Genomic DNA, 140,123 nt, shown 5'->3' with positions numbered 1-140,123 from the left:
TGCGTTCCATGGCTCGCTCTGCAGAGCTCTGTGGCCAGCAACCACTGCTGGGCAAGCATGGCTAGTAGGCCCACTGGAATCGAGGAGCAGGGTAGCTGGGGTTAAGGCCTGACAGGGATTTAAAGAAATCTGAGGGGAATCTAGCAGCAGGGCTTGATATTGTAGTATCCTATTCTGGGAAGCCGGAGATGTCCTTCAGTCTCCAGGAGGCGACAGACCTGATGGGCGAGAGGGGCGGCCCACACCCTCCTAGGTGGGCCCAGAGCCCGTTTTCCAGCTTTCTTGATTGAACGGGCAGGTGGCAGCTACAGCTGTCCAGCACGGGGGCCATCCTTTCACCACGGTGTCCAGCTTGCCCTATTCAATTTGGTCCGTTCCCGTAGTTGGGCACCCGTACTTTATCAGAGAGGCTTCTAGCCGTGAATCCAAAGTTAGGGATCCAAAGGCGGCCAAACCCAGCCGTCCCCTTTAGGCACCTCATATCCGTTACTGGCTAGGAAGCTGAACATACTTAACTCACATCTGACTCTATCCTCCTGGGGATAGAATCACACCCCGCAGGATTACGCTTCTCCCCGCCCCCATTTTCCATGCCAATTGCAAGTTCGGGTCGTGACCTGTGCTCCTGACAAAGCGGCCGCGAGACCGCCCGTTCCCACCCGCCTCCCCTCCTTGGGTTCGAGGGCTCTGATAGAGCGGCTCACACAACTCGGGAGAACCTCTCCCTTCTGAACAGCCACAGGGAAGAGGCGCATAGAGCAAAACATGTGTGGCGGGGAGGAGGAGCTCCCGGGGCCTCTCTGGGGGTGCCGCTCTCCCCGAACCTCCACGTGTTCGCCAGCGCGGCAGCTGTCTGAGCGCCGTCCTTTCGCAGTCTGACGGAGACTCCATCGCCTGGGCATAGTCGATTACGGTCATTGGCCGTTGGCTGCTCAGCGCGACCTTCAGCCCCTCTTGCCCCCGCCCCCGCCCCAGGGCTGGGGGCGGGGACGGGGACGGGCCTGAAACTGCCAAGGCCCGAATCGAATCGCACAGTTGGTTTCCCCGGCACCCAGCCCCCACCCTTAGGGCTTCTCCAACACTCGCCTCGTTAACACCAGTTCAGGTGGCGTTGAAAGGGGCTTGTTAGGAATAACACCAGACAAACCGCTTCGCCTTTCTGGCTCTGGACTCGTTTCAGGAACTGAGCCCTAAAGTGATTCTCCTAACCAGAGATGCGCCATGTGGCTCTCGTAGGGGCAATCACAGCACCTTGAGGCGCTCGGTGCCAGAAACCAAGGGAAGACATTTACTGTTATAGCGCCAGGAGCGCACAGCATTGAGAGCACTAAGGTCTCGAGCAAAGCTAGAGTCCCCTGCTCTGAAAACTTCCTGATTCCGGGAAAGCTTCCTCTTTCTGGCTTCTGGCTTCAAGGGGCGTATGTTTTACCCGGGGCCGGCCCCCTACCTGCTTCCGTTTTACCTTTCCTGGCGTGGCACCGGCTGCTCACTCCACCTGTCCTTGGGCCCATAGTTCCGAGTTAGCCCTGCTTGAATCATGTAGGGGAGTCTCTCGCTTCTCAGGGGCTGCTGTATCCTGCAAGAGGGCCATCAGCTCACCTCCCCCACTTCTTGGCGCTTGGAGCTCGGTTTTCTCCAGTTCCCGGCCTGTGGAGGCCCCTAACTCACAGAGCACGTCCCTCCCTAGAAGACGGTGGGGAACGGGGCATTCTGGTACACGCAGCGAGGAATCCTTCAGCAGTTTGGACCCTGTTTCACAGGTCCAGGGCTCCAGAAAGCTTCCGGTCTCTCCCATTCCTGAGACCTCCTTCAGTTCACACTTTCCTTCGGAAAGGTTTCCCTTGTGGGCATTCCACACCAAGAACACGGCTCCACTAGGGAGCAAAGATTCAGCCTGCTCCCCTCCTCCCTGCCGAGGTCACCGGGGCCTCCCGGAGCCAACCGGGGGAGGGGGCTGTCCCTCAGCCCCATCACGTCTCATCTGTGGTCAAGGGAAACTGCCACGGCTCGGGCTTCTTCGATCCCTTCCCTCCCTGGGGACGGTTCGGACAATCCTGCCACCAACGCCCTTGCTCTTGGCAGTCCGCCCACCGATTAGCCCCCGACATTGCGGGTGGCCTCCTGGCCCCTCGGTGGGGGCCGGGGTTACTCACCCATGGCATATGCCCCCTCTCCCTCAGGATACCTTGAGGAGACTGGCGGGCCACAGCGAGCAGGGCGGCCTGCCTTTTCATCATCCTGTCTTCCTTTGCATCCTCAGCTTCAAGCCGGTTATGGAGCACCCTCCGTGCAGCCACTCGGAGCTGTGCAGGACTGGTAGCAGGACCGATCGCCAACTTTGGGAGTTTCCCACGGGTGTCTGGAGCACTTCTGAGATCTGAAACACGGATTCGGGATCACTGTCCTGCCCCGGGCCTCCAGGTCCCAGTTTGTGTATCGCCTGAGGCAGCCCTGCGGCCTCTGGAACAAAGTGCGTGGGTGTGGCGGGGCGGGTGGGGTGGGATTGGGGGCCGCGGGGCGGGGAGGGGCGGCTCGGCTTTCCCCAGGGCCCTGTTGGACCTGTCTGAATTTAGGCCATTTAATGGGTGGCCGGCTTACTCTTTTCATGGCTTTCAGAAGCAGACCCCGAAAACATCCTCCCTTTCCTCCATCCCCGGGATCATTGGGATTCCACCCTGCCTCGCTCTCTGGCACAGCCTGTCCACCAGGCCTGCGGATGTCCGATCCTGGGTCATCTGCCTTACCCGCTTGTTCCCTGGCTTCGAACGGAACGGATGACTTTGCCTCAGGCATGACGAGTGTAGTCAACAGGCTTGCAATACCGGCCCAGGTGGGATCACGAGTGCAGAAGATCCCCTTCGTCGGGCCTATGAACTCCTCTGGGTCAGCGCTCAGTCCTCGCGTGTGTGCCTTCCAATCACACAGGTCAGAGGTGGAAAAGGGGACGTGCACATCAACAAGCGTCCCCTCCCCGTCAGGCAGCTGTCTCAGGGGCGGTATTCCAGGTGTGTCACTCGTGCTAATGTGGCTGTACACTCTGGAAGAAAGAAGAGGAGGGGGGGAGGGTCTCTGCCTGTGGCAGCGTCCAGTCCCCCGTAGGGGGATGGCGGGGGGAGAACAGCAAGGGGTTTGGCCCTGTGCCGGCCTCTGGCTCAAGCAGGGCTGAGGTAGGGGGATGAGGTGGAGGTCCCCCAGGGCTCCCCAGCTGGTCTAACGGTGGGTCCAGAGAAGCTGGAGTACATGAGCGAGGCAGGCTCCGAGATGGGCTTTCCTTAGTATTTGCACCCTCCCTCCAGATTCCACCAGCCCTGTGACAGTCTGCACACTGGGTTGCCCATCCGTCTCCGATCCACCTACTCCTGCTGCCCACGAACGTGCAACCTCCCTGGCTGCCTACCGTGCCGAAGGGGGCACGCGGCTGCATAGGATCCAGGGCGGAGCCTCGGGTGGAGAGGCAGTCACTACTTGTCTGGACAGGGTTGCTGAAACCAGAGGTTCCAATCGGAGAGTGGTTTTCAGGAACACTCGGAGTCCTCAATTGTCTGTGATGATCTCTCTGGATGTTCGGGCCTGGGCACCTCTCTTCCTCTCTCTCTCTCTCTCTCTCTCTCTCTCCCTTTTTCTTTTTTTTTCTACCCTTGCTCGGTGGATCCAAGAGGTGACTCCTTGTGATTTTAGGGAAGAGTTTGTGGTTAGGGACACCAAGCGACGCCCTACCCAGATAGGATCTAGCGGATCTGGGGACAAACCGCTTTCCCAAGTTGTAAGACAGCATGAGCACCCTTAAGGAGTCCCCAGGCTGTTGGTTTGGGGACGTGGGTCTTGCCTCGCTGGTTTATCATGCAGCCCTTGACTACTGGGGACCACTGAAACCCTGCGTGGTGGCTTCCCTCACTTGATCCGGGGTAAGTTCACAGAAGGTGTCAGTTCACACAGTGGTAGCGTGGGAATTAATGGTAACTGGAGAAGCTCTCCTGATGCAGCGGCCCTTTTCGCGGCTGCGGCTGCGGCTGCGGCTGCGGCTGCGGCTGCAGCTGCCAAGTTATTTCCTTTTGTGGCTTCCGATTCCCCACTTCGATGGCCGTTACTCGCTTGGGGCCCTGCACCAATCCTAGCACTTTAAGGATCTCTGGCCCATGTTTGCGTTCCATGGCTCGCTCTGCAGAGCTCTGTGGCCAGCAACCACTGCTGGGCAAGCATGGCTAGTAGGCCCACTGGAATCGAGGAGCAGGGTAGCTGGGGTTAAGGCCTGACAGGGATTTAAAGAAATCTGAGGGGAATCTAGCAGCAGGGCTTGATATTGTAGTATCCTATTCTGGGAAGCCGGAGATGTCCTTCAGTCTCCAGGAGGCGACAGACCTGATGGGCGAGAGGGGCGGCCCACACCCTCCTAGGTGGGCCCAGAGCCCGTTTTCCAGCTTTCTTGATTGAACGGGCAGGTGGCAGCTACAGCTGTCCAGCACGGGGGCCATCCTTTCACCACGGTGTCCAGCTTGCCCTATTCAATTTGGTCCGTTCCCGTAGTTGGGCACCCGTACTTTATCAGAGAGGCTTCTAGCCGTGAATCCAAAGTTAGGGATCCAAAGGCGGCCAAACCCAGCCGTCCCCTTTAGGCACCTCATATCCGTTACTGGCTAGGAAGCTGAACATACTTAACTCACATCTGACTCTATCCTCCTGGGGATAGAATCACACCCCGCAGGATTACGCTTCTCCCCGCCCCCATTTTCCATGCCAATTGCAAGTTCGGGTCGTGACCTGTGCTCCTGACAAAGCGGCCGCGAGACCGCCCGTTCCCACCCGCCTCCCCTCCTTGGGTTCGAGGGCTCTGATAGAGCGGCTCACACAACTCGGGAGAACCTCTCCCTTCTGAACAGCCACAGGGAAGAGGCGCATAGAGCAAAACATGTGTGGCGGGGAGGAGGAGCTCCCGGGGCCTCTCTGGGGGTGCCGCTCTCCCCGAACCTCCACGTGTTCGCCAGCGCGGCAGCTGTCTGAGCGCCGTCCTTTCGCAGTCTGACGGAGACTCCATCGCCTGGGCATAGTCGATTACGGTCATTGGCCGTTGGCTGCTCAGCGCAACCTTCAGCCCCTCTTGCCCCCGCCCCCGCCCCAGGGCTGGGGGCGGGGACGGGGACGGGCCTGAAACTGCCAAGGCCCGAATCGAATCGCACAGTTGGTTTCCCCGGCACCCAGCCCCCACCCTTAGGGCTTCTCCAACACTCGCCTCGTTAACACCAGTTCAGGTGGCGTTGAAAGGGGCTTGTTAGGAATAACACCAGACAAACCGCTTCGCCTTTCTGGCTCTGGACTCGTTTCAGGAACTGAGCCCTAAAGTGATTCTCCTAACCAGAGATGCGCCATGTGGCTCTCGTAGGGGCAATCACAGCACCTTGAGGCGCTCGGTGCCAGAAACCAAGGGAAGACATTTACTGTTATAGCGCCAGGAGCGCACAGCATTGAGAGCACTAAGGTCTCGAGCAAAGCTAGAGTCCCCTGCTCTGAAAACTTCCTGATTCCGGGAAAGCTTCCTCTTTCTGGCTTCTGGCTTCAAGGGGCGTATGTTTTACCCGGGGCCGGCCCCCTACCTGCTTCCGTTTTACCTTTCCTGGCGTGGCACCGGCTGCTCACTCCACCTGTCCTTGGGCCCATAGTTCCGAGTTAGCCCTGCTTGAATCATGTAGGGGAGTCTCTCGCTTCTCAGGGGCTGCTGTATCCTGCAAGAGGGCCATCAGCTCACCTCCCCCACTTCTTGGCGCTTGGAGCTCGGTTTTCTCCTGTTCCCGGCCTGTGGAGGCCCCTAACTCACAGAGCACGTCCCTCCCTAGAAGGGGGTGGGGAACGGGGCATTCTGGTACATGCAGCGAGGAATCCTTCAGCAGTTTGGACCCTGTTTCACAGGTCCAGGGCTCCAGAAAGCTTCCGGTCTCTCCCATTCCTGAGACCTCCTTCAGTTCACACTTTCCTTCGGAAAGGTTTCCCTTGTGGGCATTCCACACCAAGAACACGGCTCCACTAGGGAGCAAAGATTCAGCCTGCTCCCCTCCTCCCTGCCGAGGTCACCGGGGCCTCCCGGAGCCAACCGGGGGAGGGGGCTGTCCCTCAGCCCCATCACGTCTCATCTGTGGTCAAGGGAAACTGCCACGGCTCGGGCTTCTTCGATCCCTTCCCTCCCTGGGGACGGTTCGGACAATCCTGCCACCAACGCCCTTGCTCTTGGCAGTCCGCCCACCGATTAGCCCCCGACATTGCGGGTGGCCTCCTGGCCCCTCGGTGGGGGCCGGGGTTACTCACCCATGGCATATGCCCCCTCTCCCTCAGGATACCTTGAGGAGACTGGCGGGCCACAGCGAGCAGGGCGGCCTGCCTTTTCATCATCCTGTCTTCCTTTGCATCCTCAGCTTCAAGCCGGTTATGGAGCACCCTCCGTGCAGCCACTCGGAGCTGTGCAGGACTGGTAGCAGGACCGATCGCCAACTTTGGGAGTTTCCCACGGGTGTCTGGAGCACTTCTGAGATCTGAAACACGGATTCGGGATCACTGTCCTGCCCCGGGCCTCCAGGTCCCAGTTTGTGTATCGCCTGAGGCAGCCCTGCGGCCTCTGGAACAAAGTGCGTGGGTGTGGCGGGGCGGGTGGGGTGGGATTGGGGGCCGCGGGGCGGGGAGGGGCGGCTCGGCTTTCCCCAGGGCCCTGTTGGACCTGTCTGAATTTAGGCCATTTAATGGGTGGCCGGCTTACTCTTTTCATGGCTTTCAGAAGCAGACCCCGAAAACATCCTCCCTTTCCTCCATCCCCGGGATCATTGGGATTCCACCCTGCCTCGCTCTCTGGCACAGCCTGTCCACCAGGCCTGCGGATGTCCGATCCTGGGTCATCTGCCTTACCCGCTTGTTCCCTGGCTTCGAACGGAACGGATGACTTTGCCTCAGGCATGACGAGTGTAGTCAACAGGCTTGCAATACCGGCCCAGGTGGGATCACGAGTGCAGAAGATCCCCTTCGTCGGGCCTATGAACTCCTCTGGGTCAGCGCTCAGTCCTCGCGTGTGTGCCTTCCAATCACACAGGTCAGAGGTGGAAAAGGGGACGTGCACATCAACAAGCGTCCCCTCCCCGTCAGGCAGCTGTCTCAGGGGCGGTATTCCAGGTGTGTCACTCGTGCTAATGTGGCTGTACACTCTGGAAGAAAGAAGAGGAGGGGGGGAGGGTCTCTGCCTGTGGCAGCGTCCAGTCCCCCGTAGGGGGATGGCGGGGGGAGAACAGCAAGGGGTTTGGCCCTGTGCCGGCCTCTGGCTCAAGCAGGGCTGAGGTAGGGGGATGAGGTGGAGGTCCCCCAGGGCTCCCCAGCTGGTCTAACGGTGGGTCCAGAGAAGCTGGAGTACATGAGCGAGGCAGGCTCCGAGATGGGCTTTCCTTAGTATTTGCACCCTCCCTCCAGATTCCACCAGCCCTGTGACAGTCTGCACACTGGGTTGCCCATCCGTCTCCGATCCACCTACTCCTGCTGCCCACGAACGTGCAACCTCCCTGGCTGCCTACCGTGCCGAAGGGGGCACGCGGCTGCATAGGATCCAGGGCGGAGCCTCGGGTGGAGAGGCAGTCACTACTTGTCTGGACAGGGTTGCTGAAACCAGAGGTTCCAATCGGAGAGTGGTTTTCAGGAACACTCGGAGTCCTCAATTGTCTGTGATGATCTCTCTGGATGTTCGGGCCTGGGCACCTCTCTTCCTCTCTCTCTCTCTCTCTCTCTCTCTCTCTCCCTTTTTCTTTTTTTTTCTACCCTTGCTCGGTGGATCCAAGAGGTGACTCCTTGTGATTTTAGGGAAGAGTTTGTGGTTAGGGACACCAAGCGACGCCCTACCCAGATAGGATCTAGCGGATCTGGGGACAAACCGCTTTCCCAAGTTGTAAGACAGCATGAGCACCCTTAAGGAGTCCCCAGGCTGTTGGTTTGGGGACGTGGGTCTTGCCTCGCTGGTTTATCATGCAGCCCTTGACTACTGGGGACCACTGAAACCCTGCGTGGTGGCTTCCCTCACTTGATCCGGGGTAAGTTCACAGAAGGTGTCAGTTCACACAGTGGTAGCGTGGGAACTAATGGTAACTGGAGAAGCTCTCCTGATGCAGCGGCCCTTTTCGCGGCTGCGGCTGCGGCTGCGGCTGCGGCTGCGGCTGCAGCTGCCAAGTTATTTCCTTTTGTGGCTTCCGATTCCCCACTTCGATGGCCGTTACTCGCTTGGGGCCCTGCACCAATCCTAGCACTTTAAGGATCTCTGGCCCATGTTTGCGTTCCATGGCTCGCTCTGCAGAGCTCTGTGGCCAGCAACCACTGCTGGGCAAGCATGGCTAGTAGGCCCACTGGAATCGAGGAGCAGGGTAGCTGGGGTTAAGGCCTGACAGGGATTTAAAGAAATCTGAGGGGAATCTAGCAGCAGGGCTTGATATTGTAGTATCCTATTCTGGGAAGCCGGAGATGTCCTTCAGTCTCCAGGAGGCGACAGACCTGATGGGCGAGAGGGGCGGCCCACACCCTCCTAGGTGGGCCCAGAGCCCGTTTTCCAGCTTTCTTGATTGAACGGGCAGGTGGCAGCTACAGCTGTCCAGCACGGGGGCCATCCTTTCACCACGGTGTCCAGCTTGCCCTATTCAATTTGGTCCGTTCCCGTAGTTGGGCACCCGTACTTTATCAGAGAGGCTTCTAGCCGTGAATCCAAAGTTAGGGATCCAAAGGCGGCCAAACCCAGCCGTCCCCTTTAGGCACCTCATATCCGTTACTGGCTAGGAAGCTGAACATACTTAACTCACATCTGACTCTATCCTCCTGGGGATAGAATCACACCCCGCAGGATTACGCTTCTCCCCGCCCCCATTTTCCATGCCAATTGCAAGTTCGGGTCGTGACCTGTGCTCCTGACAAAGCGGCCGCGAGACCGCCCGTTCCCACCCGCCTCCCCTCCTTGGGTTCGAGGGCTCTGATAGAGCGGCTCACACAACTCGGGAGAACCTCTCCCTTCTGAACAGCCACAGGGAAGAGGCGCATAGAGCAAAACATGTGTGGCGGGGAGGAGGAGCTCCCGGGGCCTCTCTGGGGGTGCCGCTCTCCCCGAACCTCCACGTGTTCGCCAGCGCGGCAGCTGTCTGAGCGCCGTCCTTTCGCAGTCTGACGGAGACTCCATCGCCTGGGCATAGTCGATTACGGTCATTGGCCGTTGGCTGCTCAGCGCGACCTTCAGCCCCTCTTGCCCCCGCCCCCGCCCCAGGGCTGGGGGCGGGGACGGGGACGGGCCTGAAACTGCCAAGGCCCGAATCGAATCGCACAGTTGGTTTCCCCGGCACCCAGCCCCCACCCTTAGGGCTTCTCCAACACTCGCCTCGTTAACACCAGTTCAGGTGGCGTTGAAAGGGGCTTGTTAGGAATAACACCAGACAAACCGCTTCGCCTTTCTGGCTCTGGACTCGTTTCAGGAACTGAGCCCTAAAGTGATTCTCCTAACCAGAGATGCGCCATGTGGCTCTCGTAGGGGCAATCACAGCACCTTGAGGCGCTCGGTGCCAGAAACCAAGGGAAGACATTTACTGTTATAGCGCCAGGAGCGCACAGCATTGAGAGCACTAAGGTCTCGAGCAAAGCTAGAGTCCCCTGCTCTGAAAACTTCCTGATTCCCGGAAAGCTTCCTCTTTCTGGCTTCTGGCTTCAAGGGGCGTATGTTTTACCCGGGGCCGGCCCCCTACCTGCTTCCGTTTTACCTTTCCTGGCGTGGCACCGGCTGCTCACTCCACCTGTCCTTGGGCCCATAGTTCCGAGTTAGCCCTGCTTGAATCATGTAGGGGAGTCTCTCGCTTCTCAGGGGCTGCTGTATCCTGCAAGAGGGCCATCAGCTCACCTCCCCCACTTCTTGGCGCTTGGAGCTCGGTTTTCTCCAGTTCCCGGCCTGTGGAGGCCCCTAACTCACAGAGCACGTCCCTCCCTAGAAGGGGGTGGGGAACGGGGCATTCTGGTACATGCGGCGAGGAATCCTTCAGCAGTTTGGACCCTGTTTCACAGGTCCAGGGCTCCAGAAAGCTTCCGGTCTCTCCCATTCCTGAGACCTCCTTCAGTTCACACTTTCCTTCGGAAAGGTTTCCCTTGTGGGCATTCCACACCAAGAACACGGCTCCACTAGGGAGCAAAGATTCAGCCTGCTCCCCTCCTCCCTGCCGAGGTCACCGGGGCCTCCCGGAGCCAACCGTGGGAGGGGGCTGTCCCTCAGCCCCATCACGTCTCATCTGTGGTCAAGGGAAACTGCCACGGCTCGGGCTTCTTCGATCCCTTCCCTCCCTGGGGACGGTTCGGACAATCCTGCCACCAACGCCCTTGCTCTTGGCAGTCCGCCCACCGATTAGCCCCCGACATTGCGGGTGGCCTCCTGGCCCCTCGGTGGGGGCCGGGGTTACTCACCCATGGCATATGCCCCCTCTCCCTCAGGATACCTTGAGGAGACTGGCGGGCCACAGCGAGCAGGGCGGCCTGCCTTTTCATCATCCTGTCTTCCTTTGCATCCTCAGCTTCAAGCCGGTTATGGAGCACCCTCCGTGCAGCCACTCGGAGCTGTGCAGGACTGGTAGCAGGACCGATCGCCAACTTTGGGAGTTTCCCACGGGTGTCTGGAGCACTTCTGAGATCTGAAACACGGATTCGGGATCACTGTCCTGCCCCGGGCCTCCAGGTCCCAGTTTGTGTATCGCCTGAGGCAGCCCTGCGGCCTCTGGAACAAAGTGCGTGGGTGTGGCGGGGCGGGTGGGGTGGGATTGGGGGCCGCGGGGCGGGGAGGGGCGGCTCGGCTTTCCCCAGGGCCCTGTTGGACCTGTCTGAATTTAGGCCATTTAATGGGTGGCCGGCTTACTCTTTTCATGGCTTTCAGAAGCAGACCCCGAAAACATCCTCCCTTTCCTCCATCCCCGGGATCATTGGGATTCCACCCTGCCTCGCTCTCTGGCACAGCCTGTCCACCAGGCCTGCGGATGTCCGATCCTGGGTCATCTGCCTTACCCGCTTGTTCCCTGGCTTCGAACGGAACGGATGACTTTGCCTCAGGCATGACGAGTGTAGTCAACAGGCTTGCAATACCGGCCCAGGTGGGATCACGAGTGCAGAAGATCCCCTTCGTCGGGCCTATGAACTCCTCTGGGTCAGCGCTCAGTCCTCGCGTGTGTGCCTTCCAATCACACAGGTCAGAGGTGGAAAAGGGGACGTGCACATCAACAAGCGTCCCCTCCCCGTCAGGCAGCTGTCTCAGGGGCGGTATTCCAGGTGTGTCACTCGTGCTAATGTGGCTGTACACTCTGGAAGAAAGAAGAGGAGGGGGGGAGGGTCTCTGCCTGTGGCAGCGTCCAGTCCCCCGTAGGGGGATGGCGGGGGGAGAACAGCAAGGGGTTTGGCCCTGTGCCGGCCTCTGGCTCAAGCAGGGCTGAGGTAGGGGGATGAGGTGGAGGTCCCCCAGGGCTCCCCAGCTGGTCTAACGGTGGGTCCAGAGAAGCTGGAGTACATGAGCGAGGCAGGCTCCGAGATGGGCTTTCCTTAGTATTTGCACCCTCCCTCCAGATTCCACCAGCCCTGTGACAGTCTGCACACTGGGTTGCCCATCCGTCTCCGATCCACCTACTCCTGCTGCCCACGAACGTGCAACCTCCCTGGCTGCCTACCGTGCCGAAGGGGGCACGCGGCTGCATAGGATCCAGGGCGGAGCCTCGGGTGGAGAGGCAGTCACTACTTGTCTGGACAGGGTTGCTGAAACCAGAGGTTCCAATCGGAGAGTGGTTTTCAGGAACACTCGGAGTCCTCAATTGTCTGTGATGATCTCTCTGGATGTTCGGGCCTGGGCACCTCTCTTCCTCTCTCTCTCTCTCTCTCTCTCTCTCTCCCTTTTTCTTTTTTTTTCTACCCTTGCTCGGTGGATCCAAGAGGTGACTCCTTGTGATTTTAGGGAAGAGTTTGTGGTTAGGGACACCAAGCGACGCCCTACCCAGATAGGATCTAGTGGATCTGGGGACAAACCGCTTTCCCAAGTTGTAAGACAGCATGAGCACCCTTAAGGAGTCCCCAGGCTGTTGGTTTGGGGACGTGGGTCTTGCCTCGCTGGTTTATCATGCAGCCCTTGACTACTGGGGACCACTGAAACCCTGCGTGGTGGCTTCCCTCACTTGATCCGGGGTAAGTTCACAGAAGGTGTCAGTTCACACAGTGGTAGCGTGGGAACTAATGGTAACTGGAGAAGCTCTCCTGATGCAGCGGCCCTTTTCGCGGCTGCGGCTGCGGCTGCGGCTGCGGCTGCGGCTGCAGCTGCCAAGTTATTTCCTTTTGTGGCTTCCGATTCCCCACTTCGATGGCCGTTACTCGCTTGGGGCCCTGCACCAATCCTAGCACTTTAAGGATCTCTGGCCCATGTTTGCGTTCCATGGCTCGCTCTGCAGAGCTCTGTGGCCAGCAACCACTGCTGGGCAAGCATGGCTAGTAGGCCCACTGGAATCGAGGAGCAGGGTAGCTGGGGTTAAGGCCTGACAGGGATTTAAAGAAATCTGAGGGGAATCTAGCAGCAGGGCTTGATATTGTAGTATCCTATTCTGGGAAGCCGGAGATGTCCTTCAGTCTCCAGGAGGCGACAGACCTGATGGGCGAGAGGGGCGGCCCACACCCTCCTAGGTGGGCCCAGAGCCCGTTTTCCAGCTTTCTTGATTGAACGGGCAGGTGGCAGCTACAGCTGTCCAGCACGGGGGCCATCCTTTCACCACGGTGTCCAGCTTGCCCTATTCAATTTGGTCCGTTCCCGTAGTTGGGCACCCGTACTTTATCAGAGAGGCTTCTAGCCGTGAATCCAAAGTTAGGGATCCAAAGGCGGCCAAACCCAGCCGTCCCCTTTAGGCACCTCATATCCGTTACTGGCTAGGAAGCTGAACATACTTAACTCACATCTGACTCTATCCTCCTGGGGATAGAATCACACCCCGCAGGATTACGCTTCTCCCCGCCCCCATTTTCCATGCCAATTGCAAGTTCGGGTCGTGACCTGTGCTCCTGACAAAGCGGCCGCGAGACCGCCCGTTCCCACCCGCCTCCCCTCCTTGGGTTCGAGGGCTCTGATAGAGCGGCTCACACAACTCGGGAGAACCTCTCCCTTCTGAACAGCCACAGGGAAGAGGCGCATAGAGCAAAACATGTGTGGCGGGGAGGAGGAGCTCCCGGGGCCTCTCTGGGGGTGCCGCTCTCCCCGAACCTCCACGTGTTCGCCAGCGCGGCAGCTGTCTGAGCGCCGTCCTTTCGCAGTCTGACGGAGACTCCATCGCCTGGGCATAGTCGATTACGGTCATTGGCCGTTGGCTGCTCAGCGCGACCTTCAGCCCCTCTTGCCCCCGCCCCCGCCCCAGGGCTGGGGGCGGGGACGGGGACGGGCCTGAAACTGCCAAGGCCCGAATCGAATCGCACAGTTGGTTTCCCCGGCACCCAGCCCCCACCCTTAGGGCTTCTCCAACACTCGCCTCGTTAACACCAGTTCAGGTGGCGTTGAAAGGGGCTTGTTAGGAATAACACCAGACAAACCGCTTCGCCTTTCTGGCTCTGGACTCGTTTCAGGAACTGAGCCCTAAAGTGATTCTCCTAACCAGAGATGCGCCATGTGGCTCTCGTAGGGGCAATCACAGCACCTTGAGGCGCTCGGTGCCAGAAACCAAGGGAAGACATTTACTGTTATAGCGCCAGGAGCGCACAGCATTGAGAGCACTAAGGTCTCGAGCAAAGCTAGAGTCCCCTGCTCTGAAAACTTCCTGATTCCGGGAAAGCTTCCTCTTTCTGGCTTCTGGCTTCAAGGGGCGTATGTTTTACCCGGGGCCGGCCCCCTACCTGCTTCCGTTTTACCTTTCCTGGCGTGGCACCGGCTGCTCACTCCACCTGTCCTTGGGCCCATAGTTCCGAGTTAGCCCTGCTTGAATCATGTAGGGGAGTCTCTCGCTTCTCAGGGGCTGCTGTATCCTGCAAGAGGGCCATCAGCTCACCTCCCCCACTTCTTGGCGCTTGGAGCTCGGTTTTCTCCAGTTCCCGGCCTGTGGAGGCCCCTAACTCACAGAGCACGTCCCTCCCTAGAAGGGGGTGGGGAACGGGGCATTCTGGTACATGCGGCGAGGAATCCTTCAGCAGTTTGGACCCTGTTTCACAGGTCCAGGGCTCCAGAAAGCTTCCGGTCTCTCCCATTCCTGAGACCTCCTTCAGTTCACACTTTCCTTCGGAAAGGTTTCCCTTGTGGGCATTCCACACCAAGAACACGGCTCCACTAGGGAGCAAAGATTCAGCCTGCTCCCCTCCTCCCTGCCGAGGTCACCGGGGCCTCCCGGAGCCAACCGTGGGAGGGGGCTGTCCCTCAGCCCCATCACGTCTCATCTGTGGTCAAGGGAAACTGCCACGGCTCGGGCTTCTTCGATCCCTTCCCTCCCTGGGGACGGTTCGGACAATCCTGCCACCAACGCCCTTGCTCTTGGCAGTCCGCCCACCGATTAGCCCCCGACATTGCGGGTGGCCTCCTGGCCCCTCGGTGGGGGCCGGGGTTACTCACCCATGGCATATGCCCCCTCTCCCTCAGGATACCTTGAGGAGACTGGCGGGCCACAGCGAGCAGGGCGGCCTGCCTTTTCATCATCCTGTCTTCCTTTGCATCCTCAGCTTCAAGCCGGTTATGGAGCACCCTCCGTGCAGCCACTCGGAGCTGTGCAGGACTGGTAGCAGGACCGATCGCCAACTTTGGGAGTTTCCCACGGGTGTCTGGAGCACTTCTGAGATCTGAAACACGGATTCGGGATCACTGTCCTGCCCCGGGCCTCCAGGTCCCAGTTTGTGTATCGCCTGAGGCAGCCCTGCGGCCTCTGGAACAAAGTGCGTGGGTGTGGCGGGGCGGGTGGGGTGGGATTGGGGGCCGCGGGGCGGGGAGGGGCGGCTCGGCTTTCCCCAGGGCCCTGTTGGACCTGTCTGAATTTAGGCCATTTAATGGGTGGCCGGCTTACTCTTTTCATGGCTTTCAGAAGCAGACCCCGAAAACATCCTCCCTTTCCTCCATCCCCGGGATCATTGGGATTCCACCCTGCCTCGCTCTCTGGCACAGCCTGTCCACCAGGCCTGCGGATGTCCGATCCTGGGTCATCTGCCTTACCCGCTTGTTCCCTGGCTTCGAACGGAACGGATGACTTTGCCTCAGGCATGACGAGTGTAGTCAACAGGCTTGCAATACCGGCCCAGGTGGGATCACGAGTGCAGAAGATCCCCTTCGTCGGGCCTATGAACTCCTCTGGGTCAGCGCTCAGTCCTCGCGTGTGTGCCTTCCAATCACACAGGTCAGAGGTGGAAAAGGGGACGTGCACATCAACAAGCGTCCCCTCCCCGTCAGGCAGCTGTCTCAGGGGCGGTATTCCAGGTGTGTCACTCGTGCTAATGTGGCTGTACACTCTGGAAGAAAGAAGAGGAGGGGGAGAGGGTCTCTGCCTGTGGCAGCGTCCAGTCCCCCGTAGGGGGATGGCGGGGGGAGAACAGCAAGGGGTTTGGCCCTGTGCCGGCCTCTGGCTCAAGCAGGGCTGAGGTAGGGGGATGAGGTGGAGGTCCCCCAGGGCTCCCCAGCTGGTCTAACGGTGGGTCCAGAGAAGCTGGAGTACATGAGCGAGGCAGGCTCCGAGATGGGCTTTCCTTAGTATTTGCACCCTCCCTCCAGATTCCACCAGCCCTGTGACAGTCTGCACACTGGGTTGCCCATCCGTCTCCGATCCACCTACTCCTGCTGCCCACGAACGTGCAACCTCCCTGGCTGCCTACCGTGCCGAAGGGGGCACGCGGCTGCATAGGATCCAGGGCGGAGCCTCGGGTGGAGAGGCAGTCACTACTTGTCTGGACAGGGTTGCTGAAACCAGAGGTTCCAATCGGAGAGTGGTTTTCAGGAACACTCGGAGTCCTCAATTGTCTGTGATGATCTCTCTGGATGTTCGGGCCTGGGCACCTCTCTTCCTCTCTCTCTCTCTCTCTCTCTCTCTCTCCCTTTTTCTTTTTTTTTCTACCCTTGCTCGGTGGATCCAAGAGGTGACTCCTTGTGATTTTAGGGAAGAGTTTGTGGTTAGGGACACCAAGCGACGCCCTACCCAGATAGGATCTAGTGGATCTGGGGACAAACCGCTTTCCCAAGTTGTAAGACAGCATGAGCACCCTTAAGGAGTCCCCAGGCTGTTGGTTTGGGGACGTGGGTCTTGCCTCGCTGGTTTATCATGCAGCCCTTGACTACTGGGGACCACTGAAACCCTGCGTGGTGGCTTCCCTCACTTGATCCGGGGTAAGTTCACAGAAGGTGTCAGTTCACACAGTGGTAGCGTGGGAACTAATGGTAACTGGAGAAGCTCTCCTGATGCAGCGGCCCTTTTCGCGGCTGCGGCTGCGGCTGCGGCTGCGGCTGCGGCTGCAGCTGCCAAGTTATTTCCTTTTGTGGCTTCCGATTCCCCACTTCGATGGCCGTTACTCGCTTGGGGCCCTGCACCAATCCTAGCACTTTAAGGATCTCTGGCCCATGTTTGCGTTCCATGGCTCGCTCTGCAGAGCTCTGTGGCCAGCAACCACTGCTGGGCAAGCATGGCTAGTAGGCCCACTGGAATCGAGGAGCAGGGTAGCTGGGGTTAAGGCCTGACAGGGATTTAAAGAAATCTGAGGGGAATCTAGCAGCAGGGCTTGATATTGTAGTATCCTATTCTGGGAAGCCGGAGATGTCCTTCAGTCTCCAGGAGGCGACAGACCTGATGGGCGAGAGGGGCGGCCCACACCCTCCTAGGTGGGCCCAGAGCCCGTTTTCCAGCTTTCTTGATTGAACGGGCAGGTGGCAGCTACAGCTGTCCAGCACGGGGGCCATCCTTTCACCACGGTGTCCAGCTTGCCCTATTCAATTTGGTCCGTTCCCGTAGTTGGGCACCCGTACTTTATCAGAGAGGCTTCTAGCCGTGAATCCAAAGTTAGGGATCCAAAGGCGGCCAAACCCAGCCGTCCCCTTTAGGCACCTCATATCCGTTACTGGCTAGGAAGCTGAACATACTTAACTCACATCTGACTCTATCCTCCTGGGGATAGAATCACACCCCGCAGGATTACGCTTCTCCCCGCCCCCATTTTCCATGCCAATTGCAAGTTCGGGTCGTGACCTGTGCTCCTGACAAAGCGGCCGCGAGACCGCCCGTTCCCACCCGCCTCCCCTCCTTGGGTTCGAGGGCTCTGATAGAGCGGCTCACACAACTCGGGAGAACCTCTCCCTTCTGAACAGCCACAGGGAAGAGGCGCATAGAGCAAAACATGTGTGGCGGGGAGGAGGAGCTCCCGGGGCCTCTCTGGGGGTGCCGCTCTCCCCGAACCTCCACGTGTTCGCCAGCGCGGCAGCTGTCTGAGCGCCGTCCTTTCGCAGTCTGACGGAGACTCCATCGCCTGGGCATAGTCGATTACGGTCATTGGCCGTTGGCTGCTCAGCGCGACCTTCAGCCCCTCTTGCCCCCGCCCCCGCCCCAGGGCTGGGGGCGGGGACGGGGACGGGCCTGAAACTGCCAAGGCCCGAATCGAATCGCACAGTTGGTTTCCCCGGCACCCAGCCCCCACCCTTAGGGCTTCTCCAACACTCGCCTCGTTAACACCAGTTCAGGTGGCGTTGAAAGGGGCTTGTTAGGAATAACACCAGACAAACCGCTTCGCCTTTCTGGCTCTGGACTCGTTTCAGGAACTGAGCCCTAAAGTGATTCTCCTAACCAGAGATGCGCCATGTGGCTCTCGTAGGGGCAATCACAGCACCTTGAGGCGCTCGGTGCCAGAAACCAAGGGAAGACATTTACTGTTATAGCGCCAGGAGCGCACAGCATTGAGAGCACTAAGGTCTCGAGCAAAGCTAGAGTCCCCTGCTCTGAAAACTTCCTGATTCCGGGAAAGCTTCCTCTTTCTGGCTTCTGGCTTCAAGGGGCGTATGTTTTACCCGGGGCCGGCCCCCTACCTGCTTCCGTTTTACCTTTCCTGGCGTGGCACCGGCTGCTCACTCCACCTGTCCTTGGGCCCATAGTTCCGAGTTAGCCCTGCTTGAATCATGTAGGGGAGTCTCTCGCTTCTCAGGGGCTGCTGTATCCTGCAAGAGGGCCATCAGCTCACCTCCCCCACTTCTTGGCGCTTGGAGCTCGGTTTTCTCCAGTTCCCGGCCTGTGGAGGCCCCTAACTCACAGAGCACGTCCCTCCCTAGAAGGGGGTGGGGAACGGGGCATTCTGGTACATGCGGCGAGGAATCCTTCAGCAGTTTGGACCCTGTTTCACAGGTCCAGGGCTCCAGAAAGCTTCCGGTCTCTCCCATTCCTGAGACCTCCTTCAGTTCACACTTTCCTTCGGAAAGGTTTCCCTTGTGGGCATTCCACACCAAGAACACGGCTCCACTAGGGAGCAAAGATTCAGCCTGCTCCCCTCCTCCCTGCCGAGGTCACCGGGGCCTCCCGGAGCCAACCGTGGGAGGGGGCTGTCCCTCAGCCCCATCACGTCTCATCTGTGGTCAAGGGAAACTGCCACGGCTCGGGCTTCTTCGATCCCTTCCCTCCCTGGGGACGGTTCGGACAATCCTGCCACCAACGCCCTTGCTCTTGGCAGTCCGCCCACCGATTAGCCCCCGACATTGCGGGTGGCCTCCTGGCCCCTCGGTGGGGGCCGGGGTTACTCACCCATGGCATATGCCCCCTCTCCCTCAGGATACCTTGAGGAGACTGGCGGGCCACAGCGAGCAGGGCGGCCTGCCTTTTCATCATCCTGTCTTCCTTTGCATCCTCAGCTTCAAGCCGGTTATGGAGCACCCTCCGTGCAGCCACTCGGAGCTGTGCAGGACTGGTAGCAGGACCGATCGCCAACTTTGGGAGTTTCCCACGGGTGTCTGGAGCACTTCTGAGATCTGAAACACGGATTCGGGATCACTGTCCTGCCCCGGGCCTCCAGGTCCCAGTTTGTGTATCGCCTGAGGCAGCCCTGCGGCCTCTGGAACAAAGTGCGTGGGTGTGGCGGGGCGGGTGGGGTGGGATTGGGGGCCGCGGGGCGGGGAGGGGCGGCTCGGCTTTCCCCAGGGCCCTGTTGGACCTGTCTGAATTTAGGCCATTTAATGGGTGGCCGGCTTACTCTTTTCATGGCTTTCAGAAGCAGACCCCGAAAACATCCTCCCTTTCCTCCATCCCCGGGATCATTGGGATTCCACCCTGCCTCGCTCTCTGGCACAGCCTGTCCACCAGGCCTGCGGATGTCCGATCCTGGGTCATCTGCCTTACCCGCTTGTTCCCTGGCTTCGAACGGAACGGATGACTTTGCCTCAGGCATGACGAGTGTAGTCAACAGGCTTGCAATACCGGCCCAGGTGGGATCACGAGTGCAGAAGATCCCCTTCGTCGGGCCTATGAACTCCTCTGGGTCAGCGCTCAGTCCTCGCGTGTGTGCCTTCCAATCACACAGGTCAGAGGTGGAAAAGGGGACGTGCACATCAACAAGCGTCCCCTCCCCGTCAGGCAGCTGTCTCAGGGGCGGTATTCCAGGTGTGTCACTCGTGCTAATGTGGCTGTACACTCTGGAAGAAAGAAGAGGAGGGGGAGAGGGTCTCTGCCTGTGGCAGCGTCCAGTCCCCCGTAGGGGGATGGCGGGGGGAGAACAGCAAGGGGTTTGGCCCTGTGCCGGCCTCTGGCTCAAGCAGGGCTGAGGTAGGGGGATGAGGTGGAGGTCCCCCAGGGCTCCCCAGCTGGTCTAACGGTGGGTCCAGAGAAGCTGGAGTACATGAGCGAGGCAGGCTCCGAGATGGGCTTTCCTTAGTATTTGCACCCTCCCTCCAGATTCCACCAGCCCTGTGACAGTCTGCACACTGGGTTGCCCATCCGTCTCCGATCCACCTACTCCTGCTGCCCACGAACGTGCAACCTCCCTGGCTGCCTACCGTGCCGAAGGGGGCACGCGGCTGCATAGGATCCAGGGCGGAGCCTCGGGTGGAGAGGCAGTCACTACTTGTCTGGACAGGGTTGCTGAAACCAGAGGTTCCAATCGGAGAGTGGTTTTCAGGAACACTCGGAGTCCTCAATTGTCTGTGATGATCTCTCTGGATGTTCGGGCCTGGGCACCTCTCTTCCTCTCTCTCTCTCTCTCTCTCTCTCTCTCCCTTTTTCTTTTTTTTTCTACCCTTGCTCGGTGGATCCAAGAGGTGACTCCTTGTGATTTTAGGGAAGAGTTTGTGGTTAGGGACACCAAGCGACGCCCTACCCAGATAGGATCTAGTGGATCTGGGGACAAACCGCTTTCCCAAGTTGTAAGACAGCATGAGCACCCTTAAGGAGTCCCCAGGCTGTTGGTTTGGGGACGTGGGTCTTGCCTCGCTGGTTTATCATGCAGCCCTTGACTACTGGGGACCACTGAAACCCTGCGTGGTGGCTTCCCTCACTTGATCCGGGGTAAGTTCACAGAAGGTGTCAGTTCACACAGTGGTAGCGTGGGAACTAATGGTAACTGGAGAAGCTCTCCTGATGCAGCGGCCCTTTTCGCGGCTGCGGCTGCGGCTGCGGCTGCGGCTGCGGCTGCAGCTGCCAAGTTATTTCCTTTTGTGGCTTCCGATTCCCCACTTCGATGGCCGTTACTCGCTTGGGGCCCTGCACCAATCCTAGCACTTTAAGGATCTCTGGCCCATGTTTGCGTTCCATGGCTCGCTCTGCAGAGCTCTGTGGCCAGCAACCACTGCTGGGCAAGCATGGCTAGTAGGCCCACTGGAATCGAGGAGCAGGGTAGCTGGGGTTAAGGCCTGACAGGGATTTAAAGAAATCTGAGGGGAATCTAGCAGCAGGGCTTGATATTGTAGTATCCTATTCTGGGAAGCCGGAGATGTCCTTCAGTCTCCAGGAGGCGACAGACCTGATGGGCGAGAGGGGCGGCCCACACCCTCCTAGGTGGGCCCAGAGCCCGTTTTCCAGCTTTCTTGATTGAACGGGCAGGTGGCAGCTACAGCTGTCCAGCACGGGGGCCATCCTTTCACCACGGTGTCCAGCTTGCCCTATTCAATTTGGTCCGTTCCCGTAGTTGGGCACCCGTACTTTATCAGAGAGGCTTCTAGCCGTGAATCCAAAGTTAGGGATCCAAAGGCGGCCAAACCCAGCCGTCCCCTTTAGGCACCTCATATCCGTTACTGGCTAGGAAGCTGAACATACTTAACTCACATCTGACTCTATCCTCCTGGGGATAGAATCACACCCCGCAGGATTACGCTTCTCCCCGCCCCCATTTTCCATGCCAATTGCAAGTTCGGGTCGTGACCTGTGCTCCTGACAAAGCGGCCGCGAGACCGCCCGTTCCCACCCGCCTCCCCTCCTTGGGTTCGAGGGCTCTGATAGAGCGGCTCACACAACTCGGGAGAACCTCTCCCTTCTGAACAGCCACAGGGAAGAGGCGCATAGAGCAAAACATGTGTGGCGGGGAGGAGGAGCTCCCGGGGCCTCTCTGGGGGTGCCGCTCTCCCCGAACCTCCACGTGTTCGCCAGCGCGGCAGCTGTCTGAGCGCCGTCCTTTCGCAGTCTGACGGAGACTCCATCGCCTGGGCATAGTCGATTACGGTCATTGGCCGTTGGCTGCTCAGCGCGACCTTCAGCCCCTCTTGCCCCCGCCCCCGCCCCAGGGCTGGGGGCGGGGACGGGGACGGGCCTGAAACTGCCAAGGCCCGAATCGAATCGCACAGTTGGTTTCCCCGGCACCCAGCCCCCACCCTTAGGGCTTCTCCAACACTCGCCTCGTTAACACCAGTTCAGGTGGCGTTGAAAGGGGCTTGTTAGGAATAACACCAGACAAACCGCTTCGCCTTTCTGGCTCTGGACTCGTTTCAGGAACTGAGCCCTAAAGTGATTCTCCTAACCAGAGATGCGCCATGTGGCTCTCGTAGGGGCAATCACAGCACCTTGAGGCGCTCGGTGCCAGAAACCAAGGGAAGACATTTACTGTTATAGCGCCAGGAGCGCACAGCATTGAGAGCACTAAGGTCTCGAGCAAAGCTAGAGTCCCCTGCTCTGAAAACTTCCTGATTCCGGGAAAGCTTCCTCTTTCTGGCTTCTGGCTTCAAGGGGCGTATGTTTTACCCGGGGCCGGCCCCCTACCTGCTTCCGTTTTACCTTTCCTGGCGTGGCACCGGCTGCTCACTCCACCTGTCCTTGGGCCCATAGTTCCGAGTTAGCCCTGCTTGAATCATGTAGGGGAGTCTCTCGCTTCTCAGGGGCTGCTGTATCCTGCAAGAGGGCCATCAGCTCACCTCCCCCACTTCTTGGCGCTTGGAGCTCGGTTTTCTCCAGTTCCCGGCCTGTGGAGGCCCCTAACTCACAGAGCACGTCCCTCCCTAGAAGGGGGTGGGGAACGGGGCATTCTGGTACATGCGGCGAGGAATCCTTCAGCAGTTTGGACCCTGTTTCACAGGTCCAGGGCTCCAGAAAGCTTCCGGTCTCTCCCATTCCTGAGACCTCCTTCAGTTCACACTTTCCTTCGGAAAGGTTTCCCTTGTGGGCATTCCACACCAAGAACACGGCTCCACTAGGGAGCAAAGATTCAGCCTGCTCCCCTCCTCCCTGCCGAGGTCACCGGGGCCTCCCGGAGCCAACCGGGGGAGGGGGCTGTCCCTCAGCCCCATCACGTCTCATCTGTGGTCAAGGGAAACTGCCACGGCTCGGGCTTCTTCGATCCCTTCCCTCCCTGGGGACGGTTCGGACAATCCTGCCACCAACGCCCTTGCTCTTGGCAGTCCGCCCACCGATTAGCCCCCGACATTGCGGGTGGCCTCCTGGCCCCTCGGTGGGGGCCGGGGTTACTCACCCATGGCATATGCCCCCTCTCCCTCAGGATACCTTGAGGAGACTGGCGGGCCACAGCGAGCAGGGCGGCCTGCCTTTTCATCATCCTGTCTTCCTTTGCATCCTCAGCTTCAAGCCGGTTATGGAGCACCCTCCGTGCAGCCACTCGGAGCTGTGCAGGACTGGTAGCAGGACCGATCGCCAACTTTGGGAGTTTCCCACGGGTGTCTGGAGCACTTCTGAGATCTGAAACACGGATTCGGGATCACTGTCCTGCCCCGGGCCTCCAGGTCCCAGTTTGTGTATCGCCTGAGGCAGCCCTGCGGCCTCTGGAACAAAGTGCGTGGGTGTGGCGGGGCGGGTGGGGTGGGATTGGGGGCCGCGGGGCGGGGAGGGGCGGCTCGGCTTTCCCCAGGGCCCTGTTGGACCTGTCTGAATTTAGGCCATTTAATGGGTGGCCGGCTTACTCTTTTCATGGCTTTCAGAAGCAGACCCCGAAAACATCCTCCCTTTCCTCCATCCCCGGGATCATTGGGATTCCACCCTGCCTCGCTCTCTGGCACAGCCTGTCCACCAGGCCTGCGGATGTCCGATCCTGGGTCATCTGCCTTACCCGCTTGTTCCCTGGCTTCGAACGGAACGGATGACTTTGCCTCAGGCATGACGAGTGTAGTCAACAGGCTTGCAATACCGGCCCAGGTGGGATCACGAGTGCAGAAGATCCCCTTCGTCGGGCCTATGAACTCCTCTGGGTCAGCGCTCAGTCCTCGCGTGTGTGCCTTCCAATCACACAGGTCAGAGGTGGAAAAGGGGACGTGCACATCAACAAGCGTCCCCTCCCCGTCAGGCAGCTGTCTCAGGGGCGGTATTCCAGGTGTGTCACTCGTGCTAATGTGGCTGTACACTCTGGAAGAAAGAAGAGGAGGGGGGGAGGGTCTCTGCCTGTGGCAGCGTCCAGTCCCCCGTAGGGGGATGGCGGGGGGAGAACAGCAAGGGGTTTGGCCCTGTGCCGGCCTCTGGCTCAAGCAGGGCTGAGGTAGGGGGATGAGGTGGAGGTCCCCCAGGGCTCCCCAGCTGGTCTAACGGTGGGTCCAGAGAAGCTGGAGTACATGAGCGAGGCAGGCTCCGAGATGGGCTTTCCTTAGTATTTGCACCCTCCCTCCAGATTCCACCAGCCCTGTGACAGTCTGCACACTGGGTTGCCCATCCGTCTCCGATCCACCTACTCCTGCTGCCCACGAACGTGCAACCTCCCTGGCTGCCTACCGTGCCGAAGGGGGCACGCGGCTGCATAGGATCCAGGGCGGAGCCTCGGGTGGAGAGGCAGTCACTACTTGTCTGGACAGGGTTGCTGAAACCAGAGGTTCCAATCGGAGAGTGGTTTTCAGGAACACTCGGAGTCCTCAATTGTCTGTGATGATCTCTCTGGATGTTCGGGCCTGGGCACCTCTCTTCCTCTCTCTCTCTCTCTCTCTCTCTCTCTCTCCCTTTTTCTTTTTTTTTCTACCCTTGCTCGGTGGATCCAAGAGGTGACTCCTTGTGATTTTAGGGAAGAGTTTGTGGTTAGGGACACCAAGCGACGCCCTACCCAGATAGGATCTAGCGGATCTGGGGACAAACCGCTTTCCCAAGTTGTAAGACAGCATGAGCACCCTTAAGGAGTCCCCAGGCTGTTGGTTTGGGGACGTGGGTCTTGCCTCGCTGGTTTATCATGCAGCCCTTGACTACTGGGGACCACTGAAACCCTGCGTGGTGGCTTCCCTCACTTGATCCGGGGTAAGTTCACAGAAGGTGTCAGTTCACACAGTGGTAGCGTGGGAACTAATGGTAACTGGAGAAGCTCTCCTGATGCAGCGGCCCTTTTCGCGGCTGCGGCTGCGGCTGCGGCTGCGGCTGCGGCTGCAGCTGCCAAGTTATTTCCTTTTGTGGCTTCCGATTCCCCACTTCGATGGCCGTTACTCGCTTGGGGCCCTGCACCAATCCTAGCACTTTAAGGATCTCTGGCCCATGTTTGCGTTCCATGGCTCGCTCTGCAGAGCTCTGTGGCCAGCAACCACTGCTGGGCAAGCATGGCTAGTAGGCCCACTGGAATCGAGGAGCAGGGTAGCTGGGGTTAAGGCCTGACAGGGATTTAAAGAAATCTGAGGGGAATCTAGCAGCAGGGCTTGATATTGTAGTATCCTATTCTGGGAAGCCGGAGATGTCCTTCAGTCTCCAGGAGGCGACAGACCTGATGGGCGAGAGGGGCGGCCCACACCCTCCTAGGTGGGCCCAGAGCCCGTTTTCCAGCTTTCTTGATTGAACGGGCAGGTGGCAGCTACAGCTGTCCAGCACGGGGGCCATCCTTTCACCACGGTGTCCAGCTTGCCCTATTCAATTTGGTCCGTTCCCGTAGTTGGGCACCCGTACTTTATCAGAGAGGCTTCTAGCCGTGAATCCAAAGTTAGGGATCCAAAGGCGGCCAAACCCAGCCGTCCCCTTTAGGCACCTCATATCCGTTACTGGCTAGGAAGCTGAACATACTTAACTCACATCTGACTCTATCCTCCTGGGGATAGAATCACACCCCGCAGGATTACGCTTCTCCCCGCCCCCATTTTCCATGCCAATTGCAAGTTCGGGTCGTGACCTGTGCTCCTGACAAAGCGGCCGCGAGACCGCCCGTTCCCACCCGCCTCCCCTCCTTGGGTTCGAGGGCTCTGATAGAGCGGCTCACACAACTCGGGAGAACCTCTCCCTTCTGAACAGCCACAGGGAAGAGGCGCATAGAGCAAAACATGTGTGGCGGGGAGGAGGAGCTCCCGGGGCCTCTCTGGGGGTGCCGCTCTCCCCGAACCTCCACGTGTTCGCCAGCGCGGCAGCTGTCTGAGCGCCGTCCTTTCGCAGTCTGACGGAGACTCCATCGCCTGGGCATAGTCGATTACGGTCATTGGCCGTTGGCTGCTCAGCGCGACCTTCAGCCCCTCTTGCCCCCGCCCCCGCCCCAGGGCTGGGGGCGGGGACGGGGACGGGCCTGAAACTGCCAAGGCCCGAATCGAATCGCACAGTTGGTTTCCCCGGCACCCAGCCCCCACCCTTAGGGCTTCTCCAACACTCGCCTCGTTAACACCAGTTCAGGTGGCGTTGAAAGGGGCTTGTTAGGAATAACACCAGACAAACCGCTTCGCCTTTCTGGCTCTGGACTCGTTTCAGGAACTGAGCCCTAAAGTGATTCTCCTAACCAGAGATGCGCCATGTGGCTCTCGTAGGGGCAATCACAGCACCTTGAGGCGCTCGGTGCCAGAAACCAAGGGAAGACATTTACTGTTATAGCGCCAGGAGCGCACAGCATTGAGAGCACTAAGGTCTCGAGCAAAGCTAGAGTCCCCTGCTCTGAAAACTTCCTGATTCCGGGAAAGCTTCCTCTTTCTGGCTTCTGGCTTCAAGGGGCGTATGTTTTACCCGGGGCCGGCCCCCTACCTGCTTCCGTTTTACCTTTCCTGGCGTGGCACCGGCTGCTCACTCCACCTGTCCTTGGGCCCATAGTTCCGAGTTAGCCCTGCTTGAATCATGTAGGGGAGTCTCTCGCTTCTCAGGGGCTGCTGTATCCTGCAAGAGGGCCATCAGCTCACCTCCCCCACTTCTTGGCGCTTGGAGCTCGGTTTTCTCCAGTTCCCGGCCTGTGGAGGCCCCTAACTCACAGAGCACGTCCCTCCCTAGAAGGGGGTGGGGAACGGGGCATTCTGGTACATGCGGCGAGGAATCCTTCAGCAGTTTGGACCCTGTTTCACAGGTCCAGGGCTCCAGAAAGCTTCCGGTCTCTCCCATTCCTGAGACCTCCTTCAGTTCACACTTTCCTTCGGAAAGGTTTCCCTTGTGGGCATTCCACACCAAGAACACGGCTCCACTAGGGAGCAAAGATTCAGCCTGCTCCCCTCCTCCCTGCCGAGGTCACCGGGGCCTCCCGGAGCCAACCGTGGGAGGGGGCTGTCCCTCAGCCCCATCACGTCTCATCTGTGGTCAAGGGAAACTGCCACGGCTCGGGCTTCTTCGATCCCTTCCCTCCCTGGGGACGGTTCGGACAATCCTGCCACCAACGCCCTTGCTCTTGGCAGTCCGCCCACCGATTAGCCCCCGACATTGCGGGTGGCCTCCTGGCCCCTCGGTGGGGGCCGGGGTTACTCACCCATGGCATATGCCCCCTCTCCCTCAGGATACCTTGAGGAGACTGGCGGGCCACAGCGAGCAGGGCGGCCTGCCTTTTCATCATCCTGTCTTCCTTTGCATCCTCAGCTTCAAGCCGGTTATGGAGCACCCTCCGTGCAGCCACTCGGAGCTGTGCAGGACTGGTAGCAGGACCGATCGCCAACTTTGGGAGTTTCCCACGGGTGTCTGGAGCACTTCTGAGATCTGAAACACGGATTCGGGATCACTGTCCTGCCCCGGGCCTCCAGGTCCCAGTTTGTGTATCGCCTGAGGCAGCCCTGCGGCCTCTGGAACAAAGTGCGTGGGTGTGGCGGGGCGGGTGGGGTGGGATTGGGGGCCGCGGGGCGGGGAGGGGCGGCTCGGCTTTCCCCAGGGCCCTGTTGGACCTGTCTGAATTTAGGCCATTTAATGGGTGGCCGGCTTACTCTTTTCATGGCTTTCAGAAGCAGACCCCGAAAACATCCTCCCTTTCCTCCATCCCCGGGATCATTGGGATTCCACCCTGCCTCGCTCTCTGGCACAGCCTGTCCACCAGGCCTGCGGATGTCCGATCCTGGGTCATCTGCCTTACCCGCTTGTTCCCTGGCTTCGAACGGAACGGATGACTTTGCCTCAGGCATGACGAGTGTAGTCAACAGGCTTGCAATACCGGCCCAGGTGGGATCACGAGTGCAGAAGATCCCCTTCGTCGGGCCTATGAACTCCTCTGGGTCAGCGCTCAGTCCTCGCGTGTGTGCCTTCCAATCACACAGGTCAGAGGTGGAAAAGGGGACGTGCACATCAACAAGCGTCCCCTCCCCGTCAGGCAGCTGTCTCAGGGGCGGTATTCCAGGTGTGTCACTCGTGCTAATGTGGCTGTACACTCTGGAAGAAAGAAGAGGAGGGGGAGAGGGTCTCTGCCTGTGGCAGCGTCCAGTCCCCCGTAGGGGGATGGCGGGGGGAGAACAGCAAGGGGTTTGGCCCTGTGCCGGCCTCTGGCTCAAGCAGGGCTGAGGTAGGGGGATGAGGTGGAGGTCCCCCAGGGCTCCCCAGCTGGTCTAACGGTGGGTCCAGAGAAGCTGGAGTACATGAGCGAGGCAGGCTCCGAGATGGGCTTTCCTTAGTATTTGCACCCTCCCTCCAGATTCCACCAGCCCTGTGACAGTCTGCACACTGGGTTGCCCATCCGTCTCCGATCCACCTACTCCTGCTGCCCACGAACGTGCAACCTCCCTGGCTGCCTACCGTGCCGAAGGGGGCACGCGGCTGCATAGGATCCAGGGCGGAGCCTCGGGTGGAGAGGCAGTCACTACTTGTCTGGACAGGGTTGCTGAAACCAGAGGTTCCAATCGGAGAGTGGTTTTCAGGAACACTCGGAGTCCTCAATTGTCTGTGATGATCTCTCTGGATGTTCGGGCCTGGGCACCTCTCTTCCTCTCTCTCTCTCTCTCTCTCTCTCTCTCCCTTTTTCTTTTTTTTTCTACCCTTGCTCGGTGGATCCAAGAGGTGACTCCTTGTGATTTTAGGGAAGAGTTTGTGGTTAGGGACACCAAGCGACGCCCTACCCAGATAGGATCTAGTGGATCTGGGGACAAACCGCTTTCCCAAGTTGTAAGACAGCATGAGCACCCTTAAGGAGTCCCCAGGCTGTTGGTTTGGGGACGTGGGTCTTGCCTCGCTGGTTTATCATGCAGCCCTTGACTACTGGGGACCACTGAAACCCTGCGTGGTGGCTTCCCTCACTTGATCCGGGGTAAGTTCACAGAAGGTGTCAGTTCACACAGTGGTAGCGTGGGAACTAATGGTAACTGGAGAAGCTCTCCTGATGCAGCGGCCCTTTTCGCGGCTGCGGCTGCGGCTGCGGCTGCGGCTGCGGCTGCAGCTGCCAAGTTATTTCCTTTTGTGGCTTCCGATTCCCCACTTCGATGGCCGTTACTCGCTTGGGGCCCTGCACCAATCCTAGCACTTTAAGGATCTCTGGCCCATGTTTGCGTTCCATGGCTCGCTCTGCAGAGCTCTGTGGCCAGCAACCACTGCTGGGCAAGCATGGCTAGTAGGCCCACTGGAATCGAGGAGCAGGGTAGCTGGGGTTAAGGCCTGACAGGGATTTAAAGAAATCTGAGGGGAATCTAGCAGCAGGGCTTGATATTGTAGTATCCTATTCTGGGAAGCCGGAGATGTCCTTCAGTCTCCAGGAGGCGACAGACCTGATGGGCGAGAGGGGCGGCCCACACCCTCCTAGGTGGGCCCAGAGCCCGTTTTCCAGCTTTCTTGATTGAACGGGCAGGTGGCAGCTACAGCTGTCCAGCACGGGGGCCATCCTTTCACCACGGTGTCCAGCTTGCCCTATTCAATTTGGTCCGTTCCCGTAGTTGGGCACCCGTACTTTATCAGAGAGGCTTCTAGCCGTGAATCCAAAGTTAGGGATCCAAAGGCGGCCAAACCCAGCCGTCCCCTTTAGGCACCTCATATCCGTTACTGGCTAGGAAGCTGAACATACTTAACTCACATCTGACTCTATCCTCCTGGGGATAGAATCACACCCCGCAGGATTACGCTTCTCCCCGCCCCCATTTTCCATGCCAATTGCAAGTTCGGGTCGTGACCTGTGCTCCTGACAAAGCGGCCGCGAGACCGCCCGTTCCCACCCGCCTCCCCTCCTTGGGTTCGAGGGCTCTGATAGAGCGGCTCACACAACTCGGGAGAACCTCTCCCTTCTGAACAGCCACAGGGAAGAGGCGCATAGAGCAAAACATGTGTGGCGGGGAGGAGGAGCTCCCGGGGCCTCTCTGGGGGTGCCGCTCTCCCCGAACCTCCACGTGTTCGCCAGCGCGGCAGCTGTCTGAGCGCCGTCCTTTCGCAGTCTGACGGAGACTCCATCGCCTGGGCATAGTCGATTACGGTCATTGGCCGTTGGCTGCTCAGCGCGACCTTCAGCCCCTCTTGCCCCCGCCCCCGCCCCAGGGCTGGGGGCGGGGACGGGGACGGGCCTGAAACTGCCAAGGCCCGAATCGAATCGCACAGTTGGTTTCCCCGGCACCCAGCCCCCACCCTTAGGGCTTCTCCAACACTCGCCTCGTTAACACCAGTTCAGGTGGCGTTGAAAGGGGCTTGTTAGGAATAACACCAGACAAACCGCTTCGCCTTTCTGGCTCTGGACTCGTTTCAGGAACTGAGCCCTAAAGTGATTCTCCTAACCAGAGATGCGCCATGTGGCTCTCGTAGGGGCAATCACAGCACCTTGAGGCGCTCGGTGCCAGAAACCAAGGGAAGACATTTACTGTTATAGCGCCAGGAGCGCACAGCATTGAGAGCACTAAGGTCTCGAGCAAAGCTAGAGTCCCCTGCTCTGAAAACTTCCTGATTCCGGGAAAGCTTCCTCTTTCTGGCTTCTGGCTTCAAGGGGCGTATGTTTTACCCGGGGCCGGCCCCCTACCTGCTTCCGTTTTACCTTTCCTGGCGTGGCACCGGCTGCTCACTCCACCTGTCCTTGGGCCCATAGTTCCGAGTTAGCCCTGCTTGAATCATGTAGGGGAGTCTCTCGCTTCTCAGGGGCTGCTGTATCCTGCAAGAGGGCCATCAGCTCACCTCCCCCACTTCTTGGCGCTTGGAGCTCGGTTTTCTCCAGTTCCCGGCCTGTGGAGGCCCCTAACTCACAGAGCACGTCCCTCCCTAGAAGGGGGTGGGGAACGGGGCATTCTGGTACATGCGGCGAGGAATCCTTCAGCAGTTTGGACCCTGTTTCACAGGTCCAGGGCTCCAGAAAGCTTCCGGTCTCTCCCATTCCTGAGACCTCCTTCAGTTCACACTTTCCTTCGGAAAGGTTTCCCTTGTGGGCATTCCACACCAAGAACACGGCTCCACTAGGGAGCAAAGATTCAGCCTGCTCCCCTCCTCCCTGCCGAGGTCACCGGGGCCTCCCGGAGCCAACCGTGGGAGGGGGCTGTCCCTCAGCCCCATCACGTCTCATCTGTGGTCAAGGGAAACTGCCACGGCTCGGGCTTCTTCGATCCCTTCCCTCCCTGGGGACGGTTCGGACAATCCTGCCACCAACGCCCTTGCTCTTGGCAGTCCGCCCACCGATTAGCCCCCGACATTGCGGGTGGCCTCCTGGCCCCTCGGTGGGGGCCGGGGTTACTCACCCATGGCATATGCCCCCTCTCCCTCAGGATACCTTGAGGAGACTGGCGGGCCACAGCGAGCAGGGCGGCCTGCCTTTTCATCATCCTGTCTTCCTTTGCATCCTCAGCTTCAAGCCGGTTATGGAGCACCCTCCGTGCAGCCACTCGGAGCTGTGCAGGACTGGTAGCAGGACCGATCGCCAACTTTGGGAGTTTCCCACGGGTGTCTGGAGCACTTCTGAGATCTGAAACACGGATTCGGGATCACTGTCCTGCCCCGGGCCTCCAGGTCCCAGTTTGTGTATCGCCTGAGGCAGCCCTGCGGCCTCTGGAACAAAGTGCGTGGGTGTGGCGGGGCGGGTGGGGTGGGATTGGGGGCCGCGGGGCGGGGAGGGGCGGCTCGGCTTTCCCCAGGGCCCTGTTGGACCTGTCTGAATTTAGGCCATTTAATGGGTGGCCGGCTTACTCTTTTCATGGCTTTCAGAAGCAGACCCCGAAAACATCCTCCCTTTCCTCCATCCCCGGGATCATTGGGATTCCACCCTGCCTCGCTCTCTGGCACAGCCTGTCCACCAGGCCTGCGGATGTCCGATCCTGGGTCATCTGCCTTACCCGCTTGTTCCCTGGCTTCGAACGGAACGGATGACTTTGCCTCAGGCATGACGAGTGTAGTCAACAGGCTTGCAATACCGGCCCAGGTGGGATCACGAGTGCAGAAGATCCCCTTCGTCGGGCCTATGAACTCCTCTGGGTCAGCGCTCAGTCCTCGCGTGTGTGCCTTCCAATCACACAGGTCAGAGGTGGAAAAGGGGACGTGCACATCAACAAGCGTCCCCTCCCCGTCAGGCAGCTGTCTCAGGGGCGGTATTCCAGGTGTGTCACTCGTGCTAATGTGGCTGTACACTCTGGAAGAAAGAAGAGGAGGGGGAGAGGGTCTCTGCCTGTGGCAGCGTCCAGTCCCCCGTAGGGGGATGGCGGGGGGAGAACAGCAAGGGGTTTGGCCCTGTGCCGGCCTCTGGCTCAAGCAGGGCTGAGGTAGGGGGATGAGGTGGAGGTCCCCCAGGGCTCCCCAGCTGGTCTAACGGTGGGTCCAGAGAAGCTGGAGTACATGAGCGAGGCAGGCTCCGAGATGGGCTTTCCTTAGTATTTGCACCCTCCCTCCAGATTCCACCAGCCCTGTGACAGTCTGCACACTGGGTTGCCCATCCGTCTCCGATCCACCTACTCCTGCTGCCCACGAACGTGCAACCTCCCTGGCTGCCTACCGTGCCGAAGGGGGCACGCGGCTGCATAGGATCCAGGGCGGAGCCTCGGGTGGAGAGGCAGTCACTACTTGTCTGGACAGGGTTGCTGAAACCAGAGGTTCCAATCGGAGAGTGGTTTTCAGGAACACTCGGAGTCCTCAATTGTCTGTGATGATCTCTCTGGATGTTCGGGCCTGGGCACCTCTCTTCCTCTCTCTCTCTCTCTCTCTCTCTCTCTCTCCCTTTTTCTTTTTTTTTCTACCCTTGCTCGGTGGATCCAAGAGGTGACTCCTTGTGATTTTAGGGAAGAGTTTGTGGTTAGGGACACCAAGCGACGCCCTACCCAGATAGGATCTAGCGGATCTGGGGACAAACCGCTTTCCCAAGTTGTAAGACAGCATGAGCACCCTTAAGGAGTCCCCAGGCTGTTGGTTTGGGGACGTGGGTCTTGCCTCGCTGGTTTATCATGCAGCCCTTGACTACTGGGGACCACTGAAACCCTGCGTGGTGGCTTCCCTCACTTGATCCGGGGTAAGTTCACAGAAGGTGTCAGTTCACACAGTGGTAGCGTGGGAACTAATGGTAACTGGAGAAGCTCTCCTGATGCAGCGGCCCTTTTCGCGGCTGCGGCTGCGGCTGCGGCTGCGGCTGCGGCTGCAGCTGCCAAGTTATTTCCTTTTGTGGCTTCCGATTCCCCACTTCGATGGCCGTTACTCGCTTGGGGCCCTGCACCAATCCTAGCACTTTAAGGATCTCTGGCCCATGTTTGCGTTCCATGGCTCGCTCTGCAGAGCTCTGTGGCCAGCAACCACTGCTGGGCAAGCATGGCTAGTAGGCCCACTGGAATCGAGGAGCAGGGTAGCTGGGGTTAAGGCCTGACAGGGATTTAAAGAAATCTGAGGGGAATCTAGCAGCAGGGCTTGATATTGTAGTATCCTATTCTGGGAAGCCGGAGATGTCCTTCAGTCTCCAGGAGGCGACAGACCTGATGGGCGAGAGGGGCGGCCCACACCCTCCTAGGTGGGCCCAGAGCCCGTTTTCCAGCTTTCTTGATTGAACGGGCAGGTGGCAGCTACAGCTGTCCAGCACGGGGGCCATCCTTTCACCACGGTGTCCAGCTTGCCCTATTCAATTTGGTCCGTTCCCGTAGTTGGGCACCCGTACTTTATCAGAGAGGCTTCTAGCCGTGAATCCAAAGTTAGGGATCCAAAGGCGGCCAAACCCAGCCGTCCCCTTTAGGCACCTCATATCCGTTACTGGCTAGGAAGCTGAACATACTTAACTCACATCTGACTCTATCCTCCTGGGGATAGAATCACACCCCGCAGGATTACGCTTCTCCCCGCCCCCATTTTCCATGCCAATTGCAAGTTCGGGTCGTGACCTGTGCTCCTGACAAAGCGGCCGCGAGACCGCCCGTTCCCACCCGCCTCCCCTCCTTGGGTTCGAGGGCTCTGATAGAGCGGCTCACACAACTCGGGAGAACCTCTCCCTTCTGAACAGCCACAGGGAAGAGGCGCATAGAGCAAAACATGTGTGGCGGGGAGGAGGAGCTCCCGGGGCCTCTCTGGGGGTGCCGCTCTCCCCGAACCTCCACGTGTTCGCCAGCGCGGCAGCTGTCTGAGCGCCGTCCTTTCGCAGTCTGACGGAGACTCCATCGCCTGGGCATAGTCGATTACGGTCATTGGCCGTTGGCTGCTCAGCGCGACCTTCAGCCCCTCTTGCCCCCGCCCCCGCCCCAGGGCTGGGGGCGGGGACGGGGACGGGCCTGAAACTGCCAAGGCCCGAATCGAATCGCACAGTTGGTTTCCCCGGCACCCAGCCCCCACCCTTAGGGCTTCTCCAACACTCGCCTCGTTAACACCAGTTCAGGTGGCGTTGAAAGGGGCTTGTTAGGAATAACACCAGACAAACCGCTTCGCCTTTCTGGCTCTGGACTCGTTTCAGGAACTGAGCCCTAAAGTGATTCTCCTAACCAGAGATGCGCCATGTGGCTCTCGTAGGGGCAATCACAGCACCTTGAGGCGCTCGGTGCCAGAAACCAAGGGAAGACATTTACTGTTATAGCGCCAGGAGCGCACAGCATTGAGAGCACTAAGGTCTCGAGCAAAGCTAGAGTCCCCTGCTCTGAAAACTTCCTGATTCCGGGAAAGCTTCCTCTTTCTGGCTTCTGGCTTCAAGGGGCGTATGTTTTACCCGGGGCCGGCCCCCTACCTGCTTCCGTTTTACCTTTCCTGGCGTGGCACCGGCTGCTCACTCCACCTGTCCTTGGGCCCATAGTTCCGAGTTAGCCCTGCTTGAATCATGTAGGGGAGTCTCTCGCTTCTCAGGGGCTGCTGTATCCTGCAAGAGGGCCATCAGCTCACCTCCCCCACTTCTTGGCGCTTGGAGCTCGGTTTTCTCCAGTTCCCGGCCTGTGGAGGCCCCTAACTCACAGAGCACGTCCCTCCCTAGAAGGGGGTGGGGAACGGGGCATTCTGGTACATGCGGCGAGGAATCCTTCAGCAGTTTGGACCCTGTTTCACAGGTCCAGGGCTCCAGAAAGCTTCCGGTCTCTCCCATTCCTGAGACCTCCTTCAGTTCACACTTTCCTTCGGAAAGGTTTCCCTTGTGGGCATTCCACACCAAGAACACGGCTCCACTAGGGAGCAAAGATTCAGCCTGCTCCCCTCCTCCCTGCCGAGGTCACCGGGGCCTCCCGGAGCCAACCGGGGGAGGGGGCTGTCCCTCAGCCCCATCACGTCTCATCTGTGGTCAAGGGAAACTGCCACGGCTCGGGCTTCTTCGATCCCTTCCCTCCCTGGGGACGGTTCGGACAATCCTGCCACCAACGCCCTTGCTCTTGGCAGTCCGCCCACCGATTAGCCCCCGACATTGCGGGTGGCCTCCTGGCCCCTCGGTGGGGGCCGGGGTTACTCACCCATGGCATATGCCCCCTCTCCCTCAGGATACCTTGAGGAGACTGGCGGGCCACAGCGAGCAGGGCGGCCTGCCTTTTCATCATCCTGTCTTCCTTTGCATCCTCAGCTTCAAGCCGGTTATGGAGCACCCTCCGTGCAGCCACTCGGAGCTGTGCAGGACTGGTAGCAGGACCGATCGCCAACTTTGGGAGTTTCCCACGGGTGTCTGGAGCACTTCTGAGATCTGAAACACGGATTCGGGATCACTGTCCTGCCCCGGGCCTCCAGGTCCCAGTTTGTGTATCGCCTGAGGCAGCCCTGCGGCCTCTGGAACAAAGTGCGTGGGTGTGGCGGGGCGGGTGGGGTGGGATTGGGGGCCGCGGGGCGGGGAGGGGCGGCTCGGCTTTCCCCAGGGCCCTGTTGGACCTGTCTGAATTTAGGCCATTTAATGGGTGGCCGGCTTACTCTTTTCATGGCTTTCAGAAGCAGACCCCGAAAACATCCTCCCTTTCCTCCATCCCCGGGATCATTGGGATTCCACCCTGCCTCGCTCTCTGGCACAGCCTGTCCACCAGGCCTGCGGATGTCCGATCCTGGGTCATCTGCCTTACCCGCTTGTTCCCTGGCTTCGAACGGAACGGATGACTTTGCCTCAGGCATGACGAGTGTAGTCAACAGGCTTGCAATACCGGCCCAGGTGGGATCACGAGTGCAGAAGATCCCCTTCGTCGGGCCTATGAACTCCTCTGGGTCAGCGCTCAGTCCTCGCGTGTGTGCCTTCCAATCACACAGGTCAGAGGTGGAAAAGGGGACGTGCACATCAACAAGCGTCCCCTCCCCGTCAGGCAGCTGTCTCAGGGGCGGTATTCCAGGTGTGTCACTCGTGCTAATGTGGCTGTACACTCTGGAAGAAAGAAGAGGAGGGGGGGAGGGTCTCTGCCTGTGGCAGCGTCCAGTCCCCCGTAGGGGGATGGCGGGGGGAGAACAGCAAGGGGTTTGGCCCTGTGCCGGCCTCTGGCTCAAGCAGGGCTGAGGTAGGGGGATGAGGTGGAGGTCCCCCAGGGCTCCCCAGCTGGTCTAACGGTGGGTCCAGAGAAGCTGGAGTACATGAGCGAGGCAGGCTCCGAGATGGGCTTTCCTTAGTATTTGCACCCTCCCTCCAGATTCCACCAGCCCTGTGACAGTCTGCACACTGGGTTGCCCATCCGTCTCCGATCCACCTACTCCTGCTGCCCACGAACGTGCAACCTCCCTGGCTGCCTACCGTGCCGAAGGGGGCACGCGGCTGCATAGGATCCAGGGCGGAGCCTCGGGTGGAGAGGCAGTCACTACTTGTCTGGACAGGGTTGCTGAAACCAGAGGTTCCAATCGGAGAGTGGTTTTCAGGAACACTCGGAGTCCTCAATTGTCTGTGATGATCTCTCTGGATGTTCGGGCCTGGGCACCTCTCTTCCTCTCTCTCTCTCTCTCTCTCTCTCTCTCTCCCTTTTTCTTTTTTTTTCTACCCTTGCTCGGTGGATCCAAGAGGTGACTCCTTGTGATTTTAGGGAAGAGTTTGTGGTTAGGGACACCAAGCGACGCCCTACCCAGATAGGATCTAGCGGATCTGGGGACAAACCGCTTTCCCAAGTTGTAAGACAGCATGAGCACCCTTAAGGAGTCCCCAGGCTGTTGGTTTGGGGACGTGGGTCTTGCCTCGCTGGTTTATCATGCAGCCCTTGACTACTGGGGACCACTGAAACCCTGCGTGGTGGCTTCCCTCACTTGATCCGGGGTAAGTTCACAGAAGGTGTCAGTTCACACAGTGGTAGCGTGGGAACTAATGGTAACTGGAGAAGCTCTCCTGATGCAGCGGCCCTTTTCGCGGCTGCGGCTGCGGCTGCGGCTGCGGCTGCGGCTGCAGCTGCCAAGTTATTTCCTTTTGTGGCTTCCGATTCCCCACTTCGATGGCCGTTACTCGCTTGGGGCCCTGCACCAATCCTAGCACTTTAAGGATCTCTGGCCCATGTTTGCGTTCCATGGCTCGCTCTGCAGAGCTCTGTGGCCAGCAACCACTGCTGGGCAAGCATGGCTAGTAGGCCCACTGGAATCGAGGAGCAGGGTAGCTGGGGTTAAGGCCTGACAGGGATTTAAAGAAATCTGAGGGGAATCTAGCAGCAGGGCTTGATATTGTAGTATCCTATTCTGGGAAGCCGGAGATGTCCTTCAGTCTCCAGGAGGCGACAGACCTGATGGGCGAGAGGGGCGGCCCACACCCTCCTAGGTGGGCCCAGAGCCCGTTTTCCAGCTTTCTTGATTGAACGGGCAGGTGGCAGCTACAGCTGTCCAGCACGGGGGCCATCCTTTCACCACGGTGTCCAGCTTGCCCTATTCAATTTGGTCCGTTCCCGTAGTTGGGCACCCGTACTTTATCAGAGAGGCTTCTAGCCGTGAATCCAAAGTTAGGGATCCAAAGGCGGCCAAACCCAGCCGTCCCCTTTAGGCACCTCATATCCGTTACTGGCTAGGAAGCTGAACATACTTAACTCACATCTGACTCTATCCTCCTGGGGATAGAATCACACCCCGCAGGATTACGCTTCTCCCCGCCCCCATTTTCCATGCCAATTGCAAGTTCGGGTCGTGACCTGTGCTCCTGACAAAGCGGCCGCGAGACCGCCCGTTCCCACCCGCCTCCCCTCCTTGGGTTCGAGGGCTCTGATAGAGCGGCTCACACAACTCGGGAGAACCTCTCCCTTCTGAACAGCCACAGGGAAGAGGCGCATAGAGCAAAACATGTGTGGCGGGGAGGAGGAGCTCCCGGGGCCTCTCTGGGGGTGCCGCTCTCCCCGAACCTCCACGTGTTCGCCAGCGCGGCAGCTGTCTGAGCGCCGTCCTTTCGCAGTCTGACGGAGACTCCATCGCCTGGGCATAGTCGATTACGGTCATTGGCCGTTGGCTGCTCAGCGCGACCTTCAGCCCCTCTTGCCCCCGCCCCCGCCCCAGGGCTGGGGGCGGGGACGGGGACGGGCCTGAAACTGCCAAGGCCCGAATCGAATCGCACAGTTGGTTTCCCCGGCACCCAGCCCCCACCCTTAGGGCTTCTCCAACACTCGCCTCGTTAACACCAGTTCAGGTGGCGTTGAAAGGGGCTTGTTAGGAATAACACCAGACAAACCGCTTCGCCTTTCTGGCTCTGGACTCGTTTCAGGAACTGAGCCCTAAAGTGATTCTCCTAACCAGAGATGCGCCATGTGGCTCTCGTAGGGGCAATCACAGCACCTTGAGGCGCTCGGTGCCAGAAACCAAGGGAAGACATTTACTGTTATAGCGCCAGGAGCGCACAGCATTGAGAGCACTAAGGTCTCGAGCAAAGCTAGAGTCCCCTGCTCTGAAAACTTCCTGATTCCGGGAAAGCTTCCTCTTTCTGGCTTCTGGCTTCAAGGGGCGTATGTTTTACCCGGGGCCGGCCCCCTACCTGCTTCCGTTTTACCTTTCCTGGCGTGGCACCGGCTGCTCACTCCACCTGTCCTTGGGCCCATAGTTCCGAGTTAGCCCTGCTTGAATCATGTAGGGGAGTCTCTCGCTTCTCAGGGGCTGCTGTATCCTGCAAGAGGGCCATCAGCTCACCTCCCCCACTTCTTGGCGCTTGGAGCTCGGTTTTCTCCAGTTCCCGGCCTGTGGAGGCCCCTAACTCACAGAGCACGTCCCTCCCTAGAAGGGGGTGGGGAACGGGGCATTCTGGTACATGCGGCGAGGAATCCTTCAGCAGTTTGGACCCTGTTTCACAGGTCCAGGGCTCCAGAAAGCTTCCGGTCTCTCCCATTCCTGAGACCTCCTTCAGTTCACACTTTCCTTCGGAAAGGTTTCCCTTGTGGGCATTCCACACCAAGAACACGGCTCCACTAGGGAGCAAAGATTCAGCCTGCTCCCCTCCTCCCTGCCGAGGTCACCGGGGCCTCCCGGAGCCAACCGGGGGAGGGGGCTGTCCCTCAGCCCCATCACGTCTCATCTGTGGTCAAGGGAAACTGCCACGGCTCGGGCTTCTTCGATCCCTTCCCTCCCTGGGGACGGTTCGGACAATCCTGCCACCAACGCCCTTGCTCTTGGCAGTCCGCCCACCGATTAGCCCCCGACATTGCGGGTGGCCTCCTGGCCCCTCGGTGGGGGCCGGGGTTACTCACCCATGGCATATGCCCCCTCTCCCTCAGGATACCTTGAGGAGACTGGCGGGCCACAGCGAGCAGGGCGGCCTGCCTTTTCATCATCCTGTCTTCCTTTGCATCCTCAGCTTCAAGCCGGTTATGGAGCACCCTCCGTGCAGCCACTCGGAGCTGTGCAGGACTGGTAGCAGGACCGATCGCCAACTTTGGGAGTTTCCCACGGGTGTCTGGAGCACTTCTGAGATCTGAAACACGGATTCGGGATCACTGTCCTGCCCCGGGCCTCCAGGTCCCAGTTTGTGTATCGCCTGAGGCAGCCCTGCGGCCTCTGGAACAAAGTGCGTGGGTGTGGCGGGGCGGGTGGGGTGGGATTGGGGGCCGCGGGGCGGGGAGGGGCGGCTCGGCTTTCCCCAGGGCCCTGTTGGACCTGTCTGAATTTAGGCCATTTAATGGGTGGCCGGCTTACTCTTTTCATGGCTTTCAGAAGCAGACCCCGAAAACATCCTCCCTTTCCTCCATCCCCGGGATCATTGGGATTCCACCCTGCCTCGCTCTCTGGCACAGCCTGTCCACCAGGCCTGCGGATGTCCGATCCTGGGTCATCTGCCTTACCCGCTTGTTCCCTGGCTTCGAACGGAACGGATGACTTTGCCTCAGGCATGACGAGTGTAGTCAACAGGCTTGCAATACCGGCCCAGGTGGGATCACGAGTGCAGAAGATCCCCTTCGTCGGGCCTATGAACTCCTCTGGGTCAGCGCTCAGTCCTCGCGTGTGTGCCTTCCAATCACACAGGTCAGAGGTGGAAAAGGGGACGTGCACATCAACAAGCGTCCCCTCCCCGTCAGGCAGCTGTCTCAGGGGCGGTATTCCAGGTGTGTCACTCGTGCTAATGTGGCTGTACACTCTGGAAGAAAGAAGAGGAGGGGGGGAGGGTCTCTGCCTGTGGCAGCGTCCAGTCCCCCGTAGGGGGATGGCGGGGGGAGAACAGCAAGGGGTTTGGCCCTGTGCCGGCCTCTGGCTCAAGCAGGGCTGAGGTAGGGGGATGAGGTGGAGGTCCCCCAGGGCTCCCCAGCTGGTCTAACGGTGGGTCCAGAGAAGCTGGAGTACATGAGCGAGGCAGGCTCCGAGATGGGCTTTCCTTAGTATTTGCACCCTCCCTCCAGATTCCACCAGCCCTGTGACAGTCTGCACACTGGGTTGCCCATCCGTCTCCGATCCACCTACTCCTGCTGCCCACGAACGTGCAACCTCCCTGGCTGCCTACCGTGCCGAAGGGGGCACGCGGCTGCATAGGATCCAGGGCGGAGCCTCGGGTGGAGAGGCAGTCACTACTTGTCTGGACAGGGTTGCTGAAACCAGAGGTTCCAATCGGAGAGTGGTTTTCAGGAACACTCGGAGTCCTCAATTGTCTGTGATGATCTCTCTGGATGTTCGGGCCTGGGCACCTCTCTTCCTCTCTCTCTCTCTCTCTCTCTCTCTCTCTCCCTTTTTCTTTTTTTTTCTACCCTTGCTCGGTGGATCCAAGAGGTGACTCCTTGTGATTTTAGGGAAGAGTTTGTGGTTAGGGACACCAAGCGACGCCCTACCCAGATAGGATCTAGCGGATCTGGGGACAAACCGCTTTCCCAAGTTGTAAGACAGCATGAGCACCCTTAAGGAGTCCCCAGGCTGTTGGTTTGGGGACGTGGGTCTTGCCTCGCTGGTTTATCATGCAGCCCTTGACTACTGGGGACCACTGAAACCCTGCGTGGTGGCTTCCCTCACTTGATCCGGGGTAAGTTCACAGAAGGTGTCAGTTCACACAGTGGTAGCGTGGGAACTAATGGTAACTGGAGAAGCTCTCCTGATGCAGCGGCCCTTTTCGCGGCTGCGGCTGCGGCTGCGGCTGCGGCTGCGGCTGCAGCTGCCAAGTTATTTCCTTTTGTGGCTTCCGATTCCCCACTTCGATGGCCGTTACTCGCTTGGGGCCCTGCACCAATCCTAGCACTTTAAGGATCTCTGGCCCATGTTTGCGTTCCATGGCTCGCTCTGCAGAGCTCTGTGGCCAGCAACCACTGCTGGGCAAGCATGGCTAGTAGGCCCACTGGAATCGAGGAGCAGGGTAGCTGGGGTTAAGGCCTGACAGGGATTTAAAGAAATCTGAGGGGAATCTAGCAGCAGGGCTTGATATTGTAGTATCCTATTCTGGGAAGCCGGAGATGTCCTTCAGTCTCCAGGAGGCGACAGACCTGATGGGCGAGAGGGGCGGCCCACACCCTCCTAGGTGGGCCCAGAGCCCGTTTTCCAGCTTTCTTGATTGAACGGGCAGGTGGCAGCTACAGCTGTCCAGCACGGGGGCCATCCTTTCACCACGGTGTCCAGCTTGCCCTATTCAATTTGGTCCGTTCCCGTAGTTGGGCACCCGTACTTTATCAGAGAGGCTTCTAGCCGTGAATCCAAAGTTAGGGATCCAAAGGCGGCCAAACCCAGCCGTCCCCTTTAGGCACCTCATATCCGTTACTGGCTAGGAAGCTGAACATACTTAACTCACATCTGACTCTATCCTCCTGGGGATAGAATCACACCCCGCAGGATTACGCTTCTCCCCGCCCCCATTTTCCATGCCAATTGCAAGTTCGGGTCGTGACCTGTGCTCCTGACAAAGCGGCCGCGAGACCGCCCGTTCCCACCCGCCTCCCCTCCTTGGGTTCGAGGGCTCTGATAGAGCGGCTCACACAACTCGGGAGAACCTCTCCCTTCTGAACAGCCACAGGGAAGAGGCGCATAGAGCAAAACATGTGTGGCGGGGAGGAGGAGCTCCCGGGGCCTCTCTGGGGGTGCCGCTCTCCCCGAACCTCCACGTGTTCGCCAGCGCGGCAGCTGTCTGAGCGCCGTCCTTTCGCAGTCTGACGGAGACTCCATCGCCTGGGCATAGTCGATTACGGTCATTGGCCGTTGGCTGCTCAGCGCGACCTTCAGCCCCTCTTGCCCCCGCCCCCGCCCCAGGGCTGGGGGCGGGGACGGGGACGGGCCTGAAACTGCCAAGGCCCGAATCGAATCGCACAGTTGGTTTCCCCGGCACCCAGCCCCCACCCTTAGGGCTTCTCCAACACTCGCCTCGTTAACACCAGTTCAGGTGGCGTTGAAAGGGGCTTGTTAGGAATAACACCAGACAAACCGCTTCGCCTTTCTGGCTCTGGACTCGTTTCAGGAACTGAGCCCTAAAGTGATTCTCCTAACCAGAGATGCGCCATGTGGCTCTCGTAGGGGCAATCACAGCACCTTGAGGCGCTCGGTGCCAGAAACCAAGGGAAGACATTTACTGTTATAGCGCCAGGAGCGCACAGCATTGAGAGCACTAAGGTCTCGAGCAAAGCTAGAGTCCCCTGCTCTGAAAACTTCCTGATTCCGGGAAAGCTTCCTCTTTCTGGCTTCTGGCTTCAAGGGGCGTATGTTTTACCCGGGGCCGGCCCCCTACCTGCTTCCGTTTTACCTTTCCTGGCGTGGCACCGGCTGCTCACTCCACCTGTCCTTGGGCCCATAGTTCCGAGTTAGCCCTGCTTGAATCATGTAGGGGAGTCTCTCGCTTCTCAGGGGCTGCTGTATCCTGCAAGAGGGCCATCAGCTCACCTCCCCCACTTCTTGGCGCTTGGAGCTCGGTTTTCTCCAGTTCCCGGCCTGTGGAGGCCCCTAACTCACAGAGCACGTCCCTCCCTAGAAGGGGGTGGGGAACGGGGCATTCTGGTACATGCGGCGAGGAATCCTTCAGCAGTTTGGACCCTGTTTCACAGGTCCAGGGCTCCAGAAAGCTTCCGGTCTCTCCCATTCCTGAGACCTCCTTCAGTTCACACTTTCCTTCGGAAAGGTTTCCCTTGTGGGCATTCCACACCAAGAACACGGCTCCACTAGGGAGCAAAGATTCAGCCTGCTCCCCTCCTCCCTGCCGAGGTCACCGGGGCCTCCCGGAGCCAACCGGGGGAGGGGGCTGTCCCTCAGCCCCATCACGTCTCATCTGTGGTCAAGGGAAACTGCCACGGCTCGGGCTTCTTCGATCCCTTCCCTCCCTGGGGACGGTTCGGACAATCCTGCCACCAACGCCCTTGCTCTTGGCAGTCCGCCCACCGATTAGCCCCCGACATTGCGGGTGGCCTCCTGGCCCCTCGGTGGGGGCCGGGGTTACTCACCCATGGCATATGCCCCCTCTCCCTCAGGATACCTTGAGGAGACTGGCGGGCCACAGCGAGCAGGGCGGCCTGCCTTTTCATCATCCTGTCTTCCTTTGCATCCTCAGCTTCAAGCCGGTTATGGAGCACCCTCCGTGCAGCCACTCGGAGCTGTGCAGGACTGGTAGCAGGACCGATCGCCAACTTTGGGAGTTTCCCACGGGTGTCTGGAGCACTTCTGAGATCTGAAACACGGATTCGGGATCACTGTCCTGCCCCGGGCCTCCAGGTCCCAGTTTGTGTATCGCCTGAGGCAGCCCTGCGGCCTCTGGAACAAAGTGCGTGGGTGTGGCGGGGCGGGTGGGGTGGGATTGGGGGCCGCGGGGCGGGGAGGGGCGGCTCGGCTTTCCCCAGGGCCCTGTTGGACCTGTCTGAATTTAGGCCATTTAATGGGTGGCCGGCTTACTCTTTTCATGGCTTTCAGAAGCAGACCCCGAAAACATCCTCCCTTTCCTCCATCCCCGGGATCATTGGGATTCCACCCTGCCTCGCTCTCTGGCACAGCCTGTCCACCAGGCCTGCGGATGTCCGATCCTGGGTCATCTGCCTTACCCGCTTGTTCCCTGGCTTCGAACGGAACGGATGACTTTGCCTCAGGCATGACGAGTGTAGTCAACAGGCTTGCAATACCGGCCCAGGTGGGATCACGAGTGCAGAAGATCCCCTTCGTCGGGCCTATGAACTCCTCTGGGTCAGCGCTCAGTCCTCGCGTGTGTGCCTTCCAATCACACAGGTCAGAGGTGGAAAAGGGGACGTGCACATCAACAAGCGTCCCCTCCCCGTCAGGCAGCTGTCTCAGGGGCGGTATTCCAGGTGTGTCACTCGTGCTAATGTGGCTGTACACTCTGGAAGAAAGAAGAGGAGGGGGGGAGGGTCTCTGCCTGTGGCAGCGTCCAGTCCCCCGTAGGGGGATGGCGGGGGGAGAACAGCAAGGGGTTTGGCCCTGTGCCGGCCTCTGGCTCAAGCAGGGCTGAGGTAGGGGGATGAGGTGGAGGTCCCCCAGGGCTCCCCAGCTGGTCTAACGGTGGGTCCAGAGAAGCTGGAGTACATGAGCGAGGCAGGCTCCGAGATGGGCTTTCCTTAGTATTTGCACCCTCCCTCCAGATTCCACCAGCCCTGTGACAGTCTGCACACTGGGTTGCCCATCCGTCTCCGATCCACCTACTCCTGCTGCCCACGAACGTGCAACCTCCCTGGCTGCCTACCGTGCCGAAGGGGGCACGCGGCTGCATAGGATCCAGGGCGGAGCCTCGGGTGGAGAGGCAGTCACTACTTGTCTGGACAGGGTTGCTGAAACCAGAGGTTCCAATCGGAGAGTGGTTTTCAGGAACACTCGGAGTCCTCAATTGTCTGTGATGATCTCTCTGGATGTTCGGGCCTGGGCACCTCTCTTCCTCTCTCTCTCTCTCTCTCTCTCTCTCTCCCTTTTTCTTTTTTTTTCTACCCTTGCTCGGTGGATCCAAGAGGTGACTCCTTGTGATTTTAGGGAAGAGTTTGTGGTTAGGGACACCAAGCGACGCCCTACCCAGATAGGATCTAGCGGATCTGGGGACAAACCGCTTTCCCAAGTTGTAAGACAGCATGAGCACCCTTAAGGAGTCCCCAGGCTGTTGGTTTGGGGACGTGGGTCTTGCCTCGCTGGTTTATCATGCAGCCCTTGACTACTGGGGACCACTGAAACCCTGCGTGGTGGCTTCCCTCACTTGATCCGGGGTAAGTTCACAGAAGGTGTCAGTTCACACAGTGGTAGCGTGGGAACTAATGGTAACTGGAGAAGCTCTCCTGATGCAGCGGCCCTTTTCGCGGCTGCGGCTGCGGCTGCGGCTGCGGCTGCGGCTGCAGCTGCCAAGTTATTTCCTTTTGTGGCTTCCGATTCCCCACTTCGATGGCCGTTACTCGCTTGGGGCCCTGCACCAATCCTAGCACTTTAAGGATCTCTGGCCCATGTTTGCGTTCCATGGCTCGCTCTGCAGAGCTCTGTGGCCAGCAACCACTGCTGGGCAAGCATGGCTAGTAGGCCCACTGGAATCGAGGAGCAGGGTAGCTGGGGTTAAGGCCTGACAGGGATTTAAAGAAATCTGAGGGGAATCTAGCAGCAGGGCTTGATATTGTAGTATCCTATTCTGGGAAGCCGGAGATGTCCTTCAGTCTCCAGGAGGCGACAGACCTGATGGGCGAGAGGGGCGGCCCACACCCTCCTAGGTGGGCCCAGAGCCCGTTTTCCAGCTTTCTTGATTGAACGGGCAGGTGGCAGCTACAGCTGTCCAGCACGGGGGCCATCCTTTCACCACGGTGTCCAGCTTGCCCTATTCAATTTGGTCCGTTCCCGTAGTTGGGCACCCGTACTTTATCAGAGAGGCTTCTAGCCGTGAATCCAAAGTTAGGGATCCAAAGGCGGCCAAACCCAGCCGTCCCCTTTAGGCACCTCATATCCGTTACTGGCTAGGAAGCTGAACATACTTAACTCACATCTGACTCTATCCTCCTGGGGATAGAATCACACCCCGCAGGATTACGCTTCTCCCCGCCCCCATTTTCCATGCCAATTGCAAGTTCGGGTCGTGACCTGTGCTCCTGACAAAGCGGCCGCGAGACCGCCCGTTCCCACCCGCCTCCCCTCCTTGGGTTCGAGGGCTCTGATAGAGCGGCTCACACAACTCGGGAGAACCTCTCCCTTCTGAACAGCCACAGGGAAGAGGCGCATAGAGCAAAACATGTGTGGCGGGGAGGAGGAGCTCCCGGGGCCTCTCTGGGGGTGCCGCTCTCCCCGAACCTCCACGTGTTCGCCAGCGCGGCAGCTGTCTGAGCGCCGTCCTTTCGCAGTCTGACGGAGACTCCATCGCCTGGGCATAGTCGATTACGGTCATTGGCCGTTGGCTGCTCAGCGCGACCTTCAGCCCCTCTTGCCCCCGCCCCCGCCCCAGGGCTGGGGGCGGGGACGGGGACGGGCCTGAAACTGCCAAGGCCCGAATCGAATCGCACAGTTGGTTTCCCCGGCACCCAGCCCCCACCCTTAGGGCTTCTCCAACACTCGCCTCGTTAACACCAGTTCAGGTGGCGTTGAAAGGGGCTTGTTAGGAATAACACCAGACAAACCGCTTCGCCTTTCTGGCTCTGGACTCGTTTCAGGAACTGAGCCCTAAAGTGATTCTCCTAACCAGAGATGCGCCATGTGGCTCTCGTAGGGGCAATCACAGCACCTTGAGGCGCTCGGTGCCAGAAACCAAGGGAAGACATTTACTGTTATAGCGCCAGGAGCGCACAGCATTGAGAGCACTAAGGTCTCGAGCAAAGCTAGAGTCCCCTGCTCTGAAAACTTCCTGATTCCGGGAAAGCTTCCTCTTTCTGGCTTCTGGCTTCAAGGGGCGTATGTTTTACCCGGGGCCGGCCCCCTACCTGCTTCCGTTTTACCTTTCCTGGCGTGGCACCGGCTGCTCACTCCACCTGTCCTTGGGCCCATAGTTCCGAGTTAGCCCTGCTTGAATCATGTAGGGGAGTCTCTCGCTTCTCAGGGGCTGCTGTATCCTGCAAGAGGGCCATCAGCTCACCTCCCCCACTTCTTGGCGCTTGGAGCTCGGTTTTCTCCAGTTCCCGGCCTGTGGAGGCCCCTAACTCACAGAGCACGTCCCTCCCTAGAAGGGGGTGGGGAACGGGGCATTCTGGTACATGCGGCGAGGAATCCTTCAGCAGTTTGGACCCTGTTTCACAGGTCCAGGGCTCCAGAAAGCTTCCGGTCTCTCCCATTCCTGAGACCTCCTTCAGTTCACACTTTCCTTCGGAAAGGTTTCCCTTGTGGGCATTCCACACCAAGAACACGGCTCCACTAGGGAGCAAAGATTCAGCCTGCTCCCCTCCTCCCTGCCGAGGTCACCGGGGCCTCCCGGAGCCAACCGGGGGAGGGGGCTGTCCCTCAGCCCCATCACGTCTCATCTGTGGTCAAGGGAAACTGCCACGGCTCGGGCTTCTTCGATCCCTTCCCTCCCTGGGGACGGTTCGGACAATCCTGCCACCAACGCCCTTGCTCTTGGCAGTCCGCCCACCGATTAGCCCCCGACATTGCGGGTGGCCTCCTGGCCCCTCGGTGGGGGCCGGGGTTACTCACCCATGGCATATGCCCCCTCTCCCTCAGGATACCTTGAGGAGACTGGCGGGCCACAGCGAGCAGGGCGGCCTGCCTTTTCATCATCCTGTCTTCCTTTGCATCCTCAGCTTCAAGCCGGTTATGGAGCACCCTCCGTGCAGCCACTCGGAGCTGTGCAGGACTGGTAGCAGGACCGATCGCCAACTTTGGGAGTTTCCCACGGGTGTCTGGAGCACTTCTGAGATCTGAAACACGGATTCGGGATCACTGTCCTGCCCCGGGCCTCCAGGTCCCAGTTTGTGTATCGCCTGAGGCAGCCCTGCGGCCTCTGGAACAAAGTGCGTGGGTGTGGCGGGGCGGGTGGGGTGGGATTGGGGGCCGCGGGGCGGGGAGGGGCGGCTCGGCTTTCCCCAGGGCCCTGTTGGACCTGTCTGAATTTAGGCCATTTAATGGGTGGCCGGCTTACTCTTTTCATGGCTTTCAGAAGCAGACCCCGAAAACATCCTCCCTTTCCTCCATCCCCGGGATCATTGGGATTCCACCCTGCCTCGCTCTCTGGCACAGCCTGTCCACCAGGCCTGCGGATGTCCGATCCTGGGTCATCTGCCTTACCCGCTTGTTCCCTGGCTTCGAACGGAACGGATGACTTTGCCTCAGGCATGACGAGTGTAGTCAACAGGCTTGCAATACCGGCCCAGGTGGGATCACGAGTGCAGAAGATCCCCTTCGTCGGGCCTATGAACTCCTCTGGGTCAGCGCTCAGTCCTCGCGTGTGTGCCTTCCAATCACACAGGTCAGAGGTGGAAAAGGGGACGTGCACATCAACAAGCGTCCCCTCCCCGTCAGGCAGCTGTCTCAGGGGCGGTATTCCAGGTGTGTCACTCGTGCTAATGTGGCTGTACACTCTGGAAGAAAGAAGAGGAGGGGGGGAGGGTCTCTGCCTGTGGCAGCGTCCAGTCCCCCGTAGGGGGATGGCGGGGGGAGAACAGCAAGGGGTTTGGCCCTGTGCCGGCCTCTGGCTCAAGCAGGGCTGAGGTAGGGGGATGAGGTGGAGGTCCCCCAGGGCTCCCCAGCTGGTCTAACGGTGGGTCCAGAGAAGCTGGAGTACATGAGCGAGGCAGGCTCCGAGATGGGCTTTCCTTAGTATTTGCACCCTCCCTCCAGATTCCACCAGCCCTGTGACAGTCTGCACACTGGGTTGCCCATCCGTCTCCGATCCACCTACTCCTGCTGCCCACGAACGTGCAACCTCCCTGGCTGCCTACCGTGCCGAAGGGGGCACGCGGCTGCATAGGATCCAGGGCGGAGCCTCGGGTGGAGAGGCAGTCACTACTTGTCTGGACAGGGTTGCTGAAACCAGAGGTTCCAATCGGAGAGTGGTTTTCAGGAACACTCGGAGTCCTCAATTGTCTGTGATGATCTCTCTGGATGTTCGGGCCTGGGCACCTCTCTTCCTCTCTCTCTCTCTCTCTCTCTCTCTCTCCCTTTTTCTTTTTTTTTCTACCCTTGCTCGGTGGATCCAAGAGGTGACTCCTTGTGATTTTAGGGAAGAGTTTGTGGTTAGGGACACCAAGCGACGCCCTACCCAGATAGGATCTAGTGGATCTGGGGACAAACCGCTTTCCCAAGTTGTAAGACAGCATGAGCACCCTTAAGGAGTCCCCAGGCTGTTGGTTTGGGGACGTGGGTCTTGCCTCGCTGGTTTATCATGCAGCCCTTGACTACTGGGGACCACTGAAACCCTGCGTGGTGGCTTCCCTCACTTGATCCGGGGTAAGTTCACAGAAGGTGTCAGTTCACACAGTGGTAGCGTGGGAACTAATGGTAACTGGAGAAGCTCTCCTGATGCAGCGGCCCTTTTCGCGGCTGCGGCTGCGGCTGCGGCTGCGGCTGCGGCTGCAGCTGCCAAGTTATTTCCTTTTGTGGCTTCCGATTCCCCACTTCGATGGCCGTTACTCGCTTGGGGCCCTGCACCAATCCTAGCACTTTAAGGATCTCTGGCCCATGTTTGCGTTCCATGGCTCGCTCTGCAGAGCTCTGTGGCCAGCAACCACTGCTGGGCAAGCATGGCTAGTAGGCCCACTGGAATCGAGGAGCAGGGTAGCTGGGGTTAAGGCCTGACAGGGATTTAAAGAAATCTGAGGGGAATCTAGCAGCAGGGCTTGATATTGTAGTATCCTATTCTGGGAAGCCGGAGATGTCCTTCAGTCTCCAGGAGGCGACAGACCTGATGGGCGAGAGGGGCGGCCCACACCCTCCTAGGTGGGCCCAGAGCCCGTTTTCCAGCTTTCTTGATTGAACGGGCAGGTGGCAGCTACAGCTGTCCAGCACGGGGGCCATCCTTTCACCACGGTGTCCAGCTTGCCCTATTCAATTTGGTCCGTTCCCGTAGTTGGGCACCCGTACTTTATCAGAGAGGCTTCTAGCCGTGAATCCAAAGTTAGGGATCCAAAGGCGGCCAAACCCAGCCGTCCCCTTTAGGCACCTCATATCCGTTACTGGCTAGGAAGCTGAACATACTTAACTCACATCTGACTCTATCCTCCTGGGGATAGAATCACACCCCGCAGGATTACGCTTCTCCCCGCCCCCATTTTCCATGCCAATTGCAAGTTCGGGTCGTGACCTGTGCTCCTGACAAAGCGGCCGCGAGACCGCCCGTTCCCACCCGCCTCCCCTCCTTGGGTTCGAGGGCTCTGATAGAGCAGCTCACACAACTCGGGAGAACCTCTCCCTTCTGAACAGCCACAGGGAAGAGGCGCATAGAGCAAAACATGTGTGGCGGGGAGGAGGAGCTCCCGGGGCCTCTCTGGGGGTGCCGCTCTCCCCGAACCTCCACGTGTTCGCCAGCGCGGCAGCTGTCTGAGCGCCGTCCTTTCGCAGTCTGACGGAGACTCCATCGCCTGGGCATAGTCGATTACGGTCATTGGCCGTTGGCTGCTCAGCGCGACCTTCAGCCCCTCTTGCCCCCGCCCCCGCCCCAGGGCTGGGGGCGGGGACGGGGACGGGCCTGAAACTGCCAAGGCCCGAATCGAATCGCACAGTTGGTTTCCCCGGCACCCAGCCCCCACCCTTAGGGCTTCTCCAACACTCGCCTCGTTAACACCAGTTCAGGTGGCGTTGAAAGGGGCTTGTTAGGAATAACACCAGACAAACCGCTTCGCCTTTCTGGCTCTGGACTCGTTTCAGGAACTGAGCCCTAAAGTGATTCTCCTAACCAGAGATGCGCCATGTGGCTCTCGTAGGGGCAATCACAGCACCTTGAGGCGCTCGGTGCCAGAAACCAAGGGAAGACATTTACTGTTATAGCGCCAGGAGCGCACAGCATTGAGAGCACTAAGGTCTCGAGCAAAGCTAGAGTCCCCTGCTCTGAAAACTTCCTGATTCCGGGAAAGCTTCCTCTTTCTGGCTTCTGGCTTCAAGGGGCGTATGTTTTACCCGGGGCCGGCCCCCTACCTGCTTCCGTTTTACCTTTCCTGGCGTGGCACCGGCTGCTCACTCCACCTGTCCTTGGGCCCATAGTTCCGAGTTAGCCCTGCTTGAATCATGTAGGGGAGTCTCTCGCTTCTCAGGGGCTGCTGTATCCTGCAAGAGGGCCATCAGCTCACCTCCCCAACTTCTTGGCGCTTGGAGCTCGGTTTTCTCCAGTTCCCGGCCTGTGGAGGCCCCTAACTCACAGAGCACGTCCCTCCCTAGAAGGGGGTGGGGAACGGGGCATTCTGGTACATGCGGCGAGGAATCCTTCAGCAGTTTGGACCCTGTTTCACAGGTCCAGGGCTCCAGAAAGCTTCCGGTCTCTCCCATTCCTGAGACCTCCTTCAGTTCACACTTTCCTTCGGAAAGGTTTCCCTTGTGGGCATTCCACACCAAGAACACGGCTCCACTAGGGAGCAAAGATTCAGCCTGCTCCCCTCCTCCCTGCCGAGGTCACCGGGGCCTCCCGGAGCCAACCGGGGGAGGGGGCTGTCCCTCAGCCCCATCACGTCTCATCTGTGGTCAAGGGAAACTGCCACGGCTCGGGCTTCTTCGATCCCTTCCCTCCCTGGGGACGGTTCGGACAATCCTGCCACCAACGCCCTTGCTCTTGGCAGTCCGCCCACCGATTAGCCCCCGACATTGCGGGTGGCCTCCTGGCCCCTCGGTGGGGGCCGGGGTTACTCACCCATGGCATATGCCCCCTCTCCCTCAGGATACCTTGAGGAGACTGGCGGGCCACAGCGAGCAGGGCGGCCTGCCTTTTCATCATCCTGTCTTCCTTTGCATCCTCAGCTTCAAGCCGGTTATGGAGCACCCTCCGTGCAGCCACTCGGAGCTGTGCAGGACTGGTAGCAGGACCGATCGCCAACTTTGGGAGTTTCCCACGGGTGTCTGGAGCACTTCTGAGATCTGAAACACGGATTCGGGATCACTGTCCTGCCCCGGGCCTCCAGGTCCCAGTTTGTGTATCGCCTGAGGCAGCCCTGCGGCCTCTGGAACAAAGTGCGTGGGTGTGGCGGGGCGGGTGGGGTGGGATTGGGGGCCGCGGGGCGGGGAGGGGCGGCTCGGCTTTCCCCAGGGCCCTGTTGGACCTGTCTGAATTTAGGCCATTTAATGGGTGGCCGGCTTACTCTTTTCATGGCTTTCAGAAGCAGACCCCGAAAACATCCTCCCTTTCCTCCATCCCCGGGATCATTGGGATTCCACCCTGCCTCGCTCTCTGGCACAGCCTGTCCACCAGGCCTGCGGATGTCCGATCCTGGGTCATCTGCCTTACCCGCTTGTTCCCTGGCTTCGAACGGAACGGATGACTTTGCCTCAGGCATGACGAGTGTAGTCAACAGGCTTGCAATACCGGCCCAGGTGGGATCACGAGTGCAGAAGATCCCCTTCGTCGGGCCTATGAACTCCTCTGGGTCAGCGCTCAGTCCTCGCGTGTGTGCCTTCCAATCACACAGGTCAGAGGTGGAAAAGGGGACGTGCACATCAACAAGCGTCCCCTCCCCGTCAGGCAGCTGTCTCAGGGGCGGTATTCCAGGTGTGTCACTCGTGCTAATGTGGCTGTACACTCTGGAAGAAAGAAGAGGAGGGGGGGAGGGTCTCTGCCTGTGGCAGCGTCCAGTCCCCCGTAGGGGGATGGCGGGGGGAGAACAGCAAGGGGTTTGGCCCTGTGCCGGCCTCTGGCTCAAGCAGGGCTGAGGTAGGGGGATGAGGTGGAGGTCCCCCAGGGCTCCCCAGCTGGTCTAACGGTGGGTCCAGAGAAGCTGGAGTACATGAGCGAGGCAGGCTCCGAGATGGGCTTTCCTTAGTATTTGCACCCTCCCTCCAGATTCCACCAGCCCTGTGACAGTCTGCACACTGGGTTGCCCATCCGTCTCCGATCCACCTACTCCTGCTGCCCACGAACGTGCAACCTCCCTGGCTGCCTACCGTGCCGAAGGGGGCACGCGGCTGCATAGGATCCAGGGCGGAGCCTCGGGTGGAGAGGCAGTCACTACTTGTCTGGACAGGGTTGCTGAAACCAGAGGTTCCAATCGGAGAGTGGTTTTCAGGAACACTCGGAGTCCTCAATTGTCTGTGATGATCTCTCTGGATGTTCGGGCCTGGGCACCTCTCTTCCTCTCTCTCTCTCTCTCTCTCTCTCTCTCCCTTTTTCTTTTTTTTTCTACCCTTGCTCGGTGGATCCAAGAGGTGACTCCTTGTGATTTTAGGGAAGAGTTTGTGGTTAGGGACACCAAGCGACGCCCTACCCAGATAGGATCTAGTGGATCTGGGGACAAACCGCTTTCCCAAGTTGTAAGACAGCATGAGCACCCTTAAGGAGTCCCCAGGCTGTTGGTTTGGGGACGTGGGTCTTGCCTCGCTGGTTTATCATGCAGCCCTTGACTACTGGGGACCACTGAAACCCTGCGTGGTGGCTTCCCTCACTTGATCCGGGGTAAGTTCACAGAAGGTGTCAGTTCACACAGTGGTAGCGTGGGAACTAATGGTAACTGGAGAAGCTCTCCTGATGCAGCGGCCCTTTTCGCGGCTGCGGCTGCGGCTGCGGCTGCGGCTGCGGCTGCAGCTGCCAAGTTATTTCCTTTTGTGGCTTCCGATTCCCCACTTCGATGGCCGTTACTCGCTTGGGGCCCTGCACCAATCCTAGCACTTTAAGGATCTCTGGCCCATGTTTGCGTTCCATGGCTCGCTCTGCAGAGCTCTGTGGCCAGCAACCACTGCTGGGCAAGCATGGCTAGTAGGCCCACTGGAATCGAGGAGCAGGGTAGCTGGGGTTAAGGCCTGACAGGGATTTAAAGAAATCTGAGGGGAATCTAGCAGCAGGGCTTGATATTGTAGTATCCTATTCTGGGAAGCCGGAGATGTCCTTCAGTCTCCAGGAGGCGACAGACCTGATGGGCGAGAGGGGCGGCCCACACCCTCCTAGGTGGGCCCAGAGCCCGTTTTCCAGCTTTCTTGATTGAACGGGCAGGTGGCAGCTACAGCTGTCCAGCACGGGGGCCATCCTTTCACCACGGTGTCCAGCTTGCCCTATTCAATTTGGTCCGTTCCCGTAGTTGGGCACCCGTACTTTATCAGAGAGGCTTCTAGCCGTGAATCCAAAGTTAGGGATCCAAAGGCGGCCAAACCCAGCCGTCCCCTTTAGGCACCTCATATCCGTTACTGGCTAGGAAGCTGAACATACTTAACTCACATCTGACTCTATCCTCCTGGGGATAGAATCACACCCCGCAGGATTACGCTTCTCCCCGCCCCCATTTTCCATGCCAATTGCAAGTTCGGGTCGTGACCTGTGCTCCTGACAAAGCGGCCGCGAGACCGCCCGTTCCCACCCGCCTCCCCTCCTTGGGTTCGAGGGCTCTGATAGAGCGGCTCACACAACTCGGGAGAACCTCTCCCTTCTGAACAGCCACAGGGAAGAGGCGCATAGAGCAAAACATGTGTGGCGGGGAGGAGGAGCTCCCGGGGCCTCTCTGGGGGTGCCGCTCTCCCCGAACCTCCACGTGTTCGCCAGCGCGGCAGCTGTCTGAGCGCCGTCCTTTCGCAGTCTGACGGAGACTCCATCGCCTGGGCATAGTCGATTACGGTCATTGGCCGTTGGCTGCTCAGCGCGACCTTCAGCCCCTCTTGCCCCCGCCCCCGCCCCAGGGCTGGGGGCGGGGACGGGGACGGGCCTGAAACTGCCAAGGCCCGAATCGAATCGCACAGTTGGTTTCCCCGGCACCCAGCCCCCACCCTTAGGGCTTCTCCAACACTCGCCTCGTTAACACCAGTTCAGGTGGCGTTGAAAGGGGCTTGTTAGGAATAACACCAGACAAACCGCTTCGCCTTTCTGGCTCTGGACTCGTTTCAGGAACTGAGCCCTAAAGTGATTCTCCTAACCAGAGATGCGCCATGTGGCTCTCGTAGGGGCAATCACAGCACCTTGAGGCGCTCGGTGCCAGAAACCAAGGGAAGACATTTACTGTTATAGCGCCAGGAGCGCACAGCATTGAGAGCACTAAGGTCTCGAGCAAAGCTAGAGTCCCCTGCTCTGAAAACTTCCTGATTCCGGGAAAGCTTCCTCTTTCTGGCTTCTGGCTTCAAGGGGCGTATGTTTTACCCGGGGCCGGCCCCCTACCTGCTTCCGTTTTACCTTTCCTGGCGTGGCACCGGCTGCTCACTCCACCTGTCCTTGGGCCCATAGTTCCGAGTTAGCCCTGCTTGAATCATGTAGGGGAGTCTCTCGCTTCTCAGGGGCTGCTGTATCCTGCAAGAGGGCCATCAGCTCACCTCCCCCACTTCTTGGCGCTTGGAGCTCGGTTTTCTCCAGTTCCCGGCCTGTGGAGGCCCCTAACTCACAGAGCACGTCCCTCCCTAGAAGGGGGTGGGGAACGGGGCATTCTGGTACATGCGGCGAGGAATCCTTCAGCAGTTTGGACCCTGTTTCACAGGTCCAGGGCTCCAGAAAGCTTCCGGTCTCTCCCATTCCTGAGACCTCCTTCAGTTCACACTTTCCTTCGGAAAGGTTTCCCTTGTGGGCATTCCACACCAAGAACACGGCTCCACTAGGGAGCAAAGATTCAGCCTGCTCCCCTCCTCCCTGCCGAGGTCACCGGGGCCTCCCGGAGCCAACCGGGGGAGGGGGCTGTCCCTCAGCCCCATCACGTCTCATCTGTGGTCAAGGGAAACTGCCACGGCTCGGGCTTCTTCGATCCCTTCCCTCCCTGGGGACGGTTCGGACAATCCTGCCACCAACGCCCTTGCTCTTGGCAGTCCGCCCACCGATTAGCCCCCGACATTGCGGGTGGCCTCCTGGCCCCTCGGTGGGGGCCGGGGTTACTCACCCATGGCATATGCCCCCTCTCCCTCAGGATACCTTGAGGAGACTGGCGGGCCACAGCGAGCAGGGCGGCCTGCCTTTTCATCATCCTGTCTTCCTTTGCATCCTCAGCTTCAAGCCGGTTATGGAGCACCCTCCGTGCAGCCACTCGGAGCTGTGCAGGACTGGTAGCAGGACCGATCGCCAACTTTGGGAGTTTCCCACGGGTGTCTGGAGCACTTCTGAGATCTGAAACACGGATTCGGGATCACTGTCCTGCCCCGGGCCTCCAGGTCCCAGTTTGTGTATCGCCTGAGGCAGCCCTGCGGCCTCTGGAACAAAGTGCGTGGGTGTGGCGGGGCGGGTGGGGTGGGATTGGGGGCCGCGGGGCGGGGAGGGGCGGCTCGGCTTTCCCCAGGGCCCTGTTGGACCTGTCTGAATTTAGGCCATTTAATGGGTGGCCGGCTTACTCTTTTCATGGCTTTCAGAAGCAGACCCCGAAAACATCCTCCCTTTCCTCCATCCCCGGGATCATTGGGATTCCACCCTGCCTCGCTCTCTGGCACAGCCTGTCCACCAGGCCTGCGGATGTCCGATCCTGGGTCATCTGCCTTACCCGCTTGTTCCCTGGCTTCGAACGGAACGGATGACTTTGCCTCAGGCATGACGAGTGTAGTCAACAGGCTTGCAATACCGGCCCAGGTGGGATCACGAGTGCAGAAGATCCCCTTCGTCGGGCCTATGAACTCCTCTGGGTCAGCGCTCAGTCCTCGCGTGTGTGCCTTCCAATCACACAGGTCAGAGGTGGAAAAGGGGACGTGCACATCAACAAGCGTCCCCTCCCCGTCAGGCAGCTGTCTCAGGGGCGGTATTCCAGGTGTGTCACTCGTGCTAATGTGGCTGTACACTCTGGAAGAAAGAAGAGGAGGGGGGGAGGGTCTCTGCCTGTGGCAGCGTCCAGTCCCCCGTAGGGGGATGGCGGGGGGAGAACAGCAAGGGGTTTGGCCCTGTGCCGGCCTCTGGCTCAAGCAGGGCTGAGGTAGGGGGATGAGGTGGAGGTCCCCCAGGGCTCCCCAGCTGGTCTAACGGTGGGTCCAGAGAAGCTGGAGTACATGAGCGAGGCAGGCTCCGAGATGGGCTTTCCTTAGTATTTGCACCCTCCCTCCAGATTCCACCAGCCCTGTGACAGTCTGCACACTGGGTTGCCCATCCGTCTCCGATCCACCTACTCCTGCTGCCCACGAACGTGCAACCTCCCTGGCTGCCTACCGTGCCGAAGGGGGCACGCGGCTGCATAGGATCCAGGGCGGAGCCTCGGGTGGAGAGGCAGTCACTACTTGTCTGGACAGGGTTGCTGAAACCAGAGGTTCCAATCGGAGAGTGGTTTTCAGGAACACTCGGAGTCCTCAATTGTCTGTGATGATCTCTCTGGATGTTCGGGCCTGGGCACCTCTCTTCCTCTCTCTCTCTCTCTCTCTCTCTCTCTCCCTTTTTCTTTTTTTTTCTACCCTTGCTCGGTGGATCCAAGAGGTGACTCCTTGTGATTTTAGGGAAGAGTTTGTGGTTAGGGACACCAAGCGACGCCCTACCCAGATAGGATCTAGTGGATCTGGGGACAAACCGCTTTCCCAAGTTGTAAGACAGCATGAGCACCCTTAAGGAGTCCCCAGGCTGTTGGTTTGGGGACGTGGGTCTTGCCTCGCTGGTTTATCATGCAGCCCTTGACTACTGGGGACCACTGAAACCCTGCGTGGTGGCTTCCCTCACTTGATCCGGGGTAAGTTCACAGAAGGTGTCAGTTCACACAGTGGTAGCGTGGGAACTAATGGTAACTGGAGAAGCTCTCCTGATGCAGCGGCCCTTTTCGCGGCTGCGGCTGCGGCTGCGGCTGCGGCTGCGGCTGCAGCTGCCAAGTTATTTCCTTTTGTGGCTTCCGATTCCCCACTTCGATGGCCGTTACTCGCTTGGGGCCCTGCACCAATCCTAGCACTTTAAGGATCTCTGGCCCATGTTTGCGTTCCATGGCTCGCTCTGCAGAGCTCTGTGGCCAGCAACCACTGCTGGGCAAGCATGGCTAGTAGGCCCACTGGAATCGAGGAGCAGGGTAGCTGGGGTTAAGGCCTGACAGGGATTTAAAGAAATCTGAGGGGAATCTAGCAGCAGGGCTTGATATTGTAGTATCCTATTCTGGGAAGCCGGAGATGTCCTTCAGTCTCCAGGAGGCGACAGACCTGATGGGCGAGAGGGGCGGCCCACACCCTCCTAGGTGGGCCCAGAGCCCGTTTTCCAGCTTTCTTGATTGAACGGGCAGGTGGCAGCTACAGCTGTCCAGCACGGGGGCCATCCTTTCACCACGGTGTCCAGCTTGCCCTATTCAATTTGGTCCGTTCCCGTAGTTGGGCACCCGTACTTTATCAGAGAGGCTTCTAGCCGTGAATCCAAAGTTAGGGATCCAAAGGCGGCCAAACCCAGCCGTCCCCTTTAGGCACCTCATATCCGTTACTGGCTAGGAAGCTGAACATACTTAACTCACATCTGACTCTATCCTCCTGGGGATAGAATCACACCCCGCAGGATTACGCTTCTCCCCGCCCCCATTTTCCATGCCAATTGCAAGTTCGGGTCGTGACCTGTGCTCCTGACAAAGCGGCCGCGAGACCGCCCGTTCCCACCCGCCTCCCCTCCTTGGGTTCGAGGGCTCTGATAGAGCGGCTCACACAACTCGGGAGAACCTCTCCCTTCTGAACAGCCACAGGGAAGAGGCGCATAGAGCAAAACATGTGTGGCGGGGAGGAGGAGCTCCCGGGGCCTCTCTGGGGGTGCCGCTCTCCCCGAACCTCCACGTGTTCGCCAGCGCGGCAGCTGTCTGAGCGCCGTCCTTTCGCAGTCTGACGGAGACTCCATCGCCTGGGCATAGTCGATTACGGTCATTGGCCGTTGGCTGCTCAGCGCGACCTTCAGCCCCTCTTGCCCCCGCCCCCGCCCCAGGGCTGGGGGCGGGGACGGGGACGGGCCTGAAACTGCCAAGGCCCGAATCGAATCGCACAGTTGGTTTCCCCGGCACCCAGCCCCCACCCTTAGGGCTTCTCCAACACTCGCCTCGTTAACACCAGTTCAGGTGGCGTTGAAAGGGGCTTGTTAGGAATAACACCAGACAAACCGCTTCGCCTTTCTGGCTCTGGACTCGTTTCAGGAACTGAGCCCTAAAGTGATTCTCCTAACCAGAGATGCGCCATGTGGCTCTCGTAGGGGCAATCACAGCACCTTGAGGCGCTCGGTGCCAGAAACCAAGGGAAGACATTTACTGTTATAGCGCCAGGAGCGCACAGCATTGAGAGCACTAAGGTCTCGAGCAAAGCTAGAGTCCCCTGCTCTGAAAACTTCCTGATTCCGGGAAAGCTTCCTCTTTCTGGCTTCTGGCTTCAAGGGGCGTATGTTTTACCCGGGGCCGGCCCCCTACCTGCTTCCGTTTTACCTTTCCTGGCGTGGCACCGGCTGCTCACTCCACCTGTCCTTGGGCCCATAGTTCCGAGTTAGCCCTGCTTGAATCATGTAGGGGAGTCTCTCGCTTCTCAGGGGCTGCTGTATCCTGCAAGAGGGCCATCAGCTCACCTCCCCCACTTCTTGGCGCTTGGAGCTCGGTTTTCTCCAGTTCCCGGCCTGTGGAGGCCCCTAACTCACAGAGCACGTCCCTCCCTAGAAGGGGGTGGGGAACGGGGCATTCTGGTACATGCGGCGAGGAATCCTTCAGCAGTTTGGACCCTGTTTCACAGGTCCAGGGCTCCAGAAAGCTTCCGGTCTCTCCCATTCCTGAGACCTCCTTCAGTTCACACTTTCCTTCGGAAAGGTTTCCCTTGTGGGCATTCCACACCAAGAACACGGCTCCACTAGGGAGCAAAGATTCAGCCTGCTCCCCTCCTCCCTGCCGAGGTCACCGGGGCCTCCCGGAGCCAACCGTGGGAGGGGGCTGTCCCTCAGCCCCATCACGTCTCATCTGTGGTCAAGGGAAACTGCCACGGCTCGGGCTTCTTCGATCCCTTCCCTCCCTGGGGACGGTTCGGACAATCCTGCCACCAACGCCCTTGCTCTTGGCAGTCCGCCCACCGATTAGCCCCCGACATTGCGGGTGGCCTCCTGGCCCCTCGGTGGGGGCCGGGGTTACTCACCCATGGCATATGCCCCCTCTCCCTCAGGATACCTTGAGGAGACTGGCGGGCCACAGCGAGCAGGGCGGCCTGCCTTTTCATCATCCTGTCTTCCTTTGCATCCTCAGCTTCAAGCCGGTTATGGAGCACCCTCCGTGCAGCCACTCGGAGCTGTGCAGGACTGGTAGCAGGACCGATCGCCAACTTTGGGAGTTTCCCACGGGTGTCTGGAGCACTTCTGAGATCTGAAACACGGATTCGGGATCACTGTCCTGCCCCGGGCCTCCAGGTCCCAGTTTGTGTATCGCCTGAGGCAGCCCTGCGGCCTCTGGAACAAAGTGCGTGGGTGTGGCGGGGCGGGTGGGGTGGGATTGGGGGCCGCGGGGCGGGGAGGGGCGGCTCGGCTTTCCCCAGGGCCCTGTTGGACCTGTCTGAATTTAGGCCATTTAATGGGTGGCCGGCTTACTCTTTTCATGGCTTTCAGAAGCAGACCCCGAAAACATCCTCCCTTTCCTCCATCCCCGGGATCATTGGGATTCCACCCTGCCTCGCTCTCTGGCACAGCCTGTCCACCAGGCCTGCGGATGTCCGATCCTGGGTCATCTGCCTTACCCGCTTGTTCCCTGGCTTCGAACGGAACGGATGACTTTGCCTCAGGCATGACGAGTGTAGTCAACAGGCTTGCAATACCGGCCCAGGTGGGATCACGAGTGCAGAAGATCCCCTTCGTCGGGCCTATGAACTCCTCTGGGTCAGCGCTCAGTCCTCGCGTGTGTGCCTTCCAATCACACAGGTCAGAGGTGGAAAAGGGGACGTGCACATCAACAAGCGTCCCCTCCCCGTCAGGCAGCTGTCTCAGGGGCGGTATTCCAGGTGTGTCACTCGTGCTAATGTGGCTGTACACTCTGGAAGAAAGAAGAGGAGGGGGGGAGGGTCTCTGCCTGTGGCAGCGTCCAGTCCCCCGTAGGGGGATGGCGGGGGGAGAACAGCAAGGGGTTTGGCCCTGTGCCGGCCTCTGGCTCAAGCAGGGCTGAGGTAGGGGGATGAGGTGGAGGTCCCCCAGGGCTCCCCAGCTGGTCTAACGGTGGGTCCAGAGAAGCTGGAGTACATGAGCGAGGCAGGCTCCGAGATGGGCTTTCCTTAGTATTTGCACCCTCCCTCCAGATTCCACCAGCCCTGTGACAGTCTGCACACTGGGTTGCCCATCCGTCTCCGATCCACCTACTCCTGCTGCCCACGAACGTGCAACCTCCCTGGCTGCCTACCGTGCCGAAGGGGGCACGCGGCTGCATAGGATCCAGGGCGGAGCCTCGGGTGGAGAGGCAGTCACTACTTGTCTGGACAGGGTTGCTGAAACCAGAGGTTCCAATCGGAGAGTGGTTTTCAGGAACACTCGGAGTCCTCAATTGTCTGTGATGATCTCTCTGGATGTTCGGGCCTGGGCACCTCTCTTCCTCTCTCTCTCTCTCTCTCTCTCTCTCCCCCTTTTTCTTTTTTTTTCTACCCTTGCTCGGTGGATCCAAGAGGTGACTCCTTGTGATTTTAGGGAAGAGTTTGTGGTTAGGGACACCAAGCGACGCCCTACCCAGATAGGATCTAGTGGATCTGGGGACAAACCGCTTTCCCAAGTTGTAAGACAGCATGAGCACCCTTAAGGAGTCCCCAGGCTGTTGGTTTGGGGACGTGGGTCTTGCCTCGCTGGTTTATCATGCAGCCCTTGACTACTGGGGACCACTGAAACCCTGCGTGGTGGCTTCCCTCACTTGATCCGGGGTAAGTTCACAGAAGGTGTCAGTTCACACAGTGGTAGCGTGGGAACTAATGGTAACTGGAGAAGCTCTCCTGATGCAGCGGCCCTTTTCGCGGCTGCGGCTGCGGCTGCGGCTGCGGCTGCGGCTGCAGCTGCCAAGTTATTTCCTTTTGTGGCTTCCGATTCCCCACTTCGATGGCCGTTACTCGCTTGGGGCCCTGCACCAATCCTAGCACTTTAAGGATCTCTGGCCCATGTTTGCGTTCCATGGCTCGCTCTGCAGAGCTCTGTGGCCAGCAACCACTGCTGGGCAAGCATGGCTAGTAGGCCCACTGGAATCGAGGAGCAGGGTAGCTGGGGTTAAGGCCTGACAGGGATTTAAAGAAATCTGAGGGGAATCTAGCAGCAGGGCTTGATATTGTAGTATCCTATTCTGGGAAGCCGGAGATGTCCTTCAGTCTCCAGGAGGCGACAGACCTGATGGGCGAGAGGGGCGGCCCACACCCTCCTAGGTGGGCCCAGAGCCCGTTTTCCAGCTTTCTTGATTGAACGGGCAGGTGGCAGCTACAGCTGTCCAGCACGGGGGCCATCCTTTCACCACGGTGTCCAGCTTGCCCTATTCAATTTGGTCCGTTCCCGTAGTTGGGCACCCGTACTTTATCAGAGAGGCTTCTAGCCGTGAATCCAAAGTTAGGGATCCAAAGGCGGCCAAACCCAGCCGTCCCCTTTAGGCACCTCATATCCGTTACTGGCTAGGAAGCTGAACATACTTAACTCACATCTGACTCTATCCTCCTGGGGATAGAATCACACCCCGCAGGATTACGCTTCTCCCCGCCCCCATTTTCCATGCCAATTGCAAGTTCGGGTCGTGACCTGTGCTCCTGACAAAGCGGCCGCGAGACCGCCCGTTCCCACCCGCCTCCCCTCCTTGGGTTCGAGGGCTCTGATAGAGCGGCTCACACAACTCGGGAGAACCTCTCCCTTCTGAACAGCCACAGGGAAGAGGCGCATAGAGCAAAACATGTGTGGCGGGGAGGAGGAGCTCCCGGGGCCTCTCTGGGGGTGCCGCTCTCCCCGAACCTCCACGTGTTCGCCAGCGCGGCAGCTGTCTGAGCGCCGTCCTTTCGCAGTCTGACGGAGACTCCATCGCCTGGGCATAGTCGATTACGGTCATTGGCCGTTGGCTGCTCAGCGCGACCTTCAGCCCCTCTTGCCCCCGCCCCCGCCCCAGGGCTGGGGGCGGGGACGGGGACGGGCCTGAAACTGCCAAGGCCCGAATCGAATCGCACAGTTGGTTTCCCCGGCACCCAGCCCCCACCCTTAGGGCTTCTCCAACACTCGCCTCGTTAACACCAGTTCAGGTGGCGTTGAAAGGGGCTTGTTAGGAATAACACCAGACAAACCGCTTCGCCTTTCTGGCTCTGGACTCGTTTCAGGAACTGAGCCCTAAAGTGATTCTCCTAACCAGAGATGCGCCATGTGGCTCTCGTAGGGGCAATCACAGCACCTTGAGGCGCTCGGTGCCAGAAACCAAGGGAAGACATTTACTGTTATAGCGCCAGGAGCGCACAGCATTGAGAGCACTAAGGTCTCGAGCAAAGCTAGAGTCCCCTGCTCTGAAAACTTCCTGATTCCGGGAAAGCTTCCTCTTTCTGGCTTCTGGCTTCAAGGGGCGTATGTTTTACCCGGGGCCGGCCCCCTACCTGCTTCCGTTTTACCTTTCCTGGCGTGGCACCGGCTGCTCACTCCACCTGTCCTTGGGCCCATAGTTCCGAGTTAGCCCTGCTTGAATCATGTAGGGGAGTCTCTCGCTTCTCAGGGGCTGCTGTATCCTGCAAGAGGGCCATCAGCTCACCTCCCCCACTTCTTGGCGCTTGGAGCTCGGTTTTCTCCAGTTCCCGGCCTGTGGAGGCCCCTAACTCACAGAGCACGTCCCTCCCTAGAAGGGGGTGGGGAACGGGGCATTCTGGTACATGCGGCGAGGAATCCTTCAGCAGTTTGGACCCTGTTTCACAGGTCCAGGGCTCCAGAAAGCTTCCGGTCTCTCCCATTCCTGAGACCTCCTTCAGTTCACACTTTCCTTCGGAAAGGTTTCCCTTGTGGGCATTCCACACCAAGAACACGGCTCCACTAGGGAGCAAAGATTCAGCCTGCTCCCCTCCTCCCTGCCGAGGTCACCGGGGCCTCCCGGAGCCAACCGGGGGAGGGGGCTGTCCCTCAGCCCCATCACGTCTCATCTGTGGTCAAGGGAAACTGCCACGGCTCGGGCTTCTTCGATCCCTTCCCTCCCTGGGGACGGTTCGGACAATCCTGCCACCAACGCCCTTGCTCTTGGCAGTCCGCCCACCGATTAGCCCCCGACATTGCGGGTGGCCTCCTGGCCCCTCGGTGGGGGCCGGGGTTACTCACCCATGGCATATGCCCCCTCTCCCTCAGGATACCTTGAGGAGACTGGCGGGCCACAGCGAGCAGGGCGGCCTGCCTTTTCATCATCCTGTCTTCCTTTGCATCCTCAGCTTCAAGCCGGTTATGGAGCACCCTCCGTGCAGCCACTCGGAGCTGTGCAGGACTGGTAGCAGGACCGATCGCCAACTTTGGGAGTTTCCCACGGGTGTCTGGAGCACTTCTGAGATCTGAAACACGGATTCGGGATCACTGTCCTGCCCCGGGCCTCCAGGTCCCAGTTTGTGTATCGCCTGAGGCAGCCCTGCGGCCTCTGGAACAAAGTGCGTGGGTGTGGCGGGGCGGGTGGGGTGGGATTGGGGGCCGCGGGGCGGGGAGGGGCGGCTCGGCTTTCCCCAGGGCCCTGTTGGACCTGTCTGAATTTAGGCCATTTAATGGGTGGCCGGCTTACTCTTTTCATGGCTTTCAGAAGCAGACCCCGAAAACATCCTCCCTTTCCTCCATCCCCGGGATCATTGGGATTCCACCCTGCCTCGCTCTCTGGCACAGCCTGTCCACCAGGCCTGCGGATGTCCGATCCTGGGTCATCTGCCTTACCCGCTTGTTCCCTGGCTTCGAACGGAACGGATGACTTTGCCTCAGGCATGACGAGTGTAGTCAACAGGCTTGCAATACCGGCCCAGGTGGGATCACGAGTGCAGAAGATCCCCTTCGTCGGGCCTATGAACTCCTCTGGGTCAGCGCTCAGTCCTCGCGTGTGTGCCTTCCAATCACACAGGTCAGAGGTGGAAAAGGGGACGTGCACATCAACAAGCGTCCCCTCCCCGTCAGGCAGCTGTCTCAGGGGCGGTATTCCAGGTGTGTCACTCGTGCTAATGTGGCTGTACACTCTGGAAGAAAGAAGAGGAGGGGGGGAGGGTCTCTGCCTGTGGCAGCGTCCAGTCCCCCGTAGGGGGATGGCGGGGGGAGAACAGCAAGGGGTTTGGCCCTGTGCCGGCCTCTGGCTCAAGCAGGGCTGAGGTAGGGGGATGAGGTGGAGGTCCCCCAGGGCTCCCCAGCTGGTCTAACGGTGGGTCCAGAGAAGCTGGAGTACATGAGCGAGGCAGGCTCCGAGATGGGCTTTCCTTAGTATTTGCACCCTCCCTCCAGATTCCACCAGCCCTGTGACAGTCTGCACACTGGGTTGCCCATCCGTCTCCGATCCACCTACTCCTGCTGCCCACGAACGTGCAACCTCCCTGGCTGCCTACCGTGCCGAAGGGGGCACGCGGCTGCATAGGATCCAGGGCGGAGCCTCGGGTGGAGAGGCAGTCACTACTTGTCTGGACAGGGTTGCTGAAACCAGAGGTTCCAATCGGAGAGTGGTTTTCAGGAACACTCGGAGTCCTCAATTGTCTGTGATGATCTCTCTGGATGTTCGGGCCTGGGAACCTCTCTTCCTCTCTCTCTCTCTCTCTCTCTCTCTCTCCCCCTTTTTCTTTTTTTTTCTACCCTTGCTCGGTGGATCCAAGAGGTGACTCCTTGTGATTTTAGGGAAGAGTTTGTGGTTAGGGACACCAAGCGACGCCCTACCCAGATAGGATCTAGCGGATCTGGGGACAAACCGCTTTCCCAAGTTGTAAGACAGCATGAGCACCCTTAAGGAGTCCCCAGGCTGTTGGTTTGGGGACGTGGGTCTTGCCTCGCTGGTTTATCATGCAGCCCTTGACTACTGGGGACCACTGAAACCCTGCGTGGTGGCTTCCCTCACTTGATCCGGGGTAAGTTCACAGAAGGTGTCAGTTCACACAGTGGTAGCGTGGGAATTAATGGTAACTGGAGAAGCTCTCCTGATGCAGCGGCCCTTTTCGTGGCTGCGGCTGCGGCTGCGGCTGCAGCTGCCAAGTTATTTCCTTTTGAGGCTTCCGATTCCCCACTTCGATGGCCGTTACTCGCTTGGGGCCCTGCACCAATCCTAGCACTTTAAGGATCTCTGGCCCATGTTTGCGTTCCATGGCTCGCTCTGCAGAGCTCTGTGGCCAGCAACCACTGCTGGGCAAGCATGGCTAGTAGGCCCACTGGAATCGAGGAGCAGGGTAGCTGGGGTTAAGGCCTGACAGGGATTTAAAGAAATCTGAGGGGAATCTAGCAGCAGGGCTTGATATTGTAGTATCCTATTCTGGGAAGCCGGAGATGTCCTTCAGTCTCCAGGAGGCGACAGACCTGATGGGCGAGAGGGGCGGCCCACACCCTCCTAGGTGGGCCCAGAGCCCGTTTTCCAGCTTTCTTGATTGAACGGGCAGGTGGCAGCTACAGCTGTCCAGCACGGGGGCCATCCTTTCACCACGGTGTCCAGCTTGCCCTATTCAATTTGGTCCGTTCCCGTAGTTGGGCACCCGTACTTTATCAGAGAGGCTTCTAGCCGTGAATCCAAAGTTAGGGATCCAAAGGCGGCCAAACCCAGCCGTCCCCTTTAGGCACCTCATATCCGTTACTGGCTAGGAAGCTGAACATACTTAACTCACATCTGACTCTATCCTCCTGGGGATAGAATCACACCCCGCAGGATTACGCTTCTCCCCGCCCCCATTTTCCATGCCAATTGCAAGTTCGGGTCGTGACCTGTGCTCCTGACAAAGCGGCCGCGAGACCGCCCGTTCCCACCCGCCTCCCCTCCTTGGGTTCGAGGGCTCTGATAGAGCGGCTCACACAACTCGGGAGAACCTCTCCCTTCTGAACAGCCACAGGGAAGAGGCGCATAGAGCAAAACATGTGTGGCGGGGAGGAGGAGCTCCCGGGGCCTCTCTGGGGGTGCCGCTCTCCCCGAACCTCCACGTGTTCGCCAGCGCGGCAGCTGTCTGAGCGCCGTCCTTTCGCAGTCTGACGGAGACTCCATCGCCTGGGCATAGTCGATTACGGTCATTGGCCGTTGGCTGCTCAGCGCGACCTTCAGCCCCTCTTGCCCCCGCCCCCGCCCCAGGGCTGGGGGCGGGGACGGGGACGGGCCTGAAACTGCCAAGGCCCGAATCGAATCGCACAGTTGGTTTCCCCGGCACCCAGCCCCCACCCTTAGGGCTTCTCCAACACTCGCCTCGTTAACACCAGTTCAGGTGGCGTTGAAAGGGGCTTGTTAGGAATAACACCAGACAAACCGCTTCGCCTTTCTGGCTCTGGACTCGTTTCAGGAACTGAGCCCTAAAGTGATTCTCCTAACCAGAGATGCGCCATGTGGCTCTCGTAGGGGCAATCACAGCACCTTGAGGCGCTCGGTGCCAGAAACCAAGGGAAGACATTTACTGTTATAGCCCCAGGAGCGCACAGCATTGAGAGCACTAAGGTCTCGAGCAAAGCTAGAGTCCCCTGCTCTGAAAACTTCCTGATTCCCGGAAAGCTTCCTCTTTCTGGCTTCTGGCTTCAAGGGGCGTATGTTTTACCCGGGGCCGGCCCCCTACCTGCTTCCGTTTTACCTTTCCTGGCGTGGCACCGGCTGCTCACTCCACCTGTCCTTGGGCCCATAGTTCCGAGTTAGCCCTGCTTGAATCATGTAGGGGAGTCTCTCGCTTCTCAGGGGCTGCTGTATCCTGCAAGAGGGTCATCAGCTCACCTCCCCCACTTCTTGGCGCTTGGAGCTCGGTTTTCTCCTGTTCCCGGCCTGTGGAGGCCCCTAACTCACAGAGCACGTCCCTCCCTAGAAGGGGGTGGGGAACGGGGCATTCTGGTACACGCAGCGAGGAATCCTTCAGCAGTTTGGACCCTGTTTCACAGGTCCAGGGCTCCAGAAAGCTTCCGGTCTCTCCCATTCCTGAGACCTCCTTCAGTTCACACTTTCCTTCGGAAAGGTTTCCCTTGTGGGCATTCCACACCAAGAACACGGCTCCACTAGGGAGCAAAGATTCAGCCTGCTCCCCTCCTCCCTGCCGAGGTCACCGGGGCCTCCCGGAGCCAACCGGGGGAGGGGGCTGTCCCTCAGCCCCATCACGTCTCATCTGTGGTCAAGGGAAACTGCCACGGCTCGGGCTTCTTCGATCCCTTCCCTCCCTGGGGACGGTTCGGACAATCCTGCCACCAACGCCCTTGCTCTTGGCAGTCCGCCCACCGATTAGCCCCCGACATTGCGGGTGGCCTCCTGGCCCCTCGGTGGGGGCCGGGGTTACTCACCCATGGCATATGCCCCCTCTCCCTCAGGATACCTTGAGGAGACTGGCGGGCCACAGCGAGCAGGGCGGCCTGCCTTTTCATCATCCTGTCTTCCTTTGCATCCTCAGCTTCAAGCCGGTTATGGAGCACCCTCCGTGCAGCCACTCGGAGCTGTGCAGGACTGGTAGCAGGACCGATCGCCAACTTTGGGAGTTTCCCACGGGTGTCTGGAGCACTTCTGAGATCTGAAACACGGATTCGGGATCACTGTCCTGCCCCGGGCCTCCAGGTCCCAGTTTGTGTATCGCCTGAGGCAGCCCTGCGGCCTCTGGAACAAAGTGCGTGGGTGTGGCGGGGCGGGTGGGGTGGGATTGGGGGCCGCGGGGCGGGGAGGGGCGGCTCGGCTTTCCCCAGGGCCCTGTTGGACCTGTCTGAATTTAGGCCATTTAATGGGTGGCCGGCTTACTCTTTTCATGGCTTTCAGAAGCAGACCCCGAAAACATCCTCCCTTTCCTCCATCCCCGGGATCATTGGGATTCCACCCTGCCTCGCTCTCTGGCACAGCCTGTCCACCAGGCCTGCGGATGTCCGATCCTGGGTCATCTGCCTTACCCGCTTGTTCCCTGGCTTCGAACGGAACGGATGACTTTGCCTCAGGCATGACGAGTGTAGTCAACAGGCTTGCAATACCGGCCCAGGTGGGATCACGAGTGCAGAAGATCCCCTTCGTCGGGCCTATGAACTCCTCTGGGTCAGCGCTCAGTCCTCGCGTGTGTGCCTTCCAATCACACAGGTCAGAGGTGGAAAAGGGGACGTGCACGTCAACAAGCGTCCCCTCCCCGTCAGGCAGCTGTCTCAGGGGCGGTATTCCAGGTGTGTCACTCGTGCTAATGTGGCTGTACACTCTGGAAGAAAGAAGAGGAGGGGGGGAGGGTCTCTGCCTGTGGCAGCGTCCAGTCCCCCGTAGGGGGATGGCGGGGGGAGAACAGCAAGGGGTTTGGCCCTGTGCCGGCCTCTGGCTCAAGCAGGGCTGAGGTAGGGGGATGAGGTGGAGGTCCCCCAGGGCTCCCCAGCTGGTCTAACGGTGGGTCCAGAGAAGCTGGAGTACATGAGCGAGGCAGGCTCCGAGATGGGCTTTCCTTAGTATTTGCACCCTCCCTCCAGATTCCACCAGCCCTGTGACAGTCTGCACACTGGGTTGCCCATCCGTCTCCGATCCACCTACTCCTGCTGCCCACGAACGTGCAACCTCCCTGGCTGCCTACCGTGCCGAAGGGGGCACGCGGCTGCATAGGATCCAGGGCGGAGCCTCGGGTGGAGAGGCAGTCACTACTTGTCTGGACAGGGTTGCTGAAACCAGAGGTTCCAATCGGAGAGTGGTTTTCAGGAACACTCGGAGTCCTCAATTGTCTGTGATGATCTCTCTGGATGTTCGGGCCTGGGAACCTCTCTTCCTCTCTCTCTCTCTCTCTCTCTCTCTCTCCCCCTTTTTCTTTTTTTTTCTACCCTTGCTCGGTGGATCCAAGAGGTGACTCCTTGTGATTTTAGGGAAGAGTTTGTGGTTAGGGACACCAAGCGACGCCCTACCCAGATAGGATCTAGCGGATCTGGGGACAAACCGCTTTCCCAAGTTGTAAGACAGCATGAGCACCCTTAAGGAGTCCCCAGGCTGTTGGTTTGGGGACGTGGGTCTTGCCTCGCTGGTTTATCATGCAGCCCTTGACTACTGGGGACCACTGAAACCCTGCGTGGTGGCTTCCCTCACTTGATCCGGGGTAAGTTCACAGAAGGTGTCAGTTCACACAGTGGTAGCGTGGGAATTAATGGTAACTGGAGAAGCTCTCCTGATGCAGCGGCCCTTTTCGTGGCTGCGGCTGCGGCTGCGGCTGCAGCTGCCAAGTTATTTCCTTTTGAGGCTTCCGATTCCCCACTTCGATGGCCGTTACTCGCTTGGGGCCCTGCACCAATCCTAGCACTTTAAGGATCTCTGGCCCATGTTTGCGTTCCATGGCTCGCTCTGCAGAGCTCTGTGGCCAGCAACCACTGCTGGGCAAGCATGGCTAGTAGGCCCACTGGAATCGAGGAGCAGGGTAGCTGGGGTTAAGGCCTGACAGGGATTTAAAGAAATCTGAGGGGAATCTAGCAGCAGGGCTTGATATTGTAGTATCCTATTCTGGGAAGCCGGAGATGTCCTTCAGTCTCCAGGAGGCGACAGACCTGATGGGCGAGAGGGGCGGCCCACACCCTCCTAGGTGGGCCCAGAGCCCGTTTTCCAGCTTTCTTGATTGAACGGGCAGGTGGCAGCTACAGCTGTCCAGCACGGGGGCCATCCTTTCACCACGGTGTCCAGCTTGCCCTATTCAATTTGGTCCGTTCCCGTAGTTGGGCACCCGTACTTTATCAGAGAGGCTTCTAGCCGTGAATCCAAAGTTAGGGATCCAAAGGCGGCCAAACCCAGCCGTCCCCTTTAGGCACCTCATATCCGTTACTGGCTAGGAAGCTGAACATACTTAACTCACATCTGACTCTATCCTCCTGGGGATAGAATCACACCCCGCAGGATTACGCTTCTCCCCGCCCCCATTTTCCATGCCAATTGCAAGTTCGGGTCGTGACCTGTGCTCCTGACAAAGCGGCCGCGAGACCGCCCGTTCCCACCCGCCTCCCCTCCTTGGGTTCGAGGGCTCTGATAGAGCGGCTCACACAACTCGGGAGAACCTCTCCCTTCTGAACAGCCACAGGGAAGAGGCGCATAGAGCAAAACATGTGTGGCGGGGAGGAGGAGCTCCCGGGGCCTCTCTGGGGGTGCCGCTCTCCCCGAACCTCCACGTGTTCGCCAGCGCGGCAGCTGTCTGAGCGCCGTCCTTTCGCAGTCTGACGGAGACTCCATCGCCTGGGCATAGTCGATTACGGTCATTGGCCGTTGGCTGCTCAGCGCGACCTTCAGCCCCTCTTGCCCCCGCCCCCGCCCCAGGGCTGGGGGCGGGGACGGGGACGGGCCTGAAACTGCCAAGGCCCGAATCGAATCGCACAGTTGGTTTCCCCGGCACCCAGCCCCCACCCTTAGGGCTTCTCCAACACTCGCCTCGTTAACACCAGTTCAGGTGGCGTTGAAAGGGGCTTGTTAGGAATAACACCAGACAAACCGCTTCGCCTTTCTGGCTCTGGACTCGTTTCAGGAACTGAGCCCTAAAGTGATTCTCCTAACCAGAGATGCGCCATGTGGCTCTCGTAGGGGCAATCACAGCACCTTGAGGCGCTCGGTGCCAGAAACCAAGGGAAGACATTTACTGTTATAGCCCCAGGAGCGCACAGCATTGAGAGCACTAAGGTCTCGAGCAAAGCTAGAGTCCCCTGCTCTGAAAACTTCCTGATTCCGGGAAAGCTTCCTCTTTCTGGCTTCTGGCTTCAAGGGGCGTATGTTTTACCCGGGGCCGGCCCCCTACCTGCTTCCGTTTTACCTTTCCTGGCGTGGCACCGGCTGCTCACTCCACCTGTCCTTGGGCCCATAGTTCCGAGTTAGCCCTGCTTGAATCATGTAGGGGAGTCTCTCGCTTCTCAGGGGCTGCTGTATCCTGCAAGAGGGCCATCAGCTCACCTCCCCCACTTCTTGGCGCTTGGAGCTCGGTTTTCTCCTGTTCCCGGCCTGTGGAGGCCCCTAACTCACAGAGCACGTCCCTCCCTAGAAGGGGGTGGGGAACGGGGCATTCTGGTACACGCAGCGAGGAATCCTTCAGCAGTTTGGACCCTGTTTCACAGGTCCAGGGCTCCAGAAAGCTTCCGGTCTCTCCCATTCCTGAGACCTCCTTCAGTTCACACTTTCCTTCGGAAAGGTTTCCCTTGTGGGCATTCCACACCAAGAACACGGCTCCACTAGGGAGCAAAGATTCAGCCTGCTCCCCTCCTCCCTGCCGAGGTCACCGGGGCCTCCCGGAGCCAACCGGGGGAGGGGGCTGTCCCTCAGCCCCATCACGTCTCATCTGTGGTCAAGGGAAACTGCCACGGCTCGGGCTTCTTCGATCCCTTCCCTCCCTGGGGACGGTTCGGACAATCCTGCCACCAACGCCCTTGCTCTTGGCAGTCCGCCCACCGATTAGCCCCCGACATTGCGGGTGGCCTCCTGGCCCCTCGGTGGGGGCCGGGGTTACTCACCCATGGCATATGCCCCCTCTCCCTCAGGATACCTTGAGGAGACTGGCGGGCCACAGCGAGCAGGGCGGCCTGCCTTTTCATCATCCTGTCTTCCTTTGCATCCTCAGCTTCAAGCCGGTTATGGAGCACCCTCCGTGCAGCCACTCGGAGCTGTGCAGGACTGGTAGCAGGACCGATCGCCAACTTTGGGAGTTTCCCACGGGTGTCTGGAGCACTTCTGAGATCTGAAACACGGATTCGGGATCACTGTCCTGCCCCGGGCCTCCAGGTCCCAGTTTGTGTATCGCCTGAGGCAGCCCTGCGGCCTCTGGAACAAAGTGCGTGGGTGTGGCGGGGCGGGTGGGGTGGGATTGGGGGCCGCGGGGCGGGGAGGGGCGGCTCGGCTTTCCCCAGGGCCCTGTTGGACCTGTCTGAATTTAGGCCATTTAATGGGTGGCCGGCTTACTCTTTTCATGGCTTTCAGAAGCAGACCCCGAAAACATCCTCCCTTTCCTCCATCCCCGGGATCATTGGGATTCCACCCTGCCTCGCTCTCTGGCACAGCCTGTCCACCAGGCCTGCGGATGTCCGATCCTGGGTCATCTGCCTTACCCGCTTGTTCCCTGGCTTCGAACGGAACGGATGACTTTGCCTCAGGCATGACGAGTGTAGTCAACAGGCTTGCAATACCGGCCCAGGTGGGATCACGAGTGCAGAAGATCCCCTTCGTCGGGCCTATGAACTCCTCTGGGTCAGCGCTCAGTCCTCGCGTGTGTGCCTTCCAATCACACAGGTCAGAGGTGGAAAAGGGGACGTGCACATCAACAAGCGTCCCCTCCCCGTCAGGCAGCTGTCTCAGGGGCGGTATTCCAGGTGTGTCACTCGTGCTAATGTGGCTGTACACTCTGGAAGAAAGAAGAGGAGGGGGGGAGGGTCTCTGCCTGTGGCAGCGTCCAGTCCCCCGTAGGGGGATGGCGGGGGGAGAACAGCAAGGGGTTTGGCCCTGTGCCGGCCTCTGGCTCAAGCAGGGCTGAGGTAGGGGGATGAGGTGGAGGTCCCCCAGGGCTCCCCAGCTGGTCTAACGGTGGGTCCAGAGAAGCTGGAGTACATGAGCGAGGCAGGCTCCGAGATGGGCTTTCCTTAGTATTTGCACCCTCCCTCCAGATTCCACCAGCCCTGTGACAGTCTGCACACTGGGTTGCCCATCCGTCTCCGATCCACCTACTCCTGCTGCCCACGAACGTGCAACCTCCCTGGCTGCCTACCGTGCCGAAGGGGGCACGCGGCTGCATAGGATCCAGGGCGGAGCCTCGGGTGGAGAGGCAGTCACTACTTGTCTGGACAGGGTTGCTGAAACCAGAGGTTCCAATCGGAGAGTGGTTTTCAGGAACACTCGGAGTCCTCAATTGTCTGTGATGATCTCTCTGGATGTTCGGGCCTGGGCACCTCTCTTCCTCTCTCTCTCTCTCTCTCTCTCTCTCTCCCTTTTTCTTTTTTTTTCTACCCTTGCTCGGTGGATCCAAGAGGTGACTCCTTGTGATTTTAGGGAAGAGTTTGTGGTTAGGGACACCAAGCGACGCCCTACCCAGATAGGATCTAGCGGATCTGGGGACAAACCGCTTTCCCAAGTTGTAAGACAGCATGAGCACCCTTAAGGAGTCCCCAGGCTGTTGGTTTGGGGACGTGGGTCTTGCCTCGCTGGTTTATCATGCAGCCCTTGACTACTGGGGACCACTGAAACCCTGCGTGGTGGCTTCCCTCACTTGATCCGGGGTAAGTTCACAGAAGGTGTCAGTTCACACAGTGGTAGCGTGGGAATTAATGGTAACTGGAGAAGCTCTCCTGATGCAGCGGCCCTTTTCGCGGCTGCGGCTGCGGCTGCGGCTGCGGCTGCAGCTGCCAAGTTATTTCCTTTTGTGGCTTCCGATTCCCCACTGCGATGGCCGTTACTCGCTTGGGGCCCTGCACCAATCCTAGCACTTTAAGGATCTCTGGCCCATGTTTGCGTTCCATGGCTCGCTCTGCAGAGCTCTGTGGCCAGCAACCACTGCTGGGCAAGCATGGCTAGTAGGCCCACTGGAATCGAGGAGCAGGGTAGCTGGGGTTAAGGCCTGACAGGGATTTAAAGAAATCTGAGGGGAATCTAGCAGCAGGGCTTGATATTGTAGTATCCTATTCTGGGAAGCCGGAGATGTCCTTCAGTCTCCAGGAGGCGACAGACCTGATGGGCGAGAGGGGCGGCCCACACCCTCCTAGGTGGGCCCAGAGCCCGTTTTCCAGCTTTCTTGATTGAACGGGCAGGTGGCAGCTACAGCTGTCCAGCACGGGGGCCATCCTTTCACCACGGTGTCCAGCTTGCCCTATTCAATTTGGTCCGTTCCCGTAGTTGGGCACCCGTACTTTATCAGAGAGGCTTCTAGCCGTGAATCCAAAGTTAGGGATCCAAAGGCGGCCAAACCCAGCCGTCCCCTTTAGGCACCTCATATCCGTTACTGGCTAGGAAGCTGAACATACTTAACTCACATCTGACTCTATCCTCCTGGGGATAGAATCACACCCCGCAGGATTACGCTTCTCCCCGCCCCCATTTTCCATGCCAATTGCAAGTTCGGGTCGTGACCTGTGCTCCTGACAAAGCGGCCGCGAGACCGCCCGTTCCCACCCGCCTCCCCTCCTTGGGTTCGAGGGCTCTGATAGAGCGGCTCACACAACTCGGGAGAACCTCTCCCTTCTGAACAGCCACAGGGAAGAGGCGCATAGAGCAAAACATGTGTGGCGGGGAGGAGGAGCTCCCGGGGCCTCTCTGGGGGTGCCGCTCTCCCCGAACCTCCACGTGTTCGCCAGCGCGGCAGCTGTCTGAGCGCCGTCCTTTCGCAGTCTGACGGAGACTCCATCGCCTGGGCATAGTCGATTACGGTCATTGGCCGTTGGCTGCTCAGCGCGACCTTCAGCCCCTCTTGCCCCCGCCCCCGCCCCAGGGCTGGGGGCGGGGACGGGGACGGGCCTGAAACTGCCAAGGCCCGAATCGAATCGCACAGTTGGTTTCCCCGGCACCCAGCCCCCACCCTTAGGGCTTCTCCAACACTCGCCTCGTTAACACCAGTTCAGGTGGCGTTGAAAGGGGCTTGTTAGGAATAACACCAGACAAACCGCTTCGCCTTTCTGGCTCTGGACTCGTTTCAGGAACTGAGCCCTAAAGTGATTCTCCTAACCAGAGATGCGCCATGTGGCTCTCGTAGGGGCAATCCCAGCACCTTGAGGCGCTCGGTGCCAGAAACCAAGGGAAGACATTTACTGTTATAGCCCCAGGAGCGCACAGCATTGAGAGCACTAAGGTCTCGAGCAAAGCTAGAGTCCCCTGCTCTGAAAACTTCCTGATTCCGGGAAAGCTTCCTCTTTCTGGCTTCTGGCTTCAAGGGGCGTATGTTTTACCCGGGGCCGGCCCCCTACCTGCTTCCGTTTTACCTTTCCTGGCGTGGCACCGGCTGCTCACTCCACCTGTCCTTGGGCCCATAGTTCCGAGTTAGCCCTGCTTGAATCATGTAGGGGAGTCTCTCGCTTCTCAGGGGCTGCTGTATCCTGCAAGAGGGCCATCAGCTCACCTCCCCCACTTCTTGGCGCTTGGAGCTCGGTTTTCTCCTGTTCCCGGCCTGTGGAGGCCCCTAACTCACAGAGCACGTCCCTCCCTAGAAGGGGGTGGGGAACGGGGCATTCTGGTACACGCAGCGAGGAATCCTTCAGCAGTTTGGACCCTGTTTCACAGGTCCAGGGCTCCAGAAAGCTTCCGGTCTCTCCCATTCCTGAGACCTCCTTCAGTTCACACTTTCCTTCGGAAAGGTTTCCCTTGTGGGCATTCCACACCAAGAACACGGCTCCACTAGGGAGCAAAGATTCAGCCTGCTCCCCTCCTCCCTGCCGAGGTCACCGGGGCCTCCCGGAGCCAACCGGGGGAGGGGGCTGTCCCTCAGCCCCATCACGTCTCATCTGTGGTCAAGGGAAACTGCCACGGCTCGGGCTTCTTCGATCCCTTCCCTCCCTGGGGACGGTTCGGACAATCCTGCCACCAACGCCCTTGCTCTTGGCAGTCCGCCCACCGATTAGCCCCCGACATTGCGGGTGGCCTCCTGGCCCCTCGGTGGGGGCCGGGGTTACTCACCCATGGCATATGCCCCCTCTCGCTCAGGATACCTTGAGGAGACTGGCGGGCCACAGCGAGCAGGGCGGCCTGCCTTTTCATCATCCTGTCTTCCTTTGCATCCTCAGCTTCAAGCCGGTTATGGAGCACCCTCCGTGCAGCCACTCGGAGCTGTGCAGGACTGGTAGCAGGACCGATCGCCAACTTTGGGAGTTTCCCACGGGTGTCTGGAGCACTTCTGAGATCTGAAACACGGATTCGGGATCACTGTCCTGCCCCGGGCCTCCAGGTCCCAGTTTGTGTATCGCCTGAGGCAGCCCTGCGGCCTCTGGAACAAAGTGCGTGGGTGTGGCGGGGCGGGTGGGGTGGGATTGGGGGCCGCGGGGCGGGGAGGGGCGGCTCGGCTTTCCCCAGGGCCCTGTTGGACCTGTCTGAATTTAGGCCATTTAATGGGTGGCCGGCTTACTCTTTTCATGGCTTTCAGAAGCAGACCCCGAAAACATCCTCCCTTTCCTCCATCCCCGGGATCATTGGGATTCCACCCTGCCTCGCTCTCTGGCACAGCCTGTCCACCAGGCCTGCGGATGTCCGATCCTGGGTCATCTGCCTTACCCGCTTGTTCCCTGGCTTCGAACGGAACGGATGACTTTGCCTCAGGCATGACGAGTGTAGTCAACAGGCTTGCAATACCGGCCCAGGTGGGATCACGAGTGCAGAAGATCCCCTTCGTCGGGCCTATGAACTCCTCTGGGTCAGCGCTCAGTCCTCGCGTGTGTGCCTTCCAATCACACAGGTCAGAGGTGGAAAAGGGGACGTGCACATCAACAAGCGTCCCCTCCCCGTCAGGCAGCTGTCTCAGGGGCGGTATTCCAGGTGTGTCACTCGTGCTAATGTGGCTGTACACTCTGGAAGAAAGAAGAGGAGGGGGGGAGGGTCTCTGCCTGTGGCAGCGTCCAGTCCCCCGTAGGGGGATGGCGGGGGGAGAACAGCAAGGGGTTTGGCCCTGTGCCGGCCTCTGGCTCAAGCAGGGCTGAGGTAGGGGGATGAGGTGGAGGTCCCCCAGGGCTCCCCAGCTGGTCTAACGGTGGGTCCAGAGAAGCTGGAGTACATGAGCGAGGCAGGCTCCGAGATGGGCTTTCCTTAGTATTTGCACCCTCCCTCCAGATTCCACCAGCCCTGTGACAGTCTGCACACTGGGTTGCCCATCCGTCTCCGATCCACCTACTCCTGCTGCCCACGAACGTGCAACCTCCCTGGCTGCCTACCGTGCCGAAGGGGGCACGCGGCTGCATAGGATCCAGGGCGGAGCCTCGGGTGGAGAGGCAGTCACTACTTGTCTGGACAGGGTTGCTGAAACCAGAGGTTCCAATCGGAGAGTGGTTTTCAGGAACACTCGGAGTCCTCAATTGTCTGTGATGATCTCTCTGGATGTTCGGGCCTGGGCACCTCTCTTCCTCTCTCTCTCTCTCTCTCTCTCTCTCTCCCTTTTTCTTTTTTTTTCTACCCTTGCTCGGTGGATCCAAGAGGTGACTCCTTGTGATTTTAGGGAAGAGTTTGTGGTTAGGGACACCAAGCGACGCCCTACCCAGATAGGATCTAGCGGATCTGGGGACAAACCGCTTTCCCAAGTTGTAAGACAGCATGAGCACCCTTAAGGAGTCCCCAGGCTGTTGGTTTGGGGACGTGGGTCTTGCCTCGCTGGTTTATCATGCAGCCCTTGACTACTGGGGACCACTGAAACCCTGCGTGGTGGCTTCCCTCACTTGATCCGGGGTAAGTTCACAGAAGGTGTCAGTTCACACAGTGGTAGCGTGGGAATTAATGGTAACTGGAGAAGCTCTCCTGATGCAGCGGCCCTTTTCGCGGCTGCGGCTGCGGGCACCTGCAGCTGCAGCTGCAGCTGCCAAGTTATTTCCTTTTGTGGCTTCCGATTCCCCACTGCGATGGCCGTTACGATGGAGCCCAGCTACTCGCTTGGGGCCCTGCACCAATCCTAGCACTTTAAGGATCTCTGGCCCATGTTTGCGTTCCATGGCTCGCTCTGCAGAGCTCTGTGGCCAGCAACCACTGCTGGGCAGGCATGGCTAGTAGGCCCACTGGAATCGAGGAGCAGGGTAGCTGGGGTTAAGGCCTGACAGGGATTTAAAGAAATCTGAGGGGAATCTAGCAGCAGGGCTTGATATTGTAGTATCCTATTCTGGGAAGCCGGAGATGTCCTTCAGTCTCCAGGAGGCGACAGACCTGATGGGCGAGAGGGGCGGCCCACACCCTCCTAGGTGGGCCCAGAGCCCGTTTTCCAGCTTTCTTGATTGAACGGGCAGGTGGCAGCTACAGCTGTCCAGCACGGGGGCCATCCTTTCACCACGGTGTCCAGCTTGCCCTATTCAATTTGGTCCGTTCCCGTAGTTGGGCACCCGTACTTTATCAGAGAGGCTTCTAGCCGTGAATCCAAAGTTAGGGATCCAAAGGCGGCCAAACCCAGCCGTCCCCTTTAGGCACCTCATATCCGTTACTGGCTAGGAAGCTGAACATACTTAACTCACATCTGACTCTATCCTCCTGGGGATAGAATCACACCCCGCAGGATTACGCTTCTCCCCGCCCCCATTTTCCATGCCAATTGCAAGTTCGGGTCGTGACCTGTGCTCCTGACAAAGCGGCCGCGAGACCGCCCGTTCCCACCCGCCTCCCCTCCTTGGGTTCGAGGGCTCTGATAGAGCGGCTCACACAACTCGGGAGAACCTCTCCCTTCTGAACAGCCACAGGGAAGAGGCGCATAGAGCAAAACATGTGTGGCGGGGAGGAGGAGCTCCCGGGGCCTCTCTGGGGGTGCCGCTCTCCCCGAACCTCCACGTGTTCGCCAGCGCGGCAGCTGTCTGAGCGCCGTCCTTTCGCAGTCTGACGGAGACTCCATCGCCTGGGCATAGTCGATTACGGTCATTGGCCGTTGGCTGCTCAGCGCGACCTTCAGCCCCTCTTGCCCCCGCCCCCGCCCCAGGGCTGGGGGCGGGGACGGGGACGGGCCTGAAACTGCCAAGGCCCGAATCGAATCGCACAGTTGGTTTCCCCGGCACCCAGCCCCCACCCTTAGGGCTTCTCCAACACTCGCCTCGTTAACACCAGTTCAGGTGGCGTTGAAAGGGGCTTGTTAGGAATAACACCAGACAAACCGCTTCGCCTTTCTGGCTCTGGACTCGTTTCAGGAACTGAGCCCTAAAGTGATTCTCCTAACCAGAGATGCGCCATGTGGCTCTCGTAGGGGCAATCCCAGCACCTTGAAGCGCTCGGTGCCAGAAACCAAGGGAAGACATTTACTGTTATAGCCCCAGGAGCGCACAGCATTGAGAGCACTAAGGTCTCGAGCAAAGCTAGAGTCCCCTGCTCTGAAAACTTCCTGATTCCGGGAAAGCTTCCTCTTTCTGGCTTCTGGCTTCAAGGGGCGTATGTTTTACCCGGGGCCGGCCCCCTACCTGCTTCCGTTTTACCTTTCCTGGCGTGGCACCGGCTGCTCACTCCACCTGTCCTTGGGCCCATAGTTCCGAGTTAGCCCTGCTTGAATCATGTAGGGGAGTCTCTCGCTTCTCAGGGGCTGCTGTATCCTGCAAGAGGGCCATCAGCTCACCTCCCCCACTTCTTGGCGCTTGGAGCTCGGTTTTCTCCTGTTCCCGGCCTGTGGAGGCCCCTAACTCACAGAGCACGTCCCTCCCTAGAAGGGGGTGGGGAACGGGGCATTCTGGTACACGCAGCGAGGAATCCTTCAGCAGTTTGGACCCTGTTTCACAGGTCCAGGGCTCCAGAAAGCTTCCGGTCTCTCCCATTCCTGAGACCTCCTTCAGTTCACACTTTCCTTCGGAAAGGTTTCCCTTGTGGGCATTCCACACCAAGAACACGGCTCCACTAGGGAGCAAAGATTCAGCCTGCTCCCCTCCTCCCTGCCGAGGTCACCGGGGCCTCCCGGAGCCAACCGGGGGAGGGGGCTGTCCCTCAGCCCCATCACGTCTCATCTGTGGTCAAGGGAAACTGCCACGGCTCGGGCTTCTTCGATCCCTTCCCTCCCTGGGGACGGTTCGGACAATCCTGCCACCAACGCCCTTGCTCTTGGCAGTCCGCCCACCGATTAGCCCCCGACATTGCGGGTGGCCTCCTGGCCCCTCGGTGGGGGCCGGGGTTACTCACCCATGGCATATGCCCCCTCTCCCTCAGGATACCTTGAGGAGACTGGCGGGCCACAGCGAGCAGGGCGGCCTGCCTTTTCATCATCCTGTCTTCCTTTGCATCCTCAGCTTCAAGCCGGTTATGGAGCACCCTCCGTGCAGCCACTCGGAGCTGTGCAGGACTGGTAGCAGGACCGATCGCCAACTTTGGGAGTTTCCCACGGGTGTCTGGAGCACTTCTGAGATCTGAAACACGGATTCGGGATCACTGTCCTGCCCCGGGCCTCCAGGTCCCAGTTTGTGTATCGCCTGAGGCAGCCCTGCGGCCTCTGGAACAAAGTGCGTGGGTGTGGCGGGGCGGGTGGGGTGGGATTGGGGGCCGCGGGGCGGGGAGGGGCGGCTCGGCTTTCCCCAGGGCCCTGTTGGACCTGTCTGAATTTAGGCCATTTAATGGGTGGCCGGCTTACTCTTTTCATGGCTTTCAGAAGCAGACCCCGAAAACATCCTCCCTTTCCTCCATCCCCGGGATCATTGGGATTCCACCCTGCCTCGCTCTCTGGCACAGCCTGTCCACCAGGCCTGCGGATGTCCGATCCTGGGTCATCTGCCTTACCCGCTTGTTCCCTGGCTTCGAACGGAACGGATGACTTTGCCTCAGGCATGACGAGTGTAGTCAACAGGCTTGCAATACCGGCCCAGGTGGGATCACGAGTGCAGAAGATCCCCTTCGTCGGGCCTATGAACTCCTCTGGGTCAGCGCTCAGTCCTCGCGTGTGTGCCTTCCAATCACACAGGTCAGAGGTGGAAAAGGGGACGTGCACATCAACAAGCGTCCCCTCCCCGTCAGGCAGCTGTCTCAGGGGCGGTATTCCAGGTGTGTCACTCGTGCTAATGTGGCTGTACACTCTGGAAGAAAGAAGAGGAGGGGGGGAGGGTCTCTGCCTGTGGCAGCGTCCAGTCCCCCGTAGGGGGATGGCGGGGGGAGAACAGCAAGGGCTTTGGCCCTGTGCCGGCCTCTGGCTCAAGCAGGGCTGAGGTAGGGGGATGAGGTGGAGGTCCCCCAGGGCTCCCCAGCTGGTCTAACGGTGGGTCCAGAGAAGCTGGAGTACATGAGCGAGGCAGGCTCCGAGATGGGCTTTCCTTAGTATTTGCACCCTCCCTCCAGATTCCACCAGCCCTGTGACAGTCTGCACACTGGGTTGCCCATCCGTCTCCGATCCACCTACTCCTGCTGCCCACGAACGTGCAACCTCCCTGGCTGCCTACCGTGCCGAAGGGGCACGCGGCTGCATAGGATCCAGGGAGGAGCCTCGGGTGGAGAGGCAGTCACTACTTGTCTGGACAGGGTTGCTGAAACCAGAGGTTCCAATCGGAGAGTGGTTTTCAGGAACACTCGGAGTCCTCAATTGTCTGTGATGATCTCTCTGGATGTTCGGGGCTGGGCACCTCTCTTCCTCTCTCTCTCTCTCTCTCTCTCTCTCTCTCTCTCTCCCTTTTTCTTTTTCTTTTTCTTCTTTTTTTCTACCCTTGCTCGGTGGATCCAAGAGGTGACTCCTTGTGATTTTAGGGAAGAGTTTGTGGTTAGGGACACCAAGCGACGCCCTACCCAGATAGGATCTAGCGGATCTGGGGACAAACCGCTTTCCCAAGTTGTAAGACAGCATGAGCACCCTTAAGGAGTCCCCAGGCTGTTGGTTTGGGGACGTGGGTCTTGCCTCGCTGGTTTATCATGCAGCCCTTGACTACTGGGGACCACTGAAACCCTGCGTGGTGGCTTCCCTCACTTGATCCGGGGTAAGTTCACAGAAGGTGTCAGTTCACACAGTGGTAGCGTGGGAATTAATGGTAACTGGAGAAGCTCTCCTGATGCAGCGGCCCTTTTCGCGGCTGCGGCTGCGGGCACCTGCAGCTGCAGCTGCAGCTGCCAAGTTATTTCCTTTTGTGGCTTCCGATTCCCCACTGCGATGGCCGTTACGATGGAGCCCAGCTACTCGCTTGGGGCCCTGCACCAATCCTAGCACTTTAAGGATCTCTGGCCCATGTTTGCGTTCCATGGCTCGCTCTGCAGAGCTCTGTGGCCAGCAACCACTGCTGGGCAAGCATGGCTAGTAGGCCCACTGGAATCGAGGAGCAGGGTAGCTGGGGTTAAGGCCTGACAGGGATTTAAAGAAATCTGAGGGGAATCTAGCAGCAGGGCTTGATATTGTAGTATCCTATTCTGGGAAGCCGGAGATGTCCTTCAGTCTCCAGGAGGCGACAGACCTGATGGGCGAGAGGGGCGGCCCACACCCTCCTAGGTGGGCCCAGAGCCCGTTTTCCAGCTTTCTTGATTGAACGGGCAGGTGGCAGCTACAGCTGTCCAGCACGGGGGCCATCCTTTCACCACGGTGTCCAGCTTGCCCTATTCAATTTGGTCCGTTCCCGTAGTTGGGCACCCGTACTTTATCAGAGAGGCTTCTAGCCGTGAATCCAAAGTTAGGGATCCAAAGGCGGCCAAACCCAGCCGTCCCCTTTAGGCACCTCATATCCGTTACTGGCTAGGAAGCTGAACATACTTAACTCACATCTGACTCTATCCTCCTGGGGATAGAATCACACCCCGCAGGATTACGCTTCTCCCCGCCCCCATTTTCCATGCCAATTGCAAGTTCGGGTCGTGACCTGTGCTCCTGACAAAGCGGCCGCGAGACCGCCCGTTCCCACCCGCCTCCCCTCCTTGGGTTCGAGGGCTCTGATAGAGCGGCTCACACAACTCGGGAGAACCTCTCCCTTCTGAACAGCCACAGGGAAGAGGCGCATAGAGCAAAACATGTGTGGCGGGGAGGAGGAGCTCCCGGGGCCTCTCTGGGGGTGCCGCTCTCCCCGAACCTCCACGTGTTCGCCAGCGCGGCAGCTGTCTGAGCGCCGTCCTTTCGCAGTCTGACGGAGACTCCATCGCCTGGGCATAGTCGATTACGGTCATTGGCCGTTGGCTGCTCAGCGCGACCTTCAGCCCCTCTTGCCCCCGCCCCCGCCCCAGGGCTGGGGGCGGGGACGGGGACGGGCCTGAAACTGCCAAGGCCCGAATCGAATCGCACAGTTGGTTTCCCCGGCACCCAGCCCCCACCCTTAGGGCTTCTCCAACACTCGCCTCGTTAACACCAGTTCAGGTGGCGTTGAAAGGGGCTTGTTAGGAATAACACCAGACAAACCGCTTCGCCTTTCTGGCTCTGGACTCGTTTCAGGAACTGAGCCCTAAAGTGATTCTCCTAACCAGAGATGCGCCATGTGGCTCTCGTAGGGGCAATCACAGCACCTTGAGGCGCTCGGTGCCAGAAACCAAGGGAAGACATTTACTGTTATAGCCCCAGGAGCGCACAGCATTGAGAGCACTAAGGTCTCGAGCAAAGCTAGAGTCCCCTGCTCTGAAAACTTCCTGATTCCCGGAAAGCTTCCTCTTTCTGGCTTCTGGCTTCAAGGGGCGTATGTTTTACCCGGGGCCGGCCCCCTACCTGCTTCCGTTTTACCTTTCCTGGCGTGGCACCGGCTGCTCACTCCACCTGTCCTTGGGCCCATAGTTCCGAGTTAGCCCTGCTTGAATCATGTAGGGGAGTCTCTCGCTTCTCAGGGGCTGCTGTATCCTGCAAGAGGGCCATCAGCTCACCTCCCCCACTTCTTGGCGCTTGGAGCTCGGTTTTCTCCTGTTCCCGGCCTGTGGAGGCCCCTAACTCACAGAGCACGTCCCTCCCTAGAAGGGGGTGGGGAACGGGGCATTCTGGTACACGCAGCGAGGAATCCTTCAGCAGTTTGGACCCTGTTTCACAGGTCCAGGGCTCCAGAAAGCTTCCGGTCTCTCCCATTCCTGAGACCTCCTTCAGTTCACACTTTCCTTCGGAAAGGTTTCCCTTGTGGGCATTCCACACCAAGAACACGGCTCCACTAGGGAGCAAAGATTCAGCCTGCTCCCCTCCTCCCTGCCGAGGTCACCGGGGCCTCCCGGAGCCAACCGGGGGAGGGGGCTGTCCCTCAGCCCCATCACGTCTCATCTGTGGTCAAGGGAAACTGCCACGGCTCGGGCTTCTTCGATCCCTTCCCTCCCTGGGGACGGTTCGGACAATCCTGCCACCAACGCCCTTGCTCTTGGCAGTCCGCCCACCGATTAGCCCCCGACATTGCGGGTGGCCTCCTGGCCCCTCGGTGGGGGCCGGGGTTACTCACCCATGGCATATGCCCCCTCTCCCTCAGGATACCTTGAGGAGACTGGCGGGCCACAGCGAGCAGGGCGGCCTGCCTTTTCATCATCCTGTCTTCCTTTGCATCCTCAGCTTCAAGCCGGTTATGGAGCACCCTCCGTGCAGCCACTCGGAGCTGTGCAGGACTGGTAGCAGGACCGATCGCCAACTTTGGGAGTTTCCCACGGGTGTCTGGAGCACTTCTGAGATCTGAAACACGGATTCGGGATCACTGTCCTGCCCCGGGCCTCCAGGTCCCAGTTTGTGTATCGCCTGAGGCAGCCCTGCGGCCTCTGGAACAAAGTGCGTGGGTGTGGCGGGGCGGGTGGGGTGGGATTGGGGGCCGCGGGGCGGGGAGGGGCGGCTCGGCTTTCCCCAGGGCCCTGTTGGACCTGTCTGAATTTAGGCCATTTAATGGGTGGCCGGCTTACTCTTTTCATGGCTTTCAGAAGCAGACCCCGAAAACATCCTCCCTTTCCTCCATCCCCGGGATCATTGGGATTCCACCCTGCCTCGCTCTCTGGCACAGCCTGTCCACCAGGCCTGCGGATGTCCGATCCTGGGTCATCTGCCTTACCCGCTTGTTCCCTGGCTTCGAACGGAACGGATGACTTTACCTCAGGCATGACGAGTGTAGTCAACAGGCTTGCAATACCGGCCCAGGTGGGATCACGAGTGCAGAAGATCCCCTTCGTCGGGCCTATGAACTCCTCTGGGTCAGCGCTCAGTCCTCGCGTGTGTGCCTTCCAATCACACAGGTCAGAGGTGGAAAAGGGGACGTGCACGTCAACAAGCGTCCCCTCCCCGTCAGGCAGCTGTCTCAGGGGCGGTATTCCAGGTGTGTCACTCGTGCTAATGTGGCTGTACACTCTGGAAGAAAGAAGAGGAGGGGGGGAGGGTCTCTGCCTGTGGCAGCGTCCAGTCCCCCGTAGGGGGATGGCGGGGGGAGAACAGCAAGGGGTTTGGCCCTGTGCCGGCCTCTGGCTCAAGCAGGGCTGAGGTAGGGGGATGAGGTGGAGGTCCCCCAGGGCTCCCCAGCTGGTCTAACGGTGGGTCCAGAGAAGCTGGAGTACATGAGCGAGGCAGGCTCCGAGATGGGCTTTCCTTAGTATTTGCACCCTCCCTCCAGATTCCACCAGCCCTGTGACAGTCTGCACACTGGGTTGCCCATCCGTCTCCGATCCACCTACTCCTGCTGCCCACGAACGTGCAACCTCCCTGGCTGCCTACCGTGCCGAAGGGGCACGCGGCTGCATAGGATCCAGGGCGGAGCCTCGGGTGGAGAGGCAGTCACTACTTGTCTGGACAGGGTTGCTGAAACCAGAGGTTCCAATCGGAGAGTGGTTTTCAGGAACACTCGGAGTCCTCAATTGTCTGTGATGATCTCTCTGGATGTTCGGGCCTGGGCACCTCTCTTCCTCTCTCTCTCTCTCTCTCTCTCTCTCTCTCTCTCTCTCCCTTTTTCTTTTTCTTTTTCTTTTTTTTTCTACCCTTGCTCGGTGGATCCAAGAGGTGACTCCTTGTGATTTTAGGGAAGAGTTTGTGGTTAGGGACACCAAGCGACGCCCTACCCAGATAGGATCTAGCGGATCTGGGGACAAACCGCTTTCCCAAGTTGTAAGACAGCATGAGCACCCTTAAGGAGTCCCCAGGCTGTTGGTTTGGGGACGTGGGTCTTGCCTCGCTGGTTTATCATGCAGCCCTTGACTACTGGGGACCACTGAAACCCTGCGTGGTGGCTTCCCTCACTTGATCCGGGGTAAGTTCACAGAAGGTGTCAGTTCACACAGTGGTAGCGTGGGAATTAATGGTAACTGGAGAAGCTCTCCTGATGCAGCGGCCCTTTTCGCGGCTGCGGCTGCGGCTGCGGTTGCGGCTGCAGCTGCCAAGTTATTTCCTTTTGTGGCTTCCGATTCCCCACTTCGATGGCCGTTACTCGCTTGGGGCCCTGCACCAATCCTAGCACTTTAAGGATCTCTGGCCCATGTTTGCGTTCCATGGCTCGCTCTGCAGAGCTCTGTGGCCAGCAACCACTGCTGGGCAGGCATGGCTAGTAGGCCCACTGGAATCGAGGAGCAGGGTAGCTGGGGTTAAGGCCTGACAGGGATTTAAAGAAATCTGAGGGGAATCTAGCAGCAGGGCTTGATATTGTAGTATCCTATTCTGGGAAGCCGGAGATGTCCTTCAGTCTCCAGGAGGCGACAGACCTGATGGGCGAGAGGGGCGGCCCACACCCTCCTAGGTGGGCCCAGAGCCCGTTTTCCAGCTTTCTTGATTGAACGGGCAGGTGGCAGCTACAGCTGTCCAGCACGGGGGCCATCCTTTCACCACGGTGTCCAGCTTGCCCTATTCAATTTGGTCCGTTCCCGTAGTTGGGCACCCGTACTTTATCAGAGAGGCTTCTAGCCGTGAATCCAAAGTTAGGGATCCAAAGGCGGCCAAACCCAGCCGTCCCCTTTAGGCACCTCATATCCATTACTGGCTAGGAAGCTGAACATACTTAACTCACATCTGACTCTATCCTCCTGGGGATAGAATCACACCCCGCAGGATTACGCTTCTCCCCGCCCCCATTTTCCATGCCAATTGCAAGTTCGGGTCGTGACCTGTGCTCCTGACAAAGCGGCCGCGAGACCGCCCGTTCCCACCCGCCTCCCCTCCTTGGGTTCGAGGGCTCTGATAGAGCGGCTCACACAACTCGGGAGAACCTCTCCCTTCTGAACAGCCACAGGGAAGAGGCGCATAGAGCAAAACATGTGTGGCGGGGAGGAGGAGCTCCCGGGGCCTCTCTGGGGGTGCCGCTCTCCCCGAACCTCCACGTGTTCGCCAGCGCGGCAGCTGTCTGAGCGCCGTCCTTTCGCAGTCTGACGGAGACTCCATCGCCTGGGCATAGTCGATTACGGTCATTGGCCGTTGGCTGCTCAGCGCGACCTTCAGCCCCTCTTGCCCCCGCCCCCGCCCCAGGGCTGGGGGCGGGGACGGGGACGGGCCTGAAACTGCCAAGGCCCGAATCGAATCGCACAGTTGGTTTCCCCGGCACCCAGCCCCCACCCTTAGGGCTTCTCCAACACTCGCCTCGTTAACACCAGTTCAGGTGGCGTTGAAAGGGGCTTGTTAGGAATAACACCAGACAAACCGCTTCGCCTTTCTGGCTCTGGACTCGTTTCAGGAACTGAGCCCTAAAGTGATTCTCCTAACCAGAGATGCGCCATGTGGCTCTCGTAGGGGCAATCACAGCACCTTGAGGCGCTCGGTGCCAGAAACCAAGGGAAGACATTTACTGTTATAGCCCCAGGAGCGCACAGCATTGAGAGCACTAAGGTCTCGAGCAAAGCTAGAGTCCCCTGCTCTGAAAACTTCCTGATTCCCGGAAAGCTTCCTCTTTCTGGCTTCTGGCTTCAAGGGGCGTATGTTTTACCCGGGGCCGGCCCCCTACCTGCTTCCGTTTTACCTTTCCTGGCGTGGCACCGGCTGCTCACTCCACCTGTCCTTGGGCCCATAGTTCCGAGTTAGCCCTGCTTGAATCATGTAGGGGAGTCTCTCGCTTCTCAGGGGCTGCTGTATCCTGCAAGAGGGCCATCAGCTCACCTCCCCCACTTCTTGGCGCTTGGAGCTCGGTTTTCTCCTGTTCCCGGCCTGTGGAGGCCCCTAACTCACAGAGCACGTCCCTCCCTAGAAGGGGGTGGGGAACGGGGCATTCTGGTACACGCAGCGAGGAATCCTTCAGCAGTTTGGACCCTGTTTCACAGGTCCAGGGCTCCAGAAAGCTTCCGGTCTCTCCCATTCCTGAGACCTCCTTCAGTTCACACTTTCCTTCGGAAAGGTTTCCCTTGTGGGCATTCCACACCAAGAACACGGCTCCACTAGGGAGCAAAGATTCAGCCTGCTCCCCTCCTCCCTGCCGAGGTCACCGGGGCCTCCCGGAGCCAACCGGGGGAGGGGGCTGTCCCTCAGCCCCATCACGTCTCATCTGTGGTCAAGGGAAACTGCCACGGCTCGGGCTTCTTCGATCCCTTCCCTCCCTGGGGACGGTTCGGACAATCCTGCCACCAACACCCTTGCTCTTGGCAGTCCGCCCACCGATTAGCCCCCGACATTGCGGGTGGCCTCCTGGCCCCTCGGTGGGGGCCGGGGTTACTCACCCATGGCATATGCCCCCTCTCCCTCAGGATACCTTGAGGAGACTGGCGGGCCACAGCGAGCAGGGCGGCCTGCCTTTTCATCATCCTGTCTTCCTTTGCATCCTCAGCTTCAAGCCGGTTATGGAGCACCCTCCGTGCAGCCACTCGGAGCTGTGCAGGACTGGTAGCAGGACCGATCGCCAACTTTGGGAGTTTCCCACGGGTGTCTGGAGCACTTCTGAGATCTGAAACACGGATTCGGGATCACTGTCCTGCCCCGGGCCTCCAGGTCCCAGTTTGTGTATCGCCTGAGGCAGCCCTGCGGCCTCTGGAACAAAGTGCGTGGGTGTGGCGGGGCGGGTGGGGTGGGATTGGGGGCCGCGGGGCGGGGAGGGGCGGCTCGGCTTTCCCCAGGGCCCTGTTGGACCTGTCTGAATTTAGGCCATTTAATGGGTGGCCGGCTTACTCTTTTCATGGCTTTCAGAAGCAGACCCCGAAAACATCCTCCCTTTCCTCCATCCCCGGGATCATTGGGATTCCACCCTGCCTCGCTCTCTGGCACAGCCTGTCCACCAGGCCTGCGGATGTCCGATCCTGGGTCATCTGCCTTACCCGCTTGTTCCCTGGCTTCGAACGGAACGGATGACTTTGCCTCAGGCATGACGAGTGTAGTCAACAGGCTTGCAATACCGGCCCAGGTGGGATCACGAGTGCAGAAGATCCCCTTCGTCGGGCCTATGAACTCCTCTGGGTCAGCGCTCAGTCCTCGCGTGTGTGCCTTCCAATCACACAGGTCAGAGGTGGAAAAGGGGACGTGCACATCAACAAGCGTCCCCTCCCCGTCAGGCAGCTGTCTCAGGGGCGGTATTCCAGGTGTGTCACTCGTGCTAATGTGGCTGTACACTCTGGAAGAAAGAAGAGGAGGGGGGGAGGGTCTCTGCCTGTGGCAGCGTCCAGTCCCCCGTAGGGGGATGGCGGGGGGAGAACAGCAAGGGCTTTGGCCCTGTGCCGGCCTCTGGCTCAAGCAGGGCTGAGGTAGGGGGATGAGGTGGAGGTCCCCCAGGGCTCCCCAGCTGGTCTAACGGTGGGTCCAGAGAAGCTGGAGTACATGAGCGAGGCAGGCTCCGAGATGGGCTTTCCTTAGTATTTGCACCCTCCCTCCAGATTCCACCAGCCCTGTGACAGTCTGCACACTGGGTTGCCCATCCGTCTCCGATCCACCTACTCCTGCTGCCCACGAACGTGCAACCTCCCTGGCTGCCTACCGTGCCGAAGGGGCACGCGGCTGCATAGGATCCAGGGAGGAGCCTCGGGTGGAGAGGCAGTCACTACTTGTCTGGACAGGGTTGCTGAAACCAGAGGTTCCAATCGGAGAGTGGTTTTCAGGAACACTCGGAGTCCTCAATTGTCTGTGATGATCTCTCTGGATGTTCGGGCCTGGGCACCTCTCTTCCTCTCTCTCTCTCTCTCTCTCTCTCTCTCTCTCTCCCTTTTTCTTTTTCTTTTTCTTCTTTTTTTCTACCCTTGCTCGGTGGATCCAAGAGGTGACTCCTTGTGATTTTAGGGAAGAGTTTGTGGTTAGGGACACCAAGCGACGCCCTACCCAGATAGGATCTAGCGGATCTGGGGACAAACCGCTTTCCCAAGTTGTAAGACAGCATGAGCACCCTTAAGGAGTCCCCAGGCTGTTGGTTTGGGGACGTGGGTCTTGCCTCGCTGGTTTATCATGCAGCCCTTGACTACTGGGGACCACTGAAACCCTGCGTGGTGGCTTCCCTCACTTGATCCGGGGTAAGTTCACAGAAGGTGTCAGTTCACACAGTGGTAGCGTGGGAATTAATGGTAACTGGAGAAGCTCTCCTGATGCAGCGGCCCTTTTCGCGGCTGCGGCTGCGGCTGCGGTTGCGGCTGCAGCTGCCAAGTTATTTCCTTTTGTGGCTTCCGATTCCCCACTTCGATGGCCGTTACTCGCTTGGGGCCCTGCACCAATCCTAGCACTTTAAGGATCTCTGGCCCATGTTTGCGTTCCATGGCTCGCTCTGCAGAGCTCTGTGGCCAGCAACCACTGCTGGGCAGGCATGGCTAGTAGGCCCACTGGAATCGAGGAGCAGGGTAGCTGGGGTTAAGGCCTGACAGGGATTTAAAGAAATCTGAGGGGAATCTAGCAGCAGGGCTTGATATTGTAGTATCCTATTCTGGGAAGCTGGAGATGTCCTTCAGTCTCCAGGAGGCGACAGACCTGATGGGCGAGAGGGGCGGCCCACACCCTCCTAGGTGGGCCCAGAGCCCGTTTTCCAGCTTTCTTGATTGAACGGGCAGGTGGCAGCTACAGCTGTCCAGCACGGGGGCCATCCTTTCACCACGGTGTCCAGCTTGCCCTATTCAATTTGGTCCGTTCCCGTAGTTGGGCACCCGTACTTTATCAGAGCGGCTTCTAGCCGTGAATCCAAAGTTAGGGATCCAAAGGCGGCCAAACCCAGCCGTCCCCTTTAGGCACCTCATATCCGTTACTGGCTAGGAAGCTGAACATACTTAACTCACATCTGACTCTATCCTCCTGGGGATAGAATCACACCCCGCAGGATTACGCTTCTCCCCGCCCCCATTTTCCATGCCAATTGCAAGTTCGGGTCGTGACCTGTGCTCCTGACAAAGCGGCCGCGAGACCGCCCGTTCCCACCCGCCTCCCCTCCTTGGGTTCGAGGGCTCTGATAGAGCGGCTCACACAACTCGGGAGAACCTCTCCCTTCTGAACAGCCACAGGGATGAGGCGCATAGAGCAAAACATGTGTGGCGGGGAGGAGGAGCTCCCGGGGCCTCTCTGGGGGTGCCGCTCTCCCCGAACCTCCACGTGTTCGCCAGCGCGGCAGCTGTCTGAGCGCCGTCCTTTCGCAGTCTGACGGAGACTCCATCGCCTGGGCATAGTCGATTACGGTCATTGGCCGTTGGCTGCTCAGCGCGACCTTCAGCCCCTCTTGCCCCCGCCCCCGCCCCAGGGCTGGGGGCGGGGACGGGGACGGGCCTGAAACTGCCAAGGCCCGAATCGAATCGCACAGTTGGTTTCCCCGGCACCCAGCCCCCACCCTTAGGGCTTCTCCAACACTCGCCTCGTTAACACCAGTTCAGGTGGCGTTGAAAGGGGCTTGTTAGGAATAACACCAGACAAACCGCTTCGCCTTTCTGGCTCTGGACTCGTTTCAGGAACTGAGCCCTAAAGTGATTCTCCTAACCAGAGATGCGCCATGTGGCTCTCGTAGGGGCAATCACAGCACCTTGAGGCGCTCGGTGCCAGAAACCAAGGGAAGACATTTACTGTTATAGCGCCAGGAGCGCACAGCATTGAGAGCACTAAGGTCTCGAGCAAAGCTAGAGTCCCCTGCTCTGAAAACTTCCTGATTCCGGGAAAGCTTCCTCTTTCTGGCTTCTGGCTTCAAGGGGCGTATGTTTTACCCGGGGCCGGCCCCCTACCTGCTTCCGTTTTACCTTTCCTGGCGTGGCACCGGCTGCTCACTCCACCTGTCCTTGGGCCCATAGTTCCGAGTTAGCCCTGCTTGAATCATGTAGGGGAGTCTCTCGCTTCTCAGGGGCTGCTGTATCCTGCAAGAGGGCCATCAGCTCACCTCCCCCACTTCTTGGCGCTTGGAGCTCGGTTTTCTCCTGTTCCCGGCCTGTGGAGGCCCCTAACTCACAGAGCACGTCCCTCCCTAGAAGGGGGTGGGGAACGGGGCATTCTGGTACACGCAGCGAGGAATCCTTCAGCAGTTTGGACCCTGTTTCACAGGTCCAGGGCTCCAGAAAGCTTCCGGTCTCTCCCATTCCTGAGACCTCCTTCAGTTCACACTTTCCTTCGGAAAGGTTTCCCTTGTGGGCATTCCACACCAAGAACACGGCTCCACTAGGGAGCAAAGATTCAGCCTGCTCCCCTCCTCCCTGCCGAGGTCACCGGGGCCTCCCGGAGCCAACCGGGGGAGGGGGCTGTCCCTCAGCCCCATCACGTCTCATCTGTGGTCAAGGGAAACTGCCACGGCTCGGGCTTCTTCGATCCCTTCCCTCCCTGGGGACGGTTCGGACAATCCTGCCACCAACGCCCTTGCTCTTGGCAGTCCGCCCACCGATTAGCCCCCGACATTGCGGGTGGCCTCCTGGCCCCTCGGTGGGGGCCGGGGTTACTCACCCATGGCATATGCCCCCTCTCCCTCAGGATACCTTGAGGAGACTGGCGGGCCACAGCGAGCAGGGCGGCCTGCCTTTTCATCATCCTGTCTTCCTTTGCATCCTCAGCTTCAAGCCGGTTATGGAGCACCCTCCGTGCAGCCACTCGGAGCTGTGCAGGACTGGTAGCAGGACCGATCGCCAACTTTGGGAGTTTCCCACGGGTGTCTGGAGCACTTCTGAGATCTGAAACACGGATTCGGGATCACTGTCCTGCCCCGGGCCTCCAGGTCCCAGTTTGTGTATCGCCTGAGGCAGCCCTGCGGCCTCTGGAACAAAGTGCGTGGGTGTGGCGGGGCGGGTGGGGTGGGATTGGGGGCCGCGGGGCGGGGAGGGGCGGCTCGGCTTTCCCCAGGGCCCTGTTGGACCTGTCTGAATTTAGGCCATTTAATGGGTGGCCGGCTTACTCTTTTCATGGCTTTCAGAAGCAGACCCCGAAAACATCCTCCCTTTCCTCCATCCCCGGGATCATTGGGATTCCACCCTGCCTCGCTCTCTGGCACAGCCTGTCCACCAGGCCTGCGGATGTCCGATCCTGGGTCATCTGCCTTACCCGCTTGTTCCCTGGCTTCGAACGGAACGGATGACTTTGCCTCAGGCATGACGAGTGTAGTCAACAGGCTTGCAATACCGGCCCAGGTGGGATCACGAGTGCAGAAGATCCCCTTCGTCGGGCCTATGAACTCCTCTGGGTCAGCGCTCAGTCCTCGCGTGTGTGCCTTCCAATCACACAGGTCAGAGGTGGAAAAGGGGACGTGCACATCAAAAAGCGTCCCCTCCCCGTCAGGCAGCTGTCTCAGGGGCGGTATTCCAGGTGTGTCACTCGTGCTAATGTGGCTGTACACTCTGGAAGAAAGAAGAGGAGGGGGGGAGGGTCTCTGCCTGTGGCAGCGTCCAGTCCCCCGTAGGGGGATGGCGGGGGGAGAACAGCAAGGGGTTTGGCCCTGTGCCGGCCTCTGGCTCAAGCAGGGCTGAGGTAGGGGGATGAGGTGGAGGTCCCCCAGGGCTCCCCAGCTGGTCTAACGGTGGGTCCAGAGAAGCTGGAGTACATGAGCGAGGCAGGCTCCGAGATGGGCTTTCCTTAGTATTTGCACCCTCCCTCCAGATTCCACCAGCCCTGTGACAGTCTGCACACTGGGTTGCCCATCCGTCCCCGATCCACCTACTCCTGCTGCCCACGAACGTGCAACCTCCCTGGCTGCCTACCGTGCCGAAGGGGCACGCGGCTGCATAGGATCCAGGGCGGAGCCTCGGGTGGAGAGGCAGTCACTACTTGTCTGGACAGGGTTGCTGAAACCAGAGGTTCCAATCGGAGAGTGGTTTTCAGGAACACTCGGAGTCCTCAATTGTCTGTGATGATCTCTCTGGATGTTCGGGGCTGGGCACCTCTCTTCCTCGCTCTCTCTCTCTCTCTCTCTCTCTCCCTTTTTCTTTTTCTTTTTCTTCTTTTTTTCTACCCTTGCTCGGTGGATCCAAGAGGTGACTCCTTGTGATTTTAGGGAAGAGTTTGTGGTTAGGGACACCAAGCGACGCCCTACCCAGATAGGATCTAGCGGATCTGGGGACAAACCGCTTTCCCAAGTTGTAAGACAGCATGAGCACCCTTAAGGAGTCCCCAGGCTGTTGGTTTGGGGACGTGGGTCTTGCCTCGCTGGTTTATCATGCAGCCCTTGACTACTGGGGACCACTGAAACCCTGCGTGGTGGCTTCCCTCACTTGATCCGGGGTAAGTTCACAGAAGGTGTCAGTTCACACAGTGGTAGCGTGGGAATTAATGGTAACTGGAGAAGCTCTCCTGATGCAGCGGCCCTTTTCGCGGCTGCGGCTGCGGGCACCTGCACCTGCAGCTGCAGCTGCCAAGTTATTTCCTTTTGTGGCTTCCGATTCCCCACTGCGATGGCCGTTACGATGGAGCCCAGCTACTCGCTTGGGGCCCTGCACCAATCCTAGCACTTTAAGGATCTCTGGCCCATGTTTGCGTTCCATGGCTCGCTCTGCAGAGCTCTGTGGCCAGCAACCACTGCTGGGCAAGCATGGCTAGTAGGCCCACTGGAATCGAGGAGCAGGGTAGCTGGGGTTAAGGCCTGACAGGGATTTAAAGAAATCTGAGGGGAATCTAGCAGCAGGGCTTGATATTGTAGTATCCTATTCTGGGAAGCCGGAGATGTCCTTCAGTCTCCAGGAGGCGACAGACCTGATGGGCGAGAGGGGCGGCCCACACCCTCCTAGGTGGGCCCAGAGCCCGTTTTCCAGCTTTCTTGATTGAACGGGCAGGTGGCAGCTACAGCTGTCCAGCACGGGGGCCATCCTTTCACCACGGTGTCCAGCTTGCCCTATTCAATTTGGTCCGTTCCCGTAGTTGGGCACCCGTACTTTATCAGAGAGGCTTCTAGCCGTGAATCCAAAGTTAGGGATCCAAAGGCGGCCAAACCCAGCCGTCCCCTTTAGGCACCTCATATCCGTTACTGGCTAGGAAGCTGAACATACTTAACTCACATCTGACTCTATCCTCCTGGGGATAGAATCACACCCCGCAGGATTACGCTTCTCCCCGCCCCCATTTTCCATGCCAATTGCAAGTTCGGGTCGTGACCTGTGCTCCTGACAAAGCGGCCGCGAGACCGCCGTTCCCACCCGCCTCCCCTCCTTGGGTTCGAGGGCTCTGATAGAGCGGCTCACACAACTCGGGAGAACCTCTCCCTTCTGAACAGCCACAGGGAAGAGGCGCATAGAGCAAAACATGTGTGGCGGGGAGGAGGAGCTCCCGGGGCCTCTCTGGGGGTGCCGCTCTCCCCGAACCTCCACGTGTTCGCCAGCGCGGCAGCTGTCTGAGCGCCGTCCTTTCGCAGTCTGACGGAGACTCCATCGCCTGGGCATAGTCGATTACGGTCATTGGCCGTTGGCTGCTCAGCGCGACCTTCAGCCCCTCTTGCCCCCGCCCCCGCCCCAGGGCTGGGGGCGGGGACGGGGACGGGCCTGAAACTGCCAAGGCCCGAATCGAATCGCACAGTTGGTTTCCCCGGCACCCAGCCCCCACCCTTAGGGCTTCTCCAACACTCGCCTCGTTAACACCAGTTCAGGTGGCGTTGAAAGGGGCTTGTTAGGAATAACACCAGACAAACCGCTTCGCCTTTCTGGCTCTGGACTCGTTTCAGGAACTGAGCCCTAAAGTGATTCTCCTAACCAGAGATGCGCCATGTGGCTCTCGTAGGGGCAATCACAGCACCTTGAGGCGCTCGGTGCCAGAAACCAAGGGAAGACATTTACTGTTATAGCCCCAGGAGCGCACAGCATTGAGAGCACTAAGGTCTCGAGCAAAGCTAGAGTCCCCTGCTCTGAAAACTTCCTGATTCCCGGAAAGCTTCCTCTTTCTGGCTTCTGGCTTCAAGGGGCGTATGTTTTACCCGGGGCCGGCCCCCTACCTGCTTCCGTTTTACCTTTCCTGGCGTGGCACCGGCTGCTCACTCCACCTGTCCTTGGGCCCATAGTTCCGAGTTAGCCCTGCTTGAATCATGTAGGGGAGTCTCTCGCTTCTCAGGGGCTGCTGTATCCTGCAAGAGGGCCATCAGCTCACCTCCCCCACTTCTTGGCGCTTGGAGCTCGGTTTTCTCCTGTTCCCGGCCTGTGGAGGCCCCTAACTCACAGAGCACGTCCCTCCCTAGAAGGGGGTGGGGAACGGGGCATTCTGGTACACGCAGCGAGGAATCCTTCAGCAGTTTGGACCCTGTTTCACAGGTCCAGGGCTCCAGAAAGCTTCCGGTCTCTCCCATTCCTGAGACCTCCTTCAGTTCACACTTTCCTTCGGAAAGGTTTCCCTTGTGGGCATTCCACACCAAGAACACGGCTCCACTAGGGAGCAAAGATTCAGCCTGCTCCCCTCCTCCCTGCCGAGGTCACCGGGGCCTCCCGGAGCCAACCGGGGGAGGGGGCTGTCCCTCAGCCCCATCACGTCTCATCTGTGGTCAAGGGAAACTGCCACGGCTCGGGCTTCTTCGATCCCTTCCCTCCCTGGGGACGGTTCGGACAATCCTGCCACCAACGCCCTTGCTCTTGGCAGTCCGCCCACCGATTAGCCCCCGACATTGCGGGTGGCCTCCTGGCCCCTCGGTGGGGGCCGGGGTTACTCACCCATGGCATATGCCCCCTCTCCCTCAGGATACCTTGAGGAGACTGGCGGGCCACAGCGAGCAGGGCGGCCTGCCTTTTCATCATCCTGTCTTCCTTTGCATCCTCAGCTTCAAGCCGGTTATGGAGCACCCTCCGTGCAGCCACTCGGAGCTGTGCAGGACTGGTAGCAGGACCGATCGCCAACTTTGGGAGTTTCCCACGGGTGTCTGGAGCACTTCTGAGATCTGAAACACGGATTCGGGATCACTGTCCTGCCCCGGGCCTCCAGGTCCCAGTTTGTGTATCGCCTGAGGCAGCCCTGCGGCCTCTGGAACAAAGTGCGTGGGTGTGGCGGGGCGGGTGGGGTGGGATTGGGGGCCGCGGGGCGGGGAGGGGCGGCTCGGCTTTCCCCAGGGCCCTGTTGGACCTGTCTGAATTTAGGCCATTTAATGGGTGGCCGGCTTACTCTTTTCATGGCTTTCAGAAGCAGACCCCGAAAACATCCTCCCTTTCCTCCATCCCCGGGATCATTGGGATTCCACCCTGCCTCGCTCTCTGGCACAGCCTGTCCACCAGGCCTGCGGATGTCCGATCCTGGGTCATCTGCCTTACCCGCTTGTTCCCTGGCTTCGAACGGAACGGATGACTTTACCTCAGGCATGACGAGTGTAGTCAACAGGCTTGCAATACCGGCCCAGGTGGGATCACGAGTGCAGAAGATCCCCTTCGTCGGGCCTATGAACTCCTCTGGGTCAGCGCTCAGTCCTCGCGTGTGTGCCTTCCAATCACACAGGTCAGAGGTGGAAAAGGGGACGTGCACGTCAACAAGCGTCCCCTCCCCGTCAGGCAGCTGTCTCAGGGGCGGTATTCCAGGTGTGTCACTCGTGCTAATGTGGCTGTACACTCTGGAAGAAAGAAGAGGAGGGGGGGAGGGTCTCTGCCTGTGGCAGCGTCCAGTCCCCCGTAGGGGGATGGCGGGGGGAGAACAGCAAGGGGTTTGGCCCTGTGCCGGCCTCTGGCTCAAGCAGGGCTGAGGTAGGGGGATGAGGTGGAGGTCCCCCAGGGCTCCCCAGCTGGTCTAACGGTGGGTCCAGAGAAGCTGGAGTACATGAGCGAGGCAGGCTCCGAGATGGGCTTTCCTTAGTATTTGCACCCTCCCTCCAGATTCCACCAGCCCTGTGACAGTCTGCACACTGGGTTGCCCATCCGTCTCCGATCCACCTACTCCTGCTGCCCACGAACGTGCAACCTCCCTGGCTGCCTACCGTGCCGAAGGGGCACGCGGCTGCATAGGATCCAGGGCGGAGCCTCGGGTGGAGAGGCAGTCACTACTTGTCTGGACAGGGTTGCTGAAACCAGAGGTTCCAATCGGAGAGTGGTTTTCAGGAACACTCGGAGTCCTCAATTGTCTGTGATGATCTCTCTGGATGTTCGGGCCTGGGCACCTCTCTTCCTCTCTCTCTCTCTCTCTCTCTCTCTCTCTCTCTCTCTCCCTTTTTCTTTTTCTTTTTCTTTTTTTTTCTACCCTTGCTCGGTGGATCCAAGAGGTGACTCCTTGTGATTTTAGGGAAGAGTTTGTGGTTAGGGACACCAAGCGACGCCCTACCCAGATAGGATCTAGCGGATCTGGGGACAAACCGCTTTCCCAAGTTGTAAGACAGCATGAGCACCCTTAAGGAGTCCCCAGGCTGTTGGTTTGGGGACGTGGGTCTTGCCTCGCTGGTTTATCATGCAGCCCTTGACTACTGGGGACCACTGAAACCCTGCGTGGTGGCTTCCCTCACTTGATCCGGGGTAAGTTCACAGAAGGTGTCAGTTCACACAGTGGTAGCGTGGGAATTAATGGTAACTGGAGAAGCTCTCCTGATGCAGCGGCCCTTTTCGCGGCTGCGGCTGCGGCTGCGGTTGCGGCTGCAGCTGCCAAGTTATTTCCTTTTGTGGCTTCCGATTCCCCACTTCGATGGCCGTTACTCGCTTGGGGCCCTGCACCAATCCTAGCACTTTAAGGATCTCTGGCCCATGTTTGCGTTCCATGGCTCGCTCTGCAGAGCTCTGTGGCCAGCAACCACTGCTGGGCAGGCATGGCTAGTAGGCCCACTGGAATCGAGGAGCAGGGTAGCTGGGGTTAAGGCCTGACAGGGATTTAAAGAAATCTGAGGGGAATCTAGCAGCAGGGCTTGATATTGTAGTATCCTATTCTGGGAAGCCGGAGATGTCCTTCAGTCTCCAGGAGGCGACAGACCTGATGGGCGAGAGGGGCGGCCCACACCCTCCTAGGTGGGCCCAGAGCCCGTTTTCCAGCTTTCTTGATTGAACGGGCAGGTGGCAGCTACAGCTGTCCAGCACGGGGGCCATCCTTTCACCACGGTGTCCAGCTTGCCCTATTCAATTTGGTCCGTTCCCGTAGTTGGGCACCCGTACTTTATCAGAGAGGCTTCTAGCCGTGAATCCAAAGTTAGGGATCCAAAGGCGGCCAAACCCAGCCGTCCCCTTTAGGCACCTCATATCCATTACTGGCTAGGAAGCTGAACATACTTAACTCACATCTGACTCTATCCTCCTGGGGATAGAATCACACCCCGCAGGATTACGCTTCTCCCCGCCCCCATTTTCCATGCCAATTGCAAGTTCGGGTCGTGACCTGTGCTCCTGACAAAGCGGCCGCGAGACCGCCCGTTCCCACCCGCCTCCCCTCCTTGGGTTCGAGGGCTCTGATAGAGCGGCTCACACAACTCGGGAGAACCTCTCCCTTCTGAACAGCCACAGGGAAGAGGCGCATAGAGCAAAACATGTGTGGCGGGGAGGAGGAGCTCCCGGGGCCTCTCTGGGGGTGCCGCTCTCCCCGAACCTCCACGTGTTCGCCAGCGCGGCAGCTGTCTGAGCGCCGTCCTTTCGCAGTCTGACGGAGACTCCATCGCCTGGGCATAGTCGATTACGGTCATTGGCCGTTGGCTGCTCAGCGCGACCTTCAGCCCCTCTTGCCCCCGCCCCCGCCCCAGGGCTGGGGGCGGGGACGGGGACGGGCCTGAAACTGCCAAGGCCCGAATCGAATCGCACAGTTGGTTTCCCCGGCACCCAGCCCCCACCCTTAGGGCTTCTCCAACACTCGCCTCGTTAACACCAGTTCAGGTGGCGTTGAAAGGGGCTTGTTAGGAATAACACCAGACAAACCGCTTCGCCTTTCTGGCTCTGGACTCGTTTCAGGAACTGAGCCCTAAAGTGATTCTCCTAACCAGAGATGCGCCATGTGGCTCTCGTAGGGGCAATCACAGCACCTTGAGGCGCTCGGTGCCAGAAACCAAGGGAAGACATTTACTGTTATAGCCCCAGGAGCGCACAGCATTGAGAGCACTAAGGTCTCGAGCAAAGCTAGAGTCCCCTGCTCTGAAAACTTCCTGATTCCCGGAAAGCTTCCTCTTTCTGGCTTCTGGCTTCAAGGGGCGTATGTTTTACCCGGGGCCGGCCCCCTACCTGCTTCCGTTTTACCTTTCCTGGCGTGGCACCGGCTGCTCACTCCACCTGTCCTTGGGCCCATAGTTCCGAGTTAGCCCTGCTTGAATCATGTAGGGGAGTCTCTCGCTTCTCAGGGGCTGCTGTATCCTGCAAGAGGGCCATCAGCTCACCTCCCCCACTTCTTGGCGCTTGGAGCTCGGTTTTCTCCTGTTCCCGGCCTGTGGAGGCCCCTAACTCACAGAGCACGTCCCTCCCTAGAAGGGGGTGGGGAACGGGGCATTCTGGTACACGCAGCGAGGAATCCTTCAGCAGTTTGGACCCTGTTTCACAGGTCCAGGGCTCCAGAAAGCTTCCGGTCTCTCCCATTCCTGAGACCTCCTTCAGTTCACACTTTCCTTCGGAAAGGTTTCCCTTGTGGGCATTCCACACCAAGAACACGGCTCCACTAGGGAGCAAAGATTCAGCCTGCTCCCCTCCTCCCTGCCGAGGTCACCGGGGCCTCCCGGAGCCAACCGGGGGAGGGGGCTGTCCCTCAGCCCCATCACGTCTCATCTGTGGTCAAGGGAAACTGCCACGGCTCGGGCTTCTTCGATCCCTTCCCTCCCTGGGGACGGTTCGGACAATCCTGCCACCAACGCCCTTGCTCTTGGCAGTCCGCCCACCGATTAGCCCCCGACATTGCGGGTGGCCTCCTGGCCCCTCGGTGGGGGCCGGGGTTACTCACCCATGGCATATGCCCCCTCTCCCTCAGGATACCTTGAGGAGACTGGCGGGCCACAGCGAGCAGGGCGGCCTGCCTTTTCATCATCCTGTCTTCCTTTGCATCCTCAGCTTCAAGCCGGTTATGGAGCACCCTCCGTGCAGCCACTCGGAGCTGTGCAGGACTGGTAGCAGGACCGATCGCCAACTTTGGGAGTTTCCCACGGGTGTCTGGAGCACTTCTGAGATCTGAAACACGGATTCGGGATCACTGTCCTGCCCCGGGCCTCCAGGTCCCAGTTTGTGTATCGCCTGAGGCAGCCCTGCGGCCTCTGGAACAAAGTGCGTGGGTGTGGCGGGGCGGGTGGGGTGGGATTGGGGGCCGCGGGGTGGGGAGGGGCGGCTCGGCTTTCCCCAGGGCCCTGTTGGACCTGTCTGAATTTAGGCCATTTAATGGGTGGCCGGCTTACTCTTTTCATGGCTTTCAGAAGCAGACCCCGAAAACATCCTCCCTTTCCTCCATCCCCGGGATCATTGGGATTCCACCCTGCCTCGCTCTCTGGCACAGCCTGTCCACCAGGCCTGCGGATGTCCGATCCTGGGTCATCTGCCTTACCCGCTTGTTCCCTGGCTTCGAACGGAACGGATGACTTTACCTCAGGCATGACGAGTGTAGTCAACAGGCTTGCAATACCGGCCCAGGTGGGATCACGAGTGCAGAAGATCCCCTTCGTCGGGCCTATGAACTCCTCTGGGTCAGCGCTCAGTCCTCGCGTGTGTGCCTTCCAATCACACAGGTCAGAGGTGGAAAAGGGGACGTGCACGTCAACAAGCGTCCCCTCCCCGTCAGGCAGCTGTCTCAGGGGCGGTATTCCAGGTGTGTCACTCGTGCTAATGTGGCTGTACACTCTGGAAGAAAGAAGAGGAGGGGGGGAGGGTCTCTGCCTGTGGCAGCGTCCAGTCCCCCGTAGGGGGATGGCGGGGGGAGAACAGCAAGGGGTTTGGCCCTGTGCCGGCCTCTGGCTCAAGCAGGGCTGAGGTAGGGGGATGAGGTGGAGGTCCCCCAGGGCTCCCCAGCTGGTCTAACGGTGGGTCCAGAGAAGCTGGAGTACATGAGCGAGGCAGGCTCCGAGATGGGCTTTCCTTAGTATTTGCACCCTCCCTCCAGATTCCACCAGCCCTGTGACAGTCTGCACACTGGGTTGCCCATCCGTCTCCGATCCACCTACTCCTGCTGCCCACGAACGTGCAACCTACCTGGCTGCCTACCGTGCCGAAGGGGCACGCGGCTGCATAGGATCCAGGGCGGAGCCTCGGGTGGAGAGGCAGTCACTACTTGTCTGGACAGGGTTGCTGAAACCAGAGGTTCCAATCGGAGAGTGGTTTTCAGGAACACTCGGAGTCCTCAATTGTCTGTGATGATCTCTCTGGATGTTCGGGCCTGGGCACCTCTCTTCCTCTCTCTCTCTCTCTCTCTCTCTCTCTCTCTCTCCCTTTTTCTTTTTCTTTTTCTTTTTTTTTCTACCCTTGCTCGGTGGATCCAAGAGGTGACTCCTTGTGATTTTAGGGAAGAGTTTGTGGTTAGGGACACCAAGCGACGCCCTACCCAGATAGGATCTAGCGGATCTGGGGACAAACCGCTTTCCCAAGTTGTAAGACAGCATGAGCACCCTTAAGGAGTCCCCAGGCTGTTGGTTTGGGGACGTGGGTCTTGCCTCGCTGGTTTATCATGCAGCCCTTGACTACTGGGGACCACTGAAACCCTGCGTGGTGGCTTCCCTCACTTGATCCGGGGTAAGTTCACAGAAGGTGTCAGTTCACACAGTGGTAGCGTGGGAATTAATGGTAACTGGAGAAGCTCTCCTGATGCAGCGGCCCTTTTCGCGGCTGCGGCTGCGGCTGCGGTTGCGGCTGCAGCTGCCAAGTTATTTCCTTTTGTGGCTTCCGATTCCCCACTTCGATGGCCGTTACTCGCTTGGGGCCCTGCACCAATCCTAGCACTTTAAGGATCTCTGGCCCATGTTTGCGTTCCATGGCTCGCTCTGCAGAGCTCTGTGGCCAGCAACCACTGCTGGGCAGGCATGGCTAGTAGGCCCACTGGAATCGAGGAGCAGGGTAGCTGGGGTTAAGGCCTGACAGGGATTTAAAGAAATCTGAGGGGAATCTAGCAGCAGGGCTTGATATTGTAGTATCCTATTCTGGGAAGCCGGAGATGTCCTTCAGTCTCCAGGAGGCGACAGACCTGATGGGCGAGAGGGGCGGCCCACACCCTCCTAGGTGGGCCCAGAGCCCGTTTTCCAGCTTTCTTGATTGAACGGGCAGGTGGCAGCTACAGCTGTCCAGCACGGGGGCCATCCTTTCACCACGGTGTCCAGCTTGCCCTATTCAATTTGGTCCGTTCCCGTAGTTGGGCACCCGTACTTTATCAGAGAGGCTTCTAGCCGTGAATCCAAAGTTAGGGATCCAAAGGCGGCCAAACCCAGCCGTCCCCTTTAGGCACCTCATATCCATTACTGGCTAGGAAGCTGAACATACTTAACTCACATCTGACTCTATCCTCCTGGGGATAGAATCACACCCCGCAGGATTACGCTTCTCCCCGCCCCCATTTTCCATGCCAATTGCAAGTTCGGGTCGTGACCTGTGCTCCTGACAAAGCGGCCGCGAGACCGCCGTTCCCACCCGCCTCCCCTCCTTGGGTTCGAGGGCTCTGATAGAGCGGCTCACACAACTCGGGAGAACCTCTCCCTTCTGAACAGCCACAGGGAAGAGGCGCATAGAGCAAAACATGTGTGGCGGGGAGGAGGAGCTCCCGGGGCCTCTCTGGGGGTGCCGCTCTCCCCGAACCTCCACGTGTTCGCCAGCGCGGCAGCTGTCTGAGCGCCGTCCTTTCGCAGTCTGACGGAGACTCCATCGCCTGGGCATAGTCGATTACGGTCATTGGCCGTTGGCTGCTCAGCGCGACCTTCAGCCCCTCTTGCCCCCGCCCCCGCCCCAGGGCTGGGGGCGGGGACGGGGACGGGCCTGAAACTGCCAAGGCCCGAATCGAATCGCACAGTTGGTTTCCCCGGCACCCAGCCCCCACCCTTAGGGCTTCTCCAACACTCGCCTCGTTAACACCAGTTCAGGTGGCGTTGAAAGGGGCTTGTTAGGAATAACACCAGACAAACCGCTTCGCCTTTCTGGCTCTGGACTCGTTTCAGGAACTGAGCCCTAAAGTGATTCTCCTAACCAGAGATGCGCCATGTGGCTCTCGTAGGGGCAATCACAGCACCTTGAGGCGCTCGGTGCCAGAAACCAAGGGAAGACATTTACTGTTATAGCCCCAGGAGCGCACAGCATTGAGAGCACTAAGGTCTCGAGCAAAGCTAGAGTCCCCTGCTCTGAAAACTTCCTGATTCCCGGAAAGCTTCCTCTTTCTGGCTTCTGGCTTCAAGGGGCGTATGTTTTACCCGGGGCCGGCCCCCTACCTGCTTCCGTTTTACCTTTCCTGGCGTGGCACCGGCTGCTCACTCCACCTGTCCTTGGGCCCATAGTTCCGAGTTAGCCCTGCTTGAATCATGTAGGGGAGTCTCTCGCTTCTCAGGGGCTGCTGTATCCTGCAAGAGGGCCATCAGCTCACCTCCCCCACTTCTTGGCGCTTGGAGCTCGGTTTTCTCCTGTTCCCGGCCTGTGGAGGCCCCTAACTCACAGAGCACGTCCCTCCCTAGAAGGGGGTGGGGAACGGGGCATTCTGGTACACGCAGCGAGGAATCCTTCAGCAGTTTGGACCCTGTTTCACAGGTCCAGGGCTCCAGAAAGCTTCCGGTCTCTCCCATTCCTGAGACCTCCTTCAGTTCACACTTTCCTTCGGAAAGGTTTCCCTTGTGGGCATTCCACACCAAGAACACGGCTCCACTAGGGAGCAAAGATTCAGCCTGCTCCCCTCCTCCCTGCCGAGGTCACCGGGGCCTCCCGGAGCCAACCGGGGGAGGGGGCTGTCCCTCAGCCCCATCACGTCTCATCTGTGGTCAAGGGAAACTGCCACGGCTCGGGCTTCTTCGATCCCTTCCCTCCCTGGGGACGGTTCGGACAATCCTGCCACCAACGCCCTTGCTCTTGGCAGTCCGCCCACCGATTAGCCCCCGACATTGCGGGTGGCCTCCTGGCCCCTCGGTGGGGGCCGGGGTTACTCACCCATGGCATATGCCCCCTCTCCCTCAGGATACCTTGAGGAGACTGGCGGGCCACAGCGAGCAGGGCGGCCTGCCTTTTCATCATCCTGTCTTCCTTTGCATCCTCAGCTTCAAGCCGGTTATGGAGCACCCTCCGTGCAGCCACTCGGAGCTGTGCAGGACTGGTAGCAGGACCGATCGCCAACTTTGGGAGTTTCCCACGGGTGTCTGGAGCACTTCTGAGATCTGAAACACGGATTCGGGATCACTGTCCTGCCCCGGGCCTCCAGGTCCCAGTTTGTGTATCGCCTGAGGCAGCCCTGCGGCCTCTGGAACAAAGTGCGTGGGTGTGGCGGGGCGGGTGGGGTGGGATTGGGGGCCGCGGGGCGGGGAGGGGCGGCTCGGCTTTCCCCAGGGCCCTGTTGGACCTGTCTGAATTTAGGCCATTTAATGGGTGGCCGGCTTACTCTTTTCATGGCTTTCAGAAGCAGACCCCGAAAACATCCTCCCTTTCCTCCATCCCCGGGATCATTGGGATTCCACCCTGCCTCGCTCTCTGGCACAGCCTGTCCACCAGGCCTGCGGATGTCCGATCCTGGGTCATCTGCCTTACCCGCTTGTTCCCTGGCTTCGAACGGAACGGATGACTTTGCCTCAGGCATGACGAGTGTAGTCAACAGGCTTGCAATACCGGCCCAGGTGGGATCACGAGTGCAGAAGATCCCCTTCGTCGGGCCTATGAACTCCTCTGGGTCAGCGCTCAGTCCTCGCGTGTGTGCCTTCCAATCACACAGGTCAGAGGTGGAAAAGGGGACGTGCACATCAACAAGCGTCCCCTCCCCGTCAGGCAGCTGTCTCAGGGGCGGTATTCCAGGTGTGTCACTCGTGCTAATGTGGCTGTACACTCTGGAAGAAAGAAGAGGAGGGGGGGAGGGTCTCTGCCTGTGGCAGCGTCCAGTCCCCCGTAGGGGGATGGCGGGGGGAGAACAGCAAGGGGTTTGGCCCTGTGCCGGCCTCTGGCTCAAGCAGGGCTGAGGTAGGGGGATGAGGTGGAGGTCCCCCAGGGCTCCCCAGCTGGTCTAACGGTGGGTCCAGAGAAGCTGGAGTACATGAGCGAGGCAGGCTCCGAGATGGGCTTTCCTTAGTATTTGCACCCTCCCTCCAGATTCCACCAGCCCTGTGACAGTCTGCACACTGGGTTGCCCATCCGTCTCCGATCCACCTACTCCTGCTGCCCACGAACGTGCAACCTCCCTGGCTGCCTACCGTGCCGAAGGGGGCACGCGGCTGCATAGGATCCAGGGCGGAGCCTCGGGTGGAGAGGCAGTCACTACTTGTCTGGACAGGGTTGCTGAAACCAGAGGTTCCAATCGGAGAGTGGTTTTCAGGAACACTCGGAGTCCTCAATTGTCTGTGATGATCTCTCTGGATGTTCGGGCCTGGGCACCTCTCTTCCTCTCTCTCTCTCTCTCTCTCTCTCTCTCTCTCTCCCTTTTTCTTTTTTTTTCTACCCTTGCTCGGTGGATCCAAGAGGTGACTCCTTGTGATTTTAGGGAAGAGTTTGTGGTTAGGGACACCAAGCGACGCCCTACCCAGATAGGATCTAGTGGATCTGGGGACAAACCGCTTTCCCAAGTTGTAAGACAGCATGAGCACCCTTAAGGAGTCCCCAGGCTGTTGGTTTGGGGACGTGGGTCTTGCCTCGCTGGTTTATCATGCAGCCCTTGACTACTGGGGACCACTGAAACCCTGCGTGGTGGCTTCCCTCACTTGATCCGGGGTAAGTTCACAGAAGGTGTCAGTTCACACAGTGGTAGCGTGGGAATTAATGGTAACTGGAGAAGCTCTCCTGATGCAGCGGCCCTTTTCGCGGCTGCGGCTGCGGCTGCGGCTGCGGCTGCGGCTGCAGCTGCCAAGTTATTTCCTTTTGTGGCTTCCGATTCCCCACTTCGATGGCCGTTACTCGCTTGGGGCCCTGCACCAATCCTAGCACTTTAAGGATCTCTGGCCCATGTTTGCGTTCCATGGCTCGCTCTGCAGAGCTCTGTGGCCAGCAACCACTGCTGGGCAAGCATGGCTAGTAGGCCCACTGGAATCGAGGAGCAGGGTAGCTGGGGTTAAGGCCTGACAGGGATTTAAAGAAATCTGAGGGGAATCTAGCAGCAGGGCTTGATATTGTAGTATCCTATTCTGGGAAGCCGGAGATGTCCTTCAGTCTCCAGGAGGCGACAGACCTGATGGGCGAGAGGGGCGGCCCACACCCTCCTAGGTGGGCCCAGAGCCCGTTTTCCAGCTTTCTTGATTGAACGGGCAGGTGGCAGCTACAGCTGTCCAGCACGGGGGCCATCCTTTCACCACGGTGTCCAGCTTGCCCTATTCAATTTGGTCCGTTCCCGTAGTTGGGCACCCGTACTTTATCAGAGAGGCTTCTAGCCGTGAATCCAAAGTTAGGGATCCAAAGGCGGCCAAACCCAGCCGTCCCCTTTAGGCACCTCATATCCGTTACTGGCTAGGAAGCTGAACATACTTAACTCACATCTGACTCTATCCTCCTGGGGATAGAATCACACCCCGCAGGATTACGCTTCTCCCCGCCCCCATTTTCCATGCCAATTGCAAGTTCGGGTCGTGACCTGTGCTCCTGACAAAGCGGCCGCGAGACCGCCCGTTCCCACCCGCCTCCCCTCCTTGGGTTCGAGGGCTCTGATAGAGCGGCTCACACAACTCGGGAGAACCTCTCCCTTCTGAACAGCCACAGGGAAGAGGCGCATAGAGCAAAACATGTGTGGCGGGGAGGAGGAGCTCCCGGGGCCTCTCTGGGGGTGCCGCTCTCCCCGAACCTCCACGTGTTCGCCAGCGCGGCAGCTGTCTGAGCGCCGTCCTTTCGCAGTCTGACGGAGACTCCATCGCCTGGGCATAGTCGATTACGGTCATTGGCCGTTGGCTGCTCAGCGCGACCTTCAGCCCCTCTTGCCCCCGCCCCCGCCCCAGGGCTGGGGGCGGGGACGGGGACGGGCCTGAAACTGCCAAGGCCCGAATCGAATCGCACAGTTGGTTTCCCCGGCACCCAGCCCCCACCCTTAGGGCTTCTCCAACACTCGCCTCGTTAACACCAGTTCAGGTGGCGTTGAAAGGGGCTTGTTAGGAATAACACCAGACAAACCGCTTCGCCTTTCTGGCTCTGGACTCGTTTCAGGAACTGAGCCCTAAAGTGATTCTCCTAACCAGAGATGCGCCATGTGGCTCTCGTAGGGGCAATCACAGCACCTTGAGGCGCTCGGTGCCAGAAACCAAGGGAAGACATTTACTGTTATAGCCCCAGGAGCGCACAGCATTGAGAGCACTAAGGTCTCGAGCAAAGCTAGAGTCCCCTGCTCTGAAAACTTCCTGATTCCCGGAAAGCTTCCTCTTTCTGGCTTCTGGCTTCAAGGGGCGTATGTTTTACCCGGGGCCGGCCCCCTACCTGCTTCCGTTTTACCTTTCCTGGCGTGGCACCGGCTGCTCACTCCACCTGTCCTTGGGCCCATAGTTCCGAGTTAGCCCTGCTTGAATCATGTAGGGGAGTCTCTCGCTTCTCAGGGGCTGCTGTATCCTGCAAGAGGGCCATCAGCTCACCTCCCCCACTTCTTGGCGCTTGGAGCTCGGTTTTCTCCTGTTCCCGGCCTGTGGAGGCCCCTAACTCACAGAGCACGTCCCTCCCTAGAAGGGGGTGGGGAACGGGGCATTCTGGTACACGCAGCGAGGAATCCTTCAGCAGTTTGGACCCTGTTTCACAGGTCCAGGGCTCCAGAAAGCTTCCGGTCTCTCCCATTCCTGAGACCTCCTTCAGTTCACACTTTCCTTCGGAAAGGTTTCCCTTGTGGGCATTCCACACCAAGAACACGGCTCCACTAGGGAGCAAAGATTCAGCCTGCTCCCCTCCTCCCTGCCGAGGTCACCGGGGCCTCCCGGAGCCAACCGGGGGAGGGGGCTGTCCCTCAGCCCCATCACGTCTCATCTGTGGTCAAGGGAAACTGCCACGGCTCGGGCTTCTTCGATCCCTTCCCTCCCTGGGGACGGTTCGGACAATCCTGCCACCAACGCCCTTGCTCTTGGCAGTCCGCCCACCGATTAGCCCCCGACATTGCGGGTGGCCTCCTGGCCCCTCGGTGGGGGCCGGGGTTACTCACCCATGGCATATGCCCCCTCTCCCTCAGGATACCTTGAGGAGACTGGCGGGCCACAGCGAGCAGGGCGGCCTGCCTTTTCATCATCCTGTCTTCCTTTGCATCCTCAGCTTCAAGCCGGTTATGGAGCACCCTCCGTGCAGCCACTCGGAGCTGTGCAGGACTGGTAGCAGGACCGATCGCCAACTTTGGGAGTTTCCCACGGGTGTCTGGAGCACTTCTGAGATCTGAAACACGGATTCGGGATCACTGTCCTGCCCCGGGCCTCCAGGTCCCAGTTTGTGTATCGCCTGAGGCAGCCCTGCGGCCTCTGGAACAAAGTGCGTGGGTGTGGCGGGGCGGGTGGGGTGGGATTGGGGGCCGCGGGGTGGGGAGGGGCGGCTCGGCTTTCCCCAGGGCCCTGTTGGACCTGTCTGAATTTAGGCCATTTAATGGGTGGCCGGCTTACTCTTTTCATGGCTTTCAGAAGCAGACCCCGAAAACATCCTCCCTTTCCTCCATCCCCGGGATCATTGGGATTCCACCCTGCCTCGCTCTCTGGCACAGCCTGTCCACCAGGCCTGCGGATGTCCGATCCTGGGTCATCTGCCTTACCCGCTTGTTCCCTGGCTTCGAACGGAACGGATGACTTTACCTCAGGCATGACGAGTGTAGTCAACAGGCTTGCAATACCGGCCCAGGTGGGATCACGAGTGCAGAAGATCCCCTTCGTCGGGCCTATGAACTCCTCTGGGTCAGCGCTCAGTCCTCGCGTGTGTGCCTTCCAATCACACAGGTCAGAGGTGGAAAAGGGGACGTGCACGTCAACAAGTGTCCCCTCCCCGTCAGGCAGCTGTCTCAGGGGCGGTATTCCAGGTGTGTCACTCGTGCTAATGTGGCTGTACACTCTGGAAGAAAGAAGAGGAGGGGGGGAGGGTCTCTGCCTGTGGCAGCGTCCAGTCCCCCGTAGGGGGATGGCGGGGGGAGAACAGCAAGGGGTTTGGCCCTGTGCCGGCCTCTGGCTCAAGCAGGGCTGAGGTAGGGGGATGAGGTGGAGGTCCCCCAGGGCTCCCCAGCTGGTCTAACGGTGGGTCCAGAGAAGCTGGAGTACATGAGCGAGGCAGGCTCCGAGATGGGCTTTCCTTAGTATTTGCACCCTCCCTCCAGATTCCACCAGCCCTGTGACAGTCTGCACACTGGGTTGCCCATCCGTCTCCGATCCACCTACTCCTGCTGCCCACGAACGTGCAACCTCCCTGGCTGCCTACCGTGCCGAAGGGGCACGCGGCTGCATAGGATCCAGGGCGGAGCCTCGGGTGGAGAGGCAGTCACTACTTGTCTGGACAGGGTTGCTGAAACCAGAGGTTCCAATCGGAGAGTGGTTTTCAGGAACACTCGGAGTCCTCAATTGTCTGTGATGATCTCTCTGGATGTTCGGGCCTGGGCACCTCTCTTCCTCTCTCTCTCTCTCTCTCTCTCTCTCTCTCTCTCTCTCCCTTTTTCTTTTTCTTTTTCTTTTTTTTTCTACCCTTGCTCGGTGGATCCAAGAGGTGACTCCTTGTGATTTTAGGGAAGAGTTTGTGGTTAGGGACACCAAGCGACGCCCTACCCAGATAGGATCTAGCGGATCTGGGGACAAACCGCTTTCCCAAGTTGTAAGACAGCATGAGCACCCTTAAGGAGTCCCCAGGCTGTTGGTTTGGGGACGTGGGTCTTGCCTCGCTGGTTTATCATGCAGCCCTTGACTACTGGGGACCACTGAAACCCTGCGTGGTGGCTTCCCTCACTTGATCCGGGGTAAGTTCACAGAAGGTGTCAGTTCACACAGTGGTAGCGTGGGAATTAATGGTAACTGGAGAAGCTCTCCTGATGCAGCGGCCCTTTTCGCGGCTGCGGCTGCGGCTGCGGTTGCGGCTGCAGCTGCCAAGTTATTTCCTTTTGTGGCTTCCGATTCCCCACTTCGATGGCCGTTACTCGCTTGGGGCCCTGCACCAATCCTAGCACTTTAAGGATCTCTGGCCCATGTTTGCGTTCCATGGCTCGCTCTGCAGAGCTCTGTGGCCAGCAACCACTGCTGGGCAGGCATGGCTAGTAGGCCCACTGGAATCGAGGAGCAGGGTAGCTGGGGTTAAGGCCTGACAGGGATTTAAAGAAATCTGAGGGGAATCTAGCAGCAGGGCTTGATATTGTAGTATCCTATTCTGGGAAGCCGGAGATGTCCTTCAGTCTCCAGGAGGCGACAGACCTGATGGGCGAGAGGGGCGGCCCACACCCTCCTAGGTGGGCCCAGAGCCCGTTTTCCAGCTTTCTTGATTGAACGGGCAGGTGGCAGCTACAGCTGTCCAGCACGGGGGCCATCCTTTCACCACGGTGTCCAGCTTGCCCTATTCAATTTGGTCCGTTCCCGTAGTTGGGCACCCGTACTTTATCAGAGAGGCTTCTAGCCGTGAATCCAAAGTTAGGGATCCAAAGGCGGCCAAACCCAGCCGTCCCCTTTAGGCACCTCATATCCATTACTGGCTAGGAAGCTGAACATACTTAACTCACATCTGACTCTATCCTCCTGGGGATAGAATCACACCCCGCAGGATTACGCTTCTCCCCGCCCCCATTTTCCATGCCAATTGCAAGTTCGGGTCGTGACCTGTGCTCCTGACAAAGCGGCCGCGAGACCGCCCGTTCCCACCCGCCTCCCCTCCTTGGGTTCGAGGGCTCTGATAGAGCGGCTCACACAACTCGGGAGAACCTCTCCCTTCTGAACAGCCACAGGGAAGAGGCGCATAGAGCAAAACATGTGTGGCGGGGAGGAGGAGCTCCCGGGGCCTCTCTGGGGGTGCCGCTCTCCCCGAACCTCCACGTGTTCGCCAGCGCGGCAGCTGTCTGAGCGCCGTCCTTTCGCAGTCTGACGGAGACTCCATCGCCTGGGCATAGTCGATTACGGTCATTGGCCGTTGGCTGCTCAGCGCGACCTTCAGCCCCTCTTGCCCCCGCCCCCGCCCCAGGGCTGGGGGCGGGGACGGGGACGGGCCTGAAACTGCCAAGGCCCGAATCGAATCGCACAGTTGGTTTCCCCGGCACCCAGCCCCCACCCTTAGGGCTTCTCCAACACTCGCCTCGTTAACACCAGTTCAGGTGGCGTTGAAAGGGGCTTGTTAGGAATAACACCAGACAAACCGCTTCGCCTTTCTGGCTCTGGACTCGTTTCAGGAACTGAGCCCTAAAGTGATTCTCCTAACCAGAGATGCGCCATGTGGCTCTCGTAGGGGCAATCACAGCACCTTGAGGCGCTCGGTGCCAGAAACCAAGGGAAGACATTTACTGTTATAGCCCCAGGAGCGCACAGCATTGAGAGCACTAAGGTCTCGAGCAAAGCTAGAGTCCCCTGCTCTGAAAACTTCCTGATTCCCGGAAAGCTTCCTCTTTCTGGCTTCTGGCTTCAAGGGGCGTATGTTTTACCCGGGGCCGGCCCCCTACCTGCTTCCGTTTTACCTTTCCTGGCGTGGCACCGGCTGCTCACTCCACCTGTCCTTGGGCCCATAGTTCCGAGTTAGCCCTGCTTGAATCATGTAGGGGAGTCTCTCGCTTCTCAGGGGCTGCTGTATCCTGCAAGAGGGCCATCAGCTCACCTCCCCCACTTCTTGGCGCTTGGAGCTCGGTTTTCTCCTGTTCCCGGCCTGTGGAGGCCCCTAACTCACAGAGCACGTCCCTCCCTAGAAGGGGGTGGGGAACGGGGCATTCTGGTACACGCAGCGAGGAATCCTTCAGCAGTTTGGACCCTGTTTCACAGGTCCAGGGCTCCAGAAAGCTTCCGGTCTCTCCCATTCCTGAGACCTCCTTCAGTTCACACTTTCCTTCGGAAAGGTTTCCCTTGTGGGCATTCCACACCAAGAACACGGCTCCACTAGGGAGCAAAGATTCAGCCTGCTCCCCTCCTCCCTGCCGAGGTCACCGGGGCCTCCCGGAGCCAACCGGGGGAGGGGGCTGTCCCTCAGCCCCATCACGTCTCATCTGTGGTCAAGGGAAACTGCCACGGCTCGGGCTTCTTCGATCCCTTCCCTCCCTGGGGACGGTTCGGACAATCCTGCCACCAACGCCCTTGCTCTTGGCAGTCCGCCCACCGATTAGCCCCCGACATTGCGGGTGGCCTCCTGGCCCCTCGGTGGGGGCCGGGGTTACTCACCCATGGCATATGCCCCCTCTCCCTCAGGATACCTTGAGGAGACTGGCGGGCCACAGCGAGCAGGGCGGCCTGCCTTTTCATCATCCTGTCTTCCTTTGCATCCTCAGCTTCAAGCCGGTTATGGAGCACCCTCCGTGCAGCCACTCGGAGCTGTGCAGGACTGGTAGCAGGACCGATCGCCAACTTTGGGAGTTTCCCACGGGTGTCTGGAGCACTTCTGAGATCTGAAACACGGATTCGGGATCACTGTCCTGCCCCGGGCCTCCAGGTCCCAGTTTGTGTATCGCCTGAGGCAGCCCTGCGGCCTCTGGAACAAAGTGCGTGGGTGTGGCGGGGCGGGTGGGGTGGGATTGGGGGCCGCGGGGCGGGGAGGGGCGGCTCGGCTTTCCCCAGGGCCCTGTTGGACCTGTCTGAATTTAGGCCATTTAATGGGTGGCCGGCTTACTCTTTTCATGGCTTTCAGAAGCAGACCCCGAAAACATCCTCCCTTTCCTCCATCCCCGGGATCATTGGGATTCCACCCTGCCTCGCTCTCTGGCACAGCCTGTCCACCAGGCCTGCGGATGTCCGATCCTGGGTCATCTGCCTTACCCGCTTGTTCCCTGGCTTCGAACGGAACGGATGACTTTGCCTCAGGCATGACGAGTGTAGTCAACAGGCTTGCAATACCGGCCCAGGTGGGATCACGAGTGCAGAAGATCCCCTTCGTCGGGCCTATGAACTCCTCTGGGTCAGCGCTCAGTCCTCGCGTGTGTGCCTTCCAATCACACAGGTCAGAGGTGGAAAAGGGGACGTGCACATCAACAAGCGTCCCCTCCCCGTCAGGCAGCTGTCTCAGGGGCGGTATTCCAGGTGTGTCACTCGTGCTAATGTGGCTGTACACTCTGGAAGAAAGAAGAGGAGGGGGGGAGGGTCTCTGCCTGTGGCAGCGTCCAGTCCCCCGTAGGGGGATGGCGGGGGGAGAACAGCAAGGGGTTTGGCCCTGTGCCGGCCTCTGGCTCAAGCAGGGCTGAGGTAGGGGGATGAGGTGGAGGTCCCCCAGGGCTCCCCAGCTGGTCTAACGGTGGGTCCAGAGAAGCTGGAGTACATGAGCGAGGCAGGCTCCGAGATGGGCTTTCCTTAGTATTTGCACCCTCCCTCCAGATTCCACCAGCCCTGTGACAGTCTGCACACTGGGTTGCCCATCCGTCTCCGATCCACCTACTCCTGCTGCCCACGAACGTGCAACCTCCCTGGCTGCCTACCGTGCCGAAGGGGCACGCGGCTGCATAGGATCCAGGGAGGAGCCTCGGGTGGAGAGGCAGTCACTACTTGTCTGGACAGGGTTGCTGAAACCAGAGGTTCCAATCGGAGAGTGGTTTTCAGGAACACTCGGAGTCCTCAATTGTCTGTGATGATCTCTCTGGATGTTCGGGCCTGGGCACCTCTCTTCCTCTCTCTCTCTCTCTCTCTCTCTCTCTCTCTCTCCCTTTTTCTTTTTCTTTTTCTTCTTTTTTTCTACCCTTGCTCGGTGGATCCAAGAGGTGACTCCTTGTGATTTTAGGGAAGAGTTTGTGGTTAGGGACACCAAGCGACGCCCTACCCAGATAGGATCTAGCGGATCTGGGGACAAACCGCTTTCCCAAGTTGTAAGACAGCATGAGCACCCTTAAGGAGTCCCCAGGCTGTTGGTTTGGGGACGTGGGTCTTGCCTCGCTGGTTTATCATGCAGCCCTTGACTACTGGGGACCACTGAAACCCTGCGTGGTGGCTTCCCTCACTTGATCCGGGGTAAGTTCACAGAAGGTGTCAGTTCACACAGTGGTAGCGTGGGAATTAATGGTAACTGGAGAAGCTCTCCTGATGCAGCGGCCCTTTTCGCGGCTGCGGCTGCGGCTGCGGTTGCGGCTGCAGCTGCCAAGTTATTTCCTTTTGTGGCTTCCGATTCCCCACTTCGATGGCCGTTACTCGCTTGGGGCCCTGCACCAATCCTAGCACTTTAAGGATCTCTGGCCCATGTTTGCGTTCCATGGCTCGCTCTGCAGAGCTCTGTGGCCAGCAACCACTGCTGGGCAGGCATGGCTAGTAGGCCCACTGGAATCGAGGAGCAGGGTAGCTGGGGTTAAGGCCTGACAGGGATTTAAAGAAATCTGAGGGGAATCTAGCAGCAGGGCTTGATATTGTAGTATCCTATTCTGGGAAGCCGGAGATGTCCTTCAGTCTCCAGGAGGCGACAGACCTGATGGGCGAGAGGGGCGGCCCACACCCTCCTAGGTGGGCCCAGAGCCCGTTTTCCAGCTTTCTTGATTGAACGGGCAGGTGGCAGCTACAGCTGTCCAGCACGGGGGCCATCCTTTCACCACGGTGTCCAGCTTGCCCTATTCAATTTGGTCCGTTCCCGTAGTTGGGCACCCGTACTTTATCAGAGCGGCTTCTAGCCGTGAATCCAAAGTTAGGGATCCAAAGGCGGCCAAACCCAGCCGTCCCCTTTAGGCACCTCATATCCGTTACTGGCTAGGAAGCTGAACATACTTAACTCACATCTGACTCTATCCTCCTGGGGATAGAATCACACCCCGCAGGATTACGCTTCTCCCCGCCCCCATTTTCCATGCCAATTGCAAGTTCGGGTCGTGACCTGTGCTCCTGACAAAGCGGCCGCGAGACCGCCCGTTCCCACCCGCCTCCCCTCCTTGGGTTCGAGGGCTCTGATAGAGCGGCTCACACAACTCGGGAGAACCTCTCCCTTCTGAACAGCCACAGGGATGAGGCGCATAGAGCAAAACATGTGTGGCGGGGAGGAGGAGCTCCCGGGGCCTCTCTGGGGGTGCCGCTCTCCCCGAACCTCCACGTGTTCGCCAGCGCGGCAGCTGTCTGAGCGCCGTCCTTTCGCAGTCTGACGGAGACTCCATCGCCTGGGCATAGTCGATTACGGTCATTGGCCGTTGGCTGCTCAGCGCGACCTTCAGCCCCTCTTGCCCCCGCCCCCGCCCCAGGGCTGGGGGCGGGGACGGGGACGGGCCTGAAACTGCCAAGGCCCGAATCGAATCGCACAGTTGGTTTCCCCGGCACCCAGCCCCCACCCTTAGGGCTTCTCCAACACTCGCCTCGTTAACACCAGTTCAGGTGGCGTTGAAAGGGGCTTGTTAGGAATAACACCAGACAAACCGCTTCGCCTTTCTGGCTCTGGACTCGTTTCAGGAACTGAGCCCTAAAGTGATTCTCCTAACCAGAGATGCGCCATGTGGCTCTCGTAGGGGCAATCACAGCACCTTGAGGCGCTCGGTGCCAGAAACCAAGGGAAGACATTTACTGTTATAGCGCCAGGAGCGCACAGCATTGAGAGCACTAAGGTCTCGAGCAAAGCTAGAGTCCCCTGCTCTGAAAACTTCCTGATTCCGGGAAAGCTTCCTCTTTCTGGCTTCTGGCTTCAAGGGGCGTATGTTTTACCCGGGGCCGGCCCCCTACCTGCTTCCGTTTTACCTTTCCTGGCGTGGCACCGGCTGCTCACTCCACCTGTCCTTGGGCCCATAGTTCCGAGTTAGCCCTGCTTGAATCATGTAGGGGAGTCTCTCGCTTCTCAGGGGCTGCTGTATCCTGCAAGAGGGCCATCAGCTCACCTCCCCCACTTCTTGGCGCTTGGAGCTCGGTTTTCTCCTGTTCCCGGCCTGTGGAGGCCCCTAACTCACAGAGCACGTCCCTCCCTAGAAGGGGGTGGGGAACGGGGCATTCAGGTACACGCAGCGAGGAATCCTTCAGCAGTTTGGACCCTGTTTCACAGGTCCAGGGCTCCAGAAAGCTTCCGGTCTCTCCCATTCCTGAGACCTCCTTCAGTTCACACTTTCCTTCGGAAAGGTTTCCCTTGTGGGCATTCCACACCAAGAACACGGCTCCACTAGGGAGCAAAGATTCAGCCTGCTCCCCTCCTCCCTGCCGAGGTCACCGGGGCCTCCCGGAGCCAACCGGGGGAGGGGGCTGTTCCTCAGCCCCATCACGTCTCATCTGTGGTCAAGGGAAACTGCCACGGCTCGGGCTTCTTCGATCCCTTCCCTCCCTGGGGACGGTTCGGACAATCCTGCCACCAACGCCCTTGCTCTTGGCAGTCCGCCCACCGATTAGCCCCCGACATTGCGGGTGGCCTCCTGGCCCCTCGGTGGGGGCCGGGGTTACTCACCCATGGCATATGCCCCCTCTCCCTCAGGATACCTTGAGGAGACTGGCGGGCCACAGCGAGCAGGGCGGCCTGCCTTTTCATCATCCTGTCTTCCTTTGCATCCTCAGCTTCAAGCCGGTTATGGAGCACCCTCCGTGCAGCCACTCGGAGCTGTGCAGGACTGGTAGCAGGACCGATCGCCAACTTTGGGAGTTTCCCACGGGTGTCTGGAGCACTTCTGAGATCTGAAACACGGATTCGGGATCACTGTCCTGCCCCGGGCCTCCAGGTCCCAGTTTGTGTATCGCCTGAGGCAGCCCTGCGGCCTCTGGAACAAAGTGCGTGGGTGTGGCGGGGCGGGTGGGGTGGGATTGGGGGCCGCGGGGCGGGGAGGGGCGGCTCGGCTTTCCCCAGGGCCCTGTTGGACCTGTCTGAATTTAGGCCATTTAATGGGTGGCCGGCTTACTCTTTTCATGGCTTTCAGAAGCAGACCCCGAAAACATCCTCCCTTTCCTCCATCCCCGGGATCATTGGGATTCCACCCTGCCTCGCTCTCTGGCACAGCCTGTCCACCAGGCCTGCGGATGTCCGATCCTGGGTCATCTGCCTTACCCGCTTGTTCCCTGGCTTCGAACGGAACGGATGACTTTGCCTCAGGCATGACGAGTGTAGTCAACAGGCTTGCAATACCGGCCCAGGTGGGATCACGAGTGCAGAAGATCCCCTTCGTCGGGCCTATGAACTCCTCTGGGTCAGCGCTCAGTCCTCGCGTGTGTGCCTTCCAATCACACAGGTCAGAGGTGGAAAAGGGGACGTGCACATCAACAAGCGTCCCCTCCCCGTCAGGCAGCTGTCTCAGGGGCGGTATTCCAGGTGTGTCACTCGTGCTAATGTGGCTGTACACTCTGGAAGAAAGAAGAGGAGGGGGGGAGGGTCTCTGCCTGTGGCAGCGTCCAGTCCCCCGTAGGGGGATGGCGGGGGGAGAACAGCAAGGGGTTTGGCCCTGTGCCGGCCTCTGGCTCAAGCAGGGCTGAGGTAGGGGGATGAGGTGGAGGTCCCCCAGGGCTCCCCAGCTGGTCTAACGGTGGGTCCAGAGAAGCTGGAGTACATGAGCGAGGCAGGCTCCGAGATGGGCTTTCCTTAGTATTTGCACCCTCCCTCCAGATTCCACCAGCCCTGTGACAGTCTGCACACTGGGTTGCCCATCCGTCTCCGATCCACCTACTCCTGCTGCCCACGAACGTGCAACCTCCCTGGCTGCCTACCGTGCCGAAGGGGCACGCGGCTGCATAGGATCCAGGGAGGAGCCTCGGGTGGAGAGGCAGTCACTACTTGTCTGGACAGGGTTGCTGAAACCAGAGGTTCCAATCGGAGAGTGGTTTTCAGGAACACTCGGAGTCCTCAATTGTCTGTGATGATCTCTCTGGATGTTCGGGCCTGGGCACCTCTCTTCCTCTCTCTCTCTCTCTCTCTCTCTCTCTCTCTCTCCCTTTTTCTTTTTCTTTTTCTTCTTTTTTTCTACCCTTGCTCGGTGGATCCAAGAGGTGACTCCTTGTGATTTTAGGGAAGAGTTTGTGGTTAGGGACACCAAGCGACGCCCTACCCAGATAGGATCTAGCGGATCTGGGGACAAACCGCTTTCCCAAGTTGTAAGACAGCATGAGCACCCTTAAGGAGTCCCCAGGCTGTTGGTTTGGGGACGTGGGTCTTGCCTCGCTGGTTTATCATGCAGCCCTTGACTACTGGGGACCACTGAAACCCTGCGTGGTGGCTTCCCTCACTTGATCCGGGGTAAGTTCACAGAAGGTGTCAGTTCACACAGTGGTAGCGTGGGAATTAATGGTAACTGGAGAAGCTCTCCTGATGCAGCGGCCCTTTTCGCGGCTGCGGCTGCGGCTGCGGCTGCGGCTGCAGCTGCCAAGTTATTTCCTTTTGTGGCTTCCGATTCCCCACTTCGATGGCCGTTACTCGCTTGGGGCCCTGCACCAATCCTAGCACTTTAAGGATCTCTGGCCCATGTTTGCGTTCCATGGCTCGCTCTGCAGAGCTCTGTGGCCAGCAACCACTGCTGGGCAGGCATGGCTAGTAGGCCCACTGGAATCGAGGAGCAGGGTAGCTGGGGTTAAGGCCTGACAGGGATTTAAAGAAATCTGAGGGGAATCTAGCAGCAGGGCTTGATATTGTAGTATCCTATTCTGGGAAGCCGGAGATGTCCTTCAGTCTCCAGGAGGCGACAGACCTGATGGGCGAGAGGGGCGGCCCACACCCTCCTAGGTGGGCCCAGAGCCCGTTTTCCAGCTTTCTTGATTGAACGGGCAGGTGGCAGCTACAGCTGTCCAGCACGGGGGCCATCCTTTCACCACGGTGTCCAGCTTGCCCTATTCAATTTGGTCCGTTCCCGTAGTTGGGCACCCGTACTTTATCAGAGAGGCTTCTAGCCGTGAATCCAAAGTTAGGGATCCAAAGGCGGCCAAACCCAGCCGTCCCCTTTAGGCACCTCATATCCGTTACTGGCTAGGAAGCTGAACATACTTAACTCACATCTGACTCTATCCTCCTGGGGATAGAATCACACCCCGCAGGATTACGCTTCTCCCCGCCCCCATTTTCCATGCCAATTGCAAGTTCGGGTCGTGACCTGTGCTCCTGACAAAGCGGCCGCGAGACCGCCCGTTCCCACCCGCCTCCCCTCCTTGGGTTCGAGGGCTCTGATAGAGCGGCTCACACAACTCGGGAGAACCTCTCCCTTCTGAACAGCCACAGGGAAGAGGCGCATAGAGCAAAACATGTGTGGCGGGGAGGAGGAGCTCCCGGGGCCTCTCTGGGGGTGCCGCTCTCCCCGAACCTCCACGTGTTCGCCAGCGCGGCAGCTGTCTGAGCGCCGTCCTTTCGCAGTCTGACGGAGACTCCATCGCCTGGGCATAGTCGATTACGGTCATTGGCCGTTGGCTGCTCAGCGCGACCTTCAGCCCCTCTTGCCCCCGCCCCCGCCCCAGGGCTGGGGGCGGGGACGGGGACGGGCCTGAAACTGCCAAGGCCCGAATCGAATCGCACAGTTGGTTTCCCCGGCACCCAGCCCCCACCCTTAGGGCTTCTCCAACACTCGCCTCGTTAACACCAGTTCAGGTGGCGTTGAAAGGGGCTTGTTAGGAATAACACCAGACAAACCGCTTCGCCTTTCTGGCTCTGGACTCGTTTCAGGAACTGAGCCCTAAAGTGATTCTCCTAACCAGAGATGCGCCATGTGGCTCTCGTAGGGGCAATCACAGCACCTTGAGGCGCTCGGTGCCAGAAACCAAGGGAAGACATTTACTGTTATAGCCCCAGGAGCGCACAGCATTGAGAGCACTAAGGTCTCGAGCAAAGCTAGAGTCCCCTGCTCTGAAAACTTCCTGATTCCCGGAAAGCTTCCTCTTTCTGGCTTCTGGCTTCAAGGGGCGTATGTTTTACCCGGGGCCGGCCCCCTACCTGCTTCCGTTTTACCTTTCCTGGCGTGGCACCGGCTGCTCACTCCACCTGTCCTTGGGCCCATAGTTCCGAGTTAGCCCTGCTTGAATCATGTAGGGGAGTCTCTCGCTTCTCAGGGGCTGCTGTATCCTGCAAGAGGGCCATCAGCTCACCTCCCCCACTTCTTGGCGCTTGGAGCTCGGTTTTCTCCTGTTCCCGGCCTGTGGAGGCCCCTAACTCACAGAGCACGTCCCTCCCTAGAAGGGGGTGGGGAACGGGGCATTCAGGTACACGCAGCGAGGAATCCTTCAGCAGTTTGGACCCTGTTTCACAGGTCCAGGGCTCCAGAAAGCTTCCGGTCTCTCCCATTCCTGAGACCTCCTTCAGTTCACACTTTCCTTCGGAAAGGTTTCCCTTGTGGGCATTCCACACCAAGAACACGGCTCCACTAGGGAGCAAAGATTCAGCCTGCTCCCCTCCTCCCTGCCGAGGTCACCGGGGCCTCCCGGAGCCAACCGGGGGAGGGGGCTGTTCCTCAGCCCCATCACGTCTCATCTGTGGTCAAGGGAAACTGCCACGGCTCGGGCTTCTTCGATCCCTTCCCTCCCTGGGGACGGTTCGGACAATCCTGCCACCAACGCCCTTGCTCTTGGCAGTCCGCCCACCGATTAGCCCCCGACATTGCGGGTGGCCTCCTGGCCCCTCGGTGGGGGCCGGGGTTACTCACCCATGGCATATGCCCCCTCTCCCTCAGGATACCTTGAGGAGACTGGCGGGCCACAGCGAGCAGGGCGGCCTGCCTTTTCATCATCCTGTCTTCCTTTGCATCCTCAGCTTCAAGCCGGTTATGGAGCACCCTCCGTGCAGCCACTCGGAGCTGTGCAGGACTGGTAGCAGGACCGATCGCCAACTTTGGGAGTTTCCCACGGGTGTCTGGAGCACTTCTGAGATCTGAAACACGGATTCGGGATCACTGTCCTGCCCCGGGCCTCCAGGTCCCAGTTTGTGTATCGCCTGAGGCAGCCCTGCGGCCTCTGGAACAAAGTGCGTGGGTGTGGCGGGGCGGGTGGGGTGGGATTGGGGGCCGCGGGGCGGGGAGGGGCGGCTCGGCTTTCCCCAGGGCCCTGTTGGACCTGTCTGAATTTAGGCCATTTAATGGGTGGCCGGCTTACTCTTTTCATGGCTTTCAGAAGCAGACCCCGAAAACATCCTCCCTTTCCTCCATCCCCGGGATCATTGGGATTCCACCCTGCCTCGCTCTCTGGCACAGCCTGTCCACCAGGCCTGCGGATGTCCGATCCTGGGTCATCTGCCTTACCCGCTTGTTCCCTGGCTTCGAACGGAACGGATGACTTTGCCTCAGGCATGACGAGTGTAGTCAACAGGCTTGCAATACCGGCCCAGGTGGGATCACGAGTGCAGAAGATCCCCTTCGTCGGGCCTATGAACTCCTCTGGGTCAGCGCTCAGTCCTCGCGTGTGTGCCTTCCAATCACACAGGTCAGAGGTGGAAAAGGGGACGTGCACATCAACAAGCGTCCCCTCCCCGTCAGGCAGCTGTCTCAGGGGCGGTATTCCAGGTGTGTCACTCGTGCTAATGTGGCTGTACACTCTGGAAGAAAGAAGAGGAGGGGGGGAGGGTCTCTGCCTGTGGCAGCGTCCAGTCCCCCGTAGGGGGATGGCGGGGGGAGAACAGCAAGGGGTTTGGCCCTGTGCCGGCCTCTGGCTCAAGCAGGGCTGAGGTAGGGGGATGAGGTGGAGGTCCCCCAGGGCTCCCCAGCTGGTCTAACGGTGGGTCCAGAGAAGCTGGAGTACATGAGCGAGGCAGGCTCCGAGATGGGCTTTCCTTAGTATTTGCACCCTCCCTCCAGATTCCACCAGCCCTGTGACAGTCTGCACACTGGGTTGCCCATCCGTCTCCGATCCACCTACTCCTGCTGCCCACGAACGTGCAACCTCCCTGGCTGCCTACCGTGCCGAAGGGGCACGCGGCTGCATAGGATCCAGGGAGGAGCCTCGGGTGGAGAGGCAGTCACTACTTGTCTGGACAGGGTTGCTGAAACCAGAGGTTCCAATCGGAGAGTGGTTTTCAGGAACACTCGGAGTCCTCAATTGTCTGTGATGATCTCTCTGGATGTTCGGGCCTGGGCACCTCTCTTCCTCTCTCTCTCTCTCTCTCTCTCTCTCTCTCTCTCCCTTTTTCTTTTTCTTTTTCTTCTTTTTTTCTACCCTTGCTCGGTGGATCCAAGAGGTGACTCCTTGTGATTTTAGGGAAGAGTTTGTGGTTAGGGACACCAAGCGACGCCCTACCCAGATAGGATCTAGCGGATCTGGGGACAAACCGCTTTCCCAAGTTGTAAGACAGCATGAGCACCCTTAAGGAGTCCCCAGGCTGTTGGTTTGGGGACGTGGGTCTTGCCTCGCTGGTTTATCATGCAGCCCTTGACTACTGGGGACCACTGAAACCCTGCGTGGTGGCTTCCCTCACTTGATCCGGGGTAAGTTCACAGAAGGTGTCAGTTCACACAGTGGTAGCGTGGGAATTAATGGTAACTGGAGAAGCTCTCCTGATGCAGCGGCCCTTTTCGCGGCTGCGGCTGCGGCTGCGGCTGCGGCTGCAGCTGCCAAGTTATTTCCTTTTGTGGCTTCCGATTCCCCACTTCGATGGCCGTTACTCGCTTGGGGCCCTGCACCAATCCTAGCACTTTAAGGATCTCTGGCCCATGTTTGCGTTCCATGGCTCGCTCTGCAGAGCTCTGTGGCCAGCAACCACTGCTGGGCAGGCATGGCTAGTAGGCCCACTGGAATCGAGGAGCAGGGTAGCTGGGGTTAAGGCCTGACAGGGATTTAAAGAAATCTGAGGGGAATCTAGCAGCAGGGCTTGATATTGTAGTATCCTATTCTGGGAAGCCGGAGATGTCCTTCAGTCTCCAGGAGGCGACAGACCTGATGGGCGAGAGGGGCGGCCCACACCCTCCTAGGTGGGCCCAGAGCCCGTTTTCCAGCTTTCTTGATTGAACGGGCAGGTGGCAGCTACAGCTGTCCAGCACGGGGGCCATCCTTTCACCACGGTGTCCAGCTTGCCCTATTCAATTTGGTCCGTTCCCGTAGTTGGGCACCCGTACTTTATCAGAGAGGCTTCTAGCCGTGAATCCAAAGTTAGGGATCCAAAGGCGGCCAAACCCAGCCGTCCCCTTTAGGCACCTCATATCCGTTACTGGCTAGGAAGCTGAACATACTTAACTCACATCTGACTCTATCCTCCTGGGGATAGAATCACACCCCGCAGGATTACGCTTCTCCCCGCCCCCATTTTCCATGCCAATTGCAAGTTCGGGTCGTGACCTGTGCTCCTGACAAAGCGGCCGCGAGACCGCCCGTTCCCACCCGCCTCCCCTCCTTGGGTTCGAGGGCTCTGATAGAGCGGCTCACACAACTCGGGAGAACCTCTCCCTTCTGAACAGCCACAGGGAAGAGGCGCATAGAGCAAAACATGTGTGGCGGGGAGGAGGAGCTCCCGGGGCCTCTCTGGGGGTGCCGCTCTCCCCGAACCTCCACGTGTTCGCCAGCGCGGCAGCTGTCTGAGCGCCGTCCTTTCGCAGTCTGACGGAGACTCCATCGCCTGGGCATAGTCGATTACGGTCATTGGCCGTTGGCTGCTCAGCGCGACCTTCAGCCCCTCTTGCCCCCGCCCCCGCCCCAGGGCTGGGGGCGGGGACGGGGACGGGCCTGAAACTGCCAAGGCCCGAATCGAATCGCACAGTTGGTTTCCCCGGCACCCAGCCCCCACCCTTAGGGCTTCTCCAACACTCGCCTCGTTAACACCAGTTCAGGTGGCGTTGAAAGGGGCTTGTTAGGAATAACACCAGACAAACCGCTTCGCCTTTCTGGCTCTGGACTCGTTTCAGGAACTGAGCCCTAAAGTGATTCTCCTAACCAGAGATGCGCCATGTGGCTCTCGTAGGGGCAATCACAGCACCTTGAGGCGCTCGGTGCCAGAAACCAAGGGAAGACATTTACTGTTATAGCCCCAGGAGCGCACAGCATTGAGAGCACTAAGGTCTCGAGCAAAGCTAGAGTCCCCTGCTCTGAAAACTTCCTGATTCCCGGAAAGCTTCCTCTTTCTGGCTTCTGGCTTCAAGGGGCGTATGTTTTACCCGGGGCCGGCCCCCTACCTGCTTCCGTTTTACCTTTCCTGGCGTGGCACCGGCTGCTCACTCCACCTGTCCTTGGGCCCATAGTTCCGAGTTAGCCCTGCTTGAATCATGTAGGGGAGTCTCTCGCTTCTCAGGGGCTGCTGTATCCTGCAAGAGGGCCATCAGCTCACCTCCCCCACTTCTTGGCGCTTGGAGCTCGGTTTTCTCCTGTTCCCGGCCTGTGGAGGCCCCTAACTCACAGAGCACGTCCCTCCCTAGAAGGGGGTGGGGAACGGGGCATTCTGGTACACGCAGCGAGGAATCCTTCAGCAGTTTGGACCCTGTTTCACAGGTCCAGGGCTCCAGAAAGCTTCCGGTCTCTCCCATTCCTGAGACCTCCTTCAGTTCACACTTTCCTTCGGAAAGGTTTCCCTTGTGGGCATTCCACACCAAGAACACGGCTCCACTAGGGAGCAAAGATTCAGCCTGCTCCCCTCCTCCCTGCCGAGGTCACCGGGGCCTCCCGGAGCCAACCGGGGGAGGGGGCTGTCCCTCAGCCCCATCACGTCTCATCTGTGGTCAAGGGAAACTGCCACGGCTCGGGCTTCTTCGATCCCTTCCCTCCCTGGGGACGGTTCGGACAATCCTGCCACCAACGCCCTTGCTCTTGGCAGTCCGCCCACCGATTAGCCCCCGACATTGCGGGTGGCCTCCTGGCCCCTCGGTGGGGGCCGGGGTTACTCACCCATGGCATATGCCCCCTCTCCCTCAGGATACCTTGAGGAGACTGGCGGGCCACAGCGAGCAGGGCGGCCTGCCTTTTCATCATCCTGTCTTCCTTTGCATCCTCAGCTTCAAGCCGGTTATGGAGCACCCTCCGTGCAGCCACTCGGAGCTGTGCAGGACTGGTAGCAGGACCGATCGCCAACTTTGGGAGTTTCCCACGGGTGTCTGGAGCACTTCTGAGATCTGAAACACGGATTCGGGATCACTGTCCTGCCCCGGGCCTCCAGGTCCCAGTTTGTGTATCGCCTGAGGCAGCCCTGCGGCCTCTGGAACAAAGTGCGTGGGTGTGGCGGGGCGGGTGGGGTGGGATTGGGGGCCGCGGGGCGGGGAGGGGCGGCTCGGCTTTCCCCAGGGCCCTGTTGGACCTGTCTGAATTTAGGCCATTTAATGGGTGGCCGGCTTACTCTTTTCATGGCTTTCAGAAGCAGACCCCGAAAACATCCTCCCTTTCCTCCATCCCCGGGATCATTGGGATTCCACCCTGCCTCGCTCTCTGGCACAGCCTGTCCACCAGGCCTGCGGATGTCCGATCCTGGGTCATCTGCCTTACCCGCTTGTTCCCTGGCTTCGAACGGAACGGATGACTTTGCCTCAGGCATGACGAGTGTAGTCAACAGGCTTGCAATACCGGCCCAGGTGGGATCACGAGTGCAGAAGATCCCCTTCGTCGGGCCTATGAACTCCTCTGGGTCAGCGCTCAGTCCTCGCGTGTGTGCCTTCCAATCACACAGGTCAGAGGTGGAAAAGGGGACGTGCACATCAACAAGCGTCCCCTCCCCGTCAGGCAGCTGTCTCAGGGGCGGTATTCCAGGTGTGTCACTCGTGCTAATGTGGCTGCACACTCTGGAAGAAAGAAGAGGAGGGGGGGAGGGTCTCTGCCTGTGGCAGCGTCCAGTCCCCCGTAGGGGGATGGCGGGGGGAGAACAGCAAGGGGTTTGGCCCTGTGCCGGCCTCTGGCTCAAGCAGGGCTGAGGTAGGGGGATGAGGTGGAGGTCCCCCAGGGCTCCCCAGCTGGTCTAACGGTGGGTCCAGAGAAGCTGGAGTACATGAGCGAGGCAGGCTCCGAGATGGGCTTTCCTTAGTATTTGCACCCTCCCTCCAGATTCCACCAGCCCTGTGACAGTCTGCACACTGGGTTGCCCATCCGTCTCCGATCCACCTACTCCTGCTGCCCACGAACGTGCAACCTCCCTGGCTGCCTACCGTGCCGAAGGGGGCACGCGGCTGCATAGGATCCAGGGCGGAGCCTCGGGTGGAGAGGCAGTCACTACTTGTCTGGACAGGGTTGCTGAAACCAGAGGTTCCAATCGGAGAGTGGTTTTCAGGAACACTCGGAGTCCTCAATTGTCTGTGATGATCTCTCTGGATGTTCGGGCCTGGGCACCTCTCTTCCTCTCTCTCTCTCTCTCTCTCTCTCTCTCTCTCCCTTTTTCTTTTTCTTTTTCTTCTTTTTTTCTACCCTTGCTCGGTGGATCCAAGAGGTGACTCCTTGTGATTTTAGGGAAGAGTTTGTGGTTAGGGACACCAAGCGACGCCCTACCCAGATAGGATCTAGCGGATCTGGGGACAAACCGCTTTCCCAAGTTGTAAGACAGCATGAGCACCCTTAAGGAGTCCCCAGGCTGTTGGTTTGGGGACGTGGGTCTTGCCTCGCTGGTTTATCATGCAGCCCTTGACTACTGGGGACCACTGAAACCCTGCGTGGTGGCTTCCCTCACTTGATCCGGGGTAAGTTCACAGAAGGTGTCAGTTCACACAGTGGTAGCGTGGGAATTAATGGTAACTGGAGAAGCTCTCCTGATGCAGCGGCCCTTTTCGCGGCTGCGGCTGCGGCTGCGGCTGCAGCTGCCAAGTTATTTCCTTTTGTGGCTTCCGATTCCCCACTTCGATGGCCGTTACTCGCTTGGGGCCCTGCACCAATCCTAGCACTTTAAGGATCTCTGGCCCATGTTTGCGTTCCATGGCTCGCTCTGCAGAGCTCTGTGGCCAGCAACCACTGCTGGGCAAGCATGGCTAGTAGGCCCACTGGAATCGAGGAGCAGGGTAGCTGGGGTTAAGGCCTGACAGGGATTTAAAGAAATCTGAGGGGAATCTAGCAGCAGGGCTTGATATTGTAGTATCCTATTCTGGGAAGCCGGAGATGTCCTTCAGTCTCCAGGAGGCGACAGACCTGATGGGCGAGAGGGGCGGCCCACACCCTCCTAGGTGGGCCCAGAGCCCGTTTTCCAGCTTTCTTGATTGAACGGGCAGGTGGCAGCTACAGCTGTCCAGCACGGGGGCCATCCTTTCACCACGGTGTCCAGCTTGCCCTATTCAATTTGGTCCGTTCCCGTAGTTGGGCACCCGTACTTTATCAGAGAGGCTTCTAGCCGTGAATCCAAAGTTAGGGATCCAAAGGCGGCCAAACCCAGCCGTCCCCTTTAGGCACCTCATATCCGTTACTGGCTAGGAAGCTGAACATACTTAACTCACATCTGACTCTATCCTCCTGGGGATAGAATCACACCCCGCAGGATTACGCTTCTCCCCGCCCCCATTTTCCATGCCAATTGCAAGTTCGGGTCGTGACCTGTGCTCCTGACAAAGCGGCCGCGAGACCGCCCGTTCCCACCCGCCTCCCCTCCTTGGGTTCGAGGGCTCTGATAGAGCGGCTCACACAACTCGGGAGAACCTCTCCCTTCTGAACAGCCACAGGGAAGAGGCGCATAGAGCAAAACATGTGTGGCGGGGAGGAGGAGCTCCCGGGGCCTCTCTGGGGGTGCCGCTCTCCCCGAACCTCCACGTGTTCGCCAGCGCGGCAGCTGTCTGAGCGCCGTCCTTTCGCAGTCTGACGGAGACTCCATCGCCTGGGCATAGTCGATTACGGTCATTGGCCGTTGGCTGCTCAGCGCGACCTTCAGCCCCTCTTGCCCCCGCCCCCGCCCCAGGGCTGGGGGCGGGGACGGGGACGGGCCTGAAACTGCCAAGGCCCGAATCGAATCGCACAGTTGGTTTCCCCGGCACCCAGCCCCCACCCTTAGGGCTTCTCCAACACTCGCCTCGTTAACACCAGTTCAGGTGGCGTTGAAAGGGGCTTGTTAGGAATAACACCAGACAAACCGCTTCGCCTTTCTGGCTCTGGACTCGTTTCAGGAACTGAGCCCTAAAGTGATTCTCCTAACCAGAGATGCGCCATGTGGCTCTCGTAGGGGCAATCACAGCACCTTGAGGCGCTCGGTGCCAGAAACCAAGGGAAGACATTTACTGTTATAGCCCCAGGAGCGCACAGCATTGAGAGCACTAAGGTCTCGAGCAAAGCTAGAGTCCCCTGCTCTGAAAACTTCCTGATTCCCGGAAAGCTTCCTCTTTCTGGCTTCTGGCTTCAAGGGGCGTATGTTTTACCCGGGGCCGGCCCCCTACCTGCTTCCGTTTTACCTTTCCTGGCGTGGCACCGGCTGCTCACTCCACCTGTCCTTGGGCCCATAGTTCCGAGTTAGCCCTGCTTGAATCATGTAGGGGAGTCTCTCGCTTCTCAGGGGCTGCTGTATCCTGCAAGAGGGCCATCAGCTCACCTCCCCCACTTCTTGGCGCTTGGAGCTCGGTTTTCTCCTGTTCCCGGCCTGTGGAGGCCCCTAACTCACAGAGCACGTCCCTCCCTAGAAGGGGGTGGGGAACGGGGCATTCTGGTACACGCAGCGAGGAATCCTTCAGCAGTTTGGACCCTGTTTCACAGGTCCAGGGCTCCAGAAAGCTTCCGGTCTCTCCCATTCCTGAGACCTCCTTCAGTTCACACTTTCCTTCGGAAAGGTTTCCCTTGTGGGCATTCCACACCAAGAACACGGCTCCACTAGGGAGCAAAGATTCAGCCTGCTCCCCTCCTCCCTGCCGAGGTCACCGGGGCCTCCCGGAGCCAACCGGGGGAGGGGGCTGTCCCTCAGCCCCATCACGTCTCATCTGTGGTCAAGGGAAACTGCCACGGCTCGGGCTTCTTCGATCCCTTCCCTCCCTGGGGACGGTTCGGACAATCCTGCCACCAACGCCCTTGCTCTTGGCAGTCCGCCCACCGATTAGCCCCCGACATTGCGGGTGGCCTCCTGGCCCCTCGGTGGGGGCCGGGGTTACTCACCCATGGCATATGCCCCCTCTCCCTCAGGATACCTTGAGGAGACTGGCGGGCCACAGCGAGCAGGGCGGCCTGCCTTTTCATCATCCTGTCTTCCTTTGCATCCTCAGCTTCAAGCCGGTTATGGAGCACCCTCCGTGCAGCCACTCGGAGCTGTGCAGGACTGGTAGCAGGACCGATCGCCAACTTTGGGAGTTTCCCACGGGTGTCTGGAGCACTTCTGAGATCTGAAACACGGATTCGGGATCACTGTCCTGCCCCGGGCCTCCAGGTCCCAGTTTGTGTATCGCCTGAGGCAGCCCTGCGGCCTCTGGAACAAAGTGCGTGGGTGTGGCGGGGCGGGTGGGGTGGGATTGGGGGCCGCGGGGCGGGGAGGGGCGGCTCGGCTTTCCCCAGGGCCCTGTTGGACCTGTCTGAATTTAGGCCATTTAATGGGTGGCCGGCTTACTCTTTTCATGGCTTTCAGAAGCAGACCCCGAAAACATCCTCCCTTTCCTCCATCCCCGGGATCATTGGGATTCCACCCTGCCTCGCTCTCTGGCACAGCCTGTCCACCAGGCCTGCGGATGTCCGATCCTGGGTCATCTGCCTTACCCGCTTGTTCCCTGGCTTCGAACGGAACGGATGACTTTGCCTCAGGCATGACGAGTGTAGTCAACAGGCTTGCAATACCGGCCCAGGTGGGATCACGAGTGCAGAAGATCCCCTTCGTCGGGCCTATGAACTCCTCTGGGTCAGCGCTCAGTCCTCGCGTGTGTGCCTTCCAATCACACAGGTCAGAGGTGGAAAAGGGGACGTGCACATCAACAAGCGTCCCCTCCCCGTCAGGCAGCTGTCTCAGGGGCGGTATTCCAGGTGTGTCACTCGTGCTAATGTGGCTGCACACTCTGGAAGAAAGAAGAGGAGGGGGGGAGGGTCTCTGCCTGTGGCAGCGTCCAGTCCCCCGTAGGGGGATGGCGGGGGGAGAACAGCAAGGGGTTTGGCCCTGTGCCGGCCTCTGGCTCAAGCAGGGCTGAGGTAGGGGGATGAGGTGGAGGTCCCCCAGGGCTCCCCAGCTGGTCTAACGGTGGGTCCAGAGAAGCTGGAGTACATGAGCGAGGCAGGCTCCGAGATGGGCTTTCCTTAGTATTTGCACCCTCCCTCCAGATTCCACCAGCCCTGTGACAGTCTGCACACTGGGTTGCCCATCCGTCTCCGATCCACCTACTCCTGCTGCCCACGAACGTGCAACCTCCCTGGCTGCCTACCGTGCCGAAGGGGGCACGCGGCTGCATAGGATCCAGGGCGGAGCCTCGGGTGGAGAGGCAGTCACTACTTGTCTGGACAGGGTTGCTGAAACCAGAGGTTCCAATCGGAGAGTGGTTTTCAGGAACACTCGGAGTCCTCAATTGTCTGTGATGATCTCTCTGGATGTTCGGGCCTGGGCACCTCTCTTCCTCTCTCTCTCTCTCTCTCTCTCTCTCTCTCTCTCTCTCTCTCCCCCTTTTTCTTTTTCTTTTTCTTCTTTTTTTCTACCCTTGCTCGGTGGATCCAAGAGGTGACTCCTTGTGATTTTAGGGAAGAGTTTGTGGTTAGGGACACCAAGCGACGCCCTACCCAGATAGGATCTAGCGGATCTGGGGACAAACCGCTTTCCCAAGTTGTAAGACAGCATGAGCACCCTTAAGGAGTCCCCAGGCTGTTGGTTTGGGGACGTGGGTCTTGCCTCGCTGGTTTATCATGCAGCCCTTGACTACTGGGGACCACTGAAACCCTGCGTGGTGGCTTCCCTCACTTGATCCGGGGTAAGTTCACAGAAGGTGTCAGTTCACACAGTGGTAGCGTGGGAATTAATGGTAACTGGAGAAGCTCTCCTGATGCAGCGGCCCTTTTCGCGGCTGCGGCTGCGGCTGCGGCTGCGGCTGCAGCTGCCAAGTTATTTCCTTTTGTGGCTTCCGATTCCCCACTTCGATGGCCGTTACTCGCTTGGGGCCCTGCACCAATCCTAGCACTTTAAGGATCTCTGGCCCATGTTTGCGTTCCATGGCTCGCTCTGCAGAGCTCTGTGGCCAGCAACCACTGCTGGGCAAGCATGGCTAGTAGGCCCACTGGAATCGAGGAGCAGGGTAGCTGGGGTTAAGGCCTGACAGGGATTTAAAGAAATCTGAGTGGAATCTAGCAGCAGGGCTTGATATTGTAGTATCCTATTCTGGGAAGCCGGAGATGTCCTTCAGTCTCCAGGAGGCGACAGACCTGATGGGCGAGAGGGGCGGCCCACACCCTCCTAGGTGGGCCCAGAGCCCGTTTTCCAGCTTTCTTGATTGAACGGGCAGGTGGCAGCTACAGCTGTCCAGCACGGGGGCCATCCTTTCACCACGGTGTCCAGCTTGCCCTATTCAATTTGGTCCGTTCCCGTAGTTGGGCACCCGTACTTTATCAGAGAGGCTTCTAGCCGTGAATCCAAAGTTAGGGATCCAAAGGCGGCCAAACCCAGCCGTCCCCTTTAGGCACCTCATATCCGTTACTGGCTAGGAAGCTGAACATACTTAACTCACATCTGACTCTATCCTCCTGGGGATAGAATCACACCCCGCAGGATTACGCTTCTCCCCGCCCCCATTTTCCATGCCAATTGCAAGTTCGGGTCGTGACCTGTGCTCCTGACAAAGCGGCCGCGAGACCGCCCGTTCCCACCCGCCTCCCCTCCTTGGGTTCGAGGGCTCTGATAGAGCGGCTCACACAACTCGGGAGAACCTCTCCCTTCTGAACAGCCACAGGGAAGAGGCGCATAGAGCAAAACATGTGTGGCGGGGAGGAGGAGCTCCCGGGGCCTCTCTGGGGGTGCCGCTCTCCCCGAACCTCCACGTGTTCGCCAGCGCGGCAGCTGTCTGAGCGCCGTCCTTTCGCAGTCTGACGGAGACTCCATCGCCTGGGCATAGTCGATTACGGTCATTGGCCGTTGGCTGCTCAGCGCGACCTTCAGCCCCTCTTGCCCCCGCCCCCGCCCCAGGGCTGGGGGCGGGGACGGGGACGGGCCTGAAACTGCCAAGGCCCGAATCGAATCGCACAGTTGGTTTCCCCGGCACCCAGCCCCCACCCTTAGGGCTTCTCCAACACTCGCCTCGTTAACACCAGTTCAGGTGGCGTTGAAAGGGGCTTGTTAGGAATAACACCAGACAAACCGCTTCGCCTTTCTGGCTCTGGACTCGTTTCAGGAACTGAGCCCTAAAGTGATTCTCCTAACCAGAGATGCGCCATGTGGCTCTCGTAGGGGCAATCACAGCACCTTGAGGCGCTCGGTGCCAGAAACCAAGGGAAGACATTTACTGTTATAGCCCCAGGAGCGCACAGCATTGAGAGCACTAAGGTCTCGAGCAAAGCTAGAGTCCCCTGCTCTGAAAACTTCCTGATTCCCGGAAAGCTTCCTCTTTCTGGCTTCTGGCTTCAAGGGGCGTATGTTTTACCCGGGGCCGGCCCCCTACCTGCTTCCGTTTTACCTTTCCTGGCGTGGCACCGGCTGCTCACTCCACCTGTCCTTGGGCCCATAGTTCCGAGTTAGCCCTGCTTGAATCATGTAGGGGAGTCTCTCGCTTCTCAGGGGCTGCTGTATCCTGCAAGAGGGCCATCAGCTCACCTCCCCCACTTCTTGGCGCTTGGAGCTCGGTTTTCTCCTGTTCCCGGCCTGTGGAGGCCCCTAACTCACAGAGCACGTCCCTCCCTAGAAGGGGGTGGGGAACGGGGCATTCTGGTACACGCAGCGAGGAATCCTTCAGCAGTTTGGACCCTGTTTCACAGGTCCAGGGCTCCAGAAAGCTTCCGGTCTCTCCCATTCCTGAGACCTCCTTCAGTTCACACTTTCCTTCGGAAAGGTTTCCCTTGTGGGCATTCCACACCAAGAACACGGCTCCACTAGGGAGCAAAGATTCAGCCTGCTCCCCTCCTCCCTGCCGAGGTCACCGGGGCCTCCCGGAGCCAACCGGGGGAGGGGGCTGTCCCTCAGCCCCATCACGTCTCATCTGTGGTCAAGGGAAACTGCCACGGCTCGGGCTTCTTCGATCCCTTCCCTCCCTGGGGACGGTTCGGACAATCCTGCCACCAACGCCCTTGCTCTTGGCAGTCCGCCCACCGATTAGCCCCCGACATTGCGGGTGGCCTCCTGGCCCCTCGGTGGGGGCCGGGGTTACTCACCCATGGCATATGCCCCCTCTCCCTCAGGATACCTTGAGGAGACTGGCGGGCCACAGCGAGCAGGGCGGCCTGCCTTTTCATCATCCTGTCTTCCTTTGCATCCTCAGCTTCAAGCCGGTTATGGAGCACCCTCCGTGCAGCCACTCGGAGCTGTGCAGGACTGGTAGCAGGACCGATCGCCAACTTTGGGAGTTTCCCACGGGTGTCTGGAGCACTTCTGAGATCTGAAACACGGATTCGGGATCACTGTCCTGCCCCGGGCCTCCAGGTCCCAGTTTGTGTATCGCCTGAGGCAGCCCTGCGGCCTCTGGAACAAAGTGCGTGGGTGTGGCGGGGCGGGTGGGGTGGGATTGGGGGCCGCGGGGCGGGGAGGGGCGGCTCGGCTTTCCCCAGGGCCCTGTTGGACCTGTCTGAATTTAGGCCATTTAATGGGTGGCCGGCTTACTCTTTTCATGGCTTTCAGAAGCAGACCCCGAAAACATCCTCCCTTTCCTCCATCCCCGGGATCATTGGGATTCCACCCTGCCTCGCTCTCTGGCACAGCCTGTCCACCAGGCCTGCGGATGTCCGATCCTGGGTCATCTGCCTTACCCGCTTGTTCCCTGGCTTCGAACGGAACGGATGACTTTGCCTCAGGCATGACGAGTGTAGTCAACAGGCTTGCAATACCGGCCCAGGTGGGATCACGAGTGCAGAAGATCCCCTTCGTCGGGCCTATGAACTCCTCTGGGTCAGCGCTCAGTCCTCGCGTGTGTGCCTTCCAATCACACAGGTCAGAGGTGGAAAAGGGGACGTGCACATCAACAAGCGTCCCCTCCCCGTCAGGCAGCTGTCTCAGGGGCGGTATTCCAGGTGTGTCACTCGTGCTAATGTGGCTGTACACTCTGGAAGAAAGAAGAGGAGGGGGGGAGGGTCTCTGCCTGTGGCAGCGTCCAGTCCCCCGTAGGGGGATGGCGGGGGGAGAACAGCAAGGGGTTTGGCCCTGTGCCGGCCTCTGGCTCAAGCAGGGCTGAGGTAGGGGGATGAGGTGGAGGTCCCCCAGGGCTCCCCAGCTGGTCTAACGGTGGGTCCAGAGAAGCTGGAGTACATGAGCGAGGCAGGCTCCGAGATGGGCTTTCCTTAGTATTTGCACCCTCCCTCCAGATTCCACCAGCCCTGTGACAGTCTGCACACTGGGTTGCCCATCCGTCTCCGATCCACCTACTCCTGCTGCCCACGAACGTGCAACCTCCCTGGCTGCCTACCGTGCCGAAGGGGCACGCGGCTGCATAGGATCCAGGGAGGAGCCTCGGGTGGAGAGGCAGTCACTACTTGTCTGGACAGGGTTGCTGAAACCAGAGGTTCCAATCGGAGAGTGGTTTTCAGGAACACTCGGAGTCCTCAATTGTCTGTGATGATCTCTCTGGATGTTCGGGCCTGGGCACCTCTCTTCCTCTCTCTCTCTCTCTCTCTCTCTCTCTCTCTCCCTTTTTCTTTTTCTTTTTCTTCTTTTTTTCTACCCTTGCTCGGTGGATCCAAGAGGTGACTCCTTGTGATTTTAGGGAAGAGTTTGTGGTTAGGGACACCAAGCGACGCCCTACCCAGATAGGATCTAGCGGATCTGGGGACAAACCGCTTTCCCAAGTTGTAAGACAGCATGAGCACCCTTAAGGAGTCCCCAGGCTGTTGGTTTGGGGACGTGGGTCTTGCCTCGCTGGTTTATCATGCAGCCCTTGACTACTGGGGACCACTGAAACCCTGCGTGGTGGCTTCCCTCACTTGATCCGGGGTAAGTTCACAGAAGGTGTCAGTTCACACAGTGGTAGCGTGGGAATTAATGGTAACTGGAGAAGCTCTCCTGATGCAGCGGCCCTTTTCGCGGCTGCGGCTGCGGCTGCGGCTGCGGCTGCAGCTGCCAAGTTATTTCCTTTTGTGGCTTCCGATTCCCCACTTCGATGGCCGTTACTCGCTTGGGGCCCTGCACCAATCCTAGCACTTTAAGGATCTCTGGCCCATGTTTGCGTTCCATGGCTCGCTCTGCAGAGCTCTGTGGCCAGCAACCACTGCTGGGCAGGCATGGCTAGTAGGCCCACTGGAATCGAGGAGCAGGGTAGCTGGGGTTAAGGCCTGACAGGGATTTAAAGAAATCTGAGGGGAATCTAGCAGCAGGGCTTGATATTGTAGTATCCTATTCTGGGAAGCCGGAGATGTCCTTCAGTCTCCAGGAGGCGACAGACCTGATGGGCGAGAGGGGCGGCCCACACCCTCCTAGGTGGGCCCAGAGCCCGTTTTCCAGCTTTCTTGATTGAACGGGCAGGTGGCAGCTACAGCTGTCCAGCACGGGGGCCATCCTTTCACCACGGTGTCCAGCTTGCCCTATTCAATTTGGTCCGTTCCCGTAGTTGGGCACCCGTACTTTATCAGAGAGGCTTCTAGCCGTGAATCCAAAGTTAGGGATCCAAAGGCGGCCAAACCCAGCCGTCCCCTTTAGGCACCTCATATCCGTTACTGGCTAGGAAGCTGAACATACTTAACTCACATCTGACTCTATCCTCCTGGGGATAGAATCACACCCCGCAGGATTACGCTTCTCCCCGCCCCCATTTTCCATGCCAATTGCAAGTTCGGGTCGTGACCTGTGCTCCTGACAAAGCGGCCGCGAGACCGCCCGTTCCCACCCGCCTCCCCTCCTTGGGTTCGAGGGCTCTGATAGAGCGGCTCACACAACTCGGGAGAACCTCTCCCTTCTGAACAGCCACAGGGAAGAGGCGCATAGAGCAAAACATGTGTGGCGGGGAGGAGGAGCTCCCGGGGCCTCTCTGGGGGTGCCGCTCTCCCCGAACCTCCACGTGTTCGCCAGCGCGGCAGCTGTCTGAGCGCCGTCCTTTCGCAGTCTGACGGAGACTCCATCGCCTGGGCATAGTCGATTACGGTCATTGGCCGTTGGCTGCTCAGCGCGACCTTCAGCCCCTCTTGCCCCCGCCCCCGCCCCAGGGCTGGGGGCGGGGACGGGGACGGGCCTGAAACTGCCAAGGCCCGAATCGAATCGCACAGTTGGTTTCCCCGGCACCCAGCCCCCACCCTTAGGGCTTCTCCAACACTCGCCTCGTTAACACCAGTTCAGGTGGCGTTGAAAGGGGCTTGTTAGGAATAACACCAGACAAACCGCTTCGCCTTTCTGGCTCTGGACTCGTTTCAGGAACTGAGCCCTAAAGTGATTCTCCTAACCAGAGATGCGCCATGTGGCTCTCGTAGGGGCAATCACAGCACCTTGAGGCGCTCGGTGCCAGAAACCAAGGGAAGACATTTACTGTTATAGCCCCAGGAGCGCACAGCATTGAGAGCACTAAGGTCTCGAGCAAAGCTAGAGTCCACTGCTCGGAAAACTTCCTGATTCCCGGAAAGCTTCCTCTTTCTGGCTTCTGGCTTCAAGGGGCGTATGTTTTACCCGGGGCCGGCCCCCTACCTGCTTCCGTTTTACCTTTCCTGGCGTGGCACCGGCTGCTCACTCCACCTGTCCTTGGGCCCATAGTTCCGAGTTAGCCCTGCTTGAATCATGTAGGGGAGTCTCTCGCTTCTCAGGGGCTGCTGTATCCTGCAAGAGGGCCATCAGCTCACCTCCCCCACTTCTTGGCGCTTGGAGCTCGGTTTTCTCCTGTTCCCGGCCTGTGGAGGCCCCTAACTCACAGAGCACGTCCCTCCCTAGAAGGGGGTGGGGAACGGGGCATTCTGGTACACGCAGCGAGGAATCCTTCAGCAGTTTGGACCCTGTTTCACAGGTCCAGGGCTCCAGAAAGCTTCCGGTCTCTCCCATTCCTGAGACCTCCTTCAGTTCACACTTTCCTTCGGAAAGGTTTCCCTTGTGGGCATTCCACACCAAGAACACGGCTCCACTAGGGAGCAAAGATTCAGCCTGCTCCCCTCCTCCCTGCCGAGGTCACCGGGGCCTCCCGGAGCCAACCGGGGGAGGGGGCTGTCCCTCAGCCCCATCACGTCTCATCTGTGGTCAAGGGAAACTGCCACGGCTCGGGCTTCTTCGATCCCTTCCCTCCCTGGGGACGGTTCGGACAATCCTGCCACCAACGCCCTTGCTCTTGGCAGTCCGCCCACCGATTAGCCCCCGACATTGCGGGTGGCCTCCTGGCCCCTCGGTGGGGGCCGGGGTTACTCACCCATGGCATATGCCCCCTCTCCCTCAGGATACCTTGAGGAGACTGGCGGGCCACAGCGAGCAGGGCGGCCTGCCTTTTCATCATCCTGTCTTCCTTTGCATCCTCAGCTTCAAGCCGGTTATGGAGCACCCTCCGTGCAGCCACTCGGAGCTGTGCAGGACTGGTAGCAGGACCGATCGCCAACTTTGGGAGTTTCCCACGGGTGTCTGGAGCACTTCTGAGATCTGAAACACGGATTCGGGATCACTGTCCTGCCCCGGGCCTCCAGGTCCCAGTTTGTGTATCGCCTGAGGCAGCCCTGCGGCCTCTGGAACAAAGTGCGTGGGTGTGGCGGGGCGGGTGGGGTGGGATTGGGGGCCGCGGGGCGGGGAGGGGCGGCTCGGCTTTCCCCAGGGCCCTGTTGGACCTGTCTGAATTTAGGCCATTTAATGGGTGGCCGGCTTACTCTTTTCATGGCTTTCAGAAGCAGACCCCGAAAACATCCTCCCTTTCCTCCATCCCCGGGATCATTGGGATTCCACCCTGCCTCGCTCTCTGGCACAGCCTGTCCACCAGGCCTGCGGATGTCCGATCCTGGGTCATCTGCCTTACCCGCTTGTTCCCTGGCTTCGAACGGAACGGATGACTTTGCCTCAGGCATGACGAGTGTAGTCAACAGGCTTGCAATACCGGCCCAGGTGGGATCACGAGTGCAGAAGATCCCCTTCGTCGGGCCTATGAACTCCTCTGGGTCAGCGCTCAGTCCTCGCGTGTGTGCCTTCCAATCACACAGGTCAGAGGTGGAAAAGGGGACGTGCACATCAACAAGCGTCCCCTCCCCGTCAGGCAGCTGTCTCAGGGGCGGTATTCCAGGTGTGTCACTCGTGCTAATGTGGCTGCACACTCTGGAAGAAAGAAGAGGAGGGGGGGAGGGTCTCTGCCTGTGGCAGCGTCCAGTCCCCCGTAGGGGGATGGCGGGGGGAGAACAGCAAGGGGTTTGGCCCTGTGCCGGCCTCTGGCTCAAGCAGGGCTGAGGTAGGGGGATGAGGTGGAGGTCCCCCAGGGCTCCCCAGCTGGTCTAACGGTGGGTCCAGAGAAGCTGGAGTACATGAGCGAGGCAGGCTCCGAGATGGG

Source organism: Equus caballus, chromosome 10, assembly GCF_041296265.1.
Source record: "Equus caballus isolate H_3958 breed thoroughbred chromosome 10, TB-T2T, whole genome shotgun sequence".
NCBI lineage: Eukaryota > Metazoa > Chordata > Mammalia > Perissodactyla > Equidae > Equus > Equus caballus.
The sequence above is the reverse complement of the archived record's forward strand: the minus strand, read 5'-3'. Positions refer to the sequence as shown.